Raw genomic sequence first — 144,179 nt, forward strand, 5'->3', positions numbered from 1 at the left:
AAGCCGCGGAAGAAAAAAAAGAGAGAATTTTTAAGCCGTGTTGAAATAGTTTTCGATAAAATAATTAAAGCGGACTTTAATAGTCACAGTTTTAATTAAAGAATTTAGATCTCCAATTTTTGAAAGAAAGAGATAAAATAAAATAGCACACGCTTAGGCATGCATTCATGCAAGATAAGCATTTTCTTTAAAAAGCCTAATTTAAGTATATTCAACTTTGTAAAGGAACGTCGTCACTCGACGCGTAATCCCAGGACAGAAAAGCACCCGTTTTGCAAGAGTTAAGCAATTGAGGTGGGCCTTCTCTTCCTTCTTTTAAAGCGTGTTTTATGTGAAAACATGATTATTTGAATGAGTTGTCATGCCATGTTTTGTTTTATGATTGCCTATGTGTTGGCTATGTCAACCCAGTTAAATCGAATTTGGGTCCCAATAGGTCAGTAAATCCTACTCGGACTAGTGTACACATACGGACCGTGAGCTAGTGCCAGGTTGGCCGGTCCAGGGGTCGTGAGCTAGCGCCAGGTTGGCCGGCCCAGTGATCGTGGAATGTGGCCACATTCCCGATTCACGCATTGAGATATGGTATATCATCAGAAGTTTAAAAGACTGCAGTCTATTTTCAGAAAGAAATAACAGTTTTAGTGACCGAGACTTATTTTCAGAAAAACTCCGTGTTCACTCAGCTTGGCTGACAACTAAAAGAAAATATTTTCGGCATGAGCCCACTGAGTGCATCAAGTACTCAGCCCTGCATTTTGTTTTCCTTAATGTGCAGGTTGATTGTTGTCAAAGCCGAGGAGGTGTTGGGACAGAAGACTAAATAAGCAGAAGGATAGCTGGTGTAGTATGTCTTCATACATACTACATCTGTCTTGGTACTCTTCCGTTGCGCAAAATTTTAGAACTTGTTTTTAGCAAAGACAATTGTTCCATAACTACTCTGATTCAGTATGATTTGTACCCTCAACACATTTCAGACAATGTTTTCCTTTGATCTAAGTATCTTATGACGAGTTGAGACAGTTTCAGTATGTTTTAGTCGCGGAAAAGCTACACTTTCTTTGACTAGGGAGATGTGGTCGTGACAAGTTCGCATAGTAGATGATCTTTAATTCCCGCGCTTCTGCAGGAATTTAATATCTTCGAAAATTAATTCATGGAACAAGTGTTCAACTGACTATGAATTATACGTCGCAAACATGTTCAGTGCACGCGATTAGGTTGATTAATTAATCTCAAATATGTGCTTTTAATATAGGTGTAGAACAATACAAGCCTCGTGAGCAACTTGGAGTGACATCTTTCTCCATTTTCGTACCTTAGTTTGTAAATTTAGTTTATTAATTTTGTCAATTCTTGTTAAATAACATACGCCTCCCTGTGGTTCGACACTCGAAGTACTACAGTCGACTCTGTACTCTTGCAGATAGATTGTAATATTAGAGGTATTTTATTAAACTTGTGTGTTAATAATCCATTAATATAAAAGCTCGAAAATTACACATCAAGTTTTGGCGCCGTTGCCGGGGAAGCAACTGGTTATTTAATTTAGGATTTTTTTTGTTTTTATTTTTATATAGTTTTCTAACATTTTATTTTTTGTTTCAGAGTTGTAGCTAGAAGACTAAGTCGAGCCAACGACTTTAAACAAAGGCGCTAGTTGGGAGGCAACCCAATGAGTTTTTAGTTTTTTTTATTTTCTCTTAATAAATCGAGGGTTTTGTTCGCTCAATTCTTTCCTTCGATGTATTTTTATGAATTGAGTATTTTGTTTTCTTTTTGTTGTTTTATTTTTTCTTTTTGTAGGAGCAACATGGAGATAGGATTCACATTCGAGCTTATGAGGAAGCACACCTACAAAGGAAAATACACCCACCCACCCACCCACCCGAATGCACTATGGATATCACGCCAAGTTTGGGGGAGTCTTCTTTCCCTTTACTTTATATGTTCTTCTTTGCTTACATTGAGGACAATGTAGCATTCAAGTGTGGGGGGATTGTGAATGATTTTTATGCATTAGGCATGTTTTTTGGGTGTATTGCATGCTAAAGTGTTGTGAATCATGTAATTGACGGGTGCATGCTAGATCTTTGGCTTTCTGGTTGGGAAATCTTGCTTGATCTTACTTGATCTTACTTGATCTTACTTGATCTTTGAAGCTTAGGATGGATAGAATTTGTGCATGAATTTATTTGAAAGAGCATGTTGTGATTACATCCGATTTCTTGAGTTGAGGAGAGTATGAAAGTCATATGTCTTGTGGAAATTATCTTGAATTGATTTGTTTTATCGAGTTGCGTGCTTGTATTCATTTGTATGAACGATATGGGAGGATAAGGCACTAGGATGAACTCTATGGCCAAATGATCACATGCCTAGTCCTACACATGATCCCCTAGAAGCCACTTTGAGCTTAATTTCCTATCATTTGTGTAAACACGTAGCCTATCACTTAGCTAATTAAATAAGCCTCATTTTAGCCTCATCGAAAGACCTTGCTACTATTTGGGTGCTAAATACAAGTTAGAGCTTTGTGGTTTGAGTTTGAGTGTGGGTGGTGAAATGTAAAGAGTAGACATATTTAGACTTGATGTAATGTGAAAAGAATGAAGTTCTTAGAAAAGAAAGAAAAAGAAAAAGACGACCTCCAAATTTGCAAAAGTCGAGGTCTTTATCAAAAAAAAAATAAATAAGTTTGATGGAATAAAGATAGAGCTTCTATATTTGTTTGAAGTAATCTTGTCTAAAATAGATCTCAAGTTTGAGGGAGTTCGAGTTTGGTTGTAAATTTTTTCGTTGATTAATCTTTGGAAGGAAGTTGTAGGAATGAAGAATTTGGCACTCAAATGTGTAGCTTTGAGTTCACTATCCATATTTATCCTACCTCATCCCTAGCCCCATTACAACCTTTAATTAAGACCTTGGACCTTATTGTTGATGCTTGTGGATGTTTTGTAAATAACTTGGTAGAGTTAATGAAGTTTGATTTGAAATCCGCGAGTCTATGTGATAAGTAATGTTTGACGAGTCAATGATGACGGTTTGAGTAGTATGATCACATGCTTGGACTTACTTTGAAATGCACCTTGACTTGAAGTTCTAGGATGATAAGTGATGGTTCTTGAGAGTGGGAAATCTTGATTGGAATTGTTGGGGGTTTAGATTTTGTCATTCATGTCTCTACGTGATTCACTCTCATGAAAACTTTTGGAAAAACTTTTGTGAGTTGAGCTTCAAAGTTTTGTGTTTTATGTGATCTTGCTCGAGGACGAGCAAGCAAATAAGTTTGGGGGTATTTGATGTGAATCAAATTGTACATTTTTATTCTCCTAACTTTACATGATTTATATAGTTTAATGCTCGCAAAAGTATGTTTTGTGGTGTAGGAAGAGGAATAAATGGTGAAACAAAGAATGAAGCTCGGATGGTGAAAAAGCTGTCAGAAAGCTCTCAAAATGAGGCACCCGGCCGAGTGTATTGTTTGCCTAATAATTCCACCCGGCCGGGTATAATTTTCAGAATACGAAAATTCCAGGAAGTCCTCAAAATTGGTCACCCGGCCGGGTGAATTTTATGCCTAATAATTCCACCCGGCCGGGTGAATTAATTCTAACCGCAATATCGCAGTTTCATGTGGCAGAAAAAGAAATGAGAGATAGTGGATGGGACGGTTTTTGGGGGAGAGAGAAAAGAATTAGTGGTTGGAAAAAGGAGAAAAAAAGGGAAAGGATTGAAAAAGGTGGACGGGGAGAAAGAGAAAGGAGAGAAAGAGAGGAAGAAGAGAGGAGGAAGGTCCGGCCTACTCTCCGAAGATCCGACTCCAAATCTCGATTCCACTCAACGAGAGCTTGAATCCTACGGTTTTTATTGCATATTTCACAATGTTTTTAGGCTAAGCTCTCTATGTTGATCTAGGATTTGTAAAAATGTTCTTACACCATTGAAATCATATGTTTGTGTCCAACAATGTGCTCAATATTTGTTCACTATATTTTTGGCTAATAACGTAGTGATGTTAATTCCTTTGCTATTGTCTCTTTAACATAGTTTAGGAGTGTTTGATTGTTGGTATGCTATTGAATTAGAATTGTTCAGAGGATAATTTAATATAGGTGTAGAACAATACAAGCCTCGTGATCAACTTGGAGTGACATCTTTCTCCATTTTCGTACCTTAGTTTGTAAATTTAGTTTATTAATTTTGTCAATTCTTGTTAAATAACCTACGCCTCCCTGTGGTTCGACACTCGAAGTACTACAGTCGACTCTGTACTCTTGCAGATAGATTGTAATATTAGAGCTATTTTATTAAACTTGTGTGTTAATAATCCATTAATATAAAAGCTCGAAAATTACACATCAATATCCGCAAAAGACGATAAGAGGTGAAGCAATTCTGGCCAAGGCTCAGCTTGCTGGAGCGACGCACAATGCATAAGTTGACCTTCCACGGCCGACATAACCTCACCAATCCGAATGCTATCAGTGAAATGAGTATCACCCTCATCCTCAATATATTGGGACAATAATTTCAAGCAAGTGAGAGATGATGCTTTAGGCCCCCACCCTTCACCTTGTAACACATACACCACACCATCGAGTAAAAAACTCATACGCAATGTACCAAAATTCCATGTGATATCTCCCAAGGTTGACAACCACTGCCCTACTAGTATTAAATTATATGTATCCAAGGGAATCAGATGAACTATGGTGCTAAAGTGTGACCCCTGCATCTGTTAGGGTTAGTATACTGAAAAGCATGTTTCGAGCGACTTTGCACGAATAGAATCTTGCTTGTGTACGGAAAAACTCTACAATCCACTTTTGACCCGATTCAGTATCATTCGAGCAGTTTGCACGAATAGAATCAATGTATTATTACATTGTGTTTGCTTGTGCGTTTATAAGATGTTTTATAAACATTTAAATGCATAAGAAGTAAACAAAGCCTAAGTCTTTTGCTTAGTAGACTGGTTGTGGGCGTCGTCCACTTTAAGGTAACTACAGTCGGTTCTATGCAATGCTTTGCAAAAGAAAAAGAAGAATTTCACAACCTAGATAAGCTTTGGCTACCTATCGTGAAAGGTTGCAATGTTAGTCCGATTATTTCTAAGCCTTATTGAAATAAGATGACGTTGGTGTGGTATAGCACTGAATGGATCTAACAGCAAGACGAGTCTTTATGCTATCTACTGAAAGACGAGGTCTTAATAAATATCTATTTCTTAATCAATGTACGTTAGCATTGAGCATACGATATTGAGTATATACTACTTTGACTTACCAAAGGTGCGGGTTTTTCGTCACCCAACGATCCAGGTATATTGGGTAGTGGTGATCATTATCTAGCGGTGCTAGGATTGCTATTATGTTGAATCGTGCACGAGGTGAGTCTCGTTTGATAATGTCCTTAAGAGGAGCTTGAACAAGGTTTTATTATTCGGAAACTGGCCAGTTGGAGTTTTATTACTCTATGAATAATAAATAAGTGTTTCTTGCTAAGTCCACTCTTGGAATAAATAAAATGTTAATTAATTAAGTCCGTAGCAGACTTTAATTAATTAATGGACATTTATATCTTAAGAGCGAGAAATAAATAATAAACAAAATGGAAACCCAGAATACTTATAATTTCAGATTTGGATGGGGAGTTCAATATTACTTCTGTAGTGGCTGCTCGTAATATTCCAATATAAGCTTGTATTAAATTGTGGGTTCAATTTAATTAATAAAAAGCTAATTGGGGGAGCCCATATCCAAAACCATCCATAGATCCCTGACTGGGCCCAATATGAACTATTATAAATAGGAGAATAAAATAGACAGAAAATACAATTTTTAAATGAAAATTTCGCCCACTCCTAATAATAAGAGAGGGACGAAAATTTCAGTGAATATCTCCTCCGTGAGTTTTTCAACTCCTCATCCGTGAGGAATTTCTGTTTTCTTTATTCGAGTCCTAGTGTTTCGATAAGATCAGCCAACCCTGATGTCGGAATACAGTTCGGGACACCAGTCAGAAGATCTGTGGTCTAGTATTGAAGATCATCGTGGAGAAGGCGCGAGCAATCGACGATTCTTTGGAGAATCAACGAGGTAAATTGGCTAACTCCGTAGCAAGCATGTTTTAGGGATTTTTTGTGCTAAAGCATGTTTGAAATTCAAGTTATGAGCAATATACATGTGATAATTACGCGAATAGAATTTGTCTAAATAATCTGCAAAATAGATCCGTATATGTGATCTGTTAGAACGCATGCTTCCGCTGCCAACCCCTTCAGCATCACCCATTCAAAATCCTTGCAAACTTGATGACACTGTAACATCTGACAATTAGCCACCTCGACCGCTGCCGTAGGAACATTTACAAGAGAGAACTTGAGTGTCTGCGCTACTTGCGAATTCACAAAATTATGTTTGCTTCCGGTATCAATCATCACTCTCAAGTTACGCCCCTGACACTGCCCTCTAATACGCATGATTCGCGCACCCTGAGTTCCCCACATCGCATTCAATGACAATTGAAGATCAACACCAGCCTCAATTTCCCCCTCCAACCCTTCCTCTGCCTCACAGCCATCCTCCCCACAACTCTCATCAACCAACTGCATCACAAAGGTATGTCTCCTATTACAAGAATGGCCAGGCCCGAACTTCTCCGGACACCAAAAACAGAGCCCCTTAGCCTTCCTCTCCTCTAACTCCTTTGGTGTTATTCGTAACAAAGGTTTATCCCCTCCGGAACGATTATTGTTAAACCCACCCGAAGGCGGCTTAGTGGTTGACGTTGTCACTGTGAGCGACTTGCTGCTGGAGCTAAAATTCGAAGGTTGCACACTGCTATTATAGCTCGGTTTAGGCTTACCTGTAATTGCCCTCACTGTGAGTTCCTGGAGCTTGGCCAAAGCATACGCATCAGCTAGGCAAGTCGGTTTGAACATCCGAACCGGCATCTGCGATTCGTCGATCAATCCGGAGAGAAAGAAGCTCATAGCCTGGTCCTCACGGATACCCGTGCGCGGATACAGCTCCTCAAATTCATCGATATACTCCTGTAAGGACCCGATTTGCCTCAGATTGCGCAGATCCGAAAGAGGATTAGCATAACCGTGGGTGCCAAATCGGGCGGCGAGTCTGTTGGCATAACGATTCCATGATCGATAAGCGGCATCACCATGTAGAGTGACGAAGCCTTTGTGCCATTGCAAGGAACGACCCTCCAGATGCAGGGCTGCAACACGAACTCTCTCAGATTTCGGAACACGCCCAATTTTGAAGAAAAAATCTGCTCGCATCAGCCAACCTTCCAATCCGGCACCGTCGAATTTAGGAAATTCGTAACGAGTATCTTTACCCAGATCTGGCGGCAACTCCAAATTTCCCACTCCAGGCTCCGGCGTTTTTGGCTTCTCCTTCGCTAGCAATTTCTGTTGTTGGATAGAGAGCAGAGCAATAGCCTGCTTCAATTCCTTAAAATTTGTTTCCACTATGGTCTGCCGCTGGCCAATTTCAACCAACATTTATTTGGTATGCCTCTCCATATCCATCAATCTCCGATACGCCTCCGCACCTCTCGTGCCCGACGCCATCCGAGGAATCACAAGCTCTGATACCACTTGTTACGTGGTAACCCAACTCACACACTCCGATCACGTAACTCACACAATATTTGGGTTTTAAGCACCAGATCTTATTGATAAACACATCAACGGAATTACAATGCCAAAGGAAAGGAATGATAACGAAAAGACTCTGCACCGCAGACAGAAATCCTAACCAACCAAGCACACACACAATGACAATGAACAATCAGCTACAATCTAGTATTTATACTCTGTTAGCTCCTTCTCTCTCTCCTAGTCATCGAGCCAATTCTTCCTTCTTAGAGTGGTCCACGTGACATTTATTCTTATTACTTAACTACTTGATCCTACGCGCTCCCGGTGCATGAGTCACGCTACATAGTGCATGCGACTGAGCTCATTGAGCATGCAACACTGCGACCCGCAAGCTGCTCCAGTTTGCAGTTGCTTGCCCGGATTCATCCCTCAGAATGCTAGGGATTGGGAGTCAGGGAACTAGAGCGGCGGATGCGTGAGAAAGGTCGCTTTGAATTGCGGCAACGCGACGATTGGCGATGGGTTTAAGAAGCTCGATTCGATTAAGATTTCGAACTACACTTCCCGATCGTCTGTTTCGGAAGACGAGTGTGCAGGTGTGTGTTTGGGGAATTTCTCGTGTTTGGCGTATGGATTTGATTCGGGATTTGGGTGTTTGATGAGGAGCGTGCCCTTAATCGACGTTCAGACGGGCTCCAGCTTGGGCTCTGATATTTACCTCCGCCTCTCTCTTTCCGATTCCGAGTTGGGTAATTTCTTCTCCTTGTTAAGAATTCGATGATTTTACTGATTGTGTATGATTCAGTTTTGTCAGAATTGGGAATTTTGAGTTATTGCTGATAGATTAGGTTTTATGTTCTTGATCTTTGTAGCAGGTCACAAGAAAGGGTTCAAGAAGATCTTTATAGTTTTGCCAATCCTTAGCTTTGTTGTTTTGTGTGTTTGCTCATGTTTTGGTTGGAGATGGATTGCTAAGCGTCGAGGTAATGTTCGTACGAGTAATCTCGTGAATTAGTAAATGTACACAGGCTTTGAGTTAGTTGTGCATGATTTAGGCAATGGAGAAGCCATTGAATATGGCAATGCTACTCAAGATGCAACGAGTCGGGTTAATCTTGAAGACATACCGTTGTTTAAATATGAGGAACTGGCGAATGCGACCAATAATTTCTCTGAAGCTAACAAGCTAGGGAAGGGTGGTTTCGGTCCTGTCTACAAGGTACTGAAATGTGTCTTGTGCTTATTCGTATGATTGATCTTATCTATGTATCGTGCTAGTTGAATATAATGGCTGAAAGTTCTGTAATACTCTAGGGGATTTTGGCTAGTGGGAGAGAAATTGCAGTTAAGAGGCTTTCAACTGCATCGGGACAAGGGTTTCAAGAATTTATAAATGAAGTGAAGCTCATTTCGAAACTCCAACACAGGAATCTTGTTAGATTACTTGGCTGCTGTGCAGAGGATAGGGAGAAGATGTTGGTGTATGAATACATGCCTAATAAAAGCTTGGATTTTTTCCTATTTGGTCAGTTAAAGTTGATTACAGTTTATTTTGGTGAACAATGTTATGCAAATTAGTTTTGATATCGAGCACTATGCTTTCCGCTTTGAATTCTGCTTAGATCAATCGCAAGAGGTCCTAGATTGGAGAAAGCGTTTCAATATTATTGAAGGTATTTGTCGAGGCCTTCTTTATCTCCATAGAGATTCTAGATTGAGGATAATCCATCGAGACCTCAAGCCAAGCAACATATTGTTGGATAATGATTGGAACCCGAAGATTTCAGACTTTGGCATGGCCAGAATATACGAGGCCAAGCAAGATCATGTCAGCACAGTGAGAGTGGTAGGAACATAGTAAGTATATTCCTTGGTTGTGTGAAATTTTACCTAAATTAGGTTACTTAATGCAACTCAACTTGAAGATTGTCATTTTCTTGCTGTGGATATATGCCTCCAGTGTATGCAGTGAAGGGAAGATTTTCAGAAAAATCCGACACGTTTAGCTTCGGAGTTTTGATGCTGGAGATTGCCACTGGGAGAAGGAACACAAGTTTCTATCCTCAGGAAGGCTCTTTGAACCTTCTCGGACATGTATGTCAGCTATAACTGACCTCTATTTCGAGATGACATCAAGAACATTTACAATTTTGTACCTGCTGTAGCTACCTATTTTTCTTGATAAATTGTTGTTTTTACTTGACTTGAAACTTTAGATTTGGACAGCATGGAAAAAAGACATCGTCATGCCTTTGATAGATCCAAGAATATCGAGTTCAAGTTACCAGACAGAGGTGATGCGGTGCATACATATCTGACTATTGTGCGTTCAAGAACTTCCTGTGGACAGGCCATTTATTTCGGATGTACTGTCAATGCTAAGAAGTGAAATCATAGAGCTTCCTAAACCAAAGCAGTCGGCGTTTTCTTACAAGTCGAGCCGCACAGATACAGGTACAAGTTCTTCTCAGCAGAGTGAGAGTAGTGGCTCCTTGAATAATGTAACTATCTCAGTGGTTAACGGTCGATGATACTCAACCGCCCAACTCCTCGACACTGGCAATCTCGTCTTGCGGGAAGAGGCCACGGGAGACGTATTATGGGAGTCGTTCTCAGAGACTACGGATGTGATTGTGCCAGGCATGACGCTGAGCCAGAAAGTCAAGACAGGGAAGATGATGGCGCTGTCGGCGTGGAAAAACGCCTCTGATCCCAAGCTAGGGAGCTTCACCGCTGGCCTTGAAGCACAGAGCATCCCACAGCTTGCCACGTGGAATGAGGGGAGGCTGCACTGGAGGAGCGGGCCGTGGAACGGCCTCATCTTTCTCGGGATAAAAGAGATGTTCTACGCCTACTTGGACGGCTTCACTCAAGTGACTAACGACAGCGCGGGAAATTTCTTCTACTCAAAGCCGCAGGAGAATGTGTACATAACGGCCAGCGTGAATTCCACGGGACATGTGCTTCGGAACGTGTGGAATGGCGTGGCGAAGCGATGGGAAGTGGGATGGACTGCTCCAGAAAATGAATGTGATGTTTATGGAAAGTGCGGGGAGTTTGGTAGCTGTAATGTCATGCAAACTCCTATTTGCACTTGTTTGAGAGGGTTTGAACCAGAAAATGAGGAAGAATGGGGGAGAGGGAATTGGAGTAATGGTTGTAGGAGGAAGAATCAGTTGCAATGTGGAGGGGATGGATTTTTGATGTTGCGGCATATGAAGGTTCCAGACTTTGCTCAACCCTTGCCTTCGAGGGATTAAGACGAGTGTCGGACCATATGTCTGAGGAACTGTTCCTGCATAGCTTATGCTCATGATAGTAACATTGGTTGTATGTTTTGGAGCAATATCTTGATTGACACTCAGGAGTTTGATCGCGTTGGTGTTGATCTCTACGTTCGTCTCTCTGCTTCTGAATTTGGTGTTTGATCGCGTTGGTTCTGAAGAAATTGCTGTAAAGAGACTATTCATGAATGAAGTGATTGTGATTTCCAAACTCCAACACAGGAATCTTGTCAAACTGCTGGGAGGTTGTGTTGAGAAAGAGGAGAAGATTCTGATATATGAATACATGCCAAACAAAAGCTTGGATGCTTGGCTCTTTGGTCAGTTCAACACATCCCATTGTTTCTATGCATTTAAAAGCATTTTCAGAAGCAAAGTTTTCATAGTATTAGTATATATTTTGAACAGGTACTACAAATCCAGCAAAGAGTCGTGGGAACATAGTAAGTGACCTTAATTAGTTATCATGCTATGAATAAGCTAATAACGTTGCCTAAACTATTATATATCTTATACGAGCGTGAGTCACACAAGCGCTAAGTTATTTTGTTTTAAAAGTTTCTATTTTACACAAACACAGGTAGTAGTTAAAAGATGCACTAGAGAGGCACAATAATTTTAAGAAACATAGTGGAATTAGTTATGCCATAATGTATTCCTACATTTACAAGAGTTGAATTAAGTGCAAATTATGCAAGTCGAATGGTGATGATGGGCTATAGGGTAGTGATAAAATGCAAACTGTAAATATTGTATAAATTCCAAATTATGATCTAAACTATTAAAAATGTCAACAGATGACAAAATAACAACAATAAAAAATGTCAACATAATGTCAACAGAATTTCAAAACTGCATCAACCATTGACATTTTTGTTGATTATTTTATCATCTATTGATATTTTCTAACCGTTCAAATTATAATTTGAAGTTTTGGAAGCAGTTTTAATACGTAATTAATATAAAAAAAGTGATTGGAGTGTTGTTAATAGAAAATCAGAACAAGGGAAGTATTTTTTAAAATAACTTAGACAAAAATTTGTGATTTTTTAAAACTTCAATTTATATGGAGTACTAATTATTAATGTTCCGAACAAGCCCAAGCGAAAATTCCTCCATATTAAATATGAAGTCTGATCAATTATCACCTACGTATTTTTTAAAGTTATATTCAGATATGAACTACAAATAATCTCACTCAAACTGATCTCACGGTCGGCCATTTTGAATACAATACAGCTTCATTTCGTTGACCCTTCCATATTTCTATTTCGAATATTATTTCATACTCCCTCTGTCCCACATTTCTTTTCGGCACGAGATTTAAAAAAATTATATTTAGTGAGTTAAATAAAGTAGATGAGAGAATAAAGTAAAAGAAGAAGAAGAGAGGATAAAGTAAAAGAAAGAAGAAGATATGTGAGATTAAATGTTTTGTTTTTAGTCAAAAAAAGAAATGACTCAAGTAACTTGAGACAACCCAAAAAGGAATATGAATCCAAGCCCCTTGGCCTAGCAGTAAAGGGCGCTGGATACTGCGTCTATCCTGGAGGTCACGAGTTCGACCCCTGGGAGGCGCATCTTGGGGATTAATTTTTAGTTCGACCCCTGGGAGGCGCATCTTAGGGATTAATTTCTCTTGGGGGTGATGGGTTCACTGGCCTGGACCCAGGAGCCGGGGGAGGTAGCCTGTACCCATGTTTGGGGGAGGGAGGCGCATCTTAGGGATTAATTTCTCTTGGGGGTGATGGGTTCACTGGCCTGGACCCAGGAGCCGGGGGAGGTAGCCTGTACCCATGTTTGGGGGAGGCGGCTTGGACCCGTGCTTGGGGGAGGTAGGTGGACTCGTTTATTCCCATCGAGACAATGAAGCGCGTCTCGGTGGTAAGACGCTTCACCTGCGACCGTTAGGCCGGGGGTCCGAGTCACTTCGGGGGTAGATGATGAACCATCGTTGATCCTCTTTAATTTATGAAAAAAAAACTTAAAAATGAATATGGCTCAAGTAACTTGGGATGGAGCGAGTACGTCTATATAAAGTCAATGATCCTAGTACCAACAATTCCATCCAATCCTAGGTAGAACCAGGGCTAAGGTCAACGAGAACGACAGTTCAGCAAAATAGACTTCATTTGTTTTCATTTAAAGCTATCAAGCCCATTGCTCCTTAGACGTAAATTAAAATGACAGTTGTTAAATCAATTCTTCTTCTTCTGCTGCTTATCATCCAAATTGTTGCATGTTTGAGCATAGAAAATGACACCATTTCAACCGGTGTAGTGATCAAAGATCCACAATCCATAGCATCCCAAAACCAGATATTCAAACTAGGATTCTTCACACCTCCAAACACCACCAACCGCTACTTAGGCATCTTCTTCACCTTCTCCCAAGAAACCGTGATTTGGGTCGCCAACAGAGACACACCCCTCACTGATTCTTCGGGCTCCCTTACTCTCTCCCGAGGCGGAAATATCGTCGTCTTGGACGGGACTACTAATCAAACCGTCTGGTCCACCAACATCACCCCCACCACCTCTCCCGTCATAAACTCAACCGCCCAACTCCTCGACACTGGCAATCTCGTCTTGCGGGAAGAGGCCACGGGAGACGTATTATGGGAGTCGTTCTCAGAGCCTACGGATGTGATTGTGCCAGGCATGACGCTGAGCCAGAACGTCAAGACAGGGAAGATGGTGGCTCTGTCGGCGTGGAAAAACGCCTCTGATCCCGAGCTAGGGAGGTTCACCGCCGGCCTAGACGCATTTAGCATCCCGCAGCTTGCCACCTGGGATGAGGGGAGGCCACACTGGAGGAGCGGGCCGTGGAATGGCCTCATCTTTCTCGGGATAAAGGAGATGTTCTATGCCTACTTGGATGGTTTCACTCAAGTGACTAATGACAGCGCGGGAAATTTCTTCTACTCAAAGCCGCAGGAGAATGTGTACATAACGGCCAGCGTGAACTCAACGGGGCACGTGCTTAGGAAGGTGTGGGATGGGGTGGCGAAGAGATGGAACGTGGAATGGACCGCTCCTGAAAATGAATGCGATGTTTATGGAAAGTGTGGGGCGTTTGGTAGCTGTAATGTCGTGAAATCTCGTATTTGCACTTGTTTGAGAGGATTTGAAGCAGCAAATGAGGATGAATGGAGGAGAGGGAATTGGACTAATGGTTGTAGGAGGAGGAAGCAGTTGCAATGTGGAGGAGATGGATTTGAAAGGCTGCGGTATATGAAGGTTCCTGACTTTGCTAAGCCCTTGCCTTCTAGGGTTCAAGACGAGTGTCGAACCACATGTCTAAGAAACTGCTCCTGTATAGCTTATGCTTATGATGGTAACATTGGTTGTATGTTTTGGAGTGATACCTTGATTGACACTCAGGACTTTGGTAGTGTTGGTGTTGACCTCTACATTCGCCTCTCTGCTTCTGAATTTGGTAATTTCCTTCACAATTTTTACTGGTTAATGATATTAGTATCAAGGTTGAATGAATTGAAATGATGTGTTTCTGTATGCAGAAAGTCACAAGGAGAGAAAGTTGTACATCATAATTGGAGTAGCTGTGGGTTTTGTTTGCATATCTATTCTGATGTTTATTGCTTGGTGGTTTATAGTGAAAAGGAAAGGTGATTGGCCTCTTGATATACAATCACTTTTTGACACCATAAGTATATTTTGCTGCATCAAATGATCATGTTCTTTGTCAAATGAATCAGGGAGCCAAGCGCAAGATTCGATTATTTTGGAAGCAGGACAGGTGTTCACGACGGATTCAACTGCAATCGTACTTAGAAATGAATCAAATGAAGTTAATATTGGCGAGTTGCCAAAGTTCACTTTTAAGATGCTTGCTAAAGCAACAAACCAGTTCCATGAAGATAATCTTCTTGGAAGGGGTGGTTTCGGTCCTGTTTACAAGGTATGACTTTACATCATACTCAATTCTGCATATTTGAACCCATTGAATGACAATACCATATGCTGTTTGATGTGTGTTTTGGCAGGGAGTTCTGGCAAACGGGAAAGAAATCGCTGTAAAGAGACTATCAGCAGACTCCGGACAAGGAATGCAAGAATTCATGAATGAAGTAATTGTGATATCCAAACTCCAACACAAGAATCTTGTCAAACTGTTGGGAGGTTGTGTTGAGAAAGAAGAGAAGATTCTGATATACGAATACATGCCAAACAAAAGCTTAGATGCTTGTCTCTTCGGTCAGTTCATTGTTCCTATCCATTTTAAAAGCATTTTCAGCAACAAAGTTTTCATAATGATTTGAACAGGTCCTATAAATCCAACAAAGAAGTTGTTAGATTGGAATATGCGTTCCAGCATTATCGAGGGCATTGCACGAGGCATCCTTTACCTTCACAGAGACTCAAGACTAAGGATCATTCACAGAGACCTTAAGCCAAGTAATGTTCTGCTAGACCAAGATTGGAATCCAAAAATCTCGGATTTTGGGATGGCAAGAATATTCGGAGGCAATGAAGAGCATGGAAATACTGCAAGAGTCGTGGGAACGTAGTAAGTGGATATTCATCAGTTATATATCATCCTGAGAATAAACGCTTGCTTTGCTAATAAGATAATTAACAGCGGATACATGGCGCCAGAATACGGAATGGGAGGCAGATTTTCTGAAAAATCGGATGTATACAGCTTCGGAGTGCTGATATTGGAGATTATAAAAGGAAAAAAGAATACACAGTATTTCAATGATGAATTGTCGTTGAGCCTTATTGGATATGTAAGCACTTGTAAACTTCCACATACTATTGTTGAAACTAATTGTTGTTATTATGTTTGTGTTTCAGGCGTGGAAAATGTGGAATGAGGGTAACGGTTTGAGTTTCGTGGAGGAAAGCATCGCAAATAGGGAGACGGAGGAAGAGATAGTTCGATGCATTCAGATTGGGCTACTTTGTGTCCAACAAAATCCCAAGGATAGACCTTCCGTTGAAATCCTTCTGTCGATGCTGAGTCGTGATATCGTGGAGCTACCAGTGCCGAACCAGCCAGCATTTTCGGAAAATGGTTCAACAACAGGCCCTAGTGGATCAACACACCAAAATGTCTTCTCCAGTAATGAACTCACTCTTAGTGTGCTTCATGGAAGATGAATCTATTCTTCACTATCATTATATTATCCTCTCTATACATTTTTATTTCCTAAAGCTATTGCCTATCTGTATTGTTTTTCCACTTATAAGACTATATTTGTATTTTGTTACTATTATACTTTTGTTTATGGATCTATTTCCAATATCAATCTTTAATTAGTAGGAAAAACCATCCTTCTACAAAATTGAATATCATGGTTCAGATTTAGTAGTGGGAATAGGAGGAGAAAGCATAGCTCAAAGGTCATCATCGTCCGTGAATTTACCATAAGTTATTTACATCAACAACAGATAAACAAAAGTAAATATATTAACAGAGAAATGGTGACTAGAAAATTTACTAGTGGTTTCACATGAACATTTATCAAAATTTCAAACCATCTTTGTCCATTTCTACACTACAAAAAAAAAAGCATACAAAATTGTGCTCGGAAATAATTCAGCGTCGCGGAGAGTGCTCAGTGCTCACAATACCTTCTGACAAGATTCTTTCAGAGCACACTTTATATTACGATTTCCGAGCACATTTTTTTATTTTCGACGACTTTGGTGCTCCAAAAATACTTTTTTTGTAGTAAAATATCCCTTTTCAACTAACTTTCTCTATTTCGATCCCCATTTTCACTATAACTTTCACTTTATATCAAAGTGCATGGGATTATTTATATTACGTATAATAAAATTCATTTTTTTTCTTACCCTAAACTTGAATACTAAGATTGACTAAAGTCCAAAGTCCAAGTCGCCGGCGACTACTTCAAGTCTTCCACTAATTTTATCTTTCAAACAATCAAAATGAGTGATTAATGCGTGAACCTAGATTTCGATTAATCTGGCAAACGGGAAAGAAACCGCTGTTAAGAGACTATCAACAGACTCTGGACAAGGGATGCAAGAATTCATGAATGAAGTGATTGTGATTTCCAAACTCCAACACAGGAATCTTGTCAAACTGCTGGGAGGTTGTGTTGAGAAAGAGGAGAAGATTCTGATATATGAATACATGCCAAACAAAAGCTTGGATGCTTGTCTCTTTGATCAGTTCAACACATCCCATTCTTCTTATGCATTTAAAAAAGTTTTTAGCAGCAGAGTTTTCATAATATACATGTTTTGAACAGGTCCTACAAATCCAACAAAGAAGTTGTTGGATTGGAATATGCGTTACAGCATTATCGAGAGGCATCGGGAGAGGCATCTTGTACCTTCACAGAGACTCAAGACTAAGGATCATTCACAGAGACCTCAAGCCAAGTAATATTCTCCTAGACCAAGACTGGAATCCAAAAATCTCTGATTTCGGGATGGCAAGAATATTCGGAGGCAATGAAGACCATGGAAATACTGCAAGAGTCGTGGGAACATAGTAAGTGGATATTCATCAGTTATATATCATCATCCTGAGAATAAACGCGCGTTTTGCTAATAAGATAATTTTGCAGCGGATACATGGCGCCAGAATACGGAATGGGAGGCAGATTTTCTGAAAAATCCGATGTATACAGCTTCGGAGTGCTGATATTGGAGATTATAAAAGGAAAAAGAATACACACTATTTCAATGATGAATTGTCCTCGAGTCTCATAGGATGTGTAAGCACTTGTCAAATTTTTTATAATAGTTTGAAACTGATCCTGGTAATTAAATAAGTTATGTTTGAATTTCAGGCATGGAAAATGTGGAATGAGGGTAAGGGTTTGAGCTTCGTGGAGGAAAGCATCGATTCGCAAGTAGGGAGACAGAGGAGGTTCGATGCATTCAGGTAGGGCTGCTGTTTGTCCAAGAATCACTGAACAACAGACCTGCGATTCAAACCGTTCTGTCGATGCTGAGTGGTGAAATTGTGGAGCCAAGCAACCAGGGTTTGCGGAGCAGAATGAGTCAACGAACCATAATGGCTACTCCAATAACGAGCTCACTCTCACCGTGCTTGATGGTCGATAACCCTATTGAAACTGATCGTCTCAGCTCGTCTTAGCTCACGAGCTCTCTCCATCGTATTCGTTAGGATTGGTAGTTTGTTATGATCAGGTTTCATGTGTGTATAAAAGGATAGTAGATCTCTTGCATCATTTCAATACATTCAATAAGAATAATATTCTGAATTCTGTCTCTCGTTTAAAAACTCTCAGTCGCTCTCTTGGTGCTCCTGTAATGGTTGTCGAGAATTAAGAGCATGAATGCACATTCTCTGTTTGTTTTTTCTTCTCACCTGTGAGGGTTTGTCGATGCACACCTGTTAAGGATCTCGATCCTCAACGTCGAAGTTCCAATACAATCAAGAAACACACGTCGGAATTGTCGAGCGCCCAAGAACCTTGGGTCGGCGATTCTTCCAACGAAGGGCGGCTGAGCGCGAGATCGTTCTCGTCGGCAGCCTTAGGAGAGGTTTCTTGTTTGATAAGCTATTGAGCCAAAGTTAATATTATTCATTCATGATCGTTTGCTAACACAATGGCTTTATTTATATCTAAACCCTAGGGTTGGTTCGACCTAATCCTAATACGTTCGGGAAAGAACCAACTAAGAAAACCCGAACGGGGCTTATAATTCGCCCGACTCAATTGTCACAAAAATAATAATAATATTCCAAAAATAGAAGAAACAATAAAGACGTAAATAAAGAAAATAAAGAAGTCTACTCCTAATCGATCGCGGACACGCGCGCCTAATCCCCGAGCCTCTGCGGTGGTCTAATTCGGTTTCTTGGCCTCAACGACCTCGTCGTTGCTGCTGTGCTCGGGTTCAGCTGTCGGCGCGTGGGCGACTCGATAACAACCTCTCGTTCCACTATGCTCTGTTCCTGCTCAGCCTCGTGCTCCCCCTGCTCCGAGGCGTCTATGCTCTGCTCCTGCTCAGCCGAACGCACCTGCTGCTCCGAGGCGATGCTCGTATCAACTCCCCCCTCCTTAACAACATCCTTGTCCTCAAGGTTGAGGTTCGAAAAACGCCTGCGAATATCGTCCAAAGGTTCCCACGATGGAGAGTCTGTACCATCCGACCATCGCACAAGAACATGTTCCCGCGCCTTTCCCTCGTGCCACATAATCTGGCTGTCGACCAAGGCCACCGGGTAAACGACCGGCCGACCCCCAACAAAATCCGACGGCAAGGGAACGTGCGTCATCGACCCCTCACCCGCCACAAATTCTCGCAGAAGGCTGACATGGAAGACGTCATGTATTCGGCTCCCCTCCGGCAGACGTAGTCGGTAAGCAACAGGGCCCACTCGTTGCAGCACCTCAAAAGGTCCGTAATATCGCCTCGCAAGCTTGGCCGAAAGTGGCTTGGCCACCGAAAACTGGCGATAAGGCTGTAATTTCAGCCACACCAAGTCTCCTTCCTCGAACTCCACGTGACGTCGGTGTTTATTTGCGGACTCCCGCATCCTTTGCTGGGCTCGTGCCAGATTATCGCGTAACTCGCGAAGCAACGACCCCCGTTGACGTATCAAATCTGCAACTTTCGGGGGGTGGCAGCCGAAGGCGGGACCGCGACCAGTAGAGGCGGATCGCGACCATAAAGAGCTCGGAAAGGTGACGTCCCCAGTGCGGCGTGGTGGAAACAATTAAGGGACAACTCCGCCCACGGTAACAAATTACACCATTTAGAGGGCCGATCTGCCGCAAATGCGCGCAGATATTGCTCCAAGCCTCGGTTCCGAACCTCTGTCTGCCCATCGGACTGCGGATGGTATGCTGTAGAAAAATGAAGTTTAGTGCCGCTCAGACGGAGCATTTCTTCCCAAGTAGCATTTAAGAATACCGAATCCCAGTCCGAGACCAACGTCTTCGGAAACCCATGGTGTCGGACCACCGTGTTGATGAACAAATGCGCTACTCGTAATGCATCAAATTTGGTAGGCAATGGGGCAAAATGTGCATACTTGGAGAGACGGTCCACCACCACCATGATCACGGTGTATCCCCGAGAGGGAGGAAGGCCCGTAATGAAGTCCATGGACACATCCTCCCACACCTGCGACGGAATTGGCTGCGGCTGCAACAATCCAGCCGGTTTTTGTGTGGAGTACTTCGTCGATTGACACACTGCGCAAGATTCGACAAATTTCTTCACATCCTTACGCATGTTCGGCCAATAAAATCCTGCCGACAGTAGACGAAACGTACGCTCATGCCCCAGGTGGCCCGCAAGCGGCGTGCAGTGGTGTTCCGTCAAGAGGACTCGTTTAAACCTGGAGTCGGGGCTGAGCAATATTCGGCGCTTGAAATAAACAAGGCCGTCGATGAAGCCCAACTGCGGGGGAGCCGTACCTGCTGTGATCTGGTCCACAAGCGCGCGTAAGTCCGGCAGCCGCGACGTCTCTTCCCGCAGTGATTCCAGTAACTTGGGTATCGGATGAGCAGTGACGGCCAATAAGGTTGCGTCGGTGCCCGTTAACTGGTCCGCGGCCGGGATGTCGCCCCCGGCAGTGTCATTGCTGGCGTCTCGTCGGGACAGGGCGTCCGTGGCCTTGTTCATGATTCCCTTCTTATATTCGATGCTGAACCGATAACCCATCAGCTTCCGCACATATAGGTGCTGGTCCGGGGTCTGGACAATCTGTTGGAGGAGATCCTTCAAGCTCTTTTGGTCGCTTCGAATGATGAACTCCCGTCCGAGGAGGTACTGTCGCCATTTCTGTACTGCCTCCACTATGGCGTACAATTCCTTATGATAAGTCGAAGCGACACGTCGTCGAGGCCCCAATTTCTTACTAAAGTAGGCAATCGGGTGCCTATCCTGGATGAGGACCGCGCCGATGCCTATGTCCGATGCGTCCGTCTCAATGCAGAACTGTTTTTCAAAATCCGGGAGACTAAAGACTGGTGCCGTCGTCATAGCCTGTTTGAGGGCGGAGAATGCAGAATCCGCCGCTGGTGACCATGCAAATGCCTCCTTTTTAAGGAGATCCGTGAGGGGTGCCGCGATCATAGCGTAATTCGCGACGAATCTCCGATAATAACCTGTCAGTCCCAAGAATCCCCGCAGCTGTTTCACCGTCTTCGGCGGCGGCCATGAAGTCATTGCTACGATCTTAGTCGGGTCTGCCTTTAACACTCCGTCCGACACTAAGTGACCCAAGTACTCCACCGTCGTGCCGCAGAAAGAACATTTGGACAGCTTGACAAAAAACTGATGCTGCTGTAGTAATTTCAACACCTCCGTCAAGTGTGAACCATGTTCTTCGAGAGTTGGGCTATAAACAAGAATGTCGTCGAAGAAAACGATCACACATTTCCGAAGTAACGGCTGAAAAATCCCGTTCATGGCCGCTTGAAAGGTAGATGGGGCATTGGTGAGGCCAAATGGCATAACAAGGAACTCAAAGTGGCCGTCGTGTGTGCGGAAGGCCGTCTTAAAAACATCTGAGTCATGCATGCGGATCTGATGGTATCCCGAGCGCAAGTCTAACTTAGTGAAAAAATTTGGCCTTCCCGAGTTCATCGAAAAGTTCATCTGGCGTCGGAATTGGGAAGTGGTCTGGGACCGTGGCCAAATTCAGTGCTCGGTAATCAATGCAAAACCTGAATGTCCCATCCTTCTTCCTGATTAGGAGGACTGGGGAGGAGAAAGGGCTATGGCTCCTCTGAATTATACCTTGCTCTAGCATGTCGCGCACCTGGCGCTCGATCTCGTTCTTCTGAAAGTACGAATAGCGATAAGGACGCACATTGACCGGCTTCGAGTCCGGACGTAGGTGTATACGATGGTCGAATTCCCTACGCGGCGGCATGCCTGTTGGCATCGAGAACAACTGGCGGAACTGCTCCAAAATGCGCCTAACCTCGGGTGGAGTGTCTGGCGGAAACTCCTCCTCCGCTGCTGCCGCGGTCGCCGCACCCTCTGTATCCACCTCAATAATTTCATAAAACTCGTGACTCGGGGAATGAGCTGTGAGCATTGCCAGTGACTGTAAGGAAATTAGGCGTGGGGATGGTTGGACGCCATGCAGTGTCACCCAGACCCCATTCTGACTGAACTCCAAGGTTTTCCCCACAAAATCGGCGGATACCTTGCCCAACGACTCCAGCCAATCCATACCCAAAACCACATCCGGTCCGTGGATCTCCATAATGTGTAGATCAATTAGGAAGTCCACCCCTTGCACTGACAGCTTCGTACGGCGTGCGATGTGGGAGCAGATTATCGATGCGCCGTTGCCCACATACACACGGAACGGGCGAATAGGAGTGAGTGCTAACTGTAACTGCTTCGCCACTCGCGGGTGAAGGAAGTCATGTGTACTGCCCGTGTCTATAAGTATGCTCACCGTCGTTATCCCGATTGTACCCACTACATTGAAGGGACGAGATGTAGAGCCCCCTGCCAAGGACTGGAGGTGCGACAAATCCGCCGCTATAACCGTGTCACCCTCATCCTCGGCGTCCGATTCCCCTTGACCAGCGTCGGGCTCGTCCTCGCCCACATAAGAAAGCATCTTCTGTTTGCACACGTGGCCGGGTGTCCACTTTTCTGGGCAATGATAGCATAGGCCCTTTCGGGAACGCTCCGACTTCTCCGCGTTCGACACCCGAATCGGTCTAAAGATTGGTTTTGCCGATTCCTTGGGGGACGGGTCCGCTTGCCCCCCTGCCGGGCCTTGATTGGCCGAGGAAAATCGGGAATCCCGGTTCTGCCACTTACCCCGACTCGACGACTGCAGGCGCGCCTCGTGTGATGCCCCCAGCCGCAATGCCAACGCCATAGCCTCAGCCAGTGACCCTGGCTGTTGCAACTCCACTTTTTCCTGAAGAGGCTCCTTCAGGCCAGTTATAAAAATCGGGATCAGCGCCTCCTCGGACAGACCTTGAACTCTGTTAAGGTAGCGTTCAAACGCATCGTGATATTCAGCCGCCGATCCCGTCTGAACCAATTTGGATAACGGACCAATACTGTTGCGAAAACTCTGCGGATCAAACCTGTGGCGCACGTCTTCCAAGAATTCCAGCCAAGTCACTACCGGATTGTTAGCTCGGTAATTAAAGATCCACTCGGCGGCCGGTGGTTGAAAAAGCATGACCACGTAGTGTAGGCGTTCAGAATCCGGCATCTGTAAGTGATCGAAATAATACTCAACGCGTGAAATCCAATTCGCTGCATCCGATCCGTCAAAGCGGGGCGCCTTCATGGAGAGATCCTTGGGTCTATCTGTCCTCGCCGTGGGGTGAGCCGTGCGGGGTGCATCCCACGCGGTAGGTTGGCGATATCCCCGAAAACCCCGATCGATATCACCCCCGTAACGATCCCTCGGTCTGTCCCAACTTGTGCGCTGCCTGGTATCAGGCCGAACACGGGAGTCTATAGGATTGTAGTCGTTCGGCCCATAATTGTCGTCGCGCCTGAATCCAGCGCGCAACGCGCCCCGGCGGTTACGGATATCCCCACCACGGCCGTGCCTGCCATGGATGAAAGTCCGGGGGACACCCTCATCCGCCATCCACTCCTCACGCGGGGAACGATTCCCCTCCAAATCAACATCGTCCGAGAAGTAGGCAATTTCCGGCTCGGAGTTGCGCAGTGCCTTAATCTTGTCTACACGTCTGTTTGTCGCCTTCAAACTGCTTTCTAATCGATCAAATCGGGCCAGGAGTATCTCGAAGCCGTTGGAAGGAAGAGTCGTCGCCCCTGCGACGTCTTGCGGCGGATCGCCGTCTGCGTGGGTCTCACGCTGCTGTTGTCGCGGCTGACCGTCGCTGCGACGATTGAATGTTGATGCACGGCGCGACGGGTCGCCGATCAGTAACTGTGCGTTGCCTCCGGTGAGGAGGCCCGCGGGTGGAATTAGGTTCTCCGAGCCGTCCATGGAGAGTACGCAATGAAAGACACCAGTTGTTAAGGATCTCGATCCTCAACGTCGAAGTTCCAATACAATCAAGAAACACACGTCGGAATTGTCGAGCGCCCCAGAACCTTGGGTCGGCGATTCTTCCAACGAAGTGCGGCTGAGCGCGAGATCGTTCTCGTCGGCAGCCTTAGGAGAGGTTTCTTGTTTGATAAGCTATTGAGCCAAAGTTAATATTATTCATTCATGATCGTTTGCTAACACAATGGCTCTATTTATATCTAAACCCTAGGGTTGGTTCGACCTAATCCTAATACGTTCGGGAAAGAACCAACTAAGAAAACCCGAACGGGGCTTATAATTCGCCCGACTCAATTGTCACAAAAATAATAATAATATTCCAAAAATAGAAGAAACAATAAAGACGTAAATAAAGAAAATAAAGAAGTCTACTCCAAATCGATCGCGGACACGCGCGCCTAATCCCCGAGCCTCTGCGGTGGTCTAATTCGGTTTCTTGGCCTCAACGACCTCGTCGTTGCTGTTGTGCTCGGGTTCAGCTGTCGGCGCGTGGGCGACTCGATAACAGCCTCTCGTTCCACTATGCTCTGTTCCTGCTCAGCCTCGTGCTCCCCCTGCTCCGAGGCGTCTATGCTCTGCTCCTGCTCAGCCGAACGCACCTGCTGCTCCGAGGCGATGCTCGTATCAACACCTGAACTCACGTTAGTATGATATTGTCCGCTTTGAGAACTAAGCCCTCACAATTATGTTCTTGGGACACTTCTCAAAAGAAAACATACTACTCCCTCCGTCCCAGAATAAGAGTCGCTAATTTCCATTTTGGGTCGTCCCCCATTAAGAGTCACTCTTCATTTTTACCATAAATGGTAGTAGGCCCCACATTCCACTAACTCACTCCACTCACATTTTATTATAAAACCAATATAAAAATATGGGTCTCACATTCCACTAACTTTTTCAACCAACTTTTCTTTACATTTCTTAAAACTCGTGCCCGGTCAAAGAGCGACTCCTATTAGGGGACGGAGGGAGTAATATAATTGAGATAACCATGGTATCAGCAAAGCAGGAATATAAATTAGGATTCTTCTCTCCTCCAAACACAACCAACCGCTACTTAGGAATCTTCTTCTCCTTGTCGGAAGAAACGGTGATTTGGGTCGCCAACAGAGACACACCCCTCCAAGATTCTTCCGGCGCCGTTACTCTCTCTCGAGACGGTAATCTTGTCGTCTTAGACGGGACTAATCGAATCATGTGGTCGACTAATCTCACAACATCTTCCGTCATTAGTCCAGTCGTCCAAATTCGGACTAATTCTTCTTTTGTGAAAGCATGTCAACTTACTTCCAATTTAATGAAGAGCAATAGATTAATTCCCGCATAGTGAGTGACGCATGACATTTGTGCGTCGCTATTAATGAAACGCACAAATGTTATGCGTCTTTACTGAAAGACGCACAAATAATATGCGTCTTTAATAAACACGCATACAGATTATGCGTCGATAAACGACGCATATATGTTATGCGTCGTTATTTAATGACGCATAACATATATGCGTCATTTGTTAAAGACGTATATTATTTGTGCGTCGTTAAATCGGGATTAAGATGGCAGAATGCTCGTAATTGACAGACGACGCAGCGAGCAGCGAAGGAGGGGCGATTTCAGCGACGATTTCCGGCGATTTGAGGCGTTTTCCGACAGATTTCAACCAAATACCAAACATATTTCGGTAATTATTCATCCATTTGGCTACATAAATCAATAATTGCTGAAGTTATGGAGGTTTTCCCTAATTTAGTAAAGTTAGGGTTTATATGAAATTGCTCAATTTACGGACGATTACTGTTAGTGTGTTGCTTATTTGTGTTGTTTTGTTGCGTATTTGTGTGTTTCAAATACCTGACTATTTGATCATTGTTGCCCTTTGACACTCCTTTTACGATTCTTCCTCGAGTTCGGACATGGTACTTCCCAACATCTCGGTCAATGACAGTGATGTAATGTTTTCGCCCCTTTGAGTCATTCTTAGCAAGTTTGTCCCTCGCCCATGGGGTTAATTCACCTTCGGTGTGTTCGATTGTTGTCTTCTTCTCCACCCACCATTTCACCGTCCTCCAAAATGTCAAATCAACCAACGCTCTAATCGGCAACTCTCTCACACCCCTCAAGACGTTATTGTAGCACTCCGACATGTTTGTTGTGGCCACCCCCCACCTAAGTCCACCATCGTAGCACAGTGACCAACATTCTTTTGTAATCCTATTTAACATTCGAACCGCACCACTGTTGACATCATATAGTGCTCGACGTCTTCTGGCAAATTTACGTTCCTGAGAACTTACCCCCAACTTCCATATAATGGCCTTCACATTGGGACCCTTGTGCTTCTTCAACACATTTGCCCTAACATGAAGCAAACAAAATTTGTGGTGTATCTGCGGGGCCCTTGTCATGATTTCAGACTCCATTGCATTCAAGAGTCCTTTATGCCTATCTGATATAATGCACACCTCCCGCTCGTATTTCACCACATGAGTTCTGACATGATCCATAAACCACGACCAACTGTCATTGGTTTCTTCATCCACCACAGCATATGCAATAGGCAAGCATGTCTTGTTAGCATCAAAACCACAAGCAACAAGCAACTTACCTTTAAATCTTCCTCGGAGGTGAGTCCCGTCAACTGTTAACACCGGTGCGGCCTTCTGGAACGCATGTATTGCAGGCCCAAATGCCCAGAAAACATAGTTGAACACCATTGTACGCCTCTGACTCAACAGATCGTTATGCCACCTTCTTAGTTTGCTCTCGACAACCTTAAACTGTTTTTCATTCCACAAACTCCACATAGTAATAGCAGTCTTCACGTGTAGCTTGGAATCGAATTTTGTTCCCAACACAATCCGATGCGGCTCATTCTCATTCCAATACAAAAGGCTGTGTTCATTACCACCCACATCATCCGATACTCCAGAAGGACGACTTGGTAATTCACGAAAGAATCTAAACCCACTAGGATTGTATTCCGGAAGTGGTTGTTCACCTTGCATAACAGGTTTACATGGTACTATCTCATCATCAGAACTAGCACCGACATCATCAGCACCATCACCATCACTGAGATCGGGGTCTGCCTCTGTCTCAGATAGTGGCCTTGGCTCAGCAAGATCATCTGCAGCATCGACCTCATCATTCAATCCAACCCCAACATCAGCAACATCTACAACATCTAAAACATCTCGCTGCTCATTCATACTACGATCAAAGCTCATTTGGTCCACCCTCGCAGATGAACCAATACCACAGTCAAAACTCATTTGTTCAAACCTCGCAGATGCTCCAATACCATAATCAACAACTGGTGGGATTTCTGCACTCCTCACCGGTGAATACTCAACAAATAATTCAATACACCCACTTGAATTTTGAGCATTGTTGAACATAAACATCACACTGTCATCATTGCAAATCAGAGAACATGTATAACTCATACCGGAAGCAACGACTATACATTGTCTCCATAATAATTCAATTGTGTGTTGGTTCATATCTATTCCCATCGCATCACAGATCATTGCTACCAATTCAGAATAGGAAACACCTGAATTTAATATGATGGAGCTCCTCGGACGAGGTGGTTCATAACCAATACCCATATGTGGTAGTTGAACTACTCTACCACCCCAATACAAACTCACAAATACTTGCATGATTTCTGCATCAAAGACATTTAACACAACGACAATTAAGGACATTTTTCCTACAAGCCCTAATTTGTATAAATTGGGTCAAACTAACAAATGAAAGCACAATAAACATGAATAATGTCGAATGTAGCTAAATTGATTAACAAATTACCGGATCTTATGGAAAAATCGCCGGAAATCGCCTGAAAACGCCGGAAATCGCCGAGAGAGGAAATGAAAGTGTGTGTATGTTCGTCCTGTGATCTGCGTCTGCCTGGAGGGGGTTAAAAGCCGATTTAACGACGCATAATGTTTGTGCGTCGTTCAATAGCGACGCATAACCCTTGTGCGTCGTTCAATATCGACGCACAATCCTTATGCGTTGTTAAGCGACGCATAATCCTTGTGCGTCATTAATTAACGACGCATAAGGATTGTGCGTCGATATTGAACGACGCACAAACATTATGCGTCACTCCCTCAATTAGAATGAATCTATTCTCCTTCATTATTTTGGAATTCCATTAACTTCTTAGCACAAAAGAAGAAAGAGCTCTCCAAATTCTGGACACTGGCAATCTCGTCTTGCGGGAAGAGGCCTCGGGAAACACGTTGTGGGAGTCGTTCTCACATCCTACGGATGTTATGGTGCAGGGAATGAGGCTAAGCCAAAACGTAAACACAGGGAAGCAGGTTGATACAGATGTTTTCTCCCCTGTTCTGTTATAATAATTTCTCCGATACGTATTAATCCATAATTAATGAGTACGTAGTATCACAGGTGCTGCTGACGGCGTGGAAAAGCGCGACCGACCCTGCGATAGGGAGCTTCACCGGGGGGCTGGACACTGTGAGCGGGGCGCCACAGCTTGTCGTTTGGGACGAGGGGAGGCCGCACTGGAGGAGTGGGCCGTGGAACGGCCTGATATTTCTCGGGGTAAAGGAGATGTTCTACGCCTACTTGGACGGGTTCTCTCAGGTGAGGAACGACAGTGTAGGGAATTTCTTTTATTCGAGGCCGCAGAATAATGGTCTTGTGACAATCAGCTTGAATTCTTCGGGTAGTGCGATTCGGAAGTTGTGGAATGGCGCGGCGAAGAGATGGGACGTGGTGATGGCGTATCCTGAAAACGAGTGCGATATTTACGGAAAGTGTGGGGCGTTTAGTAGCTGCAATGGTCTGGAGTTGCCTATTTGTAGTTGTTTGAGAGGTTTTGAGCCTGTGAATGAGGAAGAATGGGGGAGAGGGAATTGGACTAATGGTTGTAGGAGGAAGAGCCAGTTGCAGTGTGGAGACGATGGATTTGAGAGGCTGCGGTATATGAAGGTTCCGGACTTTGCTCAGCCTTTGCCTTCGAGGGTTCAAGACGAGTGTCGGACCGCGTGTCTGGGGAACTGCTCATGCATAGCTTATGCTTATGATATTAACATTGGTTGTATGTTTTGGAGTGATAACTTGATTGACACTCAGGAGTTCGATCGTGTTGGCATTGATCTCTACGTTCGTCTCTCTGCTTCAGAATTTGGTAAGTTTCTTCACAGTTTTTGCTAGTTAATGATGCATCAAGGTTGAATGAATTGAAATAATCTCTTTTTTATGCAGATAGGCACAAGGAGAGAAAGTTGTACATCATAATTGCAGTAGTTGTGGGTTTTGTATGCATATCTGTTATGATGTTTATTGCTTGGTGGTTGATGAAGAGGAAAGGTGATTGGCCTATTGATATACTATTACTTTTGAAACAGTAAGTATATATTGTTGAATGTCACTCTTGAAATGATCATGTTCTTTATTAAATTAATTAGGGAGGAAAGCGCAAGATTCAAGCATTTTGGAAGCAGGACAGATGTTCACGACGGATTCAACTGCAATCGTGCTAAAAAATGAAACAAGGGAGGTTAATATTGGAGATTTGCCAAAGTTCACGTTCGAGATGCTTGCTAATGCAACCAACCAGTTCCATGAAGATAATCTTCTTGGGAGGGGAGGTTTCGGTCCTGTTTACAAGGTACAAAAACTTTATAGTTCGATGTAATCAATTTCGAACCAATTGAATGGCAAGATCATGTGATGTTTGATGCGTGCTTTGGCAGGGAGTTCTGGCAAACGAGAAAGGAATTGCTGTGAAAAGACTATCCGCGGAATCTGGACAAGGGATGCAAGAATTCATGAATGAAGTAATTCTTATTTCCAAACTCCAACACAAGAATCTTGTGAAACTGCTGGGAGGCTGTGTTGAGAAAGAAGAGAAGATTCTGATATACGAATACATGCCAAACAAAAGCTTGGACGCTTGTCTCTTTGGTCAGTTTAATGATCTTCTTACGCATATAAAGACATGTTCAACATCAAAGTTTTTACTATATATATGTTTTGAACAGGTCCTACAAATCCAACAAAGAAGTTGTTAGATTGGAATATGCGTTACAGCATTATCGAGGGCATTGGGAGAGGCATTCTGTACCTTCACAGAGACTCAAGACTAAGGATCATTCACAGAGACCTTAAGCCAAGTAATGTTCTGCTTGACCAAGACTGGAATCCAAAAATCTCGGATTTTGGGATGGCAAGAATATTCGGAGACAATGAAGACCATGGCAGTACTGCAAGAGTCGTGGGAACTTAGTAAGTTGGTATTCATGAATCATATATCATCCTGGATAAACGCGTAAGTTTTGCTAACACGAAAATTTTTAAAGTGGATACATGGCGCCAGAATACGGAATGGAAGGCAGATTTTCTGAAAAATCTGATGTATACAGCTTCGGAGTGCTGATTCTGGAGATCATTAAAGGAAAAAAGAATACACACTATTTCAATGATGAATGGTCATTGAGCCTTATAGAATATGTAAGCGCTTGTCAACTTGCTCAAAATCTTTTCAATCTACTACTGGTCATTAAATAATTTATCACTGAAATTCAGGCGTGGAAAATGTGGAGTGAGGGCAACGGTTTGAGTTTCGTGGAGGAAAGCATTGCAAGTAGGGAGACTGAGGAAGAGATAGTTCGATGCATTCAGATAGGGCTGCTTTGTGTGCAAGACTATCCCAAGGATAGACCTTCCATTGAACTCGTGCTTTCGATGCTAAGTCGTGATATTGTGGAGCTACCAGTGCCTAAGCAGCCAGTGTTTGCAGAAAATGGTTCGACACCAGGCCCTAATGGATCAACACAGCAAAATGTTTACTCCAATAACGGGCTCACTCTCAGCGTGCTTGAGGGACGATGAATCTATCAATATGTTATCCCTTCTTGCTTTGTAGTAGTTACTACAATTTTGTTTCCTAGAGTTATTTGTATTGTTATTTTCCTCTCTTTTTAAATTAATTAAAGCTGAATACCCGAAATAGATCCAAGAACATCTACCTGAAAGTTGGGTAGCTATGAAAAGATTCGACGAGGAATGCGACGCCAAAACTATATATACCAACCAAATATTGATTTAGAATTATAGGAAAGTGAAAACACTATACAAAAAATTGTATACCAATCAAGAGGGAATAATATAATGATAGAGTTGGAAAAAGATTCATCGTCCATCAAGCACACTATGAGTGAGCTCGTAGCTTGTGTAAACATTCTGGTCTGTTGATCCATTTTCCGCAAACACTGGCTGCTTTGGCGCTGCCACCTCCATGATATCATGATTCAGCATCGACAGCACCATTTCAATGGAAGGTCTATCCATGGGATGTTCTTGGACACAAAGCAGCCCTATCTGAATGCATCGAACCATCTCTTCCTCCGTCTCCTTACTTGCGATGCTTTCCTCCACGAAACTCAAACCATTACCCTCACTCCACATTTTCCAAGCCTGAAATTCAAACATAAATAATTCAATGGCCTGGATTAGTTTCACAATAATATGTGAAAGTTGGCAAGTACTTACACATCCAATAAGGCTCAAGGACCATTCATCATTGAAATAGTGTGTGTTCTTTTTTCCTTTTATAATCTCCAATATCAGCACTCCGAAGCTGTATACATCAGATTTTTCTGAAAATCTCCCTTCCATTCCGTATTCTGGCGCCATGTATCCGCTGCAAAATTATCTCACCGTGTTAGCATTTAGCAAAACTTACTGGTTTATTCATAACATGGTAAATGACTAAGACCAACTTACTATGTTCCCATGACTCTTGCAGTATTGCCATGGTCTTCGTTGCCTCTGAATATTCTTGCAATGCCAAAATCCGAGATTTTGGGATTCCAGTCTTGATCTAGCAGGACATTACTTGGTTTCAGGTCTCTGTGAATGATCCTTAGTCTCGAGTCTCTGTGAAGATACAGGATGCCTCTCCCGATGCCCTCGATAATGCTGTAACGAATATTCCAATCCAACAACCTTGATGAACATAGAGAGATCACTTCAATTCATTCAACCTTGATACTATATCATTAACTAGTAAAAACTGTGAAAGAAATTACCGAATTCAGAAGCAGAGAGACGAACATAGAGGTTAACACCAACACCACCAAACTCCTGAGTGTCAATCAAGATATCACTCCAAAACATACAACCAATGTAACTATCATAAGCATAAGCTATGCATGAGCAGTTCCCCCGACATAAGGTCAGACACTCGTCTTGAACGCTAGAAGACAAAGGTTTAGCAAAGTCCAGAACCTTCATGTCCCGCAGCCTCTCAAATCCATCGTCACCACATTGCAACTGGTTCTTCCTCCTGCAGCCATTAGTCCAGTTCCCTCTCCCCCATTCCTCCTCATTTACAGGCTCAAACCCTCTCAAACTTCTACAAATAGGCGATTCCAGAGCATTGCAGCTACCAAACACCCCACACTTTCCATAAACATCACACTCGTTTTTCGGATAGGCCACCACGTCCCATCTCTTCTCCATGTTATTCCACGCCTTTCGTAGCGCGCTTCCTGAAGAATTCCACTTGACAATCCCATCAATCGGCGGAGGAGAGAAGAAGATATTGCCAGCACTGTCACTATTTATTTGAGTGATCGCATCTAAGTAGGCGTAGAACTTCTCCTTTATCCCAAGAAATATCTGTCCGTTCCACGGTCCGCTCTTCCAGTGCGGCCGCCCCTCATTCCACGTGAAAAGCTGCACGGTCCCGCTCATGGCGTCTATGCCCCCGGTGAAACTTCCCATCCCCGGGTCAGTCGCGTTTTTCCATGCTGTCAGCAGCACCTGCTTCCCGGTCTTTACGTTCTGGCTTAACGCCATTCCCTGCACCATAACATCCGTAGGATGTGAGAAAGACTCCCACAGCATGTCTCCAGAGTCCTCTTCCCGCAAAACGAGATTGCCAGTGTCCAGGATTTGGACGACCGGATTAATGACGGGAGAGGTAGTGGTGAGATTGGTCGACCAGACGGTTCGATTAGTCCCGTCCAAGACGACGAGATTTCCGTCTTGAGACAGAGTAATGGCGCCGGAAGAATCGGTGAGGGGTGTGTCTCTGTTGGCGACCCAAATCACGGTTTCTTCCGACAAGGCGTAGAAGATTCCTAAGTAGCGGTTGGTGGTGTTTGGAGGAGAGAAGAATCCCAATTTGAACACATGCTTTGCTGATACCATGTGTTGGGTATCGGTGGTGCACACCCGAACTCCACATTAGTATGAAATTGTCCGCTTTGGGCAAAGCCCTCACGGTTTTGCTCTTGGGGTACTCCCCAAAAGGCCTCATACTAATGGAGTTGGGGTAGCCCATTTATATGCTTGCAACTCTTGTTCATTCTCCGATGTGGGATATGGTTTGCTTCACCACAATCCTCCCCTCAAACCAAGACCACCAGACCAAGACCACATGTTTGTGCCCCCATGTTACAGGTCACCAGGTCACCACAAGTCTTGGTCGAGCTCACGCAGAGACATCGGAGAACTTGCAAGCGCAACCCACCGAACCCCGAGCCACACAGGCCCAACCCCTGAACCAGGGCTCTGATACCACTGTAGGGATCAGACTTAGATCGGGTTCACTAATTACCAAGACCTCTTTATTCTTGAATAGGGAGCTCAGTCAAACTCCAACCAAGCGACTGATAATACATTCAAGATTACAACCAATCTCAAATACAGATTACAGAAAAGTAAGCTATCTATTACACATGTTCACGATAGCTTCCTATCTCCAGCTCCTTCAACCTGTACACTAAGTAAACGAGTCAGCAACACAAGAAAACAGATCTTCTCAGATCTGTCGCAAATAGACAAGAGAACTTAAGTACACATGAAAGAAACAACAATCAACGGCTCAGACACCCGCCGATGATACAGCCTATTCTCCAGAACTCAGATCCAAAGGAGTACCGCCGAATCAACCGGTGAATCACCTCACACTCCCGATTCCAGGCCAACACAACCCCTAAACACCAGATCTAACCGTTCAAGAAACAAAACCTCACAGAACACGCTCCAAAACAAAACCCTAGTTCACCAACTACTCAGCAACCGAAGCAGTTGCCTCCCTAGTTACTGTAGCAAGCTCCTCTACACTTTCAACCGTGAGAGAGCATCAGAAATCCGGCGGAGAACCGTCGGAGAAGAAGAACAGAAGAGAGGGAGCGAGAGAACAGAGAGAGAGCGTCTGAGAGTAGAGAGAGAGTGAGAATATGAGAATAAACAAGAAAGACCAAGGGTCTCACTCTCATAACAAACACAAACCTGGATCCAACGGCTGGAGACAAGGATCCGAGTGAGAGGGGCACGTGGCGGCATCCAGGAGTGAGAGGTGAGTGAATTGGGCCAGGCCCAATTAAGATACACATGGGCTACAAATAAATCAGGCCCAAATGAAGTCCACCAATATTCAACATACTCCACCTTGGACTTCCATTCTGTGAAACCAGCTAGTATCAACCGGCTAAGGTTTAATTCATCACAGCCTATATGGCAGCCCCCTCAGCCCCAAAGGACAAAGTCCACTGGCTTTTTGGGAACCACCAAACTGCCTCCAGACACCAGAGGGACTAAACCCATTAGTCTAGGAGGGCTTCTTGCCTCAGTCCTCATACCAGCTTTACCAAGGAAGGTAGGATGACTGAGGTCTTTTTATCCCCGGGACATGCAACTATCCTAAATCAAAATGCAGGAATTTAATGCAGAAAATAAGTTTTTCAGCAGGCAAAGGTTTTGTACCCATATCAGCAGGGTTTTTATCAGTGTGCACCTTATGCAGAAAAACTTCACCTTTTTCTACTATGTCCCTAATGTAATGGAACCTTACATCAATATGTTTAGTTCTATCATGAAAGACAGGGTTTTTACATAACTGTATTGCAGACTGAGAATCAGAAAACACAGAGGGAGATAGCTTCAGAAATTTGAGCTCAGTGAGAACTCCCTTTAACCAAACTGCTTCTTTCATTGCTTCTGTGATAGCAATGTACTCTGACTCTGTAGTGGACAATGCCACTATATGCTGCAATTGAGACTTCCAACTGATACAAGAGCTGCAAACAGTAAACACATAGGAGGTAGTTGACTTCCTCTTATCCCTGTCATTAGCATAGTTAGAATCCACAAAACCAGTTAAAGAAACACCATCTTTACACTTAGAATAACACAATCCATATCTTGCAGTATGTTTGAGATATCTCAGTAGCCATTTCAGAGCTTCCCAATGCACAGATCCAGGATTTGACATATATCTACTGAGGCATGAAACTGCATAGGCAATATCAGGCCTAGTACTTACCATCAAATACATTACAGACCCAATTGCATTAGCATAAGGAATCTTCTTCATAGCATCAATATCAGACTTGGTTTGAGGACACTGATCTTTACTCAACACAAAATGAGAAGCCAGAGGAACAGAGACAGGCTTTGAATCAAACATGTTAAATTTTTTAAGAATTTTGCACACATAAGGTTCCTGATGCAACACAAGGGTAGAAGCCTTCCTATCTCTGAAAATATTTATCCCTAAGATCTTCTGAGCATCACCTAAATCCTTCATGTCAAAATTCTCACTTAAAGCAGACTGAACAGACTTTATAGTTTTCAGACAAGGTCCCATAATAAGCATGTCATCAACATACAGTAACAAGAACACAGGCTCAGGGGAATCAAGATCCTTAACATACAAGCATGCATCAAAAGTGCTTCTTACAAAACCCAATTTATGCATACAACTGTTAAACTTAATATTCCATTGCCTAGGAGATTGTTTCAAACCATACAAAGCCTTTTTTAGTAAACACACATGATTGGGAAACTTGGGATCAACAAAGCCTTCAGGCTGTTTCATGTAGATAGGTTTATCTAAATCACCATGCAAAAAGGCAGTTTTGACATCCATCTGTTTTAATTCCCAATTAAAGTGAGCACACAAAGCAAGCATCAATCTGACAGTAGTGAATTTAACAACAGGAGCAAAAATTTCAGTGTAGTCTACCCCCTCTTGTTGAGTAAACCCTTTTGCAACTAATCTGGCCTTGTACCTCAGACCCTCCACCTCATTTTTCAGTTTGTATAACCACCTGCAATCTACCACAGATGCTCCAGGAGGTAAAGAACAAGTATCCAGGTAAGGTTAATCTTAAGAGAATGCATCTCTTCTAACATAGCCTTTTGCCATTGATTCCAAAACATAGATTTAGTTGCTTGCTTATAAGATTGGGGTTCATCCCCATCAGACTCATGCACATTAAAAGCCAAATTAATAAGAGCAATCAAGCCAACAAATCTGGTAGGTTTTGAAACATTCTGTCTTCTAGCTCTATCCCTAGCTAACACATAATTGCTCAAGTCAGTATCATCAATGGCATTTTGCACCCCAGAGGGACTTTGCATAATATTCTGGACAGGAGAATTATTCCTTACAGGACTAGCATGCATATCATTATTATCAGCCATGTTATCCACATTTTGAGGCACAATATCATTTAAATTTCCCTCATTGGGTGTCTCATCAGGTGTAAAGACTGGGTAAGTGTTCCAGAATGGCTGCTCCACCTCACTTGGAGTATCATTCTGATTCTCCACACCAGTGAGTGGCTCTGTAGACTCCACCTCCATAAGAGGTTCATTGTCCACAGATTGTGGAGTTTGGTCAACTGTCAACCTTAGGCAAGGGAATTCAGCTTCATTGAAGACAACATCCCTGCTAATTATGACCTTAAACCCTGGTTCATCCCTTATCCAGATCCTATAACCCTTAACACCCTCAGGATATCCGAGGAAAACACCTTTCCTAGATCTAGGCTCAAGTTTATCAGTTTTGTTATGCACAAAAGCTGCACAGCCAAACACCCTGAGATGTAAAAGAGATATAGGTTTACCAGTAAACACAAATTCAGGACATTGTCCATTGAGAGGCACAGAGGGAGATCTATTTATCAAGTAAGCAGCAGTCAACAAAGCCTCACCCCAAAATTTCTTAGATAAACCAGATTTACTAAGCATGCATCTTACTTTATCAAGCAAAGTCCTATTCATCCTTTCAGCCACCCCATTTTGTTGAGGTGTATAAGGAACAGTTCTATGTCTTTTAATACCATATGCAGCACATAAGTCATCAATCTGTTTATTGCAGAATTTCAAGCCATTATCAGTTCTGATTGCTTTAATCTTCTTACTAGTTTGAGTTTCAATCAAAATCTTCCAGGTTTTTAGTTTCTCAAAGACATCATACTTATGTTTCATGAGAAAACACCACACCTTCCTAGAGAAATCATCAATAATGGATAGAAAGTACACTGAACCAGAGTGAGAAGACACAGAGGCAGGCCCCCAAACATCCATGTGCAAATATTCCAAAATACAGTTACTCACATTAGTAGGCACAGGAGAAGGGAAAGAGACCCTGTGCTGTTTACCCAGCACACAAGTATCACAAAAAGGTAAACTATCAACCACATCAGAATCAGATAAAATGGCATGCTTTTTCAGAATGTTTAAACCTTTTTGACTCATATGCCCTAGCCTCTCATGCCATAACATTGTTTTATTACTTTTAACCACATTAGCATAGGCATTTTCACATGACAGAGGCACTGCATTGCAGACATATAAACCACATTTCTTGCTGGCCTTAAAGAGACACATAGATCCTCTGCAAATTTTCATGCCACCATCCCCCCACTTTCCCCCCATCCCAGCAGCTTCAAGAGCAGTGCAAGACATCAAATTGTAGCAAAGATCAGGGACATATCTCACATTTTTCAGACAGAGCACAAAACCATTGTCAAACTTTAAACACACAGTGCCAATACCATGAATTTCACATTTCTTATCATCAGCCATAGACACATAAGTATTAGTAACAGGTTTTAGCTCAGAAAAGACCTCCTTGTAAGGACTAACATGATAAGTGCAACCTGAGTCACAGAGCCAGTCATTTGAGGTAAAGGGGCAATTAGGAGAGGCATTAATAAACATCAGATCATGCACCATGAAAACACATTCATTATCAGCATCATACTTAGCCACATTAGCAAGATTTTCAATTTGAGTGTCATTATTGGGGTTTTTCTTCCTTTTAGGCTTAGTGCACTCCTTTTTATAGTGTCCTACTTCCCCACAATTGAAACACTTCCTAAAAGATTTAGGATCCCTGCTATTGGATCTAGATCTATACTTTTTTCTAGACTTAGAGTTGGAGCCTGATCCATTATTAGAGTCTTTACCCCCTCTAGTTTGAGATCTACCTCTAACATTTAGAGCCTTATTAAAAGCACTCTTATCTGCAGCTCTTTCCCTTAATTCCAATTCTTTAGATTTTAAGGAGCTCACAATTAAATCAAGGGGGGCAGAATCCCTGCCATACTTAATGGCAGCTTTAGCATCACTATAGGAATCAGGTATGGCATTCATAAGAGCTATGCTTGTGTATTCATCTATAGTTTTATCACCAGACCTTTTAATGTCTTGCACAAGCTTCTGAAATTTATCAATATTATCATCAATGTCTTTAGACAAATCAAGCTTAAATTTGAACAATTTTTCCAGCAGATACATTCTAGAAGACATAGAAGTCTCAGTATACAGAGTATCAAGACTTTTCCACATTTCAGAAGCAGATTCAATATGATCAACCTTCCTAATCACAGAATCAGACAGATTTAACACAATAGTGGCTCTAGCCAACTCATTCATCTCATCAATTTTATCCTGATCAGTACCCTCAGGTAAGGAACCATCAACAACTTTAAACACTTTTTGTTGAATCAAAACACATTTCATTTTCTGTTTCCAGATCACAAAATCATTTTTACCATTGAAAGGGATCAAACCAACAGGTTGAGTCATTTTTGCAAAGATTTTCACAAGAGCACAAGAAGCAAGACAAACACAGAGAGCCTTACACACCTTAAAGCATAGAGACATTTAGCAAACACTTAGAACACACTTTCTCACAGACAACCAGCCTCAAAATCCCTGACTGTCACGAGCACACTGGCAAAGGCTATCCCAGTTCGCAATCACTCACTCTTGGAGGGCGCAGGGGGTCACTTTGGCAGTATCAGTGCTTGGTGGCCAAGTAAAATGAGGTCAGATGCACAGAGCACTACCAAACAACAGCAGAAGCAACAACAGAACACAAGAAAGCAATTAAATCCTAAGTTCTTGCCAAGAACCAATTACCAGCAACAATAACCCAAGCCTAAGGTTGGCAACTACAACAGAAAACAGTAAAACAAGAAGGTTACAGCCAATTTACCAGAGTGAACCCCCTCTCGAAGGAGGATTCCACTTGCCCACCTCCTTATGCGACTTGGCGTGCCGATCTAGTCCCCCCGTGGCTTTGATACCACTGTAAGGATCAGACTTAGATCGGGTTCACTAATTACCAAGACCTCTTTATTCTTGAATAGGGAGCTCAGTCAAACTCCAACCAAGCGACTGATAATACATTCAAGATTACAACCAATCTCAAATACAGATTACAGAAAAGTAAGCTATCTATTACACATGTTCACGATAGCTTCCTATCTCCAGCTCCTTCAACCTGTACACTAAGTAAACGAGTCAGCAACACAAGAAAACAGATCTTCTCAGATCTGTCGCAAATAGACAAGAGAACTTAAGTACACATGAAAGAAACAACAATCAACGGCTCAGACACCCGCCGATGATACAGCCTATTCTCCAGAACTCAGATCCAAAGGAGTACCGCCGAATCAACCGGTGAATCACCTCACACTCCCGATTCCAGGCCAACACAACCCCTAAACACCAGATCTAACCGTTCAAGAAACAAAACCTCACAGAACACGCTCCAAAACAAAACCCTAGTTCACCAACTACTCAGCAACCGAAGCAGTTGCCTCCCTAGTTACTGTAGCAAGCTCCTCTACACTTTCAACCGTGAGAGAGCATCAGAAATCCGGCGGAGAACCGTCGGAGAAGAAGAACAGAAGAGAGGGAGCGAGAGAACAGAGAGAGAGCGTCTGAGAGTAGAGAGAGAGTGAGAATATGAGAATAAACAAGAAAGACCAAGGGTCTCACTCTCATAACAAACACAAACCTGGATCCAACGGCTGGAGACAAGGATCCGAGTGAGAGGGGCACGTGGCGGCATCCAGGAGTGAGAGGTGAGTGAATTGGGCCAGGCCCAATTAAGATACACATGGGCTACAAATAAATCAGGCCCAAATGAAGTCCACCAATATTCAACATACTCCACCTTGGACTTCCATTCTGTGAAACCAGCTAGTATCAACCGGCTAAGGTTTAATTCATCACAGCCTATATGGCAGCCCCCTCAGCCCCAAAGGACAAAGTCCACTGGCTTTTTGGGAACCACCAAACTGCCTCCAGACACCAGAGGGACTAAACCCATTAGTCTAGGAGGGCTTCTTGCCTCAGTCCTCATACCAGCTTTACCAAGGAAGGTAGGATGACTGAGGTCTTTTTATCCCCGGGACATGCAACTATCCTAAATCAAAATGCAGGAATTTAATGCAGAAAATAAGTTTTTCAGCAGGCAAAGGTTTTGTACCCATATCAGCAGGGTTTTTATCAGTGTGCACCTTATGCAGAAAAACTTCACCTTTTTCTACTATGTCCCTAATGTAATGGAACCTTACATCAATATGTTTAGTTCTATCATGAAAGACAGGGTTTTTACATAACTGTATTGCAGACTGAGAATCAGAAAACACAGAGGGAGATAGCTTCAGAAATTTGAGCTCAGTGAGAACTCCCTTTAACCAAACTGCTTCTTTCATTGCTTCTGTGATAGCAATGTACTCTGACTCTGTAGTGGACAATGCCACTATATGCTGCAATTGAGACTTCCAACTGATACAAGAGCTGCAAACAGTAAACACATAGGAGGTAGTTGACTTCCTCTTATCCCTGTCATTAGCATAGTTAGAATCCACAAAACCAGTTAAAGAAACACCATCTTTACACTTAGAATAACACAATCCATATCTTGCAGTATGTTTGAGATATCTCAGTAGCCATTTCAGAGCTTCCCAATGCACAGATCCAGGATTTGACATATATCTACTGAGGCATGAAACTGCATAGGCAATATCAGGCCTAGTACTTACCATCAAATACATTACAGACCCAATTGCATTAGCATAAGGAATCTTCTTCATAGCATCAATATCAGACTTGGTTTGAGGACACTGATCTTTACTCAACACAAAATGAGAAGCCAGAGGAACAGAGACAGGCTTTGAATCAAACATGTTAAATTTTTTAAGAATTTTGCACACATAAGGTTCCTGATGCAACACAAGGGTAGAAGCCTTCCTATCTCTGAAAATATTTATCCCTAAGATCTTCTGAGCATCACCTAAATCCTTCATGTCAAAATTCTCACTTAAAGCAGACTGAACAGACTTTATAGTTTTCAGACAAGGTCCCATAATAAGCATGTCATCAACATACAGTAACAAGAACACAGGCTCAGGGGAATCAAGATCCTTAACATACAAGCATGCATCAAAAGTGCTTCTTACAAAACCCAATTTATGCATACAACTGTTAAACTTAATATTCCATTGCCTAGGAGATTGTTTCAAACCATACAAAGCCTTTTTTAGTAAACACACATGATTGGGAAACTTGGGATCAACAAAGCCTTCAGGCTGTTTCATGTAGATAGGTTTATCTAAATCACCATGCAAAAAGGCAGTTTTGACATCCATCTGTTTTAATTCCCAATTAAAGTGAGCACACAAAGCAAGCATCAATCTGACAGTAGTGAATTTAACAACAGGAGCAAAAATTTCAGTGTAGTCTACCCCCTCTTGTTGAGTAAACCCTTTTGCAACTAATCTGGCCTTGTACCTCAGACCCTCCACCTCATTTTTCAGTTTGTATAACCACCTGCAATCTACCACAGATGCTCCAGGAGGTAAAGAACAAGTATCCAGGTAAGGTTAATCTTAAGAGAATGCATCTCTTCTAACATAGCCTTTTGCCATTGATTCCAAAACATAGATTTAGTTGCTTGCTTATAAGATTGGGGTTCATCCCCATCAGACTCATGCACATTAAAAGCCAAATTAATAAGAGCAATCAAGCCAACAAATCTGGTAGGTTTTGAAACATTCTGTCTTCTAGCTCTATCCCTAGCTAACACATAATTGCTCAAGTCAGTATCATCAATGGCATTTTGCACCCCAGAGGGACTTTGCATAATATTCTGGACAGGAGAATTATTCCTTACAGGACTAGCATGCATATCATTATTATCAGCCATGTTATCCACATTTTGAGGCACAATATCATTTAAATTTCCCTCATTGGGTGTCTCATCAGGTGTAAAGACTGGGTAAGTGTTCCAGAATGGCTGCTCCACCTCACTTGGAGTATCATTCTGATTCTCCACACCAGTGAGTGGCTCTGTAGACTCCACCTCCATAAGAGGTTCATTGTCCACAGATTGTGGAGTTTGGTCAACTGTCAACCTTAGGCAAGGGAATTCAGCTTCATTGAAGACAACATCCCTGCTAATTATGACCTTAAACCCTGGTTCATCCCTTATCCAGATCCTATAACCCTTAACACCCTCAGGATATCCGAGGAAAACACCTTTCCTAGATCTAGGCTCAAGTTTATCAGTTTTGTTATGCACAAAAGCTGCACAGCCAAACACCCTGAGATGTAAAAGAGATATAGGTTTACCAGTAAACACAAATTCAGGACATTGTCCATTGAGAGGCACAGAGGGAGATCTATTTATCAAGTAAGCAGCAGTCAACAAAGCCTCACCCCAAAATTTCTTAGATAAACCAGATTTACTAAGCATGCATCTTACTTTATCAAGCAAAGTCCTATTCATCCTTTCAGCCACCCCATTTTGTTGAGGTGTATAAGGAACAGTTCTATGTCTTTTAATACCATATGCAGCACATAAGTCATCAATCTGTTTATTGCAGAATTTCAAGCCATTATCAGTTCTGATTGCTTTAATCTTCTTACTAGTTTGAGTTTCAATCAAAATCTTCCAGGTTTTTAGTTTCTCAAAGACATCATACTTATGTTTCATGAGAAAACACCACACCTTCCTAGAGAAATCATCAATAATGGATAGAAAGTACACTGAACCAGAGTGAGAAGACACAGAGGCAGGCCCCCAAACATCCATGTGCAAATATTCCAAAATACAGTTACTCACATTAGTAGGCACAGGAGAAGGGAAAGAGACCCTGTGCTGTTTACCCAGCACACAAGTATCACAAAAAGGTAAACTATCAACCACATCAGAATCAGATAAAATGGCATGCTTCTTCAGAATGTTTAAACCTTTTTGACTCATATGCCCTAGCCTCTCATGCCATAACATTGTTTTATTACTTTTAACCACATTAGCATAGGCATTTTCACATGAAAGAGACACTGCATTGCAGACATATAACCACATTTCTTGCTGGCCTTAAAGAGACACATAGATCCTCTGCAAATTTTCATGCCACCATCCCCCCACTTTCCCCCCATCCCAGCAGCTTCAAGAGCAGTGCAAGACATCAAATTGTAGCAAAGATCAGGGACATATCTCACATTTTTCAGACAGAGCACAAAACCATTGTCAAACTTTAAACACACAGTGCCAATACCATGAATTTCACATTTCTTATCATCAGCCATAGACACATAAGTATTAGTAACAGGTTTTAGCTCAGAAAAGACCTCCTTGTAAGGACTAACATGATAAGTGCAACCTGAGTCACAGAGCCAGTCATTTGAGGTAAAGGGGCAATCAGGAGAGGCATTAATAAACATCAGATCATGCACCATGAAAACACATTCATTATCAGCATCATACTTAGCCACATTAGCAAGATTTTCAATTTGAGTGTCATTATTGGGGTTTTTCTTCCTTTTAGGCTTAGTGCACTCCTTTTTATAGTGTCCTACTTCCCCACAATTGAAACACTTCCTAAAAGATTTAGGATCCCTGCTATTGGATCTAGATCTATACTTTTTTCTAGACTTAGAGTTGGAGCCTGATCCATTATTAGAGTCTTTACCCCCTCTAGTTTGAGATCTACCTCTAACATTTAGAGCCTTATTAAAAGCACTCTTATCTGCAGCTCTTTCCCTTAATTCCAATTCTTTAGATTTTAAGGAGCTCACAATTAAATCAAGGGGGGCAGAATCCCTGCCATACTTAATGGCAGCTTTAGCATCACTATAGGAATCAGGTATGGCATTCATAAGAGCTATGCTTGTGTATTCATCTATAGTTTTATCACCAGACCTTTTAATGTCTTGCACAAGCTTCTGAAATTTATCAATATTATCATCAATGTCTTTAGACAAATCAAGCTTAAATTTGAACAATTTTTCCAGCAGATACATTCTAGAAGACATAGAAGTCTCAGTATACAGAGTATCAAGACTTTTCCACATTTCAGAAGCAGATTCAATATGATCAACCTTCCTAATCACAGAATCAGACAGATTTAACACAATAGTGGCTCTAGCCAACTCATTCATCTCATCAATTTTATCCTGATCAGTACCCTCAGGTAAGGAACCATCAACAACTTTAAACACTTTTTGTTGAATCAAAACACATTTCATTTTCTGTTTCCAGATCACAAAATCATTTTTACCATTGAAAGGGATCAAACCAACAGGTTGAGTCATTTTTGCAAAGATTTTCACAAGAGCACAAGAAGCAAGACAAACACAGAGAGCCTTACACACCTTAAAGCATAGAGACATTTAGCAAACACTTAGAACACACTTTCTCACAGACAACCAGCCTCAAAATCCCTGACTGTCACGAGCACACTGGCAAAGGCTATCCCAGTTCGCAATCACTCACTCTTGGAGGGCGCAGGGGGTCACTTTGGCAGTATCAGTGCTTGGTGGCCAAGTAAAATGAGGTCAGATGCACAGAGCACTACCAAACAACAGCAGAAGCAACAACAGAACACAAGAAAGCAATTAAATCCTAAGTTCTTGCCAAGAACCAATTACCAGCAACAATAACCCAAGCCTAAGGTTGGCAACTACAACAGAAAACAGTAAAACAAGAAGGTTACAGCCAATTTACCAGAGTGAACCCCCTCTCGAAGGAGGATTCCACTTGCCCACCTCCTTATGCGACTTGGCGTGCCGATCTAGTCCCCCCGTGGCTTTGATACCACTGTAAGGATCAGACTTAGATCGGGTTCACTAATTACCAAGACCTCTTTATTCTTGAATAGGGAGCTCAGTCAAACTCCAACCAAGCGACTGATAATACATTCAAGATTACAACCAATCTCAAATACAGATTACAGAAAAGTAAGCTATCTATTACACATGTTCACGATAGCTTCCTATCTCCAGCTCCTTCAACCTGTACACTAAGTAAACGAGTCAGCAACACAAGAAAACAGATCTTCTCAGATCTGTCGCAAATAGACAAGAGAACTTAAGTACACATGAAAGAAACAACAATCAACGGCTCAGACACCCGCCGATGATACAGCCTATTCTCCAGAACTCAGATCCAAAGGAGTACCGCCGAATCAACCGGTGAATCACCTCACACTCCCGATTCCAGGCCAACACAACCCCTAAACACCAGATCTAACCGTTCAAGAAACAAAACCTCACAGAACACGCTCCAAAACAAAACCCTAGTTCACCAACTACTCAGCAACCGAAGCAGTTGCCTCCCTAGTTACTGTAGCAAGCTCCTCTACACTTTCAACCGTGAGAGAGCATCAGAAATCCGGCGGAGAACCGTCGGAGAAGAAGAACAGAAGAGAGGGAGCGAGAGAACAGAGAGAGAGCGTCTGAGAGTAGAGAGAGAGTGAGAATATGAGAATAAACAAGAAAGACCAAGGGTCTCACTCTCATAACAAACACAAACCTGGATCCAACGGCTGGAGACAAGGATCCGAGTGAGAGGGGCACGTGGCGGCATCCAGGAGTGAGAGGTGAGTGAATTGGGTCAGGCCCAATTAAGATACACATGGGCTACAAATAAATCATGCCCAAATGAAGTCCACCAATATTCAACACCATGTTTTGTGGATCTCTGATGATCACACCGGCTGACATTGTGTCGTTTTGTAAACTCAAACATACATTACTTTGGAGAATTATAACAAGTATTGATAAATGAACAAAGAATTGAGTGATTATTTGAGACATTGTACGAGCCAAACACATCCCTCTACGCATAAGAACTCATCTTTATTGTTTTGAAGATATAAATAATTGAAGTAGTCGCATGGCAGTAGAGTGGACTTTGAATATTCTTACATCATGTGAGATAAGGGAATTTTCTTATTTAAATGGGCATATAGTAATTTCCAAGAAACAGATACTATAACGTAATAACATTATAGGAGTCAATAATGGTTCTTCAACTATTTCGTGGTGACTCGAATCTGTGATCCATTGATTAAACATACTAACTAAATTATATTTCATAATCGAGTAACAACATTAGGAGGACATAGGTAAGAAATCTCATCATGTAGGCACACTTATTTGCTAGGCAATCCCCAAAGACCAGCAAAGAGACGTGCACTTCGCACACACATAGCAAAGGGGAATAGGGACATGGATATATATTGAGATCATATATCTGACTTTCTGTGTCATATATCTTACTTATACTTCCTTTGTCCCATAATAAGTGTCTTTTCTCGTTTTAGTATGTTCGTTAATAAGCATTTCATTTGACTTTATCATGATAATACTCTAATTAATTTTTCTTTCTACGTCTCTCTTACTTTACCATATATAAATACTCCATCCTCCCCAAAAATAGGAACTTTTAAAACAACACAGATTTTAATGCAAATTTGATAAAAGTGTGTTAGTGGAAAAGGTCCCATCTAATAATTTCCTAAAAAAGAAAATTTTTATTTTTAAGGGACAGACCAAAAAGGAATGAATTTCTATTTTTAGGGGACGGAGGAAGTAGTATTAGAAATGAGGGAAGTGAGCAAAGTGTATTGAAGCATTTCGAATTATTGTGTTGTAATGCAGTTTCATATATATAATGTATTGAAGCATTTCTTTTCGTATATATGTTGTATTTGTTCTAAAGTACCCACTCCTAAATCCTGATAACATTGAATAGAATTCGTATCGAATGTAGACCATTAACAAACAAATATCGTTTTGCATACCCACACTAAAGTGAAATCACATTCTAAGGTACCCAAATTGGAATTAGTCGAGGAAAAATTCAACTTGCATCGAATATCGTCTAAAGGTTCTAAACGAATGAATGTATAAAATTTCCCTCTACACATTTGAGGATGATTTAGTGAGACTTGTGATCAATTGCTAAATAATTAGCAATTCCAAATTAAGACTAACTCTTAGTCATTAGATTAAGAGATCTAGTGATTGAAATAATGACAAATGTATAATATTTTAAATTTAAAAAATTATTAAATAAACTTAAGGGTTATTAATGTCAATTCTTATATATAGTTGTTAAAACTAACAATTTTTTCTCTTCTCAAAATAATCTTAAAACTTTAAATTTACGTAAGTCTCTCAATTTAAATTATTTTTAGCATAAAAAGTACTCTCTACGTCCGCCATTAGGAGTCCTGGTCACTTTTGCGCACTCGTTTTGTAAAAATGATAATAAATAGTTAAAATGGAGAAATAGTAAAGTAGGAGAGAGAATAATGTTGAGAAGATTTTGGTATACTTGTGTGAGAATACTCATGTTATTATGTTGATATTTGTAATACACTATGTTAAAAGGGGAGGTTTTGGTCCTATTTACAAGGTACAAAAACTTTACAATTCGATGCACTCAGTTTCGAACCGATTGAATGTAGGGCTGGCAAATCGTGCGGATTGGGTCATTATCGGGTCAACCTGATAACGACCCAACCCAATAAGGTCTAACCCGAACCCGACCTGTTAAGGAAACTGTAAATCCGAACACGAACCCGACCTGCTACCTTCAAATCCGAACACGACCCGCACCCGACACGAACCCGTTATCGACACGATATAATATGGGTTGACACGACACAATAACGACCCGAACCCGATATTAAACGAATAAAACATGATATTACACGATTAAACCTTATTTTTCAACCTAATTTACACGATTAAAATACGTTTTATACTATTTAAACCTAATTTACAAGAAATTAAAAATTAAATTAATATACATATTTTAAAAATAATGATAATAAAATATTATTATTTCTTAATGGGTTATCTGTATCCGACCCGCATCCAACCCGCACCCAACCCGAAATTATCGGGTTCTTAATGGGTCAACCCGATAAGGACACAGACCCAATAAGACTTGACCCCAACCCAATAATTTCGTGCGGATTCGTGTCGGATTATCGTGTCGTGTCAAAAATTGCCAGCCCTAATTGAATGGCAAGACCATATAATGTTTGATGTGTGTTTTGGTATGTAGGAAGTTCTGGCAAACGAGAAAGAAATTGCTGTGAAAAGACTATCCGCGGAATCTGGACAAGGGATGCAAGAATTCATCAATGAAGTAATTCTTATTTCCAAACTCCAACACAAGAATCTTGTGAAACTGCTGGGAGGCTGTGTTGAGAAAGAGGAGAAGATTCTGATATACGAATACATGCCAAACAAAAGCTTGGACGCTTGTCTCTTTGGTCAGTTCAACGATCTTCATAAGCATGTAAAAACATGTTCAACAGCAAAGTTTTCATAATATATATATATATATATATATATATATATATAGGGGAGCATTATTCTCCTTTTCATCCCTAAGATCCTTTTTCCTTCTTAATATTAGGCGTTAGATCTTATGCATCAACGGACTAGATTGATGCTACAAATCTAATTCCGCGTTGCATTATAGGGGAAGCCATTATGCATTACAGGGGTAATATAGTCACTCCGTGGAAAGTGAACCGCCAGATTTTGGTAATTGCGAAATTCATGGGATTTGAAACAATCCGTCTATTCATCCATTCTCATTCATTACTCACACCTCCAAAACCACTCTCTCCACTCTCTCCACTACGGAAAACCCTAGCTCTCGCCGCCATTCGCCGTGTTTGAAGGTTTAGCAGCAACTTTCCAAGAGATCGGCGACAACTATCCACCGGTGCTAAAATCTACCCCAAACCACCTACCCGTTTCGACTAGGTATTTTTGAAAATTGATTTCGGCACCTATTTTTCGTGATTATGTTACCCGAAAATTAAAAATTGAATCTTTGAGTATTCCGCGGCTCATATAATGCAGAAATAACTTGTTGTGTATTTATGGTTTTCTCTGAATCTGTCGTGTAGACATTGGGTCGGGTTAAATAGGCATGAATTCCGGTTTCTAATGTTTTTAGTTTTCTGCCAGATCCAAAATGCCTAAGAGAGGTCGACAGCGCATTATCCATTTTAAAAATGGAATAACTGGACCATGTTCTCCAGTGTTGTTGATGAAAAGTGGTGTGTTAAAAATCTGTAGGTGTTTATGGTTTTTGAATATGCAGTGCATTATGTACATGTGTAATGTAATTATTTGCAGTATAGCAAGCATTTTAGGGGTATTTTATGTAGTGCTTGTGCAGTTTAGTCAAGAGTACATGCGTATATTGTTTGGTTTGATTAGTGCATTATGAGTATTTATATGTTTAAAGAGTCATTATATGCATTATATTATGCATTATTGGGGGTATTATGTCTCTGGCTTAATCAACTAAATTTCATAATAAATATGTGCATTATTTACCCGAGTCTGTGCATTATGTATCAAGTAGTTATTTGTCTAGGGTTGTCTCTGATTAGCACTGGTAGTCATTGTGTTAGGTTAAAAAGGCATGGATTCAGGTATCTTATCTTTTTGGTTTATGCCAGATCTAAAAATGCCGAAAAGAGGTCGTCCGCGCTCTCAAGCAGCACATGATGCAGGTATATTTCCGTCGTTACTTGTGCATTTCAATATAGTATTTGTTGAGTGTGAGGAATGGTATTTGCATGTCTGTTTGTTGCTCATTATGCATTGTAAGATTTCTGTGTGCATTTTTTAGGCAAGACTGTGCATTATGGACCATGATGTATGCATTATGTTGCTTTTAAAATTGGGTAATGTTTGTATTGGTTTGTTGCCTCAGATTGTTACAGAGAATTCAGTTTCATGATTAGATAGAAAATGTTTAAATGTGAATTAACAATGATTATTATTTGCTTTAGCTTATGCATTATGGGTAAGGTTTTATGCATTAATAGTTCTTACTGCATCATGTTGTTCTTGCTGTACGTATTTATCCCCACTGATCTCATCTCATGTTGTCTGTTTAATATGCAGTGCATTATATCAAAGTATAATAGCATACTTTGCAGTATATGTTGCATTTTAGAGGTGTATGTAGTGTATTGTGTGTTTTAGAGACTAAAATCATGAAAATTTTTTATGTGCATTATTTTACTTAGACTTTGCATTAGTTGTTGAACATTATGCATTATTTGATGAACATTATGCATTATTTCCCAATGAGTTTTACAGTATTTTCAATGTCATTACAGTGGGCATGAGAATTTCGTCTAGTGAATTTCATTGGTATATTAGGCAAACCAGATGTAGTGTTTGTATCTGTGTGCATCCCCAGATAATAACATAAATACCAGTTTGTTTTGCCAGATTTAAAATGCCTAAACGAGGTCGTCCGCGCTCCCAACCTTCACAAGCTGTAGGTATATTTGTGTCGCTAATTGTGCAATTCAAAATCATATGTGTTGAGTGTGTGGAAGGGTAACTGCATGTCTGTTTAGTGCGCATTAGGCCATATTAAAACCGCATTGCAGATGCACTGGGTTGCATTATTGGAAAAAAATTTGATTAATGTACCCGGATTTGTTGTTGTTGTGCGAAAAAGTGGTTCCTGAATGAATTTTATATGCATTATTTTGATTTGTATGTGCATTATTTTGTTTATGAAGTGCATTATGAACATGTTTTTTTGTCATAATCTGCAGTATATCATGCATTTTAGGGATATTGTGTGTATTGTTTACGCAACTCAGTCAAGAGTACATGTATATATTATTTGGTTTGAGTAGTGCATTATGTATATATTTAAATTGTCATTATGTCCAGTAAATTATGCAATATGTAGGGTATTGTGTGTTTTAGTGACTAATCACAGGAAATATTATATATGTGCATTATTTAGTTTAAACTGTGCATTATATACAATGATTTATGCATTATGTTGAGTATATTATGCATTAATAAAGGTACTTGCTGTGTTGGTTAAGCAACTCAGTCAAGATTAAATATGTTTATTATTTGGTATGGGTAGTGCGGTATGGATATGTAATTATGCATTTGTTGGGGTATATTGTACATTTCGAGTGGTATTCTTTATATGGGTTAATAACTTTTGTATGTAATACATGTGAATTTTTGGGTTTAGACATTGCATTATGTACCATGATATTTACATTAAGTGAAGTAAATTAAATATTATCAAAGGTAATTTGTATCTGTACTTACATTGTGAAGCAAGTAGTGTATGTATCAAATGTGCATTACTTGCCTTGTCCGATGCATTATGAGTCATTTTTAATTCATAATTTCGCATGATTTATGCATTATTTGATATGATATATGCATTAATCCTTAAAAAGCTAATAGCTTTATGTATTCTGATTAATTGATAATTTTCTGATGTATTATTTTGTTTGTTCCATATCAGAGAAGCAGCTTAGATTAGACATAGACGATGCCGTGGACGACGTTATTCCCGTTGCGTTGGCGAAAAAGTTTAGGGATAGGTTGGCCGTGGGAGGCCCTAGTACGTCTGGAGATGATGGTGCGCAGACACAGACTAAAGGACGAAAGGGTGATCGACTGTAATGTCGACGGACCCCGTCGGAATAGTTTATGGATAGTTTATGGTACTTTTGCACTTCGGAGATTAGCCGTGACTTTGCAATATTTATGTTCTGTGATACATTGTTTGTCAAAATTGGATGTAGCTAAGGGATATGGAAATGTGCATTATTCGAATTAAACCTTTCATTATTCTTCGAGCAATTATCATTATTCAGCAATATACATTGTGCATTACGTTTTTTTAGCTCTGCATTATGTATAATTAAATTGTCATTATTTGCAATATATTATGCATTATAGGAAGTATGGGGTATATGGGTGAATTGGTTTAATATTAATTACCATGCGTGTGTTTTTGTATTGTAAATTAGGTACTTTTGGTAATTGGGATATTAAAGTAGTTAACTACCATTGTGGGCATCAGTCAAACAAACGTGTACATTATTTATGTTCAGGGATGCATGGTATATTAAAAGTGAATATAAATTCATCAATAGACAGATAAGTGCATTATTTGACTAAAACGTTGCATTATTTACCGAGAAATTATCATTATTTAAAATGTTGTAAGTAATACGACCTATCAATGGGCTACATTATTTAATCAAATAAGTGCATTATTTTATTCAAACGTTGCGCCAGAATTCAGGGATGCATGTTATATTAAAACTGGATATAAATTCATCAGTAGACAGATAAGTGCATTATTTGATTACAACATTGCATTATAAACGTAAGACAACCATTATTATTTATAATATGTACATTATGTAAATCAATCAAAATTAGTCCATAGCCGCGATTATAACAAAACACTAGTTTTATAACTCAAACTAGTGGTCTTTGTTAACGTTGTTATTAATGTGTACATACTACACCCTAGCCCCTAGGCTTGTTAAACACTTAGGGAAAACAAGAAACGTGCGCCAAACATCGAAACACGTCACAACTTAAATTAAACGGGCCAGGATAAATGTTCATTACATATCACAAATAATGCATTACAGAAACTAAACTACGCATTATACTGCACAATATGTAAATTATGTACATCTGTTTTAAAAAATACCTACGCGCTATGCATGTGCAACCTCAGACGAATTACTGCAACTCGTGTATTTGGACAACGTTTTTTAGACTTAGAACATACTACACCCTAGCCCCCAGGCTTGTTAAACCCTTAGGGAAAACAAGAAACGTGCGCCAAACATCGAAACATGGCACAACTTAAATTAAACGGGCCAGGATAAATGATCATTACATATCACAAATAATGCATTAAAGAAACTAAACTACGCATTATACTACACAATATATAAATTATGTACATCTGTTTTAAAAAATACCTACGCGCTATGCATGTGCAACCTCAGACGAATTACTGCAGCTCGTGTATTTGGACAATGTTTTTTAGACTTAGAACATACTACACCCTAGCCCACAAGCTTGTTAAACCCTTAGGGAAAACAAGAAACGTGCGCCAAACATCGAAACACGACACAACTTAAATTAAACGGGTAAGGATAAATGTTCATTACATATCACAAATAATGCATTACAGAAACTAAACTACGCATTATACTACACAATATGTACATTATGTATATCTGCTTAAAAACCAAATCCGGCGACGAACTTTAGGCGACGAACACAGTGTTGGAACATAAACGATATGTACCTTCTTGCATTGTTCAATTAATAACAAACACCAACGAGGCACACCCATAAATCGGCGACGAACGGTTGCAATAGACTGCACATCTACTGTTGCAATATATAAACGAACGGTTTTCTTCAATAACCAAATCCGGCGACGAACTTCAGGCGCGATGATATTTGTGGAGTGCAGACGCATAAATTTTAGAAAGATACCACAAATTGAACGTGATCTCCATAGAAATTACCGCTGAGATTGGAAGAGAAAAGCATGGTATTTTCCATAACAACCACCAAGGTTAATTTTAGGCAATATCTATGTGCTAGCTGAGTTGCTTGCTAAGGTTTTTAGCAGTAAATTCATTATCAAAGATGAAATGTAGAGACACTGAAGATCGCAATTCGTCATATTTTCTAAGCAAAAGATAACCACTACACATTCTATAGCTTTCAAATTTATTACACACTCGAGCAATGAACAGAAAGGAAAAGCCCTAAATTTACTAATCAATTTATCTATGCCTGGCCAAAATCGGCGACTTTGAGGATTCCGTCGGCGGAAATCAGCAAATTGGTGGCCAACAAATTAAGGAAGATCTTCAACGGAGTAAATTAAGGAATTTTCCATAACCAACAAAATATTGTTTACCAATTTTGCCCTACACGGTTTTTTAAAGGATTAAAATTAATGATTAAAGCCAATAATTTAGGCCATTGGATGTAGGAAATCAACGGTTGAGATCAAGAAGGAAATAGGAGGAAATATGGAAAAAGGAAATGAATACATCTCTCTCTCTCTATATATATATATATATATATATATATATATATATATAGGGTCCTGTTAGGTTGAGATTATTTAGCTAAATTGAGAAATGAGATGCAATATCAGCCACTAATTCACAAGATTAACTAAATGTCAACAGCTATCACATTATGTCAACACGGGGGTATAAGTGTCATTTCATTTCAATAGCCAGAATATCAAATGTCAACAGCTCGTATTAAAATGTCAACAACTAAAAAATAACACTTACAATTCACATTTGAATACCGAGAATATCAAATGTCAACAACTCGTATTAAAATGTCAACAACTAAAAAATAACACTTATAATTCACATTTGAATCTCGAGAATATCAAATGTCAACAACTCGTATTAAAATGTCAACAACTAAAAAATAACACTTACAATTCACGTATCAATACCGAGAATATCAAATGTCAACAACTCGTATTAAAATGTCAACAACTAAAAAATAACACTTACAATTCACGTATCAATACCGAGAATATCAAATGTCAACAACTCGTATTAAAATGTCAACAACTAAAAAACAACACTTACAATTCACATTTGAATACCGAGAATATCAAATGTCAACAACTCGTATTAAAATGTCAACAACTAAAAAATAACACTTACAATTCACATTTGAATCTCGAGAATATCAAATGTCAACAACTTGTATTAAAATGTCAACAACTAAAAAATAACACTTATAATTCCCTTGATCACGACCTTTCTTTCCTATGATGAAACCTAGAAAGAGCGATACAGTTATAGCACATTCATTTGAAGCTAAATGTGATTAAAAAAGAAAAGTTTCAAAATCTCGCATCAAATTTGATTATAGCAGAATCCAATTGAGCTTTTTTCTATACTACAGATTTCATATCACTGGAAATCGGTTCAAAAGCAGATAATGTTGAATCAAAGCACAAATTCCAAAATTATGAAATCATCACACGAACAAATTGGGCGTAGAAATCAGGTTATCTTTCAATACTCAATTCACACAATATTTCAAACATTTCTTCGCAAAATCAACCAAATAAAAACGGCGGAAATCTGAGGTTATCAAAAAGGCAATCACGATTACCAAAATAGTCACGCGGAAGAGCAACAGTGGTTCCGTTCAATTTCCAGCGAAGATGAGCACCGTTTGATATTTCTCCGGCGGCGAGATTCAATCCACATCGAAACCGTCACCAACCGCCTGACTCAATTCGACCACATCGCATCTCTGCAGCTCACAGAGGAGCTCCGCCGTGGAGCCGGCGATAGGCTTCACCAGAAATTCAAACACGCCGCTGGAGGCGGCGAGCGACGGAGGAGAGGAGATGGCAAGGACCGTGCGGCGGTCGCGGAGGCGGAGATGCAGGTACTGGCCGGGGCTGGTGTAGGACGCGGCGAGCTCGGGGGAGCTCGATACGTCGACGGTAACGAGGAACAGCGATTCGGCGACGGGGGAGACTTTGACGAGCGGAGTGGGGGTCCAGACGGCAGAGGGCGGCGGAGGATTAGGCGGGAGAGGTGGTGAAGGGCGGTGGATTTAGCGACTGGTCACAGAAATCGCCCAAATTGAAAGAACCCTGATTAAATCATAATTAGAATATAAAATTACCACTATGCCCTTTCACAATTAATTAATCTAAAAATATTTTTTGTGTGGCAAAATCTGGACCACTCATTTAATAAAAATGAGTGGATGAGATTGCATCTCATTTCTCAATTAGCCTAAAAAATCTCAATTGATCATGGACCTATATATATATATATAGGGTCTTGTTAGGTTGAGATTTTTTAGCTTAATTGAGAATTGAGATGCATTTTCAGCCACTCATTTTGAAATGTCAACTGCAAGTAGATTATGTCAACTAAGGGGTATTATCGTCATTTCATTTCAATAGCCAGAATATCAAATGTCAACAACTCGTATTAAAATGTCAACAACTAAAAAAAATTTAATTTTTTTAATTTTTTTAATTTTTTTTAATTTTTTTTAATTTTTTTTAAATTTTTTTTAAATTTTCGCGCGATGTCAACTACTGAGACATTATGTCAACTACGATGTGTAGTCTGCACATCAAATGTCAATAGCTCTGCACATCAAATGTCAACAGCTTATAATTGACATTATATATGTGTAGTTGACATGAATTGTATATGTAGTTGATATTATATGTGTGTAGTTGACATGAATTGTATATGTAGTTGACATTACATGTGTGTAGTTGACATGAATTGTATATGTAGTTGACAAAAAAAAAATAAATAAATAAATAAAATAAATAAAAAAATAAAAAATCGAAAAAAAATAATTTTTTTAAAAAAAATAAAAAAAAATATTTATTAAATAAAATATATGATGAAATTACAAATATGCCCTTTCACAATTAATTAATGTAAAAATATTTTCCATGTGGCAAATTCTGGACCACTCATTTAATAAAAATGAGTGGCTTATAATGCATCTCAATTCTCAATTAGGCTAAAAAATCTCAATTGATCACAACCCTATATATATATATATATATATATATATATATATATATATATATATATATATATATATATATATATATATAGGGTCTTGTTAGGTTGAGATTTTTTAGCTTAATTGAGAATTGAGATGCATTTTCAGCCACTCATTTTGAAATGTCAACTACAAGTAGATTATATCAACTAAGGGTATTATCGTCATTTCATTTAAATAGCCAGAATATCAAATGTCAACAACTCGTATTAAAATGTCAACAACTAAAAAAAAATATTTTTTTATTTTTTTAAAAATTTTTTAAAAAATTTTTTAAATTTTTTTTAAATTTTTTTAATTTTCACGCGATGTCAACTACGATGTGTAGCCTGCACATCAAATGTCAATAGCCCTGCACATCAAATGTCAATAGCCTGCACATCAAATGTCAACAGCTTATAGTTGACATTATATGTGTATAGGTGATATGAATCATATATGTAGTTGACATTATATATGTGCAGTTGACATGAATTGTATATGTAGTTGACATTATATGTGTGTAGTTGACATGAATTGTATATGTAGTTGACAAAAAAATAAAAATAATAGAAAAATAAAAAATCGAAAAAAAAATTTATTTTTTTTTTAAAATAAAAAAATATTTATTAAATAAAATGTATGATGAAATTACCATTCTGCCCTTTCACAATTAATTAATGTAAAAATATTTTCCATGTGGTAAATTCTGGACCACTCATTTAATAAAAATGAGTGGCTAATAATGCATCTCAATTCTCAATTAGGCTAAAAAATCTCAATTGATCACAACCCTATATATATATATATATAGGGTAGTGATCTATGACAAACACCCCTTAACCAAATAACTAGAGAACAAATTATAGCCACAAGATCAAAAAAATCAAGGGTTAGTATTAATTTTTGAATTTAAGGAGATATTAGTTCCATTAATCATAAATTTACTCTATAATAAAAATGCAGGGGTATTATGGTCAAAAGTAAAGATCTGTGGTAAATGGCCACTCAATTGAATGAAAGTCTACGTCTACGAATTGCCACCGAAATTCAACTCCGCCTGGCTAGCAAACAAGCGGTGCAACAGCCATCTATTCGCGGCGGAGGTGGCCATCCACCGAGTCTTGTTGAGCAGTGATATTCGCACGTTCGAGCCATGGGAGGCCGACTTTTTCTTCGTCCCCGTTTATGTCTCCTGCAACTTCAGCACCGTCAATGGCTTCCCCGCCATTGGCCACGCCCGCTCCCTCATCTCCGCCGCTATTGATCTTGTTAATTGCATTTCTAGAGAGAGAGAGAGGCGCACGATTCCATCTCTTGGATCTTGCGGGCGGTGTGGCGGTGGTAGCGTTTGATTTTGGCGGGGGCTGCTGCTCCGCCTCCTGCTCGTTGCCCGACGCTCCTTCGATGTGCTCGCTGCCGGAGCCACTTTCCAATAAATCCTCTTTAGCTTTCGCCATCGCGGTGGCTGATTCTTCCTTCTGCTTTTTTCTCAGAATCAGTCAGCCATTGTTTTCAATTGCAACTAAATCAGAGGAGATCGATAGTGTAGAAGCTCTTACTGGGAGAATTGGAGAGAACATGTTGAAAGGGCTGATGAGAAATTGATGAAGATAAGGAAAACCAGAAACATTTTTCAGGTTCAGCGTGGTAGAGATATTTGGATGGGCTCATTTGTTTGGTGATTTGTTTTGAATTTTGATCTCAGATATATGTACTATATATATTAATTGACACATGTTTTAAAGATTGCATTACTGGATTTGTATTTCATATACATTATATTCTTGATTGGTGATTAATAAAAAAGAGTTGGTCTCTGAATTCTGCAAAAAATTTCACCTTTGACATTTCGCATCCGTGTTTTTTTTGTTAATAAGAGTGAAGTAAAATCATAATAAGAGTGATGTGTTTTGTGAATAAGAGTGAAGCGATATCATAATAAGAGTGATGTGATTTGTGAACAAGAGTGAAGTAAAATCATAATACGAGTGATGTGTTTTGTGAACAAGAGTGAAGTAAAATCATAATACGAGTGATGTGTTTTGTGAACAAGAGTGAAGTAAAATCATAATACGAGTGATGTGTTTTGTGAACAAGAGTGAAGTAAAATCATAATAAGAATGATGTGTTTTGTGAGCAAGAGTGAAGTAAAATCATAATAAGAGTGATGTGTTTTGTGAACAAGAGTGAAGTGAAATCATAATAAGAGTGATGTGTTTTGTGAACAAGAGTGAAGTAAAATCATAATAAGAGTGATGTGTTTTGTGAACAAGAGTGAAGTAAAATCATAATAAGAGTGATGTGTTTTGTAAACAAGAGTAATGTGTTTTGTAAACAAGAGTGAAGTGAAATCATAATAAGAGTGATGTGTTTTGTGAACAAGAGTGAAGTAAAATCATAATAAGAGTGATGTGTTTTGTGAACAAGAGTGAAGTGAAATCATAATAAGAGTGATGTGTTTTGTGAACAAGAGTGAAGTGAAATCATAATAAGAGTGATGTGTTTTGTGAACAAGAGTGAAGTGAAATCATAATAAGAGTGATGTGTTTTGTGAACAAGAGTGAAGTAAAATCATAATAAGAGTGATGTGTTTTGTAAACAAGAGTGATGTGTTTTGTAAACAAGAGTGAAGTGAAATCATAATAAGAGTGATGTGTTTTGTGAACAAGAGTGAAGTAAAATCATAATAAGAGTGATGTGTTTTGTGAACAAGAGTGAAGTGAAATCATAATAAGAGTGATGTGTTTTGTGAACAAGAGTGAAGTGAAATCATAATAAGAGTGATGTGTTTTGTTGGCACATCAAATAGGAGTATTTAATTTCACCATGAATAATGTTCTCAACTTTCGTCATATTGGATGATTCCACTGCCTACGGCAAATTCAAGGGTTCATATCCATTGGCAAATTATGTGAGTAGTATATACAATAGTAATTGTTAGCAAATTTGACAAATGGAATAATTAGTTTTAAGTTGAATCTCATGTATTTTTGTTAGTAATATGTTTGGAGTGATTGGATTGATAGAATGATTCTTCTAAGATAAGTTTATTTTTTGACAAACCTTGATTCAAGTTATACGTACAGAAAATGCCAATCGGTTGCTTAACAATCAATGCAAATTTACAACAAAAACATGAAGAAACACAAGATCAAAACATACAAATAATCCATTCAATCAAAGCTCATCCTCTTCCTCCTCATATACAATCACCTCTCTCTCCTTCTCCTCAAGATACCCATACTTCCTCATCACATACAACACCGCCCTAGTCATATTTCCGACGAACACCACCGCCATCAGCACCAGCCACAGGATCATCGACACCCTCGCCACGTGGTACCCGTGGAAGGCTCAGCAACGTCGGAGCTACGATCGACGTCGACAAGTGGTACCCACAGTGTATCCACGATCCTACAATTATTTTATTTTAAGTTAACTATCACCAAATCCACAATCTTAATCATTCTCTAATAATGCAAAATATTGAGAACAAACTTGTTTGATCCCCTCTAGATTTCAGAAAAAATTGTGCACCGGCGTCTACCGCCTTTCGCCGGCGAGAGGTATGCCGTCATTAACCTCTGCAGCAGTTGGTCGGACACCTCCCATGTTTGAGCTCGGCGGCGGAGGCTGGGGAGAGAAGGAAGAGAGGGGAGAGGGAAAAGAGTGTGTGAATAGAAGCCCAATTTTTTCTGAAATTGGAGTTGGAAATTTGAAGGAGACGATGGAGTTGAATACAGATTCCAAAAATGCCCTTGTTAATTTGTTTTTATTTAAAACATGTAAAAATAGCTAAGCCATATAATTAATTTGGAGTATTAAGATGTGTGGCTGAGATTTGTTCTCTAGTTATACACTTAATATTAGTTATACTTTGATCACTACCCTATATATATATATATAGGGTAGTGATCAAAGTATAACTAATATTAAGGGTATAACTGGAGAACAAATCTCACCCACTCATTATCTTAATCCAATGACCAAAATAAGTAAACATTTTTAGTTAATAAAAACTGCATAGGGGTATTTTAGGAAATCAACTGTATTTTCATATTTTCATATACACACTATTCACGCTCACACACAAACACACACTCTCTCCTTCTCTCACGAAAGAGGTGGCGGAGCAGCTTGCGCCTCCTCTCCGGCAACACCCTCCTCCGGTCTGCCTGCCTCTCAAGGCTGCCTCCCCAACTGTATCTTGAAGGTGCATCCGGCGACGAAGACCACGGACATAAGCATGATCAGCCACTCCGGGAACACGACATTCAGCACCACCCCGCAGCTCACGCCCAGCAGCAGCCATGGCTGGCACAGCAGCGCCATCTCGTAGTCAATCAGTCGTGTCGCTGTGTCGCCGCTCCTCTGATGTTTTACATTGAATCCGTTAGAGCTAGGGCCAATCTTGTGTGCTGGCTAATTTCAATAAATTCATTATACGAGTTTCGTTCTTATTTTTCACTTTTTATTTTTTTTAATTGCAAATTTGAAGTGTTTACAATATTCTGATCACGAATTTCATGTGACTACCAAAGGGAAAATGCCGACGTGTCAATACTGATGCTTTTATTTATTAAACAATATTAATGTACAGTAATGTTTGTATGACATTTGGAAGAATGTTTGTCGAGCAACGGCTTCAATGTAAAACATAAATGTTTATAATCAAATAAATAATGGACATTTTAATGTTTTTCGGAAAATATTCATAATTGAATTTTATTGAAATACATCACTATAACCATGTTTTTACTTCACTGTTGTTAACAAAACACATCACTATTAGCATGATTTTACTTCACTGTGATTTTACTTTACTGTTGTTAACAAAACACATCACTATTAGTATGATTTTACTTCACTCTTGTTCACAAAACACATCACTCTTATTCTGATTTTACTTCACTCTTGTTTACAAAACACATCACTCTTATTCTGATTTTACTTCACTCTTATTCACAAAACACATCACTCTTATTCTGATTTTACTTCACTCTTGTTCACAAAACACACCACTCTTATTCTGATTTTACTTCACTCTTGTTCACAAAACACATCACTCTTACTGTGATTTTAGTTCACTCTTGTTCACAAAACACATCACTCTTGCTGTGATTTTAGTTCACTCTTGTTCACAAAAGACATCACTCTTATTCTGATTTTACTTCACTCTTATTCACAAAACACATCACTCTTATTCTGATTTTACTTCACTCTTGTTCACAAAACACACCACTCTTATTCTGATTTTACTTCACTCTTGTTCACAAAACACATCACTCTTACTGTGATTTTAGTTCACTCTTGTTCACAAAACACATCACTCTTGCTGTGATTTTAGTTCACTCTTGTTCACAAAACACATCACTATTAGAATGATTTTACTTCACTCTTATTCACAAAACACATCACTCTTATTCTGATTTTACTTCACTCTTGTTCACAAAACACACCACTCTTATTCTGATTTTACTTCACTCTTGTTCACAAAACACATCACTCTTACTGTGATTTTAGTTCACTCTTGTTCACAAAACACATCACTCTTGCTGTGATTTTAGTTCACTCTTGTTCACAAAACACATCACTATTAGAATGATTTTACTTCACTGTTGTTAACAAAATACATCATTATAACAGAGAATCAAAGAAACTTCACTCTATCCTGAAACACATCACTATTTGTATGATTTTACTTCACTGTTGTTAATAAAATACATCACTATAGAACTACACAGAACTTCACCGCCATTTTGTGTCTTTACTACCTAATCTCTTCTGCATGTCTAAACTTGCGACCTTCATTCCCATCTCTACTTTTCCCAATACACTTTTCCATCATAGTAATCTCATTTTTCACCCTTTTCCTCTTTCCTCTCTATATCTAAAATCCCTCCCCATTTCTTCCAAAATACCACATGGATTTTGATGCTCAAGATTTCTCCCTTGTTTGGTTTCATGCACCACAACTTCCAGATCTAGATGTTGCTTCATCTTCCCTCTCTTCCGACATCCTCAATCAGAATGTGGAGATGGATCATTTCCTCCACCTGCAGGTCAAAATCTAACTCAATCAAAATCCTTATCTTTTTTAGAGTCAAAATTAAAAAAAAAATCTGAAAATGTTTGAAACAAAGAAGCAGGTTGCGAATAGCAATCATGGAAGAGGAGGCGCGGCAGAGAGATAACAATGCAGCGATACGAAAGCAGAGCAAACGCTCTCCTCCTCCACAAAGACCAACAGATCGCCGCCTCAAGAGACAGAAAGATGGAGCTCCAGCTCTGGCGGCGGCGTAAATGGCGGTGGTGGCGGCGTAAATGGCGGTGGTGGCGGCGAAGGAAGAGCTGCAGCAGCAATTCACCGCCATTTTGTGTGATACTAATTGATTTTGAAGAAGAGGAGATGAGAAGAGAAGAAGAGGAGAAGACACCGATTTCTTTCAAATGAATTGAATTGAATTGAATTTGAATGACGTAACCTAATTTTGGTTGCCAATGACCATTATACCCCTCTTGGTTATGGTGGAGTAAATTTATGAGAAATGGAACTAATTTCTCCTTTAAATTCTAAAATTACATGTATTAATACTAGCCCTTGATTTTCTTGATCTTGTGGCTGTGATTTGTTCTCTAGTTATGTAGTTAGTGGGCAATTGCCCTAGATCACTACCCTATATATATATATATATATATATATATATATATAGGAAAATGATCAATACAAAACTTGATCTCAATACAAAATCCAGACCAAATCCTGACCATGAGATTTGACAATCCAATGGTCAATAATTAAACAAAAACAAGGAGGGTCATTGTAAAGCAGTTTTAGGTCATATTATAAACTTTGGGTTTGAGGTCATGTTAAGATCATTTCATGTCATCCTTACTATAATGACGTAAAAATAAGCTTACAATAACCTAAAAATGACTTTTGTATGCTTGGTTCTGCATTTTTGTATTAAGAATGGTTTTGCATGGATCAAAACCCTATATATAGTTTTGATCTATGCAAAACTAGATTTAAATACAGAAACGCAGAACAATATCATAATTAGGTCACTTTTAGGTCATAATTAGGTAATTTTTAGGTCATGCTAACAAAGCATGACCTAAAACGATCTTAGCATGACATTAAATCTAAATATTATAATATGACCTAAAATTGCTTAATTATGACCTTCCGTGTTTTTAGTTAATTATTGACCATTAGATCATCTAATCCTAGGGCCAAGATTTGGTCTGCATTTCTGGATTTAAACACATACTTATTTTGATCATCTCCCTATATATATATATATATATATATATATATATATATAGGGAGATGATCAAAATAAGTATGTGTTTAAATCCAGAAATGCAGACCAAATCTCAGCCCTAGGATTAGATGATCTAATGGTCAATAATTAACCAAAAAAACGGAAGGTCATAATTAAGCAATTTTAGGTCATATTATAATATTTGGATTTAATGTCATACTAAGATCGTTTTAGGTCATGCTTTGTTAGCATGACCTACAAATTACCTAATTATGACCTAAAAGTGCCCTAATTATGATATTGTTCTGTGTTTCTGTATTTAAATCCAGTTTTGCATAGATCAAAACCCTATATATATATATATATATATATATATATATATATATATGTTTTGAACAGGTTCTACGAATTCAACAAAGAAGCTGTTAGATTGGAATATGCGTTCCAGCATTATCGAGGGCATTGGGAGAGGCATTCTGTACCTTCACAGAGACCTCAAGCCATGTAATGTTCTGCTAGACAAGGACTGGAATCAAAAGATCTCCGATTTTGGGATGGCAAGAATATCCGGAGGCAGTGAAGACCATGGCAGCACTGCTAGAGTTGTGGGAGTGAGTTGATATTCATCAGCTATATATCATCCTGAGAATAAACGCAAAAGCTTTGCTAACATAGTAAGATAATATTACAGCGGATACATGGCTCCAGAATACGGAATGGAAGGCAGATTTTCTGAAAAATCTGATGTATACAGCTTCAGAGTGCTGATTCTGGAGATCATAAAAGGAAAAAAGAACACACTATTTCACTGATGAGTCGTCATTGAGCCTTATAGAATATGTAAGCACTTGTCAACTTGCTCATAATCTTTTCATCTACTAATGGTCATTAAATACTTTATCTCTGAATTTCAGGCGTGGAAAATGAGGAGTAGGGGCAACGGTTTGGGTTTCGTGGAGGAAAGCATTGCAAGTAGGGAGACAGAGGAAGAGATGGTTCGATGCATTCAGATAGGGTGGTTGCTTTGTGTGCAAGAATATCCCAAGGATAGACCTTCCATTGAAATCATGCTGTCGATGCTGAGTCGTGATATTGTGGAGCTGCCACTGCCCAAGCAGCCCATGTTTGCTGAGAATGGTTCGACACCAGGCCCCAATGGATGAACACAGCAAAATGTCTACTCCAATAACGAGCTCACTCTTAGTGTCCTTGATGGACGATGAATCTATTTTCAGAACATATATTACACTCTTGATTCAAACAATTTTGTTTCTCTAGATCTATTTGTATTTTTTTTTACTTTCATATATTTCTAAATGAATATTTGGTTAGTATACTTTTGGCTTCCTCTTCCTCCTCAAATCCTCTCATAGCTACCCAATTTTCAGTTAGATGTTAATGGATCTATTTCAAATAACCATGTTTAATTAGTATAAAATGATAGGAATAACCCTGTTCCTATAATCCTTCTACAAAATAGATAATCATAATTTACTAGTAGGAGTAGGAGAGAGTATACCTCAACGGCCATCAACAATGGTGAGACTGACATTATTAGCAGACGATGAACTACATATTTGGATCTCTTGGGTCGAATCTAAATGAATAGGCCTTACAGACAATGCCGGTTGCTTTGGATCAGGAAGCTCTACTACTTCACTTCTTAGCATCGACAGCACAGCAGAAACAGATGGTCTGTCTGAAGGATTTGCCTCGACACACAGCAACCCGATATGTATACATTTCATCACCTCCACCCGTTCCTTCGAACCCGATATTCTTCTATCTATAGCAACTCCCACATTATCCTCATTCCACAGTTTCCATACCTATGCAACAAATCAATAAATGTTAATACATATACTCAACTCAAAAGGTTATACTAATTTGAAGTTTTTAACTGACATGTCCAAGAAGGTTCGAGGAGCCGTCTTGGTACCAGGTTTTGTTCCTTCTCCCAGTAGCAATCTCTACCATCAGCACTCCTAAGCTATACACATCCGATTTTTCTGAGAATCTTCCTTCCATTGCGTACTCAGGAGCCATGTATCCGCTGCAACAAAATCAAATTAGTAACGCCTCACCAAATATCACGATCATGAAGCAAGTCGTCTTTGTCTACTTACTATGTCCCTACCACTCTTACGGTGCTCACGTGATCCTGCTTGGCCCCGAATATCCTCGCCATACCGAAATCTGAAATCTTCGGGTTCCAATCATTATCCAACAATATGTTGCTGGGCTTGAGGTCGCGATGGATGATCTTCAATCTTGAATCCCTGTGGAGATAAACAAGGCCTCGGCAAACACCTTCGATAATTTTGTAACGCTTCGTCCAATCTAGGATCTCTTGTGATGAATCTAGGAAAGCAATCCACATTCAAAATTAAGAACCACAATGTAGAGTTAAAGACGACACTGGAAACGCAAACAGAGGGTCTTGAACTCACCGAATAGGTGATAATCCAAGCTTTTGTTAGGCATACATTCATAAACCAGCATAGTCTCTTTACTCTCCACACAACAACCAAGTAGTCTAACAAGATTCTTGTGTTGCAGTTTAGAAATCAGCACAACTTCATTGATAAACTCTTGCATCCCTTGCGTAGATGCCTGCGAAAGCCTCTTAACCGCAATCTCTCTCCCATCCCCCAATTCTCCCTAGCATCGCATTGCACCACTTTCTCATCATAAACTAGACACATGAACAAGGCGAAAATCACGAAGAAGCTACCTTGTAGACAGGGCCGAAACCACCCTTCCCAAGCTTGTTATCTTCAGAGAAGCCACTGGTTGCAGTTGTAAGCATTGCTAATGTAAACAATGGCAACTCATCAATATAGGCTTGATTCAATCCATCTGGAAGAGACTGATCAACTACATTTCCAAGCTCAATGGTTTCCTTCTTGCCTTATATATGAAGAAACACAAGTTATCAGAAATTGCAATTATCCATCAAAATCAACAAAACTACTACCTCTGTGTTTAGCAATCAATCTCCAACACAAAAATGCTCCAACGGATATGACAACAAGAGCAACAACAGCAAGAGCTACAATGATCTTGTTAGACGATTTCTTCACATCTACATCAAAAAAGAAGAGGCATCCATCCATTCATTCACAGAGGGTAGAATAAAGCAAGTGTATAAAATTAGGTTAAAAAACTCGCCCAATTCAGAATTGGAGACGCGAACGAAGATAATCGAGCCGGAGCCACTGGGAAACTTCTGGATGTTGGTTAATGGCCCCGTCCAGAATCGGCAACCATCAGCACCGTCGGAGGCGTAGGCGAGGCAGGAGCAGTTGTTCAAGCATCGAGTTTCGCACTGAGATTGGGGGCCGGACCAGCGCTCCGAGTAGCCGTACAGCATCACTATCTGCAGCTTCAAGAAGCCGTCTTTTTCGCTTGCTGTGGCGTTGCAGTTCAAGGAGCGCCTCCTGCTGCAGCCGCCGCTCCAGTTGCCGGAATTCCATTGCTGGTTAATCCGCGGGAGGAATCCGGGGAGGCAGCTGCAAATTGGGGAATCTCGTGAGTCGCACACTCCGAATTGGCCGCACTTGTCGGAGATTTGGCAAGGACCGCTGCCTTGTGCGGTGGAGAATCTCGGGAAGAAGCACCAGAGCACCGCCGCGAGAAGAAGAGAGTTTGGAGGTGGCCGTGTCATCTTTGGCGGCAAGCAGCAGCTTAGAATTAGATGACCTTTTTTTTGTATGCTTATAAAGTTGGTTATGTTTTGTTCAGGGTGATTTATTCAAACAATATTCATTACTATGAGTTTATGGACATTAGTAATTATTTTAGTGTCAAAGCTAATTGACATGATTAATTAACTCTGGGCGTTCAAATAGAGTATGAATATTATTTAAATCTCCGAGATACAAAAAAAATCATAATTTATTAGTACTACATAATAAATATATTTTCAAAATTAAAAAAAAAAAAGATAGATACATGCTGGCCATCATTAACCAAATAAAAAACATGCTTAGTGCAATCTCCAATAATTTACACCAAATTCAAACTCATTTTCAATATATATCACATGAAAACATAATTTTATTCCAACTATTTATACTAAACTCAAATTTTACACCACTTTTCCGTATTTGTATCACAAAATATTTGCAGTAGCTACAATGTGCACTTATATTTAGTGTTGTTACATAGAAAAATGTAAAAATAAGTTTGGGTTTGAAGTATGATTCTACACTAAAATTGAGATATTGTGTATGATCGAAAATGGTGTTGAGACATGCATTGTGTGTAATCGTCGCGCACTTAGCGGACTACAGCAACATGCTTATTTATCATAACTTCTAAGCACTCTGATGTGATGCCTCTTGGTAATTGGTGTAATGAATTAGACTGAATTAAGGGAGTTGGGTGGACAAATCGTAATCTATTTCCAGATTAAGAAGCAAGTCCATTGTATCTTGAATGGAATATAAAATAATCTTTGGTTTATCAATTAGTCCATGTTCAAACACGTTTACTTCAATCCACAAATAGTACTAGGTAAAAAAAGTAATAGCACTTCATTCTAAGACCATTCACAACGCGTCTCGCGCCGGGCTCGCGTCTCGTCTCGGAGAGACGAGACCCCCGCGAGACGCATTGCAGCGCCCATCTCGTCTCCAGCTCGCGCCCGTCTCGTCGCGTAGCTCGTCTCGACGAGACACGAGACGAGATGTCTCGCCACGCGCCAGGGACACGTGGCACGTCCCCATGCGTGCGTGACGCCCACTCGCTGGCCCGCGAGTGGGCGTCGTCACTGATGACGCAATAATTCATTTTTTTTTTAAATCGATTTTTAATAAAAAAAAATTTTTTCAAACGGTAATATTACCGTTAAATATTTATTTTCATTTTTTAAATTTTTAATTTTTTACTCTATAAATAATTCTATTCCATACTCATTTCAAACACAAACACACATCTATTCCTCTCAAATCCTCTCTATCACTCCAATTTCCATCTTCAATCAACTTAAACAAATGAATCCTTTTGAGCAAATGCGCCAATTAATGGAACAATCACTCGAAGAAGATCGACGACGAGAGGCGGAGGAAGCCGCACCACCCCCACGACGCTCCCGGAAGTACATCAATCGGAACCGGGAGGAAGCCGCCGCACGGTTAGTACGCGACTACTTCTGCGATAACCCGATTTGGGGAGATACCTATTTCCGTCGCCGTTTCCGCATGCGGAAACCGCTATTTCTCCACATAGCGAATACTTTGGCGGCCAGGGAGGAGTTCTTCCGAGAAGGGTTCGACGCGGTCGGTCGTCCCAGCCACACGACTCTAGCGCCCACACCCAACTCCAAGAGGATCTAATTGAGCACATTTGGGAAAACTTTGGCGGAGAAGATTAAATTATGTCATTTTTATATTTTTAGAATTTTAATTATGTCTTCGTTTTTTTTAATGTTAAGTTGTAATATTATTTTAATTTTAATAAAGTGTGTTTGTTTAAATTGAATTGGGTTTTAAAAAAAATTATAAATTAAATTGAATGAATAGTAATTAAGAGACGGTATAGAGACGGTTAAGAGACGGAGCGTTGCAGGTTCCGTCTCTTAGTTAAGAGATGGAGGAAAAAAGGACAGTGGGGCCCTCAAATAATGCTCAAATAGTAGTTAAGAGACGGTATAGAGACAGCGTTGTGGATGGCCTAATACTCAACCACTAAAAAATGTTTGATAGCCAGCCTAGTTTTCAAAATTTCCACAAAAGAATAAGTCAAAACGGTAACAACACAACACGGCAGTTGTTTCTCTTTATTACACGCACACAAAAACACATGAAATGTCTTTCTCATTCATTGCCTTGGTACAAGGTATTTAATGGATGGAGCAGTTGGGCCATTTATTACACATAAATTGTGGACATAAACATAAGTATAAAGTATCAATATTTACAACAGAAATCTAGTAGAGTCAACAAAACTACAATTCCAATCAACGACCGTCAAGCTCAGTCACAGTGAGGTCATTAGTAGTAGTAGAACACCCAAGTTGTGTGGTGAAGGCACTGTGTTTCTGGGAAAATATTGGCTGTTTGGGCGTCGAGAGCTCAACTATTTCCCGGCTTAGCATCGACACGACCGTGTCAACGGAAGGCCTTTCTTGAGGATATTCTTGAACACACAACAGGCCTATTTGAATGCACCTAACAATCTCTTTCTCCAGCCCTGAACTTTCCATGCTTTCATCCACAAAACCCAAACCATTGTCTTCTCTCCACATTTTCCATGCCTGAGACATTTCATGAGATTAGTCACTTATCCAATTTAGATGTACATTAACCCAAGGCAAAACTTACACTTCCTAATAGCCCCATTGACAAGTCATCATTGTAATAATGTGTGTTCTTCTCTCCTTTTATTATCTCGAGCATAAGCACGCCAAAGCTGTAAACGTCGGATTTCTCAGAAAATCGGCCTTCCAATGCGTATTCAGGCGCCATGTATCCGCTGCAGAAATCATTGTATTAGCATATGTTGATAAGTGATGTTTTTTAATAAAAAAAAGTGGACTTACTATGTTCCTACGACTCGAGCAGTATCGTGGTGATCTTGATTGCCACCAAATATTCTCGCCATGCCAAAATCGGATATCTTTGGGTTCCATTCTTGGTCCAGCAGTACATTACTCGGCTTGAGGTCCCGGTGAATTATTCTGAATCTAGAGTCCTTGTGAAGATACAGAAGGCCCCGGCCAATGCCGTTGATGATGCTGAAACGCCTCCTCCAATCCAAGAAATTTTTCGTTGGACTAGTGGGGTCTGAAGAACATAAAAATAAATAATTAGGATCATGTTATGCTGAATTTTGGGATTTTGTTTTTTGAACTAACCAAAGAGGCACACATCCAAGCTTTTATTTGGCATGTATTCGTATATCAGAATCTTCTCTTGCTTCTCCACACAGCCTCCAAGTAATCTCACTAGATTCCGATGCTGGAGTTTGGAGATCACAATCACTTCACTCGTAAATTCTTGCATTCCTTGTCCCGAATCCACTGATAACCTCTTCACCGCGATTTGTTGCCCGTTTGAGAGAATTCCCTATATAAAGAAAACAGTGAATGAATGGAAAAGATTGCAAGATTGGATGCAAGAAAGTTTGTTACCTTGTAGACATGACCAAAACCACCCCTCCCAATAAGATTGGTGACATGGAAATGTCTGGTTGCATTTGCAATAATCTCAAAGGTGAACAATGGCAACTCTCCCATATCAACCTTGCCTACTGAGGCATCTATGCTTGAAATTTCAGGTGAAAGGGTATGCTCTGCTGCCACAACACTTCTGTCTTGTATCTTGTCCCCTGTTTCCACAAATTTAGCAAAACCGCATACGCGAAATTAAGCTTATCGATCGGTTCGTTACCTTTTCTCTTCACCAACATGTACCATGCTATGAAGATGGAAACTGCCACTACAACACACCCAACCACTGGAACTACAACAAACAACCATTTCTCTGTGTGGTTACCTTACAAAAACAGAATTAGTTAGTTAGTTAGTTAGTTACCATTGAGTAATCAAAACTTGACATAGACTAAAATGGTGAAGCTATGGAATGAACCTAATTCTGAAGCAGAGAGACGAATGTAAAGATCGACGCCAACTCCTTTGAACTTCTGAACATCAACCAACGCGTCGCTCCAAAACATACAACCGATGTTCGAGTCATGAGCGTAAGCTATGCAAGAACAGTTCCCCAAACAACTCCTCCTACACTCATCGATTCTTTCAGAATAAAAATGTTGAGCCAAATCCGGAACCTTCACAAACTGCATCCGAAAAAATCCATCTCCGCCACCACAGTCGAGCTTCCTCCTCCTCCTGCATCCGCTGCTCCAGTTCCCTCTCGCCCACTCCTCCCCGCTCGCGGGCTCAAACCCTTCAACACAAGAACACATAGGAGAATCCTCGATGTTGCAGCTCCCGAACGGCCCACACGTCCCGTAAACATCGCATTCATTCTCAGGCGCCGCCCACAGGAAACGCCACGTCTCGTTCTTGAAATCCCACATCGTCTCGACTAAACTCCCCGATGAGTTGAGAGTCACTCTGTTGACGATCTTCCACTGCGGCATGGTGTAGTAGAAGTTCCCCGCGCTGTCATTGGTCACATCAACAAATCCGTCGAGAAACGAGAAATAGGACGACTGTATCCCGATGAAGATCAGCCCGTTCCAGGGCCCGCTCCGCCACTGAGGCCGGCCGTCCTCCCTCCAGATGAAATTCTGCGGGAGGTGGGACGCGTCGAGCCCTGCGGTGAACCTCCCGCGGCGTGGGTCTGTGTCGTTCTCCCACGCCGACAGGATCACCTGTTGGCAAAAAATAAAATATAGTATAACTATCCCACGTCAGTGTACAAACACGTAGTCTGTTTTAAGATGGAACTCTATGGATTTCTATCATCACCTTCCTCCCCGTGTAAATGTTGTCGCTGGTGCTCATGGTCGGGACGAAAACGTCGGAAGGGTGTAGGAAAGACTCCCATATTTTAACTCCGGTTGAGGTGTTTGTAAGAATGAGATTTCCGGTGTCGGTGATTTGGAGGGTGGTGTTGGTGGGCGATGAAACGGCGGCGTTTGAGGACCAGATGGTTTGATTGGTGGTGGTGTCTGTGATCACGAGATTGCCGTGTTGGGAGAGAGAGGCGGCGCCGGAGGAATTATTGAGGGGTGTGTCTCTGTTGGCGACCCAAATAACGGTTTGTTGCGGCAAGGTGTAGGAGATGCCGAGGTAGCGGTGGGTGGAGTTGGGGGGGCTGAAGAAGCTGAGCTTGAACTTGTTGCTGCGGGAGACTATGCTGTCTCCGTCTTTGAGGATGCCTGAGCTCGAGGAATTGATGGTGTCTGTTTGTAGACTGACAGTGAGGAAAATGGTGGAGAGGCAAACTTGATGAAGAAAGAGTTGGGAAATTTTGCGGATCATTGTTGACGAAGAGTTGAGCGTTGGTGCTTCAAATTTGACGTCTTTATCCTGCATTTATCTCGATTTTCAAGGACCAATTCATGAGGAAGTCAAGCGGTTGCTATTAACGCGTTTTATTCTTCTAAGTTGAGACTTCTGTTATATCGAATTACTACATCATAGTTTATGGACAAAACAAATTACATAAGAAATAATAATAAAAAAAATTAAAAGTAGGACCAATAAATAGCTACACAAGTGATAGAAGATTGTTGGCGGTTTTTCTTAAATAAGGGTTGTAGTAAAAAAAAGTGTCGGTCAGACCCACAAATAGTCAATAGAAGGGACGATTTTTATGACATAGTTGTGAATGGGCTCATGGGTTGAAAGTCGACAAAAAGTATACCAACCAAATATTGATTTATTATTATTATATGAAAGTGAGAAACAATAGTAAAAAAAATAGCTCTAGGATGGATAAAGGAAGAAGGGATAACATAATGATAGACTTGGAAATAGATTTATCGTCCATCAAGCACACTAAGAGTGAGCTCGTTATTGGAGTAGACATTTTGCTGTGTTGATCCATTGGGGCCTGGTGTCGAACCATTCTCAGCAAACACGGGCTGCTTGGGCAGTGGCAACTCCACAATATCACGACTCAACATCGACAGCACGATTTCAATGGAAGGTCTATCCTTGGGATATTCTTGGACACAAAGCAGCCCTATCTGAATACATCGAACCATCTCTTCCTCCGTCTCCCTACTTGCAATGCTTTCCTCAACGAAACTCAAGCCGTTACTCTCATTCCACATTTTCCATGCCTGAAATTCAAACATTAACTTATTTAATTATCAGGATTAGTTTCAAACTATTATAAAAAATTTGACAAGTGCTTACACATCCAATAAGGCTCAAGGACAATTCATCATTGAAATAGTGTGTGTTCTTTTTTCCTTTTATAATCTCCAGAATCAGCACACCGAAGCTGTATACATCAGATTTTTCTGAAAATCTGCCTTCCATTCCATACTCTGGCGCCATGTATCCACTGTAAAATTACTTACCATGTTAGCAAAACTTACGCGTTTATTCACAGGATGATATATAACTGGTGATTATCAACTTACTATGTTCCCACAACTCTAGCAGTACTGCCATGGTCTTCATTGCCTCCGAATATTCTTGCCATCCCAAAATCGGAGATCTTTGGATTCCAGTCCTTGTCTAGCAGAACATTACTTGGCTTGAGGTCTCTGTGAATGATCCTTAGTCTTGAGTCTCTGTGAAGATACAGAATGCCTCTCCCAATGCCCTCGATAATGCTGTAACGCATATTCCAATCTAACAACTTCTTTGTTGGATTTGTAGGACCTGTTCAAAACATATATATATAGTAAAAACTTTGATGTTGAACATGTCTTTATACGCGTACGAAGATCATTAAACTGACCAAAGAGACAAGCGTCCAAGCTTTTGTTTGGCATGTATTCGTATATCAGAATCTTCTCTTCTTTCTCAACACAACCTCCCAGCAGTTTCACAAGATTCTTGTGTTGGAGTTTGGAAATAAGAATTACTTCATTCATGAATTCTTGCATCCCTTGTCCAGATTCCGCGGATAGTCTTTTCACAGCAATTTCTTTCTCGTTTGCCAGAACTCCCTACATACCAAAACACACATCAAACATTATATGATCTTAGAATTGTGTACATTGAACATTAACAGTTTCGTTACCTTGTAAACAGGACCGAAACCTCCCCTCCCGAGAAGATTGTCTAAGTGGAATTGGTTTGTTGCATTAGCAAGCATCTCAAAGGTGAACTTTGGCAAATCGCCAATATTAACCTCCTTCGATTCATTTTTCAGTACGATTGCAGTTGAATCCGTCGTGAACATCTGTCCTGCTTCCAGAATACTTGAATCTTGCGCCTTGTTCCCTAATTTGACAAAGAACATGATCATTTCAAGAGTGAGATGCAGCAATATATACATACTATGCCAAAACTAATAACAGACCAATTCACCTTTCCTTTTCACTATCAACCACCAAGCAATAAACATCACAATAGACATGCAAAAAAAACCCACAGCTACTCCAATTATGATGTACAACTTTCTCTCCTTGTGGCTATCTGCATACAGAAAGAGATCATTTCAACTCATTTAACCTTGATACTATATTATTAACTAGTACAAACTGTGAAGGAAATTACCGAATTCTGAAGCAGAGAGACGAACGTAGAGGTCAACACCAACACCGTCGAACTCCTGAGTGTCAATCAAGGTATCACTCCAAAACATACAACCAATGTTACCATCATAAGCATAAGCTATACAGGAGCAGTTCCCCAGACATGTGGTTCGACACTCATCTTGAATCCTAGAAGGCAAGGGCATAGGAAAGTCAGGAACCTTCATATGCCGCATCCTCTCAAATCCATCTTCTCCACATTGCAACTGGTTCTTCCTCCTGCATCCATTAGTCCAATTCCCTCTCCCCCATTCTTCCTCATTTACCGGCTCAAATCCTCTCAAACAACTACAAATAGGCAATTCCAGAGCATTGCAGCTACCAAACACCCCACACTTTCCATAAAAATCGCACTCGTTTTCAGGATACGCCCCCCCGATGTCCCATCTCTTCTCCACGCCATTCCACACCTTCCGAATCGCAATTCCTGAAGAATTAATCACGGCGATTGTTAATAACGCATCATTCTGCGGCCTTGTGTAGAAGAAATTGCCAGCACTATCATTGTACACTTTAAAGTACATATCTAAGTAGGCGTAGAACATTTCTTTTATCCCGACAAATATCAGGCCGTTCCACGGCCCGCTCCTCCAGAGCAGGCGCCCCTCGTTATACGTGACAAGCTGTGGGGGCCCTCTCATGGCATCAAGGCCCCCAGTGAAGCTCCCTGTCCCGGGGTCTGTGGCACTTTTCCATGCCGTCACCAACACCTGCTTCCCTGTCCTCACGTTCTGGCTTAATAGCATTCCCGGCAGGTTAACATCCGTAGGATGTAAGAACGACTCCCACAACGTGTCTCTCGAGGCCTCTTCCCGCAAGATGAGATTGCCAGTGTCCAGGATTTGGACGATTGGACTAACGACGGAAGATGTTGTGAAATTGGTCGACCAAACGGTTCGATTAGTCCCGTCCAAGACGACGAGATTGCCGTCTTGAGAAAGAGTAATGGCGCCGGAAGAATCTTTGAGGGGTGTGTCTCTGTTGGCTACCCATACCACTGTTTCTTCGGAGAAGGCGAAGAAGATTCCTAAGTAGCGGTTGGTGGTGTTTGGAGGAGAGAAGAATCCCAATTTGTATTGCTTCTTTGCTGATATAATGGACTCTGGATCTCTGATGATCACACCGGCTGAAATTGTGTCATTTTGTAAGCTCAAACATACTATGCTTTGGAGAATTAGAACAAGTATTGATGTATGAACAAAGAATTGAGTGATTATGTGAGACATTGTAGGAAAGTGCATGGGAAGCAATGGGTTTATGACTTTATGCTTATGGTGACTCGTGTTACCACTATATATAGTACTCTCTCGGTCTACTATTAAATGAACTGTCTTGACTTGGTGTGAAATATTAAGAAATTATTTGACTATGCTACTATTGGAACATCCAAAATGAAAAAATGACTCTACTATTATGAAACAAAGAGAGTACTCTCTCCATCGCACTCAAGACATCCACATTCTTGAGTATCATGAGATTTTAGGAGGAGTTGTTAAGTAGAGTAAGTAGAGAGAAAAAAGGTAGTTGAATATTTTAATAAAGAGAAAGGAGAGAGAGATTTATTTTCAAATATAGAAAATGGAGTAGAATAAACTAAAAAGAAAAATGAACATCTTAAATGAGACGGAGGGAATATTATTTTTTCAAAACGAATGCAAAAAATGGAACGCCTCCGTTAAGGCAGAACAGAAGAAGTAATAGAATGTAAGAGTAATACGTTAATGAAGTGTAGGATTCACTTGCTATAAATAGAAAAGAAAAAAAAAGTCATTTAATTGTAAACATCCCAATATACCAAACGGGTCGTTTAATTGTGAATGGAGAGTAATTGAAATATATGTTGACGCATTAATCACTCATATTGATTGTTTTGAAGTTGAAAATAGTTCAAGACTTGTAGTAGTCGCCGGTGACTTGGACTTTACATTCTAAGTTAGAAAAAATGGAAACAATCTTGTCCACGTGTAGGGCCGATGCCTAATCAAAATATTACGCAACCAGAAAACCTCCATTTAGGGCAAGAAAATATATGAAGTTTATTATACGTACTTTAATATAAGCCCGTGCACTTTCATAATCCATATTTGAAACATAATGCCACCGGATGATACGGCATTTTCTTATTAAATGGGGCTATAATAATTTTCTAATAAACAAATACTTCCACCTTCCTATACAAATATTACACTTTCCATTTTTGTCCATTATACAAAAATATGGCATTTCTATTAATGAAAAGTTATCTCAATTTATTACTCTTATACATCAAATTATTTAGAACTTATATCACCATTAAAATATTAATAATAATGTAGGTCTCACTATCCACTAAACTATTTAACTACTCTTCCCCTCTTCTCTTTTACTCCCTCCGTTCCATAGTAGTAGAGACATTTCTTTCCAGCATAGAGATTAAGAAAAATTGTCTTAAGTGAGTTAAGTAAAAAAAAATAAAGTAGGAAATGAAAAAGGTAAAGAGAATAAAGTAAGAGAGTAAAGTAGTGACTTTTACTAAAGTATAAAAATGACTCCATTACCATGAAACGTACCAAAATAGCAAATTGACTCCACTACTATGGAACGGATGGAGTACTATTTTACTAATATTGTCTTAATTTCCGTGCCATATTAAATGTCCATATTTTTTATAGGACGATTAAAATACAATCATAAAAATCTCTATTTGTCCACTTGATATGTGTTGCTTACGGACTACGGTCCACCCTAGGTATAAGTAAACATCATTAATTAGGACATGGGAGAATATAGTTATTGTTATGGTTTCCAAATAGTTGGTTCCGATTGTTATAGTGAAAATGGGGTATCGAACTAGAGAAAGTTAATCCAAATAAGATTTATAATTATTCTTATATACTCCTCTCGTGGCATTGGTACAGTAAGGGAGATGATGAGAAAGGTAGTTATAGTAGTGTTAATGGATAGTGAGACTCATATTATCATTACTACCTCCGTCTCTTAAAAGTAGAAACTATTTCCATTTTGGACTGTCTCTAAAAATTAAAAACTTTCTAAACTTTCTATTTTAGGAAGTGTACCCCACAATCCAATAACTCTATTTCCACTAGTTTTCCTCTTCGTCTCTCTTACTTTACTCATTTTTCTCTCCATCTCTCTTACTTTATTAATTTTCTCTCTTACTTTACTAATTGTGCATTAAAACCAGTGTCGTTTCAAAAGTTTCTATTTTTCAAAGACGGATGTTGTAACTAAGATGATCAAGATTCACAGCTCAAGATGAGCTTGGTTAACCGAAGACAGTAGATAAAGAAGTGATAGATTTTGTGGAGAATTTTGAATGTAAACTTTATTCAAGAATGATCAGTTATTCACGCTAAACAACTCGAGCTCTACTACTACTTATACAAACAAGAACAACTAGAAGAAACAAGAATTCCTTCTCTAAAATCTGTTACAAACCGCTGCCAACAGCAACTCAAACTCAACGGCTAGTAGCCGTTAGTTCTAAACTAACTTTCAAATATTTCTTGATCTTGTATTGCTTGCTCTTTTTGATCTATCATGCATCCTTATTGGTTTGAAAGCCTCATCCTTCTAACAATCTCCACCTAGGCTTCAAAACAATGATCATCACTTCATCGGACACAGACCAATCAACTTGCAACAATACTCAAACTTGTCTCGGTTTAAGGGCTTGGTAAGCATATCTGTCGGGTTATCTGCTGTACCAATCTTGAGAACTCTCACCCTTCCACTCTCCACCTCGTCTCTTATAAAATGTAGCCTCACATCAATGTGTTTGCTACGTTCATGGAATTGAGGATGTTTGGCCAAGCATAAAGCTCCATTGTTATCACAGTACACAGATATTCCTTCCTGCCTTATGCCAAATTCTGATTTGAGCCCCAACAACCACTTACTCTCCTTCACTGCAGATGTAAGTGACATGTATTCGGCCTCCGTGGTGCTCAAGGCCACCACACTTTGCAAACTAGACTTCCAGCATATAGCAGTCCCAAATAAAGTGAACACATACCCGGTTTGGGACTTCCTTGTATCCACATTGGCCGCATAATCAGAGTCACAATACCCAATCAATGGCTCTTTGTTGAAACCATTTTCTCCAGAATATAGCAAGGCCAACTTGTCTGCTCCACCAAGATACCTGAGTGACCACTTTAAAGCTGCCCAATGCTGTCTGCCAAAGTCTTGCATGTATCTGTATCTCCTTCCTTTCTTCCTCTGAGCTTGCTTTCTGATCTGCACTAAGTTTAATATTGACAGGCATAGGTGTTGCAGTGGTTTTCATATTTTCTAGCCTGAACTTCTTCAAAGCTTTATGGATATAATCTGTCTGAAATAGCCAAAGCCTCTTATTGGCTCTATCTCTGACAATATCCATCCCCAAGATCCTCCTTGCATTGCCCAGATCATTCATCTCAAAATCCACACTGAGCTGAACTTTGATCTTTCTGATCTCAGTCATGTTTTCTCCAGCCAACAATATATCATCAACGTACAGCAACAAATAGATAGGACTCTTGGTACCTTGTTTCTTCACAAAGACACAGCTATCATATTGGGACCTTGAGAAACCAAGCTTAGACAAACTTTCTCCAAACTTCAAATACCATTGCCTACTTGACTGTTTGAGCCCATAAATGCTTCTCTTGAGCATACAAACTTTATGTTCTGCTCCAGGAACTTCAAACCCTTGTGGTTGGGACATGTATATGGTTTCCTCAAGCTCTCCATTCAAGAAAGCTGTCTTGACATCCATCTGCTCCAATTCCCATCCTTTTGCTGCAGCCATTGCCAATAGCACTCTTATTGAGTTGTGCTTAACTACTGGGGAATAAATCTCATTGAAATCAATCCCCTCAACTTGGTTAAAGCCTTTAGCAACCAGCCTCGCCTTGAATCTGACCTTGGAGGGATCTGCAGACTCCAATTTTTTCTTGAAAACCCACTTGCAACCAATTATCTTTCTGAATTATGCCCTCTCCACCAAAATCCAAATCCCGTTGCTCATCAAGGATTCAACCTCTTCTTTCATAGCCTGGATCCATTGATCCTTCTCAGGCCCATTAATAGCCTCTATATAAGAATTAGGCTCTGAAGCTTCCAACTCCTCAGCAATGTGTAAAGCATAGTATAGCATCTCATAATCATTGAATCTAGCAGGTGGCTTTATTGTTCTTCTTGGCCTATCTCTGGCTATTTGGTGATCTTCAGTGAAATCTTGATGAGATCCTCCATCACTGAGGTCTTCTACATCCCCATCATGAGACACTCCACCTGCTTCATCAATCCCAACACTAGTATCTTGAGATAAAACACCATCTGTCTGTATGACAAAAGGCTCTATGCTGGTAGCAGTTTCTTTCTGTGTATCAGCAATGGCTTTGGTGAGATAAGGCATATCATTCTCCAAGAACTTGACATCACGGCTGATTACAATTCTCTGCTTCCCAGCCTTAGTACACCACAACCTGTACCCCTTCACACCCTTCTCATAACCAAGCATCACACATTGCAAGGCTCTTGCTTCAAGCTTCCCTTGCTTAACATGGGCAAAAGCCTTGCATCCAAAAGGCTTCAAAATCAAGTAATTAGGTACTGAACCATACCATTTTTCATCAGGAATAGCACCTCCAATAGTAGAGGATGGGCACTTGTTGATCAAAGAAGCTGCAGTGGTGACAGCTTCTGCCCAGAATCTTTTGTGGATTCCAGATGAAGATAAGAGACATCTAACCCTCTCAAGCAAGGTGCGGTTCATCCTCTCTGCAACCCCATTTTGTTGAGGGTTTGCAGGGACTGTCTTGTGTCTTCTAACTCCATTCTCTGCACAAAAAGAATCAAACTCTTTGGACACATATTCTAGTCCATTGTCTGTCCTCAACACCTTAGGTAATGACCCCTTTTCATTCTCCATGAGCTTGCACCAATTCTTGAATGTGATGAAGGCTTGAGTCTTTTCTTTCAATATAAAAACCCAAACCTTCCTTGAGAAATCGTCTATAATAAACATGTAATACTTTCTTCCACCAAGACTTGTGACTGGTGAAGGTCCCCAAAGATCAGGGTGAATATAGTCAAGAGGAGCTGTAGAAGAATGGTTACCAGTTGGGAATGACTTTTTCTTTGCCTTTCCCAGAATGCAATCCTGGCACTGATCAGATTTCTCCATGCCTGTGACTGTTATGAGCTTCCTCTGGATCATGGCCTTTATTGTCCCTTCAGCCGGATGACCAAGCTTTAGGTGCCAAGATCTCAAATCAGATCCAGTAATGACATGAGACTCACCAACAATCACACTAGCTTGCAGATAATACAGACTGTCACCCCTTTGAGCCTCCATTTTTACATCTTGACCCTTGCATACTCTCATCACTCCATTCTCTGAGACAAAAGAATATCCTTTCCTTTCAAGTGTCCTGGAAGGACTAGGAAAGAGATCGAAAACACGAAAAGAATGCGGATCAAGTTATATGGAGTGATAACAGAACCGATTGGATCAGTTAGCAAATGTCGTTGTCACTTAATCAATGCACTCTAGCTCTCGCCCTTTCCGCCTTGCCAAAGTAATTTATAACTCCCAATTTTGCACAACTTTAACAGTAAAGCGGCAAGTACGGGGTCGATCCCACAGAGAAGTTGGTGTGTTGAGTGTGTGAGCAGTGAACAGGGGGGTTGGCTGCTGCCACGCTTTAACTTGGGAGTTTTAACTACTGATTTTACTCGAGGCAGAATTTAAACTAGCTAACTTGCGCAAGGTAAATTTAACTACTTGATCAAGTGACTTGCAGGTGAGAACAGAAAAGTAATGCGCAGAGGAACGAAACAACTTTAATTAAAATTTAAACTAGTACAACGAGGAAATGAAACTAAGCTATTACAGCGGGAAATAAGTAAGCGGTAAAAACCGAGAAGAATCTCGGCGGAAAACTTCAGTTAACGCTAACAGAAAATGAAGTATTCTGCAGCGCTTCCTTCGGTCGCCCTTCTAACTAACCTATCTAGAGAAACGTTAACTAAGCTAAGCTAGAGAACTGAACTACGCTAGATAACTAAGCTAACTAGACGGAAAGTAAAGTCAGATCCCTTCTTGTGGTGGCACACCCTCTATTTATAGGCTCGATTCGACCTCCAGCTGGATAACGATCTTGTCGGGGAATATGCACTCATTCTGGGAATGAGCGATTCATTGATTGCTACGTGCTGTTCTTCTAGAATGTCGACGCTTTTTGGTAACAGATTCGTGACTCAGCTTCATCCTTGCGTCTCATATTCCAGCACGTGTCCCCTTCTAGAACGTCGTCCTTGATAACAGAATGGTGCGCTATATCCAGCTCATTTCCTCACGTGCTCTTCTTCCAGAAGCCCGTGGTCCCCTCCTTAACTGCTTGACTACCTTCCTTGATCAACTTCCCCCGATATTTGGCCTTTTTGGCTTATTGTACTCACTTGATCAGTTTGGTCCTAATGCCTTGGTCAAGCGGCATTCCTGCACATTTAACACTCGTTTTGCGCAATAAACCGATCAAGTAGCGTACATTTTACCCTTAAACCAATGCATGAAATGAGCCTTATCAAATTGCTCACACTTAAAACATACTTGTCCTCAAGTATAAAGAAAAAGAAAAGAAAAAGATAAGGCAAATTTCAGGCATGGTTTACTCATTCCGAAAAGGAAAAACAAGACACGAAACAAAAACACATATTCACATGTATGCATTAGACCGAATAAATTTCCAACAATCATACCCGAGGTCGAGGTCAATCCATTTGCCAGTAGCTTATGTCTCTTCTCTTTCGCATTTGCTTGATCAAGGTGTCAGTTCGTCAAGATTGCTCAATTTCAAACCACTGTTGGATTCACTCAGTCACTCATTTCTCACCAGAGATGTTAGGACTGTTCACTCAGTATTGCCTCAAATTTAATACTTTGAATCAGACTGCACAAGATAGTTCCTTAAGATCTTGTTTCGGTTGTAATGGGGCTTAAGGGTAGTCGTGTATTAGGGTAGGGTCCTAGGGGTTCTAAGTTTTAAAAGAAAGTTTTAAACTGCAAAAAGAGAATCACATGAGTCTAAGGATCAAAAATCCGACGAAACTTGCTGGATCAGGTTGGGATAATTATTTTCCTACTGGATACTTGACTTGGTCAGATTTCGACCTTTTAGCCTCTAACTTTCGGCTTATTTCCTAACTTCCGATTTCCTGGGTCAGGTTACAACTTTTTTCCGCCCTTTCTTTTTATCAAACTTTTCTCAACGATTTTTTTTTACTTGACTATTTGACTTGATCAACCCGGCTACCCTTTTGTTTAGACTATTTTATTGCTATCTCCTTTGAAAAATTTCATCTCTTTGACCCCTTTTTCTTACGTGATGTAAAACGTAACTGGTTTTAAGGTTTCAACGAACGGGTAAAAGTGTATGGGCTCAAAGTGGTTAACTAGGGGGTACCTTGATTAATGAGGCGGGTTCATGGAACGAAAGAAGAACACGGCTCAAATGGTTAAGTCCTAATGCCTTTAGTCATTACTACTTGTGCAATTTTCATCTCAATATCAAAATGCAGCCTCTCGTAAAATTTTCTTTTGTAAAGATTGTAGAAAGTGTTCTACTTTTGGCTTATAACTCACATATAGAGAGGCTTCACAGTTGGTTTAAAATTGAGCGTTTCCATCATACTTGCGTCGTTCAAACTGATCAAGTTTTTGCAATCAAGTTTTTGCATGTAAGCATATTGACTCCTTTTTCAACTCTTCCAAAAAGTAATCAAGTCTTTCACTTATCCAATTTCATGCATATTGCCTATTTTATTATTATTTGTTATTTTTCGAAAATTTTTTGAGCATGTATGATTCTACTGTAGTTAACCCGTCCCACCTCCCCACTGCATATGAACTCGTCCTCGAGGGACTGGATGCAGTGGAAAAAGGGTTAGGTACAGGCAACAAACAAGGGAAAACTTCTCACACTTAGACCAGACACTGGGCTAAGTGTGAAATAGTACCAGCAATCAAAACATTCTAATAACCATAGAGAAATAAAACAGATATATAGGCAAAACAGAAAATAACTTCCATAAACTTCTCACACTTAGTCCAGACACAGGACTAAGTGTGAGATTGGATGACACAATTTACACAAAGAAACAAGGTTAAGGGTGATAGTACTGCCTTCTACATAGCTGAATCAGGGGAATGTTGCACGCCTTCCTAGTAGCCTTCATTTCACAGGCCTTCCTTATTGCCTTCATGGCGTTTGCGTTCATTGGAGCTCCTCCTCCTTGGCTTTTTATTCTTTTTCTCCTTCGCGCGGAGAAGCATACTGGGAACGTTGGTAACCCCCAAACCTTGGTTGGAATGGTGGACCTTCTTGGGAGGAGGGGAGACACTTCCTTCCTCCTTCCTCTTGCCCTTGTCCTCTGCTCTCCACAGTCTTGCTTGCTTCTGTGGCTGCTCTGGTCCCTTGATTTTCCTCCTCATCCACTTGATGTCTTGAACCCTCTGCTTCAAGAAGTTGGTTCCTTGCCTGGTGGTGCGTTCTTCTCTGGAAGGAATCCCTCTTCTATGGTCAATGAAAGGTTAAATTCTGTCTCCTTTCGTCGTAAAGGGGGATCACTGGGATGAGGCAGCCCTTCTGTTGGTGGTGGCGAAGTGAGGTTCCGAGACCGAGAAACTCCCAGGCGAGCTTTAAGGGCGGAATAAACCTCCGCGGGGTCAGTGTCGGTGAGAAAACTTCTGAGTACGGATTCCACACGGCTTATGTAGGCAGGGTGTACATTTGGAAGTGGACCGATGAATCTGGAAGGTGATGATGGGGTTATGATGTTTGGTGGGGAATGGTTGGGACTTTCTGGGGTGGGTGGTGACGAGGATCTCCGATCACCACGGTTGATACCACCTCTTGAAGAAGAAGAGGGAGTATTGAGTTGAGTGTTCTGCATTTTTTTTCTAGTGATCCCTTGGAGGTGATTCGAACTTGAAGAGAGTTAGGTGAGGATAGGACAATTGCTATGGTATCGGTTGATGAAAAGTGGGCTCAGAGAACCCTCTTTTATACTGAAATCCCGACTGTTGAGATCCCTGCCTGTTCGCATACGGCGCGCCTTTTCAGAATGCCAGTTGGCAAAGCTTCCTCAATACGCTTCCTCCCTATCTCCAGAACGTCATTTCATTTCAACAGTCGGCGCCGCCTGACACCTCTCTACTTCCTGCACGTGTCTCATCATCACCTGCTCTTATCAACTCAATCACTGTACCACTAATTAAATCCAAACTGCACTGATCATGTGGACGAAAGCCCTTAAATCTTGATGACAGCTCACATAACTCCACTTGATCAGTTCCTTTCCTTACTTCCGACTTTTGATTTAACAGGAAATAAAACTGAAAAAAAACTATTTACACTAACAAGGATTTGACCGGGTTCCCTTGGAATGTTACTTGATCAGGTTTAGAGACTTTAGAAATTATTGTTTTGATCAAGCTGACCATCCATGAATACCCGATCACTCCTTATTACCTGCTTACTGGTGAGTTTTAGGCATGAGCAGTGGGAAGCCTCCCACCTTAGATGCCTTCATCCCGTTCCATCTGGGTAACTTGCTTCCCTCCAGACACTCGGCCCTTTCTGCAAATTCTGATTTTTCATGTGCCTGTTGCCTCCAGCTTTTCTGTGTGCTCAGACAAATTCTCCCTTGGTGGCAGATGCGTGGTTCCTCAGATTTTAACTTGGTCAGGTACAGGTGCCTTTCAGGAGAATTGCTTGGAATGGCTTCCCTAATTCCTTTTTGCAGAATTCGGTTTAGGTGATCCGCCTCTTCGTTCTCACCTTGTTCTCGATCAACCATTTCCCACTCAAACTCCTGTAGCAGGAATAACCATCTGTTCAACAGTGGGTTTGATCCCTTCTCCGCCAATAGGTCCTTGATGGCTGTATGGTTTGTATACACTCGTACTTGGGAACCAAGTAGATACTGTCTGAATTTCCCAAATGCAAAGACCACTGATAGCATTTCCTTTTTGGTAACGTCGTAGTTCCTTTGTGCCTGACTCAACGTTTTTGACGCGTAGAAGACGACATTACTCTTTCCTCGGATTTTCTAACTTAACACCGCCCCCACAGCACAGTTGCGAGCACCGCACATCACCTCAAAGGGGTGATTCCAGTCGGGGACGTGTATTGTTTGAAAACTTATCCATCGGTTCTCCAGAAGCAGGGACGCGGCCTTGCAGGTAGCAGATAACTTAAATTTCACATCATTTTGTGGAAGTTTTGTCAGGATCTGGGCTCCTTTTTCGAAATCCTTGATGATTCTTCCATAAACCCCAGCTCGCCTGATTAGGGCCCTGATCTTCTCTCGGTTGGGGGAGGTTTGGAGCCTTGCCATATGTATGCACCTTGCCACAACCGTTCGGGGGTCTGCCCAGCTTGAATTCCGCTTCTGGGGTCTTAGTCTGGGAAGACAACGGAAGAGTAGTTCTTCTTGGCTTAATATTACAGCGGGTTTGAATCTGTGCTGTCGATCAAGATGTGATGTCACTCCTTTTTCTATCATGGTGGAATATCTGCACAAATTCAGGCATATCAGTTCTGCTACCCTCCAGATTCATTGTCCCATTGCGGACGTCGATGACTGTGTTGGCGGTGGATAGGAAAGGTCTCCCCAAAAGGATTCCAATAGACTCCTCCGCTCCTGGTTCCGTCATTTTTATAACAAAGAAGTCAGCGGGATACATAAATCTGTTCACCCTGACGATTTCATCTTCCAGAACTCCCTCGGGGTAAATGCAAGACCCATCTGCTAGCTGTATTTCCATATTGGTCTGGACAAGCTTAGCATTCTCCAGCTTCTTGTATATAGAAAATGGCATAATATTGATGGAAGCCCCTAGGTCGCACATTGCTTGCTTCATTTGAATGTTTCTGATAGAAATTGGAAGTGTAAATACTCCTGGGTCAGTTTTCTTTGAGGGAAGATCACTAGGTTGGACTTCACTGGTTACTTCTTCTGCTTCGATCCTCCTCCTCTCTTCAGCACCATGTCCACTTATGTTAGACTCTTCTTTCGCTATGACTTGATCAAGGGCGCTGGGTTCAAGGCTTTCATTAAGACTTGCCCTGGATGCTGGAAAACTTGCAGTTGAGCTCTGATAAACTCCTTCTGATTTCAGAGAGACTGTGTTAACAATCTCTCGCCCTGCTGGAGGTTGTACTGTAGCCGGAATCTTCCCATCATTACTTCTTAGCTCGCCTAGCGACATGGCTACCTGAGATAACTGCTTCGTGAGCATTTCTAATGCGGCTCTCTGCTCTTTCTGGGCTTCCTGTATTTCCCGCACAGCATCATGAGGCTGATGCGGAACCATCATATCCCCTGGAACTTCATTTTGCTGCCTGTTATTTCTCTGGTTAAATCGGCTTCCTCCATGGCCTTGCTGGTAGAAACCGGAATATCCATATTGCTCTGGTTGGTTCTGGGACAGATGGTTTTGTTGGTTTCCTTGATAGTACTGTAGGTTCCCTTGGGATTGCTGGGCTCCCCTGTGGTACTGTGGGACATAACTCACCATTTGATTACTTGATTGCCTACCCTGGTTGCCATACTGAGGGGCTTGGTATTGGTACCCCCATTCTCCTTCCTGTTGTCGGCTTGACCAGTTAGGCTGTCTTCCACTTGACCAGTTCCCTTGAAGTCCACTTGACCAACCCGCCTGACCTCCCTGCATTCTATTCCCTACAGTGTCTGGTCTATCCTGAATTCGAGCTGGCCAGTTGGGCTGCCCGTCGGAGGGTTGCATCTGCTGTGTTGAAGGTGGGGGTGGTTGGCTTTGATTCGGATCAATCCACCTGAAATTGGGGTGGTCCCTCCATGGAGCATCTCTCTGCTTCCCCAGGATCCAGTTGCCATTTGCATTCCAGTGGCCTACGGCATTTACTTGCTCTACCTCAGGGGGGAATTCGCAGTAGTAATAGTGATGCTCTTCTGGCGGCGACGGTTGCGGCACATACTGTGTTTCTTTCGGTGCAGGCGATGGTGGCGCAGGTCTGGCTTTCTCTACTGCTTCCAGCAGCTTCTTCTCCATTTGCTCAAAACGAGCCTCCTGTTTTTCATCGTTGCGTGCCTCTGCTGCGTGCACTGCTCCTATCCTATATTGTCCTCGAGATGTCTCATACGACCGTTTGGCCTCAATCAACCTCTCCAGAATATTCTTGGCCTGGCTAAAAGGGGTTTTGGAGAAGTCCCCTTGAGCTGCGAGGTTGAGGTCGTTTTTGCTGTCCACCGTGAGTCCGCCATAAAAGATTGAGTAGATCTCTCGCTCCCCCAGCTTGTGATTAGGGCATGCTTGAAGCAGCCCTTGGAATCTATCCCAGTATTGGCCGAGGGGCTCATCATACTCCTGTCTGGCCTCTGTAATCTCCCACTTAAGGGCACTTGTTTTCGATGCTGGAAAGAAGCGGTCTAGAAATATCATGCGGAATTCGGCCCATGTCCTGATGGATCCTTCTGGCAGCCTTGACAGCCAGACGCCTGCGTCGCCCTTCAACACGAAGGGAATGGCCTTGAGCCTGTAATCTTCGGATGTGGATCCAGCCGGCACAGGCTGAATATCACAGTATCGGCAGAACTCTTCCAGAAAAGCGTACGGACATTCTTTTGAGAGACCGTAAAAGTGGGACAAAACGACCAGTACTCCTGATTTGATTGCGATGGTCCGCATCCCGGGAGTAGCGGCAATGGCATGTGTAGGCTCTCTCTCATCATGAGCGTGCAGAGAGCCGATTCCAGAGTCGTCAGCAACAAGGGCCATTTCTGCTTCTTCTTGTTTAGGTGGTGGTGGTTGTGTATTCTGTTCTCCTTCTTCTTCGCTGGTCAGTTGATCAGCGGCTGCTGCTGCTTCTAGTGCGGCTCTGTAACGAGTGGTGACAACGCCGGCTTCTTGGACTCTCCACTGAACGTTAGAGTTTTTGTATAAAAAGGGATGATTCCAGTGTCCACCGTGTTGGTACCTTCTCATGAACAGAAGAAAAACAAATAAGAAACAAAATTATATACACCTACGCACTACGCACAAACATAAAGTAACACCATGCTTCCCCGGCAACGGCGCCATTTTGGAAGGACTAGGAAAGAGATCGAAAACACGAAAAGAATGCGGATCAAGTTATATGGAGTGATAACCGAACCGATTGGATCAGTTAGCAAATGTCGTTGCCACTTAATCAATGCACTCTAGCTCTCGCCCTTTCCGCCTTGCCAAAGTAATTTATAACTCCCAATTTTGCACAACTTTAACAGTAAAGCGGCAAGTTCGGGGTCGATCCCACAGAGAAGTTGGTGTGTTGAGTGTGTGAGTAGTGAACAGGGGGGTTGGCTGCTGCCACGCTTTAACTTGGGAGTTTTAACTACTGATTTTACTCGAGGCAGAATTTAAACTAGCTAACTTGCGCAAGGTAAATTTAACTACTTGATCAAGTGACTTGCAGGTGAGAACAGAAAAGTAAATGCGCAGAGTAACGAAACAACTTTAATTAAAATTTAAACTAGTACAACGAGGAAATGAAACTAAGCTATTACAGCGGGAAATAAGTAAGCGGTAAAAACCGAGAAGAATCTCGGCGGAAAACTTCAGTTAACGCTAACAGAAAATGAAGTATTCTGCAGCGCTTCCTTCGGTCGCCCTTCTAACTAAGCTATCTAGAGAAACGTTAACTAAGCTAGGAAACTGAACTAAGCTAAGCTAGAGAACTGAACTACGCTAGATAACTAAGCTAACTAGACGGAAAGTAAAGTCGGATCCCTTCTTGTTGTGGCACACCCTCTATTTATAGGCTCAATTCGACCTCCAGCTGGATAACGATCTTGTCGGGGAATATGCACTCATTCTGGGAATGAGCGATTCATTGATTGCTACGTGCTGTTCTTCTAGAATGTCGACGCTTTTTGGTAACAGATTCGTGACTCAGCTTCATCCTTGTGTCTCATATTCCAGCACGTGTCCCCTTCTAGAACGTCGTCCTTGATAACAGAATGGTGCGCTATATCCAGCTCATTTCCTCACGTCCTCTTCTTCCAGAAGCCCGTGGTCCCCTCCTTAACTGCTTGACTACCTTCCTTGATCAACTTCCTTCGATATTTGGCCTTTTTCGCTTATTGTACTCACTTGATCAGTTTGGTCCTAATGCATTGGTCAAGCGGCATTCCTGCACATTTAACACTCATTTTGCGCGATAAACCGATCAAGTAGCGTACATTTCACCCTTAAACCAATGCATGAAATGAGCCTTATCATGTCCCTAAAGAAATAAGATTCCTCTTCACTTCTGGAATATACCTAACTTCTGATAGGATCTTCACTGATCCATCATTAAGCTTGAGTCTAACACTTCCAACTCCTTTGATTGTGCAGGCTCTGTCATTTCCCAAAAGTACTGATCCATTGACTTCCTTTAAGTCTTGGAACCAATCTTTATGTGGACAAATGTGAAAAGAACAGCCGGAGTCCATTATCCAAGAACACCTCTCGATCTTGTCCACAACATTCATAACCTCAGCCACATTCTCTGCATTATCACTGATATCGAGTGTGCTTTCCTTTCTTTAGCCTGCTTCTTCTTCCATCCGAAGCAATCCTTTTTGAGGTGACCAGGTTTCTTGCACCAGAAACATGATCGTGACTCCTTGTTTCCAGAATTCTGAGCCTTAATCTCCTCAAACTTCTGTTTCTTGAACTTGTTCTTGGTGAATTTCTTGATGTTGAGGGACTCAGCAACACTTTCAGAGGGTTTGATGTTTCCCTTTTACAATTCCTTCGCCATTAGCGCTGCATGAACTTCACTATATGTGATCACCTTATCTCTTCCATACAAAATGGCGTCCCTCAATTGATCATATGAATCTGGTAGGGCATTCAATACCAAGATCGCTTTATCTTCATCAGCAATCTTCACATCCACGGCTTCAAGATCATCTACCGCTTTCGCGAAATCTTCCAACTGCGCAACAATTGATTTTTCATCTGTGAAGCTGTATGAATATAACCTCCTCTTCATGTAAAGCATATTAGCCAAGGATTTGGCTAGGTAGACATCATCTAATCGCTTCAAGATCTCAGCCGTTGTCTTCTAACCTTGCACTTCTCGCAGTACTTTGTCACCAAGACATAGGATAATGGCGCTATGTGCCTTTAGCTGCATCTCTTCGAGCTTTGCCTGAGCCTTATCATCTGGCGCAGGCGCTTTCCCCTTTCCATCCGACTCATCCTGAGCTAGAACCGAGGACAAGCCTTGTTGCACCAACACGGCTCTCATTTTCATCTTCCACAAGCCGTAGTCGTTTCGGCCTGTAAACTTTTCGACGTCGAGCCTGGCCGCCATTATCACAGCACTTGATCGATCTTATGGCTTTCCCACAGACGGCGCCAATTGTAACTAAGATGATCAAGATTCACAGCTCAAGATGAGCTTGGTTAACCGAAGACAGTAGAGAAAGAAGAGATAGATTTTGTGGAGAATTTTGAATGTAAACTTTATTCAAGAATGATCAGTTATTCACGCTAAACAACTCGAGCTCTACTACTACTTATACAAACAAGAACAACTAGAAGAAACAAGAATTCCTTCTCTAAAATCTGTTACAAACCGCTGCCAACAGCAGCTCAAACTCAACGGCTAGTAGCCGTTAGTTCTAAACTAACTTTCAAATATTTCTTGATCTTGTATTGCTTGCTCTTTTTGATCTATCATGCATCCTTATTGGTTTGAAAGCATCATCCTTCTAACAGATGTAGTAGTATTTATTGAGTTGTAATGGTCGGTCACAGTGGTGTAAGATGTAAATAAATTAATGTATGTAGGTAATGAGTTAGGAGAACTTTCCATAAATAGAAATGCACATATTTTTATGGGACGGACGGAAATAGAAAGTGCACATATTTTTATGGGACGGAGGGAGTACTTGTAATAGGATATCGCACTACAAAAAAAGTTCTTTTTCAAGCATGCACCAAAGTCATCGGAAATACACAAATGTGCTCGCAAATCATAATATACCGAGCATGTTTCGAGCACCAAGGTCCAAGTGTGCTCTGCAAGAACCTCATCAGAGGGTTTTGCGATCACTCTCTGAACACAAGGTTGAATTATTTCCGAGCACAATTGTGCATGCTTAATTGTAGTGTCAAAATGAAGAAAGTTTGGGATGGTTTGAAATTTGAATAAATGGTCATGAGTAGAGATGCCCACCGGTTCCGATTCCGAACCGGAACCGTGGCAATTTTTCCGAACCGGAACCGTCGCAATTCGGGTCGCGGTCCGGTTCAGGTTCATGATTTTTTGAACCGGAACCGTCACCGAACCGGCGGTTCGGGACGGTTCGGAAGCGCCGGTTAACCGGCGGAACCGCCGGTTCGGGCACGTAAATCAAGGCATCAGGGATGGGGCCGACGGCGGCAGCTTTTCAGCGGCAAAACCGGCCGGTTCCGGCGGTTTTTGGACCGGAAACCGGCGGTTAACCGTGAAAACCGGCGGTTCCGGCGGTTTTCCGCCAAAACCGCCGGTTTTCCGAAAATTCAAAATATTTTTTCAGATTTCAAATTCGAATTCTTCCATTTCCCCCCATTTTTATCTATAAATACCCCCCTCTATCCTCATTTACATTCACCCCACTCTTGTGTTAATAAGAGTTTCTCTCTTCAATCTCTCAATTCTCTCTCTTTGTTTCCAATTTCTCATTTGTGCTATTGTGCTTCCATTTAATTACTCAAGTGTTACTCTTATTACGCATTGTTATACACTTATACTTGTTCCTGTAGTTCTATAAGTTGTATTTCGTTCTCAATTGCTAAAACAAAAATATATATATTATTCCCGTAGTTCTTCCATTTTTTCCCCCATTTCATGTTTTTTTATTTGTAAATTATATTACATTAGTGTATGTTGTATACTTGTATATGTATTGTAAATTGTAATGTATCGTTGTCCGTTACAACTCAAATTCAATAAAATTGATATCATTTTCACCTTATTCGTCTTATTTCAATTTAAATTATCCATTGTCTTGTACTCTTGTTCCAATTTATTGTATAAGTCCAAATTTCAAATTTATATTACATTATTGTATGTTGTATACTTGTATATGTATTGTAAATTGTAATGTATCGTTGTTCGTTACAACTCAAATTCAATAAAATTGATATCATTTTCACCTTATTCTTCTTATTTCAATTTAAATTATCCATTGTCTTGTACTCTTGTTCCAATTTATTGTATAAGTCCAAATTTCAAATTTATATTATATTATTGTATGTTGTATACTTGTATATATATTGTAAATTGTAATGTATCGTTGTCCGTTACAACTCAAATTCAATAAAATTGATACAATTTTCACCTTATTCGTCTTATTTCAATTTAAATTATCCATTGTCTTGTACTCTTGTTCCAATTTATTGTATAAGTCCAAATTTCAAATTTATATTACATTATTGTATGTTGTATACTTGTATATGTATTGTAAATTGTAATGTATCGTTGTTCGTTACAACTCAAATTCAATAAAATTGATATCATTTTCACCTTATTCGTCTTATTTCAATTTAAATTATCCATTGTCTTGTACTCTTGTTCCAATTTATTGTATAAGTCCAAATTTCAAATTTATATTATATTATTGTATTTTGTATACTTGTATATATATTGTAAATTGTAATGTATCGTTGTCCGTTACAACTCAAATTCAATAAAATTGATACCATTTTCACCTTATTCGTCTTATTTCAATTTAAATTATCCATTGTCTTGTACTCTTGTTCCAATTTATTGTATAAGTCCAAATTTCAAATTTATATTACATTATTGTATGTTGTATACTTGTATATGTATTGTAAATTGTAATGTATCGTTGTTCGTTACAACTCAAATTCAATAAAATTGATATCATTTTCACCTTATTCGTCTTATTTCAATTTAAATTATCCATTGTCTTGTACTCTTGTTCCAATTTATTGTATAAGTCCAAATTTCAAATTTATATTACATTATTGTATGTTGTATACTTGTATATATATTGTAAATTGTAATGTATCGTTGTCCGTTACAACTCAAATTCAATAAAATTGATACCATTTTCACCTTATTCGTCTTATTTCAATTTAAATTATCCATTGTCTTGTACTCTTATTTCAATTTATTGTATAAGTCCAAATTTCAAATTTATATTACATTATTGTATGTTGTATACTTGTATATGTATGGTAAATTGTAATGTATCGTTGTTCGTTACAACTCAAATTCAATAAAATTGATATCATTTTCACCTTATTCGTCTTATTTCAATTTAAATTATCCATTGTCTTGTACTCTTGTTCCAATTTACTGTATAAGTCCAAATTTCAAATTTATATTACATTATTGTATGTTGTATACTTGTATATATATTGTAAATTGTAATGTATCGTTGTTCGTTACAACTCAAATTCAATAAAATTGATATCATTTTCACCTTATTCGTCTTATTTCAATTTAAATTATCCATTGTCTTGTACTCTTGTTCCAATTTATTGTATAAGTCCAAATTTCAAATTTATATTATATTATTGTATGTTGTATACTTGTATATATATTGTAAATTGTAATGTATCGTTGTCCGTTACAACTCAAATTCAATAAAATTGATACAATTTTCACCTTATTCGTCTTATTTCAATTTAAATTATCCATTGTCTTGTACTCTTGTTCCAATTTATTGTATAAGTCCAAATTTCAAATTTATATTACATTATTGTATGTTGTATACTTGTATATGTATTGTAAATTGTAATGTATCGTTGTTCGTTACAACTCAAATTCAATAAAATTGATATCATTTTCACCTTATTCGTCTTATTTCAATTTAAATTATCCATTGTCTTGTACTCTTGTTCCAATTTATTGTATAAGTCCAAATTTCAAATTTATATTATATTATTGTATGTTGTATACTTGTATATATATTGTAAATTGTAATGTATCGTTGTCCGTTACAACTCAAATTCAATAAAATTGATACCATTTTCACCTTATTCGTCTTATTTCAATTTAAATTATCCATTGTCTTGTACTCTTGTTCCAATTTATTGTATAAGTCCAAATTTCAAATTTATATTACATTATTGTATGTTGTATACTTGTATATGTATTGTAAATTGTAATGTATCGTTGTTCGTTACAACTCAAATTCAATAAAATTGATATCATTTTCACCTTATTCGTCTTATTTCAATTTAAATTATCCATTGTCTTGTACTCTTGTTCCAATTTATTGTATATGTCCAAATTTCAAATTTATATTACATTATTGTATGTTGTATACTTGTATATATATTGTAAATTGTAATGTATCGTTGTCCGTTACAACTCAAATTCAATAAAATTGATACCATTTTCACCTTATTCGTCTTATTTCAATTTAAATTCTCCATTGTGTTGTACTCTTATTTCAATTTATTGTATAAGTCCAAATTTCAAATTTTAAAAAAAAATCGAACCGCGAAACCGCCGGTTTTCGAACCGGAACCGTGTAAACCGCCGGAAAACCGGCGGTTCCGAACCGGAACCGGAACCGGCGGTTTTCGAACCGGAACCGGAACCGTGAAATAGCCTCACGGTTCGGTTCCGGTTCCGACTTTGACCAAACCGGAACCGGCGGTTCCGAACGGGAACCGCCGGTTTTGGAACCGTGGGCAACACTAGTCATGAGACACCACTAGGAGATATGTATGCTCTTATATAATGTTTATGTAAGTTTAAAAATATTGACAACTCTTTCAAGTGACCCTGTCGCTGTTAATATATGTACTTTTCTTCTCATTTCTGTGTTAATATTCATTTAGTTTTATTATACAATATAATGATAAAGTCTGGAAGTATATTCATCGTCCATCAAGCACACTAAGAGTGAGCTCGTTATTGGAGAAGACATATTGTTGTGTTGATCCATTGGGGGCTGAGTTCGAACCATTTTCTGCAAACACTGGCTGTTTGGGCACTGGCAGCTTCACAATTTCACCACTCAACATTGACAGAACTGTTTGGATCAGAGGTCTATCGTTTGGTGATTCTTCGACACACAACAGCCCTATCTGAATACATCGAACCATCTCTTCCTCCGTCTCCCTACTTGCAATGCTTTCCTCAACGAAACTCAAGCCGTTACTCTCATTCCACATTTTCCATGCCTGAAATTCAAACATTAACTTATTTAATTATCAGGATTAGTTTCAAACTATTACAAAAAATTTGACTAGTGCTTACACATCCTATGAGACCCAAGGACAATTCATCATTGAAATAGTGTGTATTCTTTTTTCCTTTTATAATCTCCAGAATCAGCACTCCAAAGCTGTATACATCAGATTTTTCAGAAAATCTGCCTTCCATTCCATATTCCGGCGCCATGTATCCACTGTATAATTACTAACCATGTTAGTAAAACATACACGTTATTATCAGGATGATATATCAACTTACTATGTTCCCACGACTCTTGCAGTACTTCCATGCTCTTCATTGCCTCCAAATATTCTTGCCATCCCAAAATCCGAGATTTTTGGATTCCAGTCTTGGTCAAGCAGAACATTACTTGGCTTGAGATCTCTGTGAATGATCCTTAATCTGGAATCTCTATGAAGGTACAAAATGCCTCTCCCAATGCCCTCGATAATGCTAGAACGCATATTCCAATCTAACAACTTCTTTGTTGGATTCACAGAACCTGTTCAAAATATATATATTATGAAAACTTTGTTGTTGAACATGTTTTTACATGTGTATGAAGATTGTTGAACTGACCAAAGAGACAAGCTTCCAAGCTTTTGTTTGGCATGTATTCATATATTAGAATCTTTTCTTCTTTCTCAACACAACCTCCCAGCAGTTTCACAAGATTCCTGTGTTGGAGTTTGGAAATCACAATCACTTCATTCATGAATTCTTGCATGCCTTGTCCAGAGTCTGTTGATAGTCTCTTCACAGCGATTTCTTTCCCGTTTGCCAGAACTCCCTGCCAAAACACACATCAAACAGCATATGGTATTGTCATTCAATGGGTTCAAACATGTAGTAGAATTTAGTATTACGTCAAACTGTAAAATCGTAAGTACCTTGTAAACAGGACCAAAACCACCCCTTCCAAGAAGATTAGTTACACGGAACTGGTTGGTCGCTTTAGCAAGCATCTTAAAAGTGAACTTTGGCAACTCACCAATATTAATTTCATTTGATTCATTTTTAAGTATGATTGCAGTTGAATCCGTTGTAAACATCTGTCCTGCTTCCAAAATAATTGAATCTTGCGCTTTGCTGCCTGATTCATTTGACAAAGAACATGACCAATTCAACAGTGAGATGCAGCAATATTTACTCATTGTGTCAAAAGTCACCTTTCCTCTTCACTATCAACCACCAAGCAATAAACATCATAATTGATACGCAAACAAAACCCACAACAACTCCAATTATGATGTACAACTTCCTCTCCTTCTGGCTATCTGTATAGACAAAGAGATGGTTTCAATTCATTTTACCTTGATACTAATATCATTAACTAGTAAAAACTGAGAAGGAAATTACCGAATTCAGAAGCAGAGAGACGAACGTAGAGATCAACACCAACATCACCAAAGTCCTGAGTGTCAATCAAGGTATCACTCCAAAACATACAACCAATGTTACCATCATAAGCATAAGCAATGCATGAGCAGTTCCCCATACATCTGGTCCGACACTCGTCTAGAACCCTAGAAGGAAAGGGTTGAGCAAAGTCCGGAACCTTCATATACCGCACCCTCTCAAATCCATCGTCTCCACATCCCAACCGGCTCTTCCTCCTACAACCATTAGTCCAATTCCCTCTCCCCCATTCTTCCTCATTTGCTGGTTCAAACCCTCTCAAGCAACTACAAATAGTCGATTGCAAGACATTGCAGATACCAAATGGCCCACACTTTCCGTAAACATCACACTCGTTTTCAGGATATGACTCTAGCACGTTCCATCTCTTCGCCACGCCATCCCACACCTTCCGAGTCGTTGTACCCGAAGAATTCAATGTGACTGTAAAAAAAACATTCATCGGCGGTGTCGAATAGAAGAAATTCCCAACACTATCATTCTTCACTTGAAGGAAGCCTTCTAAGAAAGAGCCGAACATTATCTTTAACCCAAAAAAAATCAGGCCGTTCCACTGCCCGCTCCTCCAGTGCGGCCGCCCCTCGTTCCTGGTGACAAGCTGTGGGATTCCATTCATGACTTCTATGCCCCCCCTGAAGCTCCCTATGGCGGGATCGGTGGCGTTTTTCCACGCTGTCAGCAGGACCTGCTTCCCAGTCTTTACATTCTGGCTTAACACCATTCCCTGCATCAGAACATCCGTAGGATGTGAGAAAGACTCCCACAGCGTGTCTCCAGAGTCCTCTTCCCGCAAGACGAGATTGCCAGTGTCCAGGATTTGGACGACTGGATTGATCGGAGACTGAGAGGTTGTGAGATTAGTCGACCAGATGGTTTGATTAGTCCCGTCCAAGACGACGAGATTGCCGTCTTGAGACAGAGTAATGGCGCCGGAAGAATCGGTGAGGGGTGTGTCTCTGTTGGCGACCCATATCACGGTTTCTTCCGACAAGGAGAAGGAGATTCCTACGTAGCGGTTGGTGGTGTTTGGAGGAGAGAAGAATCTCAATATGTAGTTCTGCTTTGCTGATGTAATGGTTTCTGGATCTCTGATCACCACACCGACTGAAATTGTGTCATTTTGTAAGCTCAAACATACAGTGCTTTGGAGAATTAGAACAAGTATTGATGTATGAACAAAGAACTGAGTGATTATTTGAGACATTGTAGGAAAATGCATGGGAAGTAATGGGCTTATAATTATGGTGACTCGTGTTACCACTATTTATAGACTACAGTACTACTACTACTCTCTCGTTCTAACTTTTTTACTTGGTATAACTTTTGAAAATATTATTTGACTTTGTGAATATAGTGGAATAGAAAAATAGGGTTAATAGTCATTTTAAATTGGAAAATGCTAGCAATAAGAATTTTAAAATTGGAATATTAAAGTTTGAGTTAATAGTCAAAATGCGCTTCCTAAAGTTTGGGTTAATTGAGTAAATTGGAATTTGACCAAACTTTAGGAACATCAAAATTCTTATTGCCTCAAATAGTAGAAAATAGGGTTAATAGTCATTTATGTTTAACATCGTCTTTTGACGGTGATTAAAACAATATTCTTTCATAAAAAAAACTAAAAGAACAAATAATTATTTTTATGAAATACGTCGTTTTGAACATCATAAAAAAAACGATATGCATATGTAGATGGGAAGAGTTGAAAAAATTTGAAACTTCATAATTTAATACTCTATTTTAAAACATCATGTGACAGACAGACCAGAATTTGTCAAATTTCATGATTTAAATGACTATTAACCCTTAGAAAAATTAGTGGAATGTAAGACACATTTTAAATTTTCTATGCCCTTGAAGGGACACGGGTTTTAATTCACAATTAGTAAAATAAGTGAGAGATAAAAAGAAAAAGCGATTAAGTATTGTTAGTAGAGATATGTCTCGCTCCAAAAATATAAAACGGGGTCATTTTAATTGTGGACAAAGATTAATCGAAATCTACGTTCACGCATTAATCACTCATTTTGATTGTTTGAAAGATAAAATTAGTGAAGATTTGAAGTAGCCGCCGGCGACTTGGACTTAGGACTTTAGTCAATCTTAGTATTCAAGTTAGAAAAAAAGCATCATTTTTATCCACGTGTAGGGCCGATGCCCAATTAATTTTTACACGGTAAGAGAACTTCCATTTAGGGCAAGAAAAAATATGAATTTTATTATACGTAATATAAATAATCCCATGCACTTTGATATTCCATATTTGAAACATAATGCCACCGAATGATACGGCATTTTCTTATTTAAATGGGGCTATAATTTTGCATATAAACAAATAAAATCATAAAAATCTCTATCTGTCCACTTGATATTTAGAGATTGTTATATGATGGTTTCGAAATTATTGGTTCCGATTGTTATAGTGAAAATGGGGATCGAAATAGAGAAAGTTAGTTGAAAAGGGATATTTTACTACAAAAAAGTCTTTTTGGAGCACCAAAGTCGTCGAAAATAAAAAAATGTGCTCGGAAATCGTAATATAAAGTGTTCTCTGAAAGAATCTTGTCAGAAGGTATTGTGAGCACTGAGCACTCTCCGCGACGCTGAATTATTTCCGAGCACAATTTTGTATGCTTTTTTTTTTTGTATTGTATATAAATGGACAAAGATGGTTTGAAATTTTGATAATTGTTCATGTGAAACCACTAGTAAATTTTCTAGTCACCATTTCTCTGTTAATATATTTACTTTTGTTTTTCTTTTCTTGATGTTAATAACTTATGGTAATTTCACGGACGATGATGACCTTTGAGCTATGCTTTCTCCTATTCCCACTAGTAAATCTGAACCATGATATTCTATTTTCTAGAAGGATTGTAGAACATGGTTTATCCTACTAATTAAAGATTGATATTCGAAATAGATCCATAAACAAAAGTATAATAGTAACAAAATACAAATTTAGTCTTATAAGTGGAAAAACAATACAGATAGGCAATAGCTTTAGGAAATCAAATTGTATAGAGAGGATAATTTAATGATAGTCTAGAATAGATTCATCTTCCATCAAGCACACTAAGAGTGAGTTCATTACTGGAGAAGACATTTTGGTGTGTTGATCCACTAGGGCCTGTTGTCGAACCATTTTCCGAAAACGCTGGCTGGTTCGGCACTGGTAGCTCCACGATATCACCACTCAGCATCGACAGAACGATTTCAACGGAAGGTCTATCCTTGGGATTTTCTTGGACACAAAGTAGCCCAATCTGAATGCATCGAATTATCTCTTCCTCCGTCTCCCTATTTGCGATGCTTTCCTCCACGAAACTCAAACCGTTACCCTCATTCCACATTTTCCACGCCTGAAACACAAACATAAATTACTCCCCAACTAACAAGAATTAGTTTCAACAATAGTATGTGGAAGTTTACAAGTGCTTACATATCCAATAAGCCTCAAGGACAATTCATCATTGAAATAGTGTGTATTCTTTTTTCCTTTTATAATCTCCAATATCAGCACTCCGAAGCTGTATAAATCCGATTTTTCAGAAAATCTGCCTCCCATTCCGTATTCTGGCGCCATGTATCCGCTGTTAATTATCTTATTAGCAAAGCAAGCGTTTATTCTCAGGATGATATATAACTGATGAATATCCACTTACTACGTTCCCACGACTCTTGCAGTATTTCCATGCTCTTCATTGCCTCCGAATATTCTTGCCATCCCAAAATCCGAGATTTTTGGATTCCAATCTTGGTCTAGCAGAACATTACTTGGCTTAAGGTCTCTGTGAATGATCCTTAGTCTTGAGTCTCTGTGAAGGTAAAGGATGCCTCGTGCAATGCCCTCGATAATGCTGGAACGCATATTCCAATCTAACAACTTCTTTGTTGGATTTATAGGACCTGTTCAAATCATTATGAAAACTTTGCTGCTGAAAATGCTTTAAAATGGATAGGAACAATGAACTGACCGAAGAGACAAGCATCTAAGCTTTTGTTTGGCATGTATTCGTATATCAGAATCTTCTCTTCTTTCTCAACACAGCCTCCCAGCAGTTTGACAAGATTCTTGTGTTGGAGTTTGGATATCACAATTACTTCATTCATGAATTCTTGCATTCCTTGTCCGGAGTCTGCTGATAGTCTCTTTACAGCGATTTCTTTCCCGTTTGCCAGAACTCCCTGCATGCCAAAACACACATCAAACAACATATGGTATTGTCATTCAATGGGTTCAAATATGCAGAATTGAGTACGATGTAAAGTCATACCTTGTAAACAGGACCGAAACCACCCCTTCCAAGAAGATTATCTTCATGGAACTGGTTTGTTGCTTTAGCAAGCATCTTAAAAGTGAACTTTGGCAACTCACCAATATTAACTTCATTTGATTCATTTCTAAGTACGATTGCAGTTGAATCCGTCGTGAACATCTGTCCTGCTTCCAAAATAATCGAATCTTGCGCTTGGCTCCCTGATTCATTTGACAAAGAACATGATCATTTCTAGAGTAAGATGCAGCAAAATATACTTATTGTGTCAAAAAGTGATTGTATATCAATAGGCCAATCACCTTTCCTTTTCACTATAAACCACCAAGCAATAAACATCAGAATAGATATGCAAACAAAACCCACAGCTACTCCAATTATGATGTACAACTTTCTCTCCTTGTGACCATCTGCATACAGAAACAGATCATTTCAATTCGTTCAACCTTGATACTAATATCATTAACTAGTAAAAATTGTGAAGGAAATTACCAAATTCAGAAGCAGAGAGGCGAATGTAGAGGTCAACACCAACACTACCAAAGTCCTGAGTGTCAATCAAGGTATCACTCCAAAACATACAACCAATGTTACCATCATAAGCATAAGCTATACAGGAGCAGTTTCTTAGACATGTGGTTCGACACTCGTCTTGAACCCTAGAAGGCAAGGGCTTAGCAAAGTCAGGAACCTTCATATACCGCAGCCTCTCAAATCCATCTCCTCCACATTGCAACTGCTTCCTCCTCCTACAACCATTAGTCCAATTCCCTCTCCTCCATTCATCCTCATTTCCTGGTTCAAATCCTCTCAAACAAGTGCAAATAGGAGATTTCACGACATTACAGCTACCAAACGCCCCACACTTTCCATAAACATCGCATTCATTTTCAGGAGCGGTCCATTCCACGTTCCATCTCTTCGCCACCCCATCCCACACCTTCCTAAGCACATGCCCCGTTGAGTTCACGCTGGCCGTTATGTACACATTCTCCTGCGGCTTTGAGTAGAAGAAATTTCCCGCGCTGTCATTAGTCACTTGAGTGAAACCATCCAAGTAGGCATAGAACATCTCCTTTATCCCGAGAAAGATGAGGCCATTCCACGGCCCGCTCCTCCAGTGTGGCCTCCCCTCATCCCAGGTGGCAAGCTGCGGGATGCTAAATGCGTCTAGGCCGGCGGTGAACCTCCCTAGCTGGGGATCAGAGGCGTTTTTCCACGCCGACAGCGCCACCATCTTCCCTGTCTTGACGTTCTGGCTCAGCGTCATGCCTGGCACAATCACATCCGTAGGCTCCGAGAACGACTCCCATAATACGTCTCCCGTGTCCTCTTCCCGCAAGACGAGATTGCCAGTGTCGAGGAGTTGGGCGGTTGAGTTTATGACGGGAGAGGTGGTGGTGGTGATGTTGGTGGACCAGACGGTTTGATTAGTAGTCCCGTCCAAGACGACGATATTTCCGTCTCGGGAGAGAGTAACGGAGCCCGAAGAATCAGTGAGGGGTGTGTCTCTGTTGGCAACCCAAACCACGGTTTCTTGGGAGAAGGTGAAGGAGATGCCTAAGTAGCGGTTGGTGGTGTTTGGAGGTGTGAAGAATCCTAGTTTGAATATCTGTTTTTGGGATGTGATGGATTGTGGATCTTTGATCACTACACCGGTTGAAATGGTGTCATTTTCTATGCTCAAACATGCAACAATTTGGATGATAAGAAGAAGAAGAAGAATTGATTTAACAACTGTCATTTTACGTCTAAGGAGCAATGGGCTTGATAGCTTTAAATGAAAACAAATGAAGTCTATTTTGCTGAACTGTCGTTCTCGTTGACCTTAGCCCTGGTACTACCTAGGATTGGATGGAATTGTTGGTACTAGAATCATTGACTATGTATAGATATATTCCCTCCATCCCAGATTACTTGAGTCACATTTTTTTTTGGGTTATTCATTTGAATCATTTCCTTTTTTGACTAAAAACAAAACATCTAATCTCGCATATTTTATTTTTTCTTTTACTATATTCTCTCATTTACTTTATTTAACTCACTAAACATGACTTCCTTAAATCACATGTCGAAAAAAAATACCTCAATTAACGTGAGATGGAGGGAGTATGAAATAATATTCGAAATAGAAATATGGAAGGGTCAACGAAATGAAGTTGTATTGTATTCAAAATGGCCGACCGTGAGATCAGTTTGAGTGAGATTATTTGTAGTTCATATCTGAATATACCTTTTAAAAATACGTAGGTGATACTGATTGATCAGAGTTCATATTTAATTTGGAGGAATTTTCGCTTGGGCTTGTTCGGAACATTAATTAGTACTCCGAATTGAAGTTTTAAAAAATCACAAATTTTTGTCAAGTTATTTTAAAAAAATACTTCTCTTATTTTCATTTTCCATTAACAACACTTCAATCACTTTTTTCTTTTTGTATTAATTTCGTATTAAAACGGTCTCCAACATCTCTATTTTTATAGGATGGAGGAAGTAGCTAACTTTGACTTTTTCTCGTTTGTTTCATTGATTTAGATTTCGGAGGAAAATATTGTTGGTTTGGACTTTGGAGGTTATAATATTTTAGCCTAATTTTATATTTATTTTCACACTAAAAGTAATTATTTTTTGCTATCGATATACGCAAAAAGTCATAAATTTGGCTTCCAAATCATGCAAAATTAAAATAATTAGCTATTTTTAAAAGTTTAATGAATTGATTAGAATTTGTGATTCTCACCTAATGCGATGTGGAAAGTGGGGAGAAAGGGAAAGATTAACTTGCAGGGCCAGGGACGTGATCAAATGCAAAACGTAAATATTATACAAATCCAAACTATAATTTTAACTGTTAAAAAATATCAATAGATAATAAAATAATATCAACAAAAAATGTCAATGGTTATGGTTGATGCTGTGTTGAAATTGTTTTGACATTTTTTATTGATGTTATTTTGTCATCTGTTGACATTTTTAATATTTCAGATCATAATTTAGAATTTATACAATATTTATAGTTTGCATTTTATCACTATCCTAGAGTCAATCACCATTCCGACTTGCATAATTTGCACTAATTTCAACTCTTGTAAATCTAGGAATACATTATGGCATAACTAATTCCACTATGTTTCTTAAAATTATTGTGCCTCTCTATTGCATCTTTTCACTACTACATGTCATTGTGTAAAATAGAAACTTTTAAAACAAAATAACTTTGCGCTTGTGTGACTCACGCTCGTATAAGATATATAGTACTATCAATACAATCAGAAATAGATTCATCTTCCATCAAGACCACTAAGAGTGAGCTCATTACTGGAGAAGACATTTTGGTATGTTGATCCACTAGGGCCTGTTGTCGAACCATTTTCCGAAAACGCTGGCTGGTTCGGCATTGCCAGCTCCACGATATCACGACTCAGCATCGACAGAACGACTTCAATGGAAGGTCTATCCTTGGGTTTTTCTTGCACACAAAGTAGCCCTATCTGAATGCATCGAACCATCTCTTCCTCGTTCTCCCCGTTTGCGATGCTTTCCTCCACGAAACTCAAACCGTTACCCTCACTCCACATTTTCCAAGCCTGAAATTCAAAGATAAGTTGCTAAACAACCAGAGTTGGTTTCAAAAGATTATGACAAAGTTAACAAGTGCATACATATCCAATAAGGCTCAAGGACCATTCATCATTGAAATAGTGTGTATTCTTTTTCCCTTTTATAATCTCCAATATCAGCACTCCGAAGCTGTATACATCAGATTTTTCAGAAAATCTGCCTTCCATTCCATATTCTGGCGCCATATATCCGCTATAAAATCATCTTATCGTTTAGCAAACGTTATTAGCTTATTCATAGCATGATAACTAATTAAGGTCACTTACTATGTTCCCACGACTCTTGTAGTACTTCCATGATCTTCATTGCCTCCGAATATTCTTGCCATCCCAAAATCTGAGATTTTTGGATTCCAGTCCTTGTCTAGCAGAACATTACTTGGCTTTAGGTCTCTGTGAATGATCCTTAGTCTTGAGTCTCTGTGAAGGTAAAGGATGCCTCGCGCAATGCCTTCGATAATGTTGTAACGCATATTCCAATCTAACAACTTCTTTGCTGGATTTGTAGTACCTGTTCAAAATATATACTAATACTATGAAAACTTTGCTTCTGAAAATGCTTTTAAATGCATAGAAACAATGGGATGTGTTGAACTGACCAAAGAGACAAGCATCCAAGCTTTTGTTTGGCATGTATTCATATATCAGAATCTTCTCCTCTTTGTCAACACAACCTCCCAGCAGTTTGACAAGATTCCTGTGTTGGAGTTTAGAAATCAGAATCACTTCATTCATGAATTCTTGCATTCCTTGTCCGGAGTCTGCTGATAGTCTCTTTACAGCAATTTCTTTCCCGTTTGCCAGAATTCCCTACCAAAATACATATTGAGGATCTGATCTTGCCATTGGATTACGCTGAACTTGTAAAAAGCATACCTTGTAAACAGGACCAAAACCACCCCTTCCAAGAAGATTATCTTCGTGGAACCAGTTTGTTGCTTTAGCAAGCATCTCGAAAGTGAACTTTGGCAACTCACCGATATTAACCTCCTTCGTCTCATTTCTAAGTACGATTGCAGTTGAATCCGTCGTGAACATTTGGCCTGCTTCAACGATACTCGTGTCTCTCACTCTGTCTCCTGATTTGACAAAGAACGATATCACTACAAGAGTGACATGAAGCAAAATATTGTGACATAGATTAATAGTGAAATCACCTCTTCTCTTTACCATCAGCCACCAAACAATGATGATCATGACAGATATACAAACAAAACTCACAGTTACAGGAATTATGATGTAAAGCTTTCTTCCCTTGTGGCTACCTGTATATACAACAGACTGATCATTTCAATCCTGTCAACAAGAGGAATAAGTAGCAATTTTTGTGAGGGAGATTACCGAATTCAGAAGCAGAGAGACGAACGTAGAGATCAACACCAACATCACCAAAGTCCTGAGTGTCAATCAAGGTATCACTCCAAAACATACAACCAATGTTACCATCATAAGCATAAGCTATGCATGAGCAGTTCCCCATACATCTGGTCCGACACTCGTCTTGATCCCTCGAAGGCAAGGGTTGAGCAAAGTCTGGAACCTTCATATGCTGCAACATCAAAAATCCATCCCCTCCACATTGCAACTGATTCTTCCTCCTACAACCATTAGTCCAATTCCCTCTCCCCCATTCTTCCTCTTTTTCTGGTTCAAACCCTCTCAAACAAGTGCAGATAGGAGATTGCATGACATTACAGCTACCAAACTCCCCGCACTTTCCATAAACATCACATTCATTTTCTGGAGCACTCCATCCCACTTCCCATCGCTTCGCCACGCCATTCCACACGTTCCGAAGCACATGTCCCGTGGAATTCACGCTGGCCGTTATGTACACATTCTCCTGCGGCTTTGAGTAGAAGAAATTTCCCGCGCTGTCGTTAGTCACTTGAGTGAAGCCGTCCAAGTAGGCGTAGAACATCTCTTTTATCCCGAGAAAGATGAGGCCGTTCCACGGCCCGCTCCTCCAGTGCAGCCTCCCCCCATCCCACGTGGCAAGCTGTGGGATGCTCTGTGCTTCAAGGCCGGCGGTGAAGCTCCCTAGCTCGGGATCAGAGGCGTTCTTCCATGCCGACAGCGCCACCATCTTCCCTGTCTTGACGTTCTGGCTCAGCGTCATGCCTGGCACAATCACATCCGTAGGCTCTGAGAACGACTCCCATAATACGTCTCCCGTGGCCTCTTCCCGCAAGACGAGATTGCCAGTGTCGAGGAGTTGGGCGGTTGACTTTATGACGGGAGAGGTGTTGGTGGACCAGACGGTTTGATTAGTAGTCCCGTCCAAGAAGACGATATTTCCGTCTCGGGAGAGAGTAACGGAGCCCGAAGAATCAGTGAGGGGTGTGTCTCTGTTGGCGACCCAAATCACTGTTTCTTGGGAGAAGGTGAAGAAGATGCCTAAGTAGCGGTTGGTGGTGTTTGGAGGTGTGAAGAATCCTAGTTTGAATATCTGTTTTTGGGATGTGATGGTTTGTGGATCTTTGATGACTACACCGGTTGAAATGGTGTCTGTTTCTATGCTCAAACATGCAACACTTTGGATGATTATAAGAAGAAGAATTGATTTGTGAATAAAGATTTGAGCGATTCCAGTTGCCATTTTACGACTACGGGAAGGAATGGGGTTATGATATTGATGGGTGGCAATGAAGTGGCTTTATACAAAATATAACATCACTGCTCGTATTTGATAGCCTTGTCAAAGTTACACGTGCAGTTAGCTTAACATAAATACAGACGAAGTCTGTTTTGCTGAATTTCCGATGCCCCTTGGGACAAGATAGGATTGGATGGAACGGTTGGGACTTTGGATCATTGAATGCACCTTATTGATAGGAATAACAAGTACTCCCTCCATCCCTAAAAAATTATCACCTATTTCCATTTAGGTCAATCTCTAAAAATTTGTTTCCTTTCACTTTTACTCCCTCCGTCCCCGGAGAATATACACTTTGAGTTCGGCAAGGGTTTTAATGTAAAATTGATAAAGTAATAGAGAAGTAGAGAGAAAAAGTAATTGAAGTATTGTTAGTGGAGAATGTGTCTCACCTCATTAGAGAGAAAAGACTTTTCAAAATTAGAAAGTGCATATTCTTGTGGGACAGACTAAAAAGAAAAGAATGCATATTCTTGTGGGACGGAGGGAGTATCATTTTTTGTAGTGGATCACACATTCAAGTAACTCATTCTCACTAACATTTTATTATAAACCAGTATATAAAAGAAGGACCCACATATCACTAATTTTTTCAACCCACTTTCTATTAATATTTCTTAAAATTTATACTGAGTCAAATGGTGATGAATTATTAGGAACGGAGGGAGTATTTAAATAAAAATATTGTTGGGTCAACGAAACATGTATTGTATTCAAAATTGCCAACCTTCAAGCTCAGTTAGAGACGAGTGAGGTCATTTCTCGCAAAACAATGTGTAGGACTGCGAAAAATCAATACTCCTCTAAGGCTCTAACACATCAAAATAGTGCACTCAATGTTATTGCTATACTACACTAGTACCACATCTATTAGCTAAGACGAACGTAACCTCATACTAATATTATATACATCAAGCTCCTCAATGAATACTTACTTATCGTTTCTTTTTATTTTCATAATTATATAATAATACTCCCTCCGTCCCGCACTACTCACACTTATTTCCTTTCTGGGCGTCCCAAGTTACTTGCACTCTTTCCATTTTTAGTAAAAAATTTCACCTACAGCCGTCATTTTTGACTTTCCTATACACTCATTCCTTAATCTCCGAGCCGAAAAGGAAATGAGCGAGTAGCCCGGGACGGAGGGAGTATCTAACACTTACATACTTACAGGTATTTATAAATTATTTTAATCACTACTTAAATCATAAACATAAATATTCCCGAGAAAGAACCAACAAAAAAAATCGGAGAACAAGCTTAAACTGCTTGACTAAACTATGACCTATTACATGAAAGATACTAATATAGATAAATTTGATGACATGAAATTAAACATATATATTCACGTAAAGGCTGAGGACGGCCTGTGTTGCCTTTGTGTTGTTGTGCCGAATGTGACTTACGGTATTGGGCTCATAAAAGATAATATAACGATACAATCGGAAATAGATTCATCTTCCATCAAGAACACTGAGAGTGAGTTCGTTATTTGAGAAGACATTTTGGTTTGTTGATCCAGATCCTGGAGTCGAACCATTCTCAGCAAACACGGGCTGCTTGGGGAGTGGCAGCTCCACAATATCACGACTCAGCATCGACAGCACCATTTCAATGGAAGGTCTATCCTTGGGATATTCTTGCACACAAAGAAGCCCTATCTGAATGCATCGAACTATCTCTTCCTTCGTCTCCCCGCCTTGGGATAGTGAAAAAATATTTTTTAAGCATAATAATTAAAATTTAATTTACTATAACGTAAATTAAAGTGAACTCTTGCGAGCAACATTTTTAATAAAAATATTAAATTAAACTAAAGTAACTTTTTATTATAAAGCTCAATCTATATGTCATTCAAGTAATTATTGAAAAAATTTAAGTGAATTATAATTTAAAAGAAAATATTTTTGTTGTATAAATATAAAATCAACTTGTACCGGAAATATAAATTTGTTTGCCCGAAAAGGTGCTTTTATATATGTCCAAAAAAATTGCAAGACTGAAGAGGTACCAAAAGTGTGATTTTCAAAGACCAAAATGTCCTCCATGACATTTCAGGGATTTTTCGAATGCAGATGGGTATAAAAGATCGACAGGTACAAAAAAATGTGGTTTTAATGGACCAAAAATGCTATAAAAAATTTGTAGGGATCATTGGTGTATTTTTCGACAAGATCGCGGACTATTAGGGTAGTTTACTTTTTTATTTAATACATCTTAATCTCCATACCGAAAAAAAATGTCTCAACTACGATGTAATGGATGGAATACTACTACTACTTTCTTACACTATTTATGGATCTTACCCTTTAACTTCTTACCCATTTTATATTAATTAAATATTCAACTTCAATTTTATATTTTATATTTAAGTTAAGAAAGTAATTAAAAAATAAATTCATCTTAACTCAAAAAGATTATAGAGAATATTCAATTAATATCCTAGTTGAATTTATGGACTAATAAAATGATTAAACGTAAAACAATAATAGATACAAAAACATGAAATGAATGAAGAGTGTGGCCCATCAACGATAAGCACCAGTGTGTATTTAATAAGGGGTACTAATCAGTTAATGGGCTTTTTAATCTAAGGTGTGGCCCATCAATGAAAAGCACACTATGTATTTTTTGTAAAAGAACAATGTAGAATATTTTATTTAAATACTAATATTAAGGTTATAAGAGCATAATACTGCTGCCTGACAAAGTCACAAAAATTCCCCATATACCTGCCATCAATATTAATCAGGATTAGCATATGGATATTTGTCCTACCACATTTTGTGTAAAAACTTAGCCAGGATTTAGTTAATTTTGGTTATTAATATTTATGTTCCAATTTTCAGACGTATTCTAAAAAAACATCTTCTCCCTTTTCTCAACACAATCCTCTCCACATTCTCGCCCCTTTCTCAAAACGACTTCATTTTTCTCCTTTGCGACGGAAAAAACTTGATCGAGAATAACATTGAAATTTAGTTTTTTTTATGTGTATGCATAATAATTAATTTTTGAAATCTTGGTTTATTAAAAAAAGGTCTTTTAATTTGATCCTACCTCATAGTATAAGATAAACACGCCGATGGACGTTATGTCCGAACTATAATTCATTACATATACTCCATGATTATTATGCAAGAAAATAAGAATACGTATCATGGACACTTAATTATACCTTTATGATTAAGCAAGCCCTGAATATGTACAGTCTAACACTATAACATAATACTAGATCACTTTATTAATTTTTTGCCAATTTTACGAATAAACCATCTCTTGATTTATTTACAATTTTACCAAACAAAAACACCGAGTTTTCCTACTTCCTAGCTAGAGTGATAAATCATCAACCTTCTCTTTACTTAAGAAAGTAATTTTGTTCTATCAAAAATCATCAAATTAAAGTAAGTTAAAAACTTACACACAATTCACGAAAATATTAACAGAAGAACTAGCAAAGAAGCAATGAAAAAGAAAGTTAATTGTGATTAATAATGTCGCAGCGATATTTATTTTGATTTGGTGCAGATTTTAGAGCATCCGCAATGGCGGACTTCGACGCGGAATTCCCACGGATTTGGCGGAATTCCGTGGCGGACGTCCGCCATTAGGCCACACAAGCGCGGATACGGAATTCGCATGAGGACGTCGTAGATCCGCACCCTTCCGCGGAATTCAGCGCGGAATTCCGTCCTGACGTCCGCCATTGCGTGGACTGTCACGGAATTCCGCACGGAATTCTGATTTCTGCATTTAATTTTTTTTTTATTTTCTATAAATACGTCTCGTTGAACTTCATTTCATTCGCACCACTTGTTTTAACGAGCCGGTTTTTATTTTAAAAATAATGTACTTTTTTTATTTAATTATGTATTTTTTTAATGAAGTATGTTTTTTAAAAAATAAAGTGTGTTCGTTTTCTCCGTATTCGCGTCGAAATTTTAATTCCGTAAATTATTTACTTCCGGAAATTGGTTAATTTGTGAATTTGTGAATTTTTTTAATGCGGGAATTCCGTCGGGAATTCCGCCACTGTGCAGTGGGAAGTCCTTATGACGTGGCAGAGCAGAGGGAAGTCTTTATGACGTGGCAGAGCAGTGGGAAGTCTTTATGACGTGGCAGTGAGAATTCCTCGGGGAATTTCGCATGGACATCCGCACCACTGCGGATGCCCTCAAGAAAACTAAATGAAAAGAATTAATGCAATATGAAGTATTAATTTTGTAAAAAAACATTAATTAATATAATCTAAATGGAAAAGAAAAATAAAAAAATAAAAAATAAAAAAAGTGAGGTAAGGTAATCGAAACAAAATATGGGCAGCATGATCCATGAGATGGGGCTCAATCTCAGCATCAAAACACAAAATTCCATCTGATTGAGACACCCATCGCCGTCCAAATCTCCTTCCTCCAACATAGAGCGCAGCAGCTCATCATCATCTTCAAATCCCAGCACCGCAGCATTCTTCTTCAAGCTGGTGAATGTGATCATCTGTTTGTGGGAATCCATGAGCAGCCAGCTCAAACCCTTTGCACAGCTCATCCATGAACCCCTCCGCCCCCACCATCGCCGGAAAATGATCCTCGAACACTGATGGGATACGAACTACACAACTAAACAATAATTGCGAGCCCAATAGCAGTGACGGCCCATCAGCCCAAAACCCAAGAAAGAGTATCAGTTCGGCACAACCAAAGAGTTCGGTCACAGCCTATAGCTCGGTAAAAGCCGACCAATCGAGCTCAACTCTCAGATCGGCAAAAGCTTCGGCACAACCAAAGAGTTCGGTCACAGCCTATAGCTCGGTAAAAGCCGACCAATCGAGCTCAACTCTCAGATCGGCAAAAGCTGATCGGCAAAGTTCAGCAGTTCGGTCTCAGTATTCGACCGAACAAGGAGATAGTGGACCCATGCAGGATCTCCACGACCTCCATTACACCCACGATCTATTTAGTGGTATTAAGCAGTTATCAACCTGCAAACCACGATCTTAGTTCGAATGTATAAATAGAACTTAGATCAGATAGACGAAGGTTAAGCTCTCTAGATCATGAATCTTATAGCAAATCAGTATTGTAATCTGTAAGCGAGACCAAGCAATACAAATTTGCCCTCTCTTCTTCCCGTGGACGTAGATTTACCTCAGTAAATCGAACCACGTAATTTTCCGTGTTGTGATCGTTTATTACTTGCATTTATTCCCATCAAAAATTCGCCACATCATCACTGGCGCCGTCTGTGGGAAACGACAGAAAACCAAAACTGTGATAAAAGCGAGTTTTTGATCCTCTTCCACCAAAAAATGCGTACCAGATCACATAATACCCATACTTCTGTCCGTGATGAACGTGAGGAAGCTAGTCCAGCCCGTAGGTCCGGAAAACAGCCTCGGGAGAAATCTGCCTCCAGTTCTCACGGTGAAAGAACAAACCACTCAAAAAGTCATCGCACCGAGCCTCCCCAGCAGCTCGCTTTGAATGAGGCTGTCAAGTTGTTCTTGGCTGAGAAGCAGGATGAGTTCTTAACATTCCTGCAAAAGAGCCAGAAGCCGGAGAAGAAAACGGCGGATTCTCCCTCCCACTCCAGATATGAAAGTCACTACCGCAGTAGTGCCGTATCTTCCAGGAGAAAGAATCCTCACCACCGATATATTCCTTCTCCTCCTTGTTACCGAAATCACAGGAGAACTCCATCTCCACCATACCGTAGAGATGTCGGATTCGCTATGTATGGAGCGCTGAAGACTCCATTTTCGGATGATATCACCAGAACTCCGTTGCCACAGAATTACCGAACTCCGTCAGTGACTTATGACGGGTTAGTGGATCGTCATGATTTCCTGGGACGCTATCAGTATAATATGGCGAACCAAGGTCTCAATGAGGTTCATATGTGTAAGCTGTTTCCCGAGCTGCTCATCGGGAACGCAAGAAGGTGGTTTGATAGCCTCCCTCAAGGCAGCATTAGATCTTACAGAGATCTAATGGATGCTTTTCATAGGAGGTTCTTCCAGAAAGCAGAAACCCGAATCACTTCGGCTCAGCTGCTTTCTATACGTCAAGGTCGTGATGAAAAGATTAGCGACTTCATGACACGATTCCACAAGGAATGCCTACAAGTAGATGATCTCAATGATCTACTTGTCATTTCGGCATTCCAAAATGGAATTCTGCCAGGAGCTCTCTACAGAAAGCTCGTTGAATGCAGTCCGCAAACAGCTCAAGAGATGTGGGACATTGCGGACCAGTTTTCTCGTGCTGATGAGGCAGACCGTCGAAAACGGTCTTTAGACAGCTCTTCCAGAGGAGACAAGAGGAAGCCCGATCATAGCAATCAGGGACATCCTCGCCGAACTCCTTTTGAAAGAATTCAAAGGGCACCGGTACAAGACAGATTGGGACCACGTCTCAATCCTGAGAAACCACCCGCTCAGTTCGTACCATTGAACAAGTCGAGAGCGGAAATTTTCGAACTGCATTCTGATATGTTCGAAAAACCAAAGTCGATGACGAAATCGGCCACGCGCCGAAGTCAGGATAAATATTGCTCCTTCCATCAAGACCACGGTCATGATACCGAGGAGTGCCGAAATTTGGCAGCAGATATTGATGTTCTTGTGAAAGCAGGGACGTTAAAAAAATACCAAAGCAAGCCGCCGAAAAAGAATAAGAAACAGAGAAGTGCGAACTGCGCTCCTCAGGATCCTAAAAGGCAACAGGATCCCGAAGACGATGACGAGCCGCAATATGATGGAGTAATCCAGACTATTGACGCTCTCCCAGCCGGGAAGACTAAATCGTCTCTAAAATCAGAGCGCAGAGGCTTCAATCGAGAGGAGCCAACACATAAAAGGCTGAAGAAGGAGGAAGTAATTACATTTTCAGATGCAGATCCCGTCCCGGCCATTTCTCCTCATCAAGACGCTATTGTCATTCAATCCGGAGTGGCAAACAAACTGATCCACAGAGTGTTTGTGGATACAGGAGCGTCGGTTAGCATTCTTTTTAAAGAATGTTTTGATAAGCTGGAAGTGGATCCAGCTCGGCTCAGTCCGGCCCCAATTCCTCTGAAAAGTTTCGCCCAGGAGGACACCCGCCCTGAAGGTATTATCAGCCTTCTGATTACGGTAGGAAGAGCGCCTACTAGCTCCAGTACGGTGATCGAGTTTTTTGTGGTAAAAGCTCGATCCCCGTATAACATTATACTGGGAAGAGACTGGCTCAACACAGTTCGGGCCATTTGCTCTACTTATCATCTCACAATCAAGATCCCCACTAAAGGAGGGATAGCAGTCATCCGAGGTGATCAAAAGAGAGCAAAAGAATGTTTGCAGATTGCGCTTAAAAGTGCCGAACAATCAGATCGGCACCATCAAGCATAGCAATCACAGCAGCCGGAGTCAGAGGCAGGCGAAATGAACGAAGTCACACCGGAGCCGAACTCGATGAAAGTTCAGTTATACGAAGATGATCCATCCAGAACGGTCAAGATCGGTTTCGCGGGAACACCTCTACTCCGGGAAAAGACCATCCAGCTCCTCAAAGAGTACAAAGATGTCTTTGCGTGGTCTCCGTTGGACATGACTGGAGTGTCTCCCGAGGTAATTACACATCGGTTAAATATTGATCCTTCAGTCCGGCCTATAAAACAGAAGCAAAGACTCTTTGCGGCAGAAAGAAATCAAGTCATCCATGACGAAGTCCGCCAATTGCTGAAAGCGGGTGTATTATTTGAAGTAAAATATCCTTCTTGGGTGGCCAATCCTGTGATGATCAAGAAAAAAGAAGGAGGATGGCGGATGTGCATAGATTTTACGGATCTAAATAAGCACTGTCCTAAAGATTGCTACCCCCCTTCCCAACATAGATAAAAAAGTAGAAGCTCTGATAGGCTTCGAAATTTTCTGTTTTCTTGATTTGTATAAAGGATACCACCAAGTTTTAATGGATGAGAATGATGCTTCAAAAACGGCTTTCATTACTGACTTCGGTATTTTTGCTTATAAAAAGATGCCATTTGGTTTAAAGAATGCCGGAGCCACATATCAAAGGATGGTAGATAAGCTATTTCGGCACCTGATCGGAAAAGAGGTTGAAGTATATGTTGACGACATAGTTGTTAAAAGCAGAAGCACTTCGGAGTACGAAAACAATCTCAAATCCACTCTCGACGTGCTCAAAAAAGCCAACCTCAAACTCAATCCCCAAAAATGTACCTTTTTGGTAGATTCGGGAAAATTTCTGGGTTGTTGGGTTTCAAAGGAAGGACTCAAGGCAAATCCCCTAAAGGTTCAAGTTGTTCAGAACATGGCAATGCCGAAGTCCATACATGATGTGCAAAGGCTAACTGGATGTCTAGCCGCACTGAATAGATTCCTTTCCCAAGCAGCCGAAAAGCAAATGCCGTTCTTCAATGTTTTGAAGAAGGCACCAAAGTTTGAGTGGGGAGCCGAACAGAAAAAGGCTTTTGACGAACTCAAAAGTTATTTAACCGAACTTCCTACTCTCTCTGCTCCAACAGATGCCGAAGTGATATTCTTATATTTAGCAGCATCAGATCAAACCATTAGCGCGGTGCTTGTGCGAGAAGAAGGCCTAAAGCAGCGTCCTATCTACTTTACAAGCCGAGCATTAAGAGGTCCCGAAACAAGGTATCAACCTCTGGAAAAAATTGCTCTGTCATTAGTAAATGCAGCAAGGAGACTGCGGCCATATTTCTATGCTCACAAAGTGTGCGTCTTAACCGATCTTCCACTTCGGCAAGTTTTGACTAAGCCCGAAGCATCGGGCAGAATTGCCAAGTGGGCCATAGAGTTGGGAGAACATTCAATAGAATATCTACCTCGGAAAGCCATCAAGGGACAAGCCTTGGCAGATTTTCTTGTAGAGGCAAAGTTCGATCAGGCAATCCCTATTATTGCCGAACAGAAAAATCCTACCAATGACGAACTAACACAGCCCCAGAAACCCGAAGTAGAGCCGACGGACTTTTGGATTGGATTCGTAGATGGAGCTTCGAATAAGACAGGAAGTGGAGCTGGTATTCTACTTATCGCTCCCGACGGACACGAAGTAACTTATTCACTTCGGTTCTTATTCCCAACCACTAATAACGAAGCCGAATACGAAGCCCTTCTTGCCGGACTTCAGTTAGCGCAACGTCTACTTGTCAAATCTCTCAAAATTCATTGTGATTCACAAGTCATAGTGAATCACATGCTGGGTACAAGTGAAGCCCGTGATGAAAGGATGAAAAAATACTTGGACAAAGCGCAAAGTATTAGCCGAAATTTCTCTTATTTTCGGATAATCCGCATTCCCAGAGCGGAAAATAGCCGAGCAGATACTTTAAGTAAGTTGGCCTTATATCCGAGCTCAAAGGTGGAGGAATTACCGCACAGAAGCATTGATGAAGCTGAAGTACACTCAGTAACCAGTTCACCAAACTGGATGACGCCAATATTAAAGTATCTAGATCAAGGACAACTGCCCGAGGATAAGAGAGAAGCAAGGAAAATCACATGCCGAGCACGTCGGTATGAACTTCATGAAGGAGTCCTATATAGAAAGTCCTACCTTCAACCGTTATTGCGATGTGTAGGACCAGAAGAGACGGATTACATCCTTAGAGAAGTTCATGAAGGATCTTGCGGTAGCCACATCGGAGCTAGAACATTAGCTAAAAAAGTTCTGAGATGGAGATATTATTGGCCAACTTTGGTACAAGAAGCAGCACAGCTAGTTAAGAAATGTACGAAATGCCAAATCCATGCAAATATCACAAGGACGCCGCAGACCGATCTATGTGCTATGCAAAGCCCTTGGCCTTTTATGCAATGGGGCATAGACATAGTAGGACCACTACCACAAGCTCCCCAGCAAATGAAATTCTTGATCGTTGCCGTGGATTACTTCACAAAGTGGGTGGAGGCTGAACCATTAGCTACGATAACAAGCTCAAAGGCATTAGGTTTTGTCTGGAAGAACATAGTTTGCCGATTTGGCATACCCCATATCCTCATTTCGGATAATGGGACTCAGTTTACTGACAAAACATTCAAGAATTGGTGCCAAGAGTTGAATATTCAACAGCGGTTCACTTCGGTCTCTCACCCACAAGCAAACGGACAAACGGAAGTAACAAACCGTACTTTGGTGAAAGGATTAAAAACTCGGTTAGAACAAGCCAAAGGACAATGGGTAGAAAATCTTCCTCAAGTCCTATGGTCTTACCGAACTACACCAAAAACCTCCAACGGTGAAACTCCGTACAGTCTAGTGTACGGCACTGAAGCCGTAATTCCGGTTGAGATCGGCATACCCAGCCCCCGAACTCTTAATTTCTCAACAGAACTGAATGACGACGGACTGAGAGCCGAACTAGATCTTGCCGAAGAAAGAAGAGAATTGGCCTTCATAAAAGAAGCCAAGTACAAGGAGCAAGTAACCCGGTATTATAACCAAAGGGTGAAAAAGCTGCAGTTTCAAGTGGGAGATCTCGTATTGAGAAACAATGAAGTAAGCCGAGCAGAAAAGCTGGGCAAACTTGAACCCACATGGGAAGGTCCGTATCGGGTGTCAGAAGTCCTGGGAAAAGGGTCTTATAAATTGACTCACATGTCAGGAGAACAAGTACCCCGAACATGGCATATTTCCAACCTCAAGAAGTTCTATTTGTAAGAGACAAGGTCCGGTCAGTCTTGTGTCTAGTTCGGTCCTAGGGTTATGTGCTTTCTTATTTTTATTGTTCTTGTGTCTAGTTCGGTCCTAGGGTTATGTGCGTGTTGTCTCTTACTAATGTTACTGAGGTATATTGTTCCTTAAAGGCTGATCCCCTTCTTTTAGATCATGTATTAAAGACAATTGTGAGTCCAAGCTTCCAAGGAAGATACAAGATTCCACAATTCAGCTTAAGAAACAAGCAATTCGTCTGAAACGAACTGCAATAAGCCGAAAACCACTTCGGTTAACTAGGGAAAGTCCAATCCAAGCGATAAAACTCGCCAAATAAGGACACTAACTAAGTCCGGTCAAAGAAGAGTTTACTTCATAAGACCGAGGACGAGTACAGGGAAAGTCCAATCCAAGCGATAAAGCTCGCCAAATAAGGACACTAACTAAGTCCGGTCAAAGAAGAGTTTACTTCATAAGACCGAGGACGAGTACAGGGAAAGTCCAATCCAAGCGATAAAACTCGCCAAATAAGGACACTAACTCAGTCCGGTCAAAGAAGAGTTTACTTCATAAGACCGAGGACGAGTACAATAAATGAAATAAAAAATCGCTGAACTGTAAATACGCAGTGATAGAAGCGAAATGAAAAAATTTCATTTACTAAGTCTTGTTGGGCATACAATTCCGCTGCCCTACGAGAATGCGTTACACCATTACAAAGGACTACTCTACTGTCTACGGTTGCTAAAGTTGAGCCACCTATCCAAAAAGTCCTCATGATGCTGAGTTCGGGCGTTCCGAGCAGTTGAAGAATCAGTAGGTGGACGAGATGCTCTGATCGACCTACCGCCTCTTCTCTGAGTCCGGGAAGTTCTAGCACCTCGGCGGCGAAGAGTCTCTTCACGAAGCATTTGCTGATCTTGCTCACTCATATTCACAACTCCTCTACGAACTTCAGGGCGTTCTTGTCTTGACGTTTCCGGTTGCTCCTGAGTCCGTTGCTGATTTGGAGTAGAATTTTGAGTAAGTGGATTAGAGGTTTGAGTTGGAGTGTGAGCATCTGTTAGCGGGAAACGGCTAAGGAATCTCTCGATTGAGGGACGCCGGGAAAGAATGATGTCGTACAGAGAAGCCAAGCGCCGCAATGATTTCACAACTTGTTGGCAAGCCGAGCTCTCCAGCACATTGTTCTTCCGGAGTACATGAAGCTCCTCCCACAGTTCATCAACTTGATTCTGAACTTCAGATATAGTCATTCCCCCGCGCCCGCAGATGAAATCTTCATATGCAGTCCTCTCAGCGATGACAGTATTCAGCTCGGCCTCCAGATCTTTCTTTATGGACTCTAAGTCCTTATTGTTGGACTCCAGCTCCACTAAACGAGCCAAGAGTTCATCATACTTCATCTGGTCATCTATAGCTTTTTTCTCAGCTTCATTTAAAGCCGAAGAGTATAGCCGCTTCCAGTGAAGTACCTCCAGCTCCTTAGAGTAAAGAATACGAAGCAGCTATGTCAGTTCGGCATTACAGTTTACCGAGCAGGCAGTAAACCACAATAGGAGTAAAATAGATTAAGAAAAGCTATAAACAAGACACGAGTGTAGAAAGGAGAATTTTTTCATTCAAAGAAAAAATTTACACAAGGAGGGCTTCAAGGCCATTTTACAAATAGAAAGAAACTAAACTAAGAGAAGGGAGACGAAATCATACTCCGCCAGTTTCGTCTCCGGCTTCTCTGTGGGTTTCAGCTTCTTTCTCCTTGTCTACCTCGGTCTCAGCCTCGGCCTCCCTACTCCCTCCCTTCTGCTCGGCGCCCCCATCGCCGGTCTGCTGATCCTCCTGCTCGGTCTCCCGGCCGGCCTCATTTTCCTGCTCACCCTCTTTGAAAATTGAAGCGGGTGAAACAGGCCCCAAGGAGGCAAAGATGGCCTCCATGTTCTCGTCACGGTCAGCACGGCAATTACGGACTCGTTCAGCAGAAAGCAGGACCGATGAAGACGCAAGCTCCTCAAGGAGCGGCAGACTCTGGAGGCGCGCTGCAATCTCTCGGCCATACAGCGGCAAAACGACTTCGGGTTCCTGCTCAGCGTTATCAGTCATCAATTTCAGCAGATCGCCGATAAGGGCCGAAAATTGATTGCTCAAAAAGAGTTTCTCCGTGTAAACACGGAGAGCCTCCCCCTGAGCAACCACGGCAGCAGCCTCCCTCTGTTTCGACTGCTCTCTCTGGATGATGAGCTGGTTTTTGGCACGCTGGGCTTCATCCTGAGCCGAGATCCTAGCGGCCCTTGCCTCCTCAAAGTCTGCCCGAGCCTGTTCGGCCTGGTGACGAGCAGCATTCAAATTCCTCTGCATCTCATCATAATCGCTGGACGCTTTAGAGAGTTCAACTGTGACGAGCTTGCAGAGCATATTGTTCCTCTGAAAATGGAAAAAGGAAAAAAGTCAACAGGGGCCACAAAAAATATAGGAAAGAAGCAAAACCAGAAAATCAAGAAGGAAATTCACCTCCACAAAGTCCTTTGGCCATAAAAAGGGCTCAGAGATATGTTCCGAAGTGGCCGCAACCGCTCCGGATCCACAACCCCCCAGGATAATGTCTCTCTGTGGCGCTTTTGGGGGTTTTCTGAGTCTTCGCCTTCCCCTTTGCCGAAGTCGATTCCGGCTTTTTTGGATCCGAAGACTGACTCGAAGAGGTCTTCTGCCTCTTCGGATTCTTCTCGGCATCAGACGCCGAGCTGGTGGCTCTCTGTTTCTCCGGCTCCTTGGATTCGGAGGATTTGCGACCTAGCCTGCTTAGCATGTTCACTGCCAAAAAGTGAGAAAACAAAGTTAGTTTTCGCCGCTAAAGCAGTAAAGCATAAAAAAGAAATCCTCACCCTCAGTCTCTTCGTCCGAAGACGAGGAATCGAACACGAAGTCACCCTTGACGAGCTCAGATTCCGAATACTGTTTCCTAATCATGGGAATCTTATTGAGCTCGCCCTCGAGCTCGTCCAACGGTTCTACCCGAGGATGAGGAATTACGGACTTCGGCCCTCTCCAGGAAAAGTCCGGAGCCTCTGTCCTATTGTAAAAAAAGAAACGATTTTGCCACTTCGGCCATTTGGTTTTACAGAATGCTCTGAAGGGCTGTAAAGGGATCAAGTAAAACCAGGATCCCTTTCTCTTAAACTGAAAGAAATTAAGGATTGCCCTCAGAGACAGATCATTTTCTAGTCTACGCAGCTCGGCAGCAAAGGCCGATAAGTGCCTCCAAGAATTTGGAGTCACCTGACCTAAAGGAAGTTGAAAAAAATCAAGAAGCTCTACAAAGGCAGGGGAAAGAGGGAAACGAAGCCCGCATTCTAAGCAGGCTTCGTAAACGGTGGCATAACCCTCCGGCGGCGAGTTAGCCCTATGAATGTCGTCGGGAATCACCACTAACCCCCCAGGAAGAAAATATTTTCCGTGTAAGGATATCACAGTATCCTTACTCAAAATGCTGTGAAAATATTCTACCGTCTTCTCCCCGGACCTTTTCCGGCCAGAAGACCCCTCACCCCCCTTCCTACCACTACCTGATTCAGAAACAGATTCAGAAGAAGAAGACATGATTCTTACTCTTTGATGGTCGAAAGTCTCTGAAGAAATTCTTGAAGAAGCGGAAGAAAATTTTACGAAAAAGAGAGAGAATGCAGAAGAAATAATCGCAAAAGTGCTCCAATGATGAAGAAAGGAAATATTTTTCAAATTCGTCGCACCGTTTCAAATCCCACTTTTTCTGGATTCTCTGGCCGGATTTGCTGTCACATTTAATGCAGACACGTGCAGAGCACGTCCCCCTTACACTTATCCAAAATGCCGAAGTGATTCACTTCGCTTTTCGGGGGGGTGGTGATGGGATACGAACTACACAACTAAACAATAATTGCGAGCCCAATAGCAGTGACGGCCCATCAGCCCAAAACCCAAGAAAGAGTATCAGTTCGGCACAACCAAAGAGTTCGGTCACAGCCTATAGCTCGGTAAAAGCCGACCAATCGAGCTCAACTCTCAGATCGGCAAAAGCTTCGGCACAACCAAAGAGTTCGGTCACAGCCTATAGCTCGGTAAAAGCCGACCAATCGAGCTCAACTCTCAGATCGGCAAAAGCTGATCGGCAAAGTTCAGCAGTTCGGTCTCAGTATTCGACCGAACAAGGAGATAGTGGACCCATGCAGGATCTCCACGACCTCCATTACACCCACGATCTATTTAGTGGTATTAAGCAGTTATCAACCTGCAAACCACGATCTTAGTTCGAATGTATAAATAGAACTTAGATCAGATAGACGAAGGTTAAGCTCTCTAGATCCTGAATCTTATAGCAAATCAGTATTGTAATCTGTAAGCGAGACCAAGCAATACAAATTTGCTCTCTCTTCTTCCCGTGGACGTAGATTTACCTCAGTAAATCGAACCACGTAATTTTCCGTGTTGTGATCGTTTATTACTTGCATTTATTCCCATCAAAAATTCGCCACATCATCAAACACCACGCCGACGCCATTAAAATTGTTGTCTTCACTCTTCTTATCCATTTTATAATTGCGATTGTGTGCAATGATTAATGAGAGAGGTTGATTGATGGGTGTGGTTTATATAGGTGGATGAAAATGTGTGGAGAAGGAAACTTCGCAGGTTGAAGAATGGCGGATTCTGTTTAATCAATGCTGCTACCATTATTGTAGGGAAGATGGATCGTCTCTCTCCCCCAATTCTCGATTTCTCTCTCATTCAGGGAAACGAAGAGGCGATTAGGCATCGTGCGTAGCATTTCTATCTCTCTTCCACAAACGGTTTCTTAATTTGGTGTATATTCTAATCTTTATTTTCTTTTCATCAATATCAAATCATTCTTCTATACGTATTAAACTGACTTAATTATAGAGTCATTATATAAAACTGAATTACGATCTAGGAATTTTCGGGCGACACCTGTCTTTGCCTGTCAGTCTTTGCAATGGGATACGTCAATTAATAATAATAATAATAATAATAATAATAATAATAATTAATTTTTAGTTTACCACTTAATTTTGATTTAATTTTAGTTTAACTTTAATAAAATTTAATACTTCCGTCTCATTTTACATGACATATTTTCTTTTAGGGACATCTCTCATCTTAAATGACACGTTTTTTAAAATATAAACATCACTCTCTCTACTTTTTCTTACTATCATTTTATCTTGTTTCCACTTAAACAATACTATATAAAATTTCATGTAGAGAAAAAATACTCTATCCGTCCTATAGAAATAGGCCGAATTTTCTTTTCGTCTGTTTATATAAATAGTCCATATCCATACACGGAAACCTTTTTCTCCTTTTTAACTTTATTATTTGTGGGTTCCACTATCCATTACATTATTTTAATCACTTTTCCTTCTTCTATCATACTTTACTATTTACACATTAAAATCATTCACTTTTTCTTCTCCTATCATACTTTACTATTTACACATTAAAATCAATCACTTTTTCTTCTCCTATCATATTTTACTATTTACACATTAAAATTAAAATCGTGTCATCCGTATTTCTATAGGAGTCCTATAGAAATACTAATATAGGACGGAGGGTGTATTCCATTTAAAGTGGGATGAAGTTATTAATTAAGAATCCGTCGAAGTGAAACCATAAATTAATTTTATTATTGTAGAGAAGCTATAGGTTTATAGCTAGCGTTGAAAGTGTCGCTCGTATGATATACTTAAATGAGGTGAACTTTCTTTGATAATTAATGTGAACTTATCCACTCTTTTTACTTATCGTCGATCCCAGTCACGCTTTTGCGTCCAATTTTTTGTTTTTTAAGCTATAAAAGCCAATACTTAAAAAACTTTTCCCTATGTAAATCAAAGTTGAGCGATTTGAGACTACAAACTTCGGGGAAAAGTTGGATTACAAATCAATCAACGGCAATAACCTGGAAAAGTTGAAATTTTAGGGTAGCTATACACGATTAAATCAATGTGAGGCTATAAATTGAAAATTATTAATACTATATACAGTATTATAAATTAGTATGATTATAATTCTAACAATTAGAAGAAGAAGAAGAAGAATAAGAGGAAGAAGAAGATAAATGTTAAGGGTGTTTCCCTTAACAAGCACCGGCGGCGAGTTTCGCTCGGTGGTGGAGATTAATTTCCGGCGGCCAATAGGCTCGGCGGACGATGACGGAGTTTCTGTGCGCGGGAGTTGCTCCTGTCGGGCAGATAACTCAGCGGCTGATAGAATACTCCACTCAGTGGCTGATAGAATACTCCGTCGTCCAATTAGGATCGGCGGAGGGAATCCAAAATTAGGATTGGAAAACACACGATATCTTTGGTGGGGAATAATATTTAATTAATTGATTGAATAAAATGATAACAATCTCTCATATTTATAATACTCTAACGAAACAAATATCTAAACAAATATGAAAAAAGATACAATAAATCAAAATATAACTAAATAATTGGGAGATATATAGGATCGTATCAATGAATAAATAAGAAATTCCGTAGAAGACCTCATCTAATACTAACAGAATACACATTGCAGTTTTTGTCTTAATTTGCTGTCACCTTTTGAACAATTTCTCACTATATTATGAAATCATTCTTTTAACTTTATCGTCACAGACGCTTACAAGAAGCAAGAATGTTAAGGAATTGCAGTAATAGATGAAACATAGACAAAGGAAGAAAATGCATGTTTTGCCTATTTCCATTGCTTTTGCTGTTTTCCTTTGCAAATAACAAAAAGAAAGGATTTGTATCAATATGCTTAATCAAGTATTAGGCTTATGCAAGGCCTAATTAATTGCATATGTAAGATGAGATCGAAGTCCTAAGTTAGTTTTGCTTACATTAATGCATATTGTTAAATGTTAGGCTAAATATATGTGTGTGTGATTGTAGACATAATATTTTTCTAAAATCATGTGTTAATGTATCTGCAAATAGTAACTTGAATCCGTGAAGTTATATGTCATGTTGAAATGTGAAAACACCCACTCACTTAATCCCCAAACCGGCAACAATGTAACTAACTTTCTATAGCTACTATTAATTATTTGAAATATCAAAAGGCAGATTAACTAGAGGTGTAAATATTAACATTTATTCTTAGTTTCAAAGGATCAAGACAATTATTTAGTATTTTTTAGAATATTCAAATTCTCATTAATTATAAGGGTAATGGCGATAAATCTCAGTCTTTTCATTTAGGTTCATCAATCACCATGTATGCTCCATTGTGATTAGCAATTCCAAGCATGGACCGACCTACATGTAATAGGGGAGGGGCTTTATCCCCTAATGAATCCAATTTTTAATTTTTTTATTATAAATTTTTAAAATTATCATAATTATTATATACAATACTTATTAATAATCTAATTTATCTAAAAATTTATTTTTAAATAAATTTTGAAAATTTACCCCTTTACCAATGTTAACAGCTCAAGTTGTTTTAAAAAGATTTGATATTTTTAATTCAAACATAGTACTACCAAATTTGGATATATTTCCTTGATATAAAAATGTTTTTTTTTCTATGGTCATAAACAAAATGCTAAACAGTGTTCGTTGATATTCGACAGGTATTACAATTGCACCATGAAGTGTATGTAAAGTCTTTAATTAGACATAAACTTCATTTATTCTATCACGAAATATTTAATAATCACGGTATTTTTAAATTAAAATATGTTCATAGGATCCACCTACATCTAATTGCGTGCATTAATTATTGGAGTCGTTGTATGTGAATATACACAGTGCACTTATAGTAATATTCTAATATGGTATGGTATGGTATGTTTTTCCTTGAAGAATGAGTCATTTCATATTTTAATAAAATTTAATTATTTTTTAGTTATCTTTTTTATTATTATTTCATTAACTGAATACCACATTCTTAAATTCAGTATCAAAATGTAACGTCTCTATTAATTTGGGCTGGAAGGAATATCAAACACCCATATATTCTATTGGAAAAAACTTAATGCATCAACAAGACAACAATTCAAGAAGATGTTGATAAACTAATTAGTAAAAAAGCAGTATATTCTCTTGCAAAACATTAATTGATGCTTTAACTGTTGATTTCTTGTGTATACACACTTGATGTGGATATGATTAGTTGAGATTTATTTATCAAGCAATTGGAATAAGATCTAGATGATCAATTTTGGCTAATGTGATAATTGTGTTTAAAATAAGTGATTATCTGTTTTGGTAAGTGTAGCATCATTTCAAGAAGACGACCGTGTTCATATTGTTAATTAGTTGGATTTCTCTTATTTATGAAATCTAAAAGTTTTATAGTTCTTTTTTAGTAAGACCTGCTAATTAAATCATACAAGCTCTCCAATAATCATGAAGTAAACTATACAAAATACACACACGCATACATATGAACACTTGAGAGCTGTTACTGATGAATCCGCGAATTTCTGATGATGGTGAATGCTGGAAGATGCAGATCACGACACAATGAATTTACGTGGTTCGATTTACTGAGGTAAATCTACGTCCACGGGAAGAAAAGAGGGCAGAGTTGTATTGCTTGATCTGTTTTCTACAGCTTACAATACAGACTTGCTATTTGATCTTTTATCTCTAGAGAGCTTCTTTAGAGCTTAACAGAACTTCACCCTATCTATCTGATCTAGGTTCTATTTATACATTGAACCAAGATCGTGGCATGCAGCACTATTTACTAGGCAGTGGATGTCGTGGAGATCGTGGCGATCTTGCATGGGTCCACTATCCTGCATGAGTTAAAGACTGCTTGACACCACTAAATAGATCGTGGGTGTAGTGGAGGTGGAAATCCTGCATGAGTCCACTATCTCCTAGTTCGGTCGAATACTGAGACCGAACTGCTGAATTATTGCCGAGCAGCTTTTGCCGATCTGAGAGTAGAGCTTGATGCCGACCTGAGAGCAGAGTTTGATTGGTTGGCTTTTACCGAGCTGTAGGCTGGGGCCGAACTCTTTGGTCGTGCCGAACTGAACTCTGATACTCTTTAGTCATGCCGAACTGATACTCTTTCTTGGGCTTTAGGCTGATGGGCTTTACTGCTGTTGGGCTTGTTTAGTACGTACTCCATCACTACCCCCCCCGAAAAGCGAAGTGAATCACTTCGGCATTCTGGATAAAGGTACGGGGTAAGTTGATGTTTGTCCTCAGTCTTATGAAGTGAACTCTTCTTTGACCGGACTTGGTTTGTATCCTAATTTGGCGAGTTTTATCGCTCGGATCGGACTTTCCGTTGTCCTAATTTGGGGATCGGACTTTCCCTTGTCCTAATTCGGCGAGTTTTATCGCGTGGATCGGACTTTCCCTTGTCCTAATTCAGGCAAGTTTTATCGCGTGAATCAGACTTTTGTTGCAGTTCGTTTCAGACGAAGTGCTTGATTCTTAAGCTGAATTGTGGTCTTGTATCCTCTTTAGAAGCTTTGACTCACAATCGTTGGCTTATTGCAGTTCGTTTCAGACGAAGTGCTTGTGTCTTAAGCGGAATTGTGGTCTTGTATCCTCTTTAGAAGCTTTGACTCACAATCGTTGGCTTATTGCAGCTCGTTTTAGACGAACTGCTTGTTTAAGCTGAATTGTGGTCTTGTATCCTCTTTAGAAGCTTTGACTCACAATCGTTGGCTTGTATATGTTCTAAGAAGGGGATCAGCCTTCGAAGAACAAGATACCTCAGTAACATTTGTAAGAGACGACACGCACAGAGACAGACAAAACACATAGACAAAACGCACAGAGACAAATAAAGACCAAGCAAACCAAAGAAAGCACATTGACCGAACAGGACTCAAGACTGACTGACCGGACTGTCTCTTACAAATGGAACTTCTTGAGGTTGGAAATGTGCCATGTTCGGGGTACCTGTTCTCCTGACATGTGAGCCAATTTGTAAGACCCTTTGCCGAGGACTTCTGACACCCGATACGGACCTTCCCATGTGGGTTCGAGCTTGCCCAGCTTTTCTGCTCGGCTTACTTCGTTGTTTCTCAAGACGAGATCTCCCACTTGAAATTGCAGCTTCTTCACCCTTTGGTTGTAATACCGGGCTACTTGCTCCTTGTACTTGGCTGCTTTTATGCATGCCAATTCTCTTCTTTCTTCGGCAAGATCTAGCTCGGCTCTCAGTCCGTCGTCATTCATTTCTGCTGAGAAGTTTAGAGTTCGGGGACTGGGTATGCCGATCTCCACCGGAATCACGGCTTCAGTGCCGTACACAAGACTGTACGGAGTTTCTCCGTTGGAGGTTGTGGGTGTAGTTCGGTAGGACCATAGGACTTGAGGGAGATTTTCTACCCATTGTCCTTTGGCTCGTTCTAACCGAGCTTTTAACCCTTTCACCAGGATACGATTTGTTACCTCCGTTTGTCCGTTTGCTTGTGGATGAGAGACCGAAGTGAACCGCTGTTGAATATTCAGCTCTTGGCACCAATTCTTGAACGTCTTGTCGGTGAACTGAGTCCCGTTATCCGAGATGAGGATGTGGGGTATGCCAAATCGGCACACTATGTTCTTCCAGACGAAGTCCAATGCCTTTGAGCTCGTTATCGTAGCTAATGGTTCAGCCTCCACCCACTTTGTGAAGTAGTCCACGGCAACGATAAGGAATTTCATTTGCCGAGGAGCTTGAGGAAGTGGTCCCACTATGTCTATGCCCCATTGCATGAAAGGCCAAGGGCTTTGCATAGTGTATAGATCGGTCTGCGGCATCCTTGGGACATTTGCATGAATTTGGCACTTCGTACACTTCTTGACGAGCTGCACTGCCTCTTGTACCATGGTTGGCCAATAATATCCCCATCTCAGAACTTTTTTAGCTAAAGCTCTGGCTCCGATGTGGCTACCGCACGATCCTTCATGAACTTCTCTGAGGATGTAGTCCATCTCTTCTGGTCCTACGCACCGCAATAACGGCTGGAGGTAAGACTTTCTAAAGAGGACTCCTTCATGAAGTTCGTACCGAAGTGCTCGGCACGTGATCTTCCGAGCTTCTCTCTTATCCTCGGGCAATTGTCCTTGATCCAGATACTGCAAGATCGGCGTCATCCAGTTCGGCGAGCTGGATACTGAATGTACCTCGGCTTCATCAATGCTTCGATGCATTAATTCTTCCGCCTTTGAGCTCGGATCTGAGGCCAACTTACTTAAGGTATCTGCTCGGCTATTTTCCGCTCTGGGAATGCGGATTATCCGAAAATAGGAGAAACTTCGGCTGATGCTTTGCGCTTTGTCCAAATACTTCTTCATTCTCTCGTCACGAGCTTCACTTGTACCCAACATGTGATTTACTATGACTTGTGAATCACAATGGACTTTGAGAGATTTGACGAGCAGACTTTGCGCTAACTGGAGTCCGGCCAGGAGGGCTTCGTACTCGGCTTCATTATTAGTAGTGGGGAATAGGAACCGAAGTGAGTAGGTTACCTCGTGTCCGTCGGGAGCGACAAGTAAAATACCAGCTCCACTTCCCATCTTGTTTGAAGCTCCATCTACGAATCCGCTCCAGCAGTCCGGCGGCTCTACTTCGGATTCCAAGGGCTGTGCTAGTTCGGCATTGGCAGAATTCTTCTGTTCGGCAATAACAGGAATTGCTTGATCGAACTTTGCTTCTGCAAGAAAATCTGCCAAGGCTTGTCCCTTGATGGCTTTTCGAGGTAGGTACTCGATTGAGTGTTCTCCCAGCTCTATGGCCCATTTGGCGATTCTGCCTGATGCTTCTGGCTTGGTCAAAACTTGCCGAAGAGGCAGATCGGTTAAGACGCATACCTTGTGAGCATAGAAGTATGGCCGCAGTCTCCTTGCTGCATTTACTAACGCCAGAGCAATTTTTTCCAGAGGTTGATACCTTGTTTCTGGACCTCTTAATGCTCGGCTTGTAAAGTAGATGGGAAACTGCTTTAGGCCTTCTTCTCGTACAAGCACCGCGCTAATGGTTTGATCGGATGCCGCTAAGTATAAGAAAATCACTTCGGCATCTGTTGGAGCAGAGAGAATTGGAAGCTCGGCTAAATAACTTTTGAGCTCGTCAAAAGCCTTTTTCTGCTCTATGACTTCAGAGACGATTTAGTCTTCTCGGCAGGGAGAGCGTCAATAGTTAGGATTACTCCATCATATTGCGGCTCGTTATCGTCTTCGGGATCCCGTTGCCTTTTCGGATCCTGAGGAGCGCAGTTCGCACCGCCCTGCTTTTTGTTCCTTTTCGGCTGCTTGCTTTGGTATTTTTTTAACGTCCCTGCTTTCACAAGGGCATCAATACCTGCAGCCAAATGTCGGCACTCCTCGGTATCGTGACCGTAGTCTTGATGGAAGGAGCAATATGGATCCTGAGGTCGGCGCGCGGCCGATTTCGTCATCCGCCTTGGCTTTTCGAACATATCGGAATGCAGTTCGAAAATTTCCGCTCTTGACTTGTTCAATGGTACGAACTGAGCGGGCGGCTTCTCAGGATTGAGACGTGGTCCCAATCTGCCTTGTACCGGTGCCCTTTGAATTCTTTCAAAAGGAGTTCGGCGAGGAAGCCTCTGATCGCTATGATCGGGCTTCTTTTCGTCTCCTCTAGATGAGCTGTCTAAAGACCGTTTTCGACGGTCTGCCTCATCCGCACGGGAAAACTGGTCCGCAATGTCCCACATCTCTTGAGCTGTTTGCGGACTGCATTCCACGAGCTTTCTGTAGAGAGCTCCGGGCAGGATTCCATTTTGGAATGCCGAAATGACAAGTAGATCGTTGAGATCATCTACTTGTAGGCATTCCTTGTGGAATCTCGTCATGAAGTCGCTGATCTTTTCGTCGCGACCTTGACGTATAGAAAGCAGCTGAGCCGAAGTGATCCGGGCTTCCGCTTTCTGAAAGAACCTCCTGTGGAAAGCATCCATTAGATCTCGGTAGGATCTAATGCTGCCTTGAGGAAGGCTGTCGAACCACCTTCTGGCGTTCCCGATAAGCAGCTCGGGGAACAGCTTGCACATATGGACCTCATTGAGACCCTGGTTCGCCATATTATACTGATAGCGTCCCAAGAAGTCATGAGGATCCACTAGCCCGTCATAAGTCATTGACGGTGTCCGGTAGTTCCGCGGCAAAGGAGTTCGGGTGATATCGTCCGAGAACGGAGTCTTTAATGCTCCGTACATGGCGAACCCGATATTTCTTCGGTACGGAGGAGATGGAGTTCTCCTGTGGTTCCGGTACCGAGGAGGAACAGGAACATGTCGGGGTTGAGGATTCTTTCTCCTGGAAGACACGTCACTACTGCGGTAGTGACTTTCATGTCTGGATGAGGAGGGAGAATCCGCCGTTGTCTTCTCCGGCTGTTGGCTCTTCTGCAGGAAGGTTAAGAACTCCTCCTGCTTTTCGGCCAAGAACAGCTTGACAGCTTCATTTAAATCGGGCTGCTGGGAAGACTCGGTGCGATGACTCCTGGAGTGGCTTGTTCCTTCTTCGTGAGAACCGGAGGTAGATGTCTCCCGAGGCCGTTTTTCAGACCTGCGAGCTGGACTAGCTTCCTCACGGTTATCACGAACGGTATTACGGGTAGTATGTGATCTGGTATGCATTTTTTTGGGGTGGAAAAAGGGTCAAAAATTCGCTTTATCACAAATTTGGTTCTCTGTTTCCCACAGACGGCGCCAGTGATGAATCCGCGAATTTCTGATGATGGTGAATGCTGGAAGATGCAGATCACGACACAATGAATTTACGTGGTTCGATTTACTGAGGTAAATCTACGTCCACGGGAAGAAAAGAGGGCAGAGTTGTATTGCTTGATCTGTTTTCTACAGCTTACAATACAGACTTGCTATTTGATCTTTTATCTCTAGAGAGCTTCTTTAGAGCTTAACAGAACTTCACCCTATCTATCTGATCTAGGTTCTATTTATACATTGAACCAAGATCGTGGCATGCAGCACTATTTACTAGGCAGTGGATGTCGTGGAGATCGTGGCGATCTTGCATGGGTCCACTATCCTGCATGAGTTAAAGACTGCTTGACACCACTAAATAGATCGTGGGTGTAGTGGAGGTGGAAATCCTGCATGAGTCCACTATCTCCTAGTTCGGTCGAATACTGAGACCGAACTGCTGAATTATTGCCGAGCAGCTTTTGCCGATCTGAGAGTAGAGCTTGATGCCGACCTGAGAGCAGAGTTTGATTGGTTGGCTTTTACCGAGCTGTAGGCTGGGGCCGAACTCTTTGGTCGTGCCGAACTGAACTCTGATACTCTTTAGTCATGCCGAACTGATACTCTTTCTTGGGCTTTAGGCTGATGGGCTTTACTGCTGTTGGGCTTGTTTAGTACGTACTCCATCACTACCCCCCCCCCGAAAAGCGAAGTGAATCACTTCGGCATTCTGGATAAAGGTACGGGGTAAGTTGATGTTTGTCCTCGGTCTTATGAAGTGAACTCTTCTTTGACCGGACTTGGTTTGTATCCTAATTTGGCGAGTTTTATCGCTCGGATCGGACTTTCCGTTGTCCTAATTTGGGGATCGGACTTTCCCTTGTCCTAATTCGGCGAGTTTTATCGCGTGGATCGGACTTTCCCTTGTCCTAATTCAGGCAAGTTTTATCGCGTGAATCAGACTTTTGTTGCAGTTCGTTTCAGACGAAGTGCTTGATTCTTAAGCTGAATTGTGGTCTTGTATCCTCTTTAGAAGCTTTGACTCACAATCGTTGGCTTATTGCAGTTCGTTTCAGACGAAGTGCTTGTGTCTTAAGCGGAATTGTGGTCTTGTATCCTCTTTAGAAGCTTTGACTCACAATCGTTGGCTTATTGCAGCTCGTTTTAGACGAACTGCTTGTTTAAGCTGAATTGTGGTCTTGTATCCTCTTTAGAAGCTTTGACTCACAATCGTTGGCTTGTATATGTTCTAAGAAGGGGATCAGCCTTCGAAGAACAAGATACCTCAGTAACATTTGTAAGAGACGACACGCACAGAGACAGACAAAACACATAGACAAAACGCACAGAGACAAATAAAGACCAAGCAAACCAAAGAAAGCACATTGACCGAACAGGACTCAAGACTGACTGACCGGACTGTCTCTTACAAATGGAACTTCTTGAGGTTGGAAATGTGCCATGTTCGGGGTACCTGTTCTCCTGACATGTGAGCCAATTTGTAAGACCCTTTGCCGAGGACTTCTGACACCCGATACGGACCTTCCCATGTGGGTTCGAGCTTGCCCAGCTTTTCTGCTCGGCTTACTTCGTTGTTTCTCAAGACGAGATCTCCCACTTGAAATTGCAGCTTCTTCACCCTTTGGTTGTAATACCGGGCTACTTGCTCCTTGTACTTGGCTGCTTTTATGCATGCCAATTCTCTTCTTTCTTCGGCAAGATCTAGCTCGGCTCTCAGTCCGTCGTCATTCATTTCTGCTGAGAAGTTTAGAGTTCGGGGACTGGGTATGCCGATCTCCACCGGAATCACGGCTTCAGTGCCGTACACAAGACTGTACGGAGTTTCTCCGTTGGAGGTTGTGGGTGTAGTTCGGTAGGACCATAGGACTTGAGGGAGATTTTCTACCCATTGTCCTTTGGCTCGTTCTAACCGAGCTTTTAACCCTTTCACCAGGATACGATTTGTTACCTCCGTTTGTCCGTTTGCTTGTGGATGAGAGACCGAAGTGAACCGCTGTTGAATATTCAGCTCTTGGCACCAATTCTTGAACGTCTTGTCGGTGAACTGAGTCCCGTTATCCGAGATGAGGATGTGGGGTATGCCAAATCGGCACACTATGTTCTTCCAGACGAAGTCCAATGCCTTTGAGCTCGTTATCGTAGCTAATGGTTCAGCCTCCACCCACTTTGTGAAGTAGTCCACGGCAACGATAAGGAATTTCATTTGCCGAGGAGCTTGAGGAAGTGGTCCCACTATGTCTATGCCCCATTGCATGAAAGGCCAAGGGCTTTGCATAGTGTATAGATCGGTCTGCGGCATCCTTGGGACATTTGCATGAATTTGGCACTTCGTACACTTCTTGACGAGCTGCACTGCCTCTTGTACCATGGTTGGCCAATAATATCCCCATCTCAGAACTTTTTTAGCTAAAGCTCTGGCTCCGATGTGGCTACCGCACGATCCTTCATGAACTTCTCTGAGGATGTAGTCCATCTCTTCTGGTCCTACGCACCGCAATAACGGCTGGAGGTAAGACTTTCTAAAGAGGACTCCTTCATGAAGTTCGTACCGAAGTGCTCGGCACGTGATCTTCCGAGCTTCTCTCTTATCCTCGGGCAATTGTCCTTGATCCAGATACTGCAAGATCGGCGTCATCCAGTTCGGCGAGCTGGATACTGAATGTACCTCGGCTTCATCAATGCTTCGATGCATTAATTCTTCCGCCTTTGAGCTCGGATCTGAGGCCAACTTACTTAAGGTATCTGCTCGGCTATTTTCCGCTCTGGGAATGCGGATTATCCGAAAATAGGAGAAACTTCGGCTGATGCTTTGCGCTTTGTCCAAATACTTCTTCATTCTCTCGTCACGAGCTTCACTTGTACCCAACATGTGATTTACTATGACTTGTGAATCACAATGGACTTTGAGAGATTTGACGAGCAGACTTTGCGCTAACTGGAGTCCGGCCAGGAGGGCTTCGTACTCGGCTTCATTATTAGTAGTGGGGAATAGGAACCGAAGTGAGTAGGTTACCTCGTGTCCGTCGGGAGCGACAAGTAAAATACCAGCTCCACTTCCCATCTTGTTTGAAGCTCCATCTACGAATCCGCTCCAGCAGTCCGGCGGCTCTACTTCGGATTCCAAGGGCTGTGCTAGTTCGGCATTGGCAGAATTCTTCTGTTCGGCAATAACAGGAATTGCTTGATCGAACTTGGCCTCTGCAAGAAAATCTGCCAAGGCTTGTCCCTTGATGGCTTTTCGAGGTAGGTACTCGATTGAGTGTTCTCCCAGCTCTATGGCCCATTTGGCGATTCTGCCTGATGCTTCTGGCTTGGTCAAAACTTGCCGAAGAGGCAGATCGGTTAAGACGCATACCTTGTGAGCATAGAAGTATGGCCGCAGTCTCCTTGCTGCATTTACTAACGCCAGAGCAATTTTTTCCAGAGGTTGATACCTTGTTTCTGGACCTCTTAATGCTCGGCTTGTAAAGTAGATGGGAAACTGCTTTAGGCCTTCTTCTCGTACAAGCACCGCGCTAATGGTTTGATCGGATGCCGCTAAGTATAAGAAAATCACTTCGGCATCTGTTGGAGCAGAGAGAATTGGAAGCTCGGCTAAATAACTTTTGAGCTCGTCAAAAGCCTTTTTCTGCTCTATGACTTCAGAGACGATTTAGTCTTCTCGGCAGGGAGAGCGTCAATAGTTAGGATTACTCCATCATATTGCGGCTCGTTATCGTCTTCGGGATCCCGTTGCCTTTTCGGATCCTGAGGAGCGCAGTTCGCACCGCCCTGCTTTTTGTTCCTTTTCGGCTGCTTGCTTTGGTATTTTTTTAACGTCCCTGCTTTCACAAGGGCATCAATACCTGCAGCCAAATGTCGGCACTCCTCGGTATCGTGACCGTAGTCTTGATGGAAGGAGCAATATGGATCCTGAGGTCGGCGCGCGGCCGATTTCGTCATCCGCCTTGGCTTTTCGAACATATCGGAATGCAGTTCGAAAATTTCCGCTCTTGACTTGTTCAATGGTACGAACTGAGCGGGCGGCTTCTCAGGATTGAGACGTGGTCCCAATCTGCCTTGTACCGGTGCCCTTTGAATTCTTTCAAAAGGAGTTCGGCGAGGAAGCCTCTGATCGCTATGATCGGGCTTCTTTTCGTCTCCTCTAGATGAGCTGTCTAAAGACCGTTTTCGACGGTCTGCCTCATCCGCACGGGAAAACTGGTCCGCAATGTCCCACATCTCTTGAGCTGTTTGCGGACTGCATTCCACGAGCTTTCTGTAGAGAGCTCCGGGCAGGATTCCATTTTGGAATGCCGAAATGACAAGTAGATCGTTGAGATCATCTACTTGTAGGCATTCCTTGTGGAATCTCGTCATGAAGTCGCTGATCTTTTCGTCGCGACCTTGACGTATAGAAAGCAGCTGAGCCGAAGTGATCCGGGCTTCCGCTTTCTGAAAGAACCTCCTGTGGAAAGCATCCATTAGATCTCGGTAGGATCTAATGCTGCCTTGAGGAAGGCTGTCGAACCACCTTCTGGCGTTCCCGATAAGCAGCTCGGGGAACAGCTTGCACATATGGACCTCATTGAGACCCTGGTTCGCCATATTATACTGATAGCGTCCCAAGAAGTCATGAGGATCCACTAGCCCGTCATAAGTCATTGACGGTGTCCGGTAGTTCCGCGGCAAAGGAGTTCGGGTGATATCGTCCGAGAACGGAGTCTTTAATGCTCCGTACATGGCGAACCCGATATTTCTTCGGTACGGAGGAGATGGAGTTCTCCTGTGGTTCCGGTACCGAGGAGGAACAGGAACATGTCGGGGTTGAGGATTCTTTCTCCTGGAAGACACGTCACTACTGCGGTAGTGACTTTCATGTCTGGATGAGGAGGGAGAATCCGCCGTTGTCTTCTCCGGCTGTTGGCTCTTCTGCAGGAAGGTTAAGAACTCCTCCTGCTTTTCGGCCAAGAACAGCTTGACAGCTTCATTTAAATCGGGCTGCTGGGAAGACTCGGTGCGATGACTCCTGGAGTGGCTTGTTCCTTCTTCGTGAGAACCGGAGGTAGATGTCTCCCGAGGCCGTTTTTCAGACCTGCGAGCTGGACTAGCTTCCTCACGGTTATCACGAACGGTATTACGGGTAGTATGTGATCTGGTATGCATTTTTTTGGGGTGGAAAAAGGGTCAAAAATTCGCTTTATCACAAATTTGGTTCTCTGTTTCCCACAGACGGCGCCAGTGATGAATCCGCGAATTTCTGATGGTGGTGAATGCTGGAAGATGCAGATCACGACACAGAGATTTACGTGGTTCGATTTACTGAGGTAAATCTACGTCCACGGGAAGAAAAGAGGGCAGAGTTGTATTGCTTGATCTGTTTTCTACAGCTTACAATACAGACTTGCTATTTGATGGTTTTATCTCTAGAGAGCTTCTTTAGAGCTTTACAGAACTTAACCCTATCTATCTGATCTAGGTTCTATTTATACATTGAACCAAGATCGTGGCATGCAGCACTATTTACTAGGCAGTGGATGTCGTGGAGATCGTGGCAATCTTGCATGGGTCCACTATCCTGCATGAGTTAAAGACTGCTTGACACCACTAAATAGATCGTGGGTGTAGTGGAGGTGGAAATCCTGCATGAGTCCACTATCTCCTAGTTCGGTCGAATACTGAGACCGAACTGCTGAATTATTGCCGAGCAGCTTTTGCCGATCTGAGAGTAGAGCTTGATGCCGACCTGAGAGCAGAGTTTGATTGGTTGGCTTTTACCGAGCTGTAGGCTGGGGCCGAACTCTTTGGTCGTGCCGAACTGAACTCTGATACTCTTTAGTCATGCCGAACTGATACTCTTTCTTGGGCTTTAGGCTGATGGGCTTTACTGCTGTTGGGCTTGTTTAGTACGTACTCCATCAGTTACAAATACGTTTAGTCGGAAATCTATGATAAAGAAGTCAAGTGCTCTTAATTTTCTTGTTGAAGGAGTAGTACATTTTCCTTATCTAATAGACTGGTTGTTAGGAAAGTGTATATCTTTATAAAAAAAATACAAATAAAACTCGGGGAGTCTCTACTGAAGCCAACCATTCCATGGCTACGTTGAACCAACCCAATTTCGTAAAATTTAGGCGTTCATACAGTTTATATACATGCCCAGTTCAATTCCTATCGTGAATAGAATAGGGTTCATTTTTAGTTTATAGATATTTCTATCTCTAGTTATAAATTGTATCCGAAAATCATATAGTGAATTATCTGGTTTGTAATCCTCTGTGTTTATTTCATGATTATTTATGTTTATTTTTTAATAGACGAAACTAACACATTAAATAAACCGGCAGATATGAGTAACATAAGAGCATTAGCAATGGGGCGCCCTTAGGCGCGCCACGTCAGCAGTTTTATCCTCCTACCTCCCCACCTGCAGTGGGGCGCCCTAAGGCGCGCCCTATGGCTCGCCACATCATCATTTTATTGTTTTGTTTAATTAATTTAACTGTTTTCAAATAACAAGTAACGAGTAAATAAAAACGGTCTAAATAACAAACGGCGAAGTTTTAATAAAAAAAGTTACATCATTGAACTAATAATAAAAAAAAAACTAAGTCGGACCAATTCCCAACTTCCGAAGCAGCTCATCGAGTAACGCCCGGAGATATTCGGCTTCGTCGGGGTCGGTACACTTCTTGAGGGCCCTGTGCGTCTGCAACATCGTCCTTGCCATCGACGTTGTTGCTAACGACTCAAACGCGGTGGTTGTCTGGGTCGGGAGCTCTACCGGGACCGGAGCTTGGGTTGCAGCGGTCGACGATGAGGTCGCGGTCGCCTTCCCCTTGGCCTTCGCAGCCTTCTCGCCGCTCCCCTGTGACCGCGTGAACTTCTCGAACTCCGCCGCGTACAAGTTCACTTGCCATCGTCCGCGGTTGATCATCCGCGACCTCCACAATGGGGCGGACGATGGCCATCGTCCGCGGCCATCGTCCACGACAGCTGCAATGGGGCGGACAATGGCGCGGACGATGGCCATCGTCAGCGCTATTCTCCGCGGCCGAAGTATAGGGCGCGACTATCGTCCGCGCCCTATGGCGCGCACCCGCAATGGATGCGGACGATGGATGGCGCGGACGATGCGCGTCATCGGGCGTGCCATCGTCCGCCCATTGCGGATGCCATAAGTTAGTTTTAGAGCCACGATAGCAAGGTTTAAGGTTTAAACTTCTCTCACTCTACCAAAATAAAAGAAGTAAATAGCACTCCATTATCAATACACGTGTCTTTTGAATGATTTCCCATGGCCCCTTTTCATTTACTTTTTCATGTCGGATGTTGAGTAACTTTTAATCAAATAGAATTAATAATATTGGTCAATTTGACCCAATTAAAATGGTTTGCAATAATTCCTCATCAAGCCTTACAATAAAAAAACCTTTATTCTCACAAAATAATCCAGCCATAAAAAGTCAAAAACCTCATCTCCTAATCCACTATAATATAGGTGGACAAAAGAAAACTCATTTTCTAATCCTCTAATATTATTAAGCAGTGTACGTGTATCTATTTTCGTAAGGGCATTAGCAATGGGGCGCCCTAAGGCGCGCCCTATGGCGCGCCACGTCAGCAGTTTTATCCTCCTACCTCCCCACCTGCAGTGGGGCGCCCTAAGGCGCGCCCTAAGGCGCGCCACATCATCATTTTTTTTAATATTTAAAAACATTAATACATTACAATAAGAATTAAAAAAACTTCATTTCATTTATAATGCGAATTTACTTTGAATAAAATTTTATTACAATACGAATATATACGTATATAATATTTCAAATATGATAAATAAATTGAATTAAACAAGTCCGGATTATTTATAATGCATATGAATTTTGATAATGACGTCTTTTAATATATAATAGAGTTTAATTAAATTAAACAAATTTATTAAGATGATTAATTTCAAGATATAATAGAAAATTATTTATTTTTCAAGTTATCTCAACTAATGCTTGTAGCCCAATGGTAAGAATTATTGCCTTCCAAGCAATAGACCCGGGTTCGAATCCCAGCAAACGCATTTTTTTAAGTAAAATGTGTGTCATCGTCCGCGCCCATCGTCCGCCGCCTCCGCAATGGCGCGGACGATGGCGCGGACGATAGGCATCGGGCGCGCCATCCTCCGCGCCCTTAGTATCGGCCGCGACGATCGTCCGCGACCTATCGTCCGTATCCGCAATGGGCGCGGACGATCGATGGCGCGGACGATGCGCGCCATCGGGCGTGCCATCGTCCGCCCATTGCGGATGGCCTAAAGCATGCGGTTGTTATAACAAGAACACATAATGAATTATCAATAAATAACACTCCCTCCACCCCACAAAAATTGTCCCATTTTTCCATTTCCGTCGTCTCACAAAATTTGTCTCATTTCACTTTTTACCATATTTGATAGTGGACATCATATTCTACTAACTCATTCCTACTCACACTTTATTATAAAACTAATATATAAAAGTGGGACCCACGTTCCATTAATCTTTTCAACTCACTTTTCATTACATTTCTTAAAACTCATGTCCGGTCAAAGTGGTACAATCTTTGTGGGACGGAGAGAGTAGGTCAATTGAGATTTATGACCAAGTTATTTGTAATAATGATATGACCAAGTTATTTATGATCAATTGCTAACTAATTAACAATCCAAAAATAAGATCAATTCGTAGCCATTAGATTAAGAGATCCAATGATTAAAATAATGACAAGTGTATTATATTTTAAATTTAAATAATTAGTAAATAAATTTAAAGGGTGTTAATGTTAATTCTCTCTTATCAAAATCATCTCAAAACTTTAAATTTATGTAACTCTATCGATTTAAATTATTTTTTCGCAAAAAATATATCAAATTAAAGGTTTTATTATTAGGATTCCAACGAGATCTCAATTGCATATGTTCCGACGATGTTCGAGTGATAAAATTTGATAATTTATATTTCAATTTTCGTATATGTCGATAAGCAGATTTTATCAACAAATGCAAAAGAAATCTCAATATAGTGTATGTAAAATCTCAATATTGTGCATGTAAAATACCAATAAAACTGTGTTGATATTTTCCTGTACTTGTGTTGATATTCTCATGACATATTGTTGATATTTGTAATATACTATGTTGACATAAAAAAAATCACGAAAATTATCATATGATAACATAATGACGATATTACCATTTTATTGATATTTTGTCTACTATTTATTGAAATTTGTGAGCTTTAATCTCATCCACTCATTTTAAAATTTAAGGGTGTAGATTTAGTCTTAGTTTTGAATTATGGTGTTAAAAACATTAGAAGAGGACCATGATATGTATTAAAAATTTCAAAAATCATAAACTATCTTTATTAAATACAAAAATAGCAATAATTTTCATGAAAGTCTAAAACAAAAAGAAATTTTAAAAAAAGGCTCATACAAACAATCAGGATAAATTTTTTTGGAAAAATCTTGTATCTTCCTCCATCAAGGAGATTAATACCTCCTAGATCTTCATGACCGAAAAACTGAAAATAATTCGCAACATTTATTTTTAATTCCATCCAAACATATATATGTATAATTTAGATATTAGACTTGCATCAATACAACATCTATTACATTTATTGAAATGCACAATATTTTTATCTTTACATAAACATGATACCAATTTAGCGCTTAACAATTGATTTGTATGTAAAACAGCTCGAATATACAGGCTAACCTATTTACTGCAATCCAACCGGGATAAGAGCAAAAATTTATTTATATACACATATGACATATCCGTATACGATGTGTTCAATCAATTATTATTGAAGTACGAAAATATGGACCACTAAATTTTTTCACGCAATAGTACGTCATAAATCGTAATCGTATCCAAATCTGTGGCCAACATCCTTTATTTTATTAAGAGCATCCACAATAGCGACTAGCGCACCGGATAGCCGAGCGCCGGCGCTAGGCTGTGCGCTAGGCGATCTATTGCAGCCGCCTAGCGGATTTCGCGAAAAAAAACCGCCTAGCGCTCGGCGGTTCCGCGGCGCTAGGCGGTGCGCTAGGCGATCCGTTAGGTGCTATTGCAGCGTCCGGATCGCCTAGCGAACCGCCTAGCGCGAATTTTTAATTTTTTTTTTCCGAAACACTAAATATACGCGACTTGCCCGTCATTTTCATTCGCACCACTTGTATTAACGAGTACTCTCTCTATCTAAATTTCTGTACAAGATCAATAACGGTAAATGGATCTCAACAACGAGCCTACTTCAGGGAGTAGCGGATCTCAAACTCCCCCGATCCCCGTGGGAGGTGGATGGAGTCAGATGCACCCGAGTCAGATGCACTCATACTACAACATGTACCCGTGGCAGCAGATGATGCCCGGGATACCAGCGGGGGGAGTCCGCTGGGGGCGTTTCCGGCGATGTCGGGGTGGGCACCCAGTGTCCAGATGCCGGGGTGGGCACCCGGGATGCAGATGATGCCCGGGGGGGTACCGGCGACGCAGGGGACGCCCGCGACACAGGGGATGCCGGGGGACGTCTATCGCCCAGTTTTGATTTTTCGACTGGTTCGTCGCACACATCGATGCCAACGGAGGCTGCGCCTCCGGCCCAGTTTGACACTTTCACCTTCGATGACTTGGGGATAGATCTTTCCGGTGTTCCGGATGCTCCCGTTCAAACGGGGGGCGCGGGGCGCCCCAAAGAAGAAAGGCAAGGGGAAAAGGGTCGGCGAGTCCTCGCAGCCGGGTGAGGACGACAACGCGGTACGGAGGAGGTGGACGGACGCGGAGAACGTCGCGCTGTCCAAGGCGTGGGTGAGTGTTTGCGACGATCCTCTCGTTTCGAACAACCAGAGGATCGTCAACTTGTGGGGCAAGATAGCAGCAGCCTACCAGAGGTTTTGCCCGGAGGGGAGGCCACGCAATGGGGAGGATTGCCGGAAGGGGTGGGACCGAATCAGGGGTGCGGTCTCCCGATTTTCGGGCTTGTACACCAACGCCCTCCGCATGATGAGCAGTGGCCAAACGGAGGACGACTTCCCTCTCAACTTCTGAAGGGGCTGTACAAGGAATTCACCTACTGGAACTGCTATCTTGTGCTGAACGACTCCGAGAAGTTCCGAGTAGGTGTCGACTCTGGCTCGCCGAAGAAGCAACGGTTGAACTATTACGGTGATTTCAGCGGCAGTAGCGGTGGTTCCCACGACCTCCCAGAGACGGCCCAGGAGGTCCCGACCCCTCGTTCGTTTGCTCGCCGTACTCGCCCGGTTGGGCGCAGGAGGGCTCAACGGGAGGCGATGGGGGTCGCCGGGGGTTCACAGGAGGTCCAGTCGGCACCCCCCTTGGCCAATCCACAGCGGATCTCAAATTCTTCGCGCGTCAACAAACGCGCGCTCAGATG

The 144,179-nt window shown here is 40.9% G+C and overlaps 7 protein-coding genes, 1 long non-coding RNA gene and 1 pseudogene across 8 annotated transcripts; 4 read left to right on the forward strand and 5 right to left on the reverse strand.

Annotated features, from left to right (window-relative positions):
• Positions 1 to 7,883: 7,883 nt before the first annotated feature.
• LOC121775325 lies at positions 7,884 to 11,287 on the forward strand (annotated as a pseudogene).
• Positions 11,288 to 13,086: 1,799 nt separating this feature from the next.
• On the forward strand, positions 13,087 to 16,110 carry LOC121775322 (G-type lectin S-receptor-like serine/threonine-protein kinase At1g11330). The gene is made up of 7 exons (XM_042172397.1): positions 13,087 to 14,349; positions 14,432 to 14,539; positions 14,630 to 14,832; positions 14,918 to 15,128; positions 15,198 to 15,441; positions 15,514 to 15,664; positions 15,732 to 16,110. Exons 1-7 carry the CDS (start codon positions 13,095 to 13,097, stop codon positions 16,035 to 16,037), a joined length of 2,478 nt encoding a protein of 825 aa, XP_042028331.1. The 5' UTR covers positions 13,087 to 13,094; the 3' UTR covers positions 16,038 to 16,110.
• Positions 16,111 to 16,880: 770 nt separating this feature from the next.
• Positions 16,881 to 18,013, forward strand: LOC121775328. Its single transcript, XR_006045115.1, has 3 exons — positions 16,881 to 17,403; positions 17,480 to 17,629; positions 17,705 to 18,013. It is a non-coding gene; the product is annotated as an uncharacterized LOC121775328 (long non-coding RNA).
• A 10,174-nt stretch (positions 18,014 to 28,187) lies between these two features.
• Positions 28,188 to 30,774, forward strand: LOC121775444 (G-type lectin S-receptor-like serine/threonine-protein kinase At1g11330). The gene is made up of 8 exons (XM_042172526.1): positions 28,188 to 28,235; positions 28,324 to 29,068; positions 29,146 to 29,250; positions 29,349 to 29,551; positions 29,637 to 29,847; positions 29,925 to 30,168; positions 30,243 to 30,393; positions 30,469 to 30,774. Exons 1-8 carry the CDS (start codon positions 28,188 to 28,190, stop codon positions 30,772 to 30,774), a joined length of 2,013 nt encoding a protein of 670 aa, XP_042028460.1.
• Positions 30,775 to 31,074: 300 nt separating this feature from the next.
• On the reverse strand, positions 31,075 to 73,063 carry LOC121775445 (G-type lectin S-receptor-like serine/threonine-protein kinase At1g11330). The gene is made up of 16 exons (XM_042172527.1): positions 72,415 to 73,063; positions 71,570 to 72,317; positions 71,372 to 71,476; positions 71,113 to 71,309; positions 70,837 to 71,047; positions 70,522 to 70,765; positions 70,367 to 70,454; positions 69,943 to 70,236; positions 67,149 to 67,698; positions 66,955 to 67,062; positions 66,712 to 66,887; positions 66,428 to 66,638; positions 63,648 to 63,663; positions 31,669 to 31,890; positions 31,435 to 31,585; positions 31,075 to 31,359 (listed from the first exon to the last, which is right to left on the reverse strand). The coding sequence occupies exons 1-16, from the start codon at positions 72,982 to 72,984 to the stop codon at positions 31,075 to 31,077; spliced, it is 4,176 nt and encodes a 1,391-aa protein (XP_042028461.1). The 5' UTR covers positions 72,985 to 73,063.
• Positions 73,064 to 73,325: 262 nt separating this feature from the next.
• On the reverse strand, positions 73,326 to 76,381 carry LOC121775323 (G-type lectin S-receptor-like serine/threonine-protein kinase SD1-13). The gene is made up of 7 exons (XM_042172398.1): positions 75,130 to 76,381; positions 74,941 to 75,048; positions 74,651 to 74,853; positions 74,366 to 74,576; positions 74,043 to 74,286; positions 73,813 to 73,963; positions 73,326 to 73,736 (listed from the first exon to the last, which is right to left on the reverse strand). The coding sequence occupies exons 1-7, from the start codon at positions 75,911 to 75,913 to the stop codon at positions 73,431 to 73,433; spliced, it is 2,007 nt and encodes a 668-aa protein (XP_042028332.1). The 5' UTR covers positions 75,914 to 76,381; the 3' UTR covers positions 73,326 to 73,430.
• Positions 76,382 to 96,075: 19,694 nt separating this feature from the next.
• Positions 96,076 to 99,038, reverse strand: LOC121775447 (G-type lectin S-receptor-like serine/threonine-protein kinase At1g11300). The gene is made up of 7 exons (XM_042172529.1): positions 97,775 to 99,038; positions 97,585 to 97,692; positions 97,306 to 97,508; positions 96,995 to 97,205; positions 96,674 to 96,917; positions 96,458 to 96,608; positions 96,076 to 96,381 (listed from the first exon to the last, which is right to left on the reverse strand). Exons 1-7 carry the CDS (start codon positions 99,036 to 99,038, stop codon positions 96,076 to 96,078), a joined length of 2,487 nt encoding a protein of 828 aa, XP_042028463.1.
• Positions 99,039 to 100,855: 1,817 nt separating this feature from the next.
• LOC121775449 (G-type lectin S-receptor-like serine/threonine-protein kinase At1g11330) lies at positions 100,856 to 106,705 on the reverse strand. The gene is made up of 12 exons (XM_042172531.1): positions 106,608 to 106,705; positions 106,331 to 106,541; positions 105,999 to 106,227; positions 105,837 to 105,924; positions 105,431 to 105,698; positions 102,604 to 103,788; positions 102,414 to 102,521; positions 102,112 to 102,314; positions 101,812 to 102,022; positions 101,500 to 101,743; positions 101,277 to 101,427; positions 100,856 to 101,196 (listed from the first exon to the last, which is right to left on the reverse strand). The coding sequence occupies exons 1-12, from the start codon at positions 106,680 to 106,682 to the stop codon at positions 100,891 to 100,893; spliced, it is 3,279 nt and encodes a 1,092-aa protein (XP_042028465.1). The 5' UTR covers positions 106,683 to 106,705; the 3' UTR covers positions 100,856 to 100,890.
• Positions 106,706 to 106,798: 93 nt separating this feature from the next.
• Positions 106,799 to 108,330, reverse strand: LOC121775450 (G-type lectin S-receptor-like serine/threonine-protein kinase SD1-13). Its single transcript, XM_042172532.1, has 3 exons — positions 107,073 to 108,330; positions 106,902 to 106,996; positions 106,799 to 106,810 (listed from the first exon to the last, which is right to left on the reverse strand). Exons 1-3 carry the CDS (start codon positions 108,328 to 108,330, stop codon positions 106,799 to 106,801), a joined length of 1,365 nt encoding a protein of 454 aa, XP_042028466.1.
• Between the last annotated feature and the right edge of the window lie 35,849 nt (positions 108,331 to 144,179).

The sequence above is a fragment of the Salvia splendens genome, chromosome 17, assembly GCF_004379255.2.
Source record: "Salvia splendens isolate huo1 chromosome 17, SspV2, whole genome shotgun sequence".
In the NCBI taxonomy this organism is placed as follows: domain Eukaryota; kingdom Viridiplantae; phylum Streptophyta; class Magnoliopsida; order Lamiales; family Lamiaceae; genus Salvia; species Salvia splendens.

Excerpts from the sequence above, each read along its gene's own strand:
- LOC121775444 (XM_042172526.1), top strand. The coding sequence starts at position 28,188 with ATGGTGCAGGGAATGAGGCTAAGCCAAAACGTAAACACAGGGAAGCAG. Across the intron at positions 29,251-29,348 it reads GTGGTTGATGAAGAGGAAAG|GGAGGAAAGCGCAAGATTCA; the intron begins GTGATTGGCCTA and ends TAAATTAATTAG. Across the intron at positions 29,552-29,636 it reads GTTTCGGTCCTGTTTACAAG|GGAGTTCTGGCAAACGAGAA; the intron begins GTACAAAAACTT and ends GTGCTTTGGCAG.
- LOC121775323 (XM_042172398.1), bottom strand. The coding sequence starts at position 75,913 with ATGCTATTAAGCCAGAACGTGAGGACAGGGAAGCAGGTGTTGGTGACG. Across the intron at positions 74,854-74,940 it reads GTTGATAGTGAAAAGGAAAG|GGAACAAGGCGCAAGATTCA; the intron begins GTGAATTGGTCT and ends TTGTCAAATTAG. Across the intron at positions 73,737-73,812 it reads CCTTGAGCCTTATTGGATGT|GCATGGAAAATGTGGAATGA; the intron begins GTAAGCACTTGT and ends TTTGAATTTCAG.
- LOC121775449 (XM_042172531.1), bottom strand. The coding sequence starts at position 106,682 with ATGCTTGCTAAAGCAACAAACTGGTTCCACGAAGATAATCTTCTTGGA. Across the intron at positions 105,699-105,836 it reads GAGTGCTGATATTGGAGATT|GCTTGGAAAATGTGGAGTGA; the intron begins ATAAAAGGGAAA and ends TTTGAATTTCAG. Across the intron at positions 101,744-101,811 it reads CTTAGATGCTTGTCTCTTCG|GTCCTATAAATCCAACAAAG; the intron begins GTCAGTTCATTG and ends TGATTTGAACAG.
- LOC121775447 (XM_042172529.1), bottom strand. The coding sequence starts at position 99,038 with ATGTCTCAAATAATCACTCAGTTCTTTGTTCATACATCAATACTTGTT. Across the intron at positions 97,509-97,584 it reads GTTGATAGTGAAGAGGAAAG|GCAGCAAAGCGCAAGATTCA; the intron begins GTGACTTTTGAC and ends CAAATGAATCAG. Across the intron at positions 96,609-96,673 it reads GCAAGAGTCGTGGGAACATA|TGGATACATGGCGCCGGAAT; the intron begins GTAAGTTGATAT and ends GTAATTATACAG.
- LOC121775450 (XM_042172532.1), bottom strand. The coding sequence starts at position 108,330 with ATGGCAACTGGAATCGCTCAAATCTTTATTCACAAATCAATTCTTCTT. Across the intron at positions 106,997-107,072 it reads TCTCTCTGCTTCTGAATTCG|GTAGCCACAAGGGAAGAAAG; the intron begins GTAATCTCCCTC and ends TTGTATATACAG.
- LOC121775322 (XM_042172397.1), top strand. The coding sequence starts at position 13,095 with ATGACAGTTGTTAAATCAATTCTTCTTCTTCTGCTGCTTATCATCCAA. Across the intron at positions 15,129-15,197 it reads CTTAGATGCTTGTCTCTTCG|GTCCTATAAATCCAACAAAG; the intron begins GTCAGTTCATTG and ends TGATTTGAACAG. Across the intron at positions 15,665-15,731 it reads CGTTGAGCCTTATTGGATAT|GCGTGGAAAATGTGGAATGA; the intron begins GTAAGCACTTGT and ends TTTGTGTTTCAG.
- LOC121775445 (XM_042172527.1), bottom strand. The coding sequence starts at position 72,984 with ATGCAGGATAAAGACGTCAAATTTGAAGCACCAACGCTCAACTCTTCG. Across the intron at positions 71,048-71,112 it reads GTTTTGGTCATGTCTACAAG|GGAATTCTCTCAAACGGGCA; the intron begins GTAACAAACTTT and ends TTCTTTATATAG. Across the intron at positions 31,586-31,668 it reads GCAAGAGTCATGGGAACATA|CGGATACATGGCGCCAGAAT; the intron begins GTAAGTTGGTCT and ends ATAATTTTGCAG.